This window comes from Colossoma macropomum, unplaced genomic scaffold (assembly GCF_904425465.1).
Source record: "Colossoma macropomum unplaced genomic scaffold, Colossoma_macropomum, whole genome shotgun sequence".
Lineage (NCBI taxonomy): Eukaryota > Metazoa > Chordata > Actinopteri > Characiformes > Serrasalmidae > Colossoma > Colossoma macropomum.
The window spans coordinates 2,119,686-2,263,864 of record NW_023494784.1 but is presented as its reverse complement, the minus strand read 5'-3'; the positions used below and the strand labels follow the sequence as shown (position 1 = coordinate 2,263,864).

Genomic DNA, 144,179 nt, shown 5'->3' with positions numbered 1-144,179 from the left:
TTAGGGCTACAATAAACTATGAACGCTACAAGCAACAAAAGATAAGCCCTACTGGAGCTGGATTAGTATCCGCAGAAGAGGATTCATTTATCATACTGTGAAATAGTGAAGTGTGATTCCTCACACCAGAGAACACGTTTCCACTGCTCCAGAGTCCAGCAGTGGCTGCTTTACACCCCTCCAGCCGACACTTGGCATTGCACATAGTGATCTTAGGCAGGTTGGAACTCTGTAGTGAGGGATGAAACAGAGGGTAGATGATTTTTACATGCGATGTGCTTCAGTACTTGGTGTCCCACCTCCGTGAGTTTACTCTACTGGGTCTACTGTTCCATGGTTAAGCTGTTGTTGCTCCTAGATGCTCTTATTTCACAATAATAGCATTTACAGTTGATCTAGTGGGGCAAAAATGTCACAAACAGACTTGTGGCAAAGGTGGCATCCTAGGACAGTTTGTCAGTGGAGATTGCAAGGCTATGTACTTGATTTTTTACACCTGTTAGCAATAAGTGTGGCTGAAACACCTGCACTCAATAATTAGGAGGGGTGTCTTTGCACTTCTGACCATATATTCCATCAATGTCACTGAATGACAGTGGTGAAAATGGTTAAACCTGCAGTTTAGTTGGCTCTATTTTTACCTCCACGCTTCATCCACAACTGTTTTACAAAGCCTACCACTGTTTCATGTTTGCATGCATTCAAATCCGTTTCTTATTAGCAGAAGGAGGCTATTGTAAACGCACTGCTGTACCCCTGAGAGGAGCGTGCACTCTCCACAGCAACATAGCTGGAGGCTCCACTTATAGTGAGAGAAAAAGTGTTTTCTTGGCAATTTAGTGGATGCTGCATTTCTCGAGAGGTGCTGGAGCTCCTTCAGTGGGGCAAAGCAGCCCCGCGGTGCCCAGGGACAAATACTTCATCTTACTGCACGCTTATATAAGCTCACATGGGCAAAACGAAATGATATTCTAGGACAATTTAATATAGGTCTGGTCTGATCTGATAGGAAGCACATGTGCAGAGGCACTTAGGTTTCTTTATATTAAGCCAATGTTGTAAAGCCAGATAATTCAGCGCAGTTTGTTTTCTCTCTTTCTGCCATGATGAAATGGATATAAGTCATTTGTTGTAGGAGTGTCATCACTCCCGAAATCTGCCGTCTCAAAAAATATGAAGACAAGTGCAAGTTTTCTCAGAACATTGTGCATGTCTGTAGCGCATAAATCGTTAAAAATCATGAATAAAACCTGCGTCCCAAGTGCTCCGTGTTCTTGGAGGTCCCATATATTTCTAATTTAACTACATAATGTCAAGCAGGACTACATCCCTGCACGAGTCACACGAGGGAAGCCTGCTTCCTCTCTAGCGCTAAACTCTGTGTCTTTCTTTTGCCCTCTCCTCTTTTTCTCCTCTCTCTGCGTACGGCTGGAGCGTCGGCAAGTTGGCCACATGGTCCTTATAAATGCGAGCAGGAGGGAGTGATTATTTTTCAAGCTGTGGAGAGCAGGACCTTGCCAGCTTGTTGCTCTCAGGCTCGCTTCACGCCGCTTGCGACAGATGCTGGTCAAACCCGTGGAACCCGGTCAAAAAATAATTGATTCATTTTGAAAAAATGTTAATAAAAACATTGAAGATATTTAGTTAATATTTAAAACAAGCTTCATTGAATATTCACTGACCAGCTGACACCCCAGTGTCCACACACACTCTTAAAAATGATGGTTCTTCAAGGGTTCTCTAGTAAAGAAAATGGTTCTATATTGAACCATGAACACTCAAATAACCCCTTCTTCACATTGATGGAGAATGTGCTGTAGATGGTTCTATATAGAACCTTTTTGAAAAGGGTTCTTCTATTGCTTCAACCTTGACATCGTAACAATAGCAGAACCCTTTTTAAAGGGTTCTTCAGATTGGTGGAGGGTTCTATACAGCATCCAAAAGGGTTCTTTGCATCATGAAAAGGTTCTTCATATTGATGGAGAATGTGCTGTAGATGGTTCTATATAGAACCTTTTTGAAAAGGGTTCTTCTATTGCTTCAACCTTGACATCGTAACAATAGCAGAACCCTTTTAAAAGCGTTTTCTGAATCATGAAAGGTTTCTTCAGATTGGTGGAGGGTTCTATACAGCATCCAAAAGGGTTCTTTGCATCATGAAAGTGTTCTTCACATTGATGGAGAATGTGCTGTAGATGGTTCTATATAGAACCTTTTTGAAAAGGTTCTGTGTAGCACCCAAAAGGTTCTTCTATTGCTTCAAGCTTGACGTTGTAACAATAGCAGAACCTTTTTGGTGCTATATAGAACCCCTTTTTAAAAAGAAGGTTCTACATAGAACAATCTACAGCACATTCGAAAAAAAAAACCCTTTCATGATGCAAAGAACCCTTTAATCATGCAAAGGGTTATTTGAGTGTTCATGGTTCTATATATTATTTACCCTCTTTGAAAGGGTTCTTCAGATTAATGGAGGGTTCTATACCGCACCCAAAAGGGTTCTTCTGTTGTTAGAAGCTTGACACCATAACAATAGAAGAACCCTTTTGGGTGCTAAATAGAACCATTTTCAAAAAGGTTCTATATAGAACCATCTACACCACACTCTCCATCAATCTGATAACCCTTTCTTGATGCAAAGAACCCTTTAATCATGCAAATGGTTCTGTGAGTGTTGATGATTCTATATAGAACCATTTTCTTTACTAAAGAACCCTTGAAGAACAATCTTTTTAAAGAGTGTAGTAAAGGAAATGGTTCTATATAAAATATAATGAATGCTCCTAGAAACCCTTTGCATGATTAAAGGGTTCTTTGCATTGTTAAATGGTTCTTCAGATTGATGAAGAATGTGCTATAGGCCACCCAAATGGGTTCTGCTATTGTAATGATGCCAAGCTTGTAACAATAGAAGAACCCTTTTTTGGTGCTATATAGAATGCATCAATCTGAAGAACCATTTCACCATGCAAAAGACCCTTAAACCATGCTGTGAGTGTTCTATATAGAACTATTTTCTTTACTAAAGAACCCTTGAAGCACCATCTTTTTTAAGAGTGTAGAGCAGGGGTGTCCAAAGTCCAGATCCAGGGCTGAGTGTTGCCAATGGACAGATTTTAATTGGCCTGTGGCTTCTGTTTAAGAGGCCTGCCAGCAAGTATGCTGCAGTTCTTCCTTTCACCCGATGGTGGCAGCAGTGCTATAAAATTACAGTGTAATGTGCCGCACTGTGGTAACACAGTTAGCTAAAGTTTATTGAACGATACTTAGTCAAGACACAAAGCACATTTAGTTAAAGCATATTTAGTAACAGCTTTAAAGCACAAACTTAACACTGAGAACCAGCGATTTTGGCGAGATGGAAACCGAGAGCCAAAGCAATAAATTTAATAATAATAATGATAATAATAATAATAATAATAAACAGGTTTTATTTGTATAGCACACTTTCATGACAGCATCACTTCAAGGCACTTGTCTAAAAAGACAAGTCTTGAGATTCTTCGTAAAAAGAGATGAAGATTCACGTCTTCTTAGAGACTCAGTCCTTAGAAGATCAAAGCCATTCTGCTTTATCTACAGTAGGAGTGTCTAAATGTGGCCGACGGACAAAAGCGTGAGCCTCATATTTCAAAAGACTGTAATAAATTTAAAATCAATAGACATGAAACAAAGCACAGACGTTACAGTGAATATTCAGGAGAGAAACAGAAGCAGCTGCTGAGTCTCACAGCGACTTCAGCAGTTCAGTTAATATCAACCCTTTAAGGCCGAACAAAAACGTTTATGTTCAATCTGCTCCACATGTTCAATAAAGTGATTTATGGATGATGTTGCTGCATTTATTTGACATGTGTCACGCATCCCTCTGGCTCGGACTCATCCTAGGACTCCATTTCCCAGAACCCCCAGTGTTCTAGTGTTTGGAAAGTATTTCAAATATACAAAAATATACACAGGCATAACATTCTGACCACCTCCTTGTTTCTACACTCATTGTCCACTTTATCAGCTCCACTTACTATTTAGGAGCACTTTGTAGTTCTACAGTTACAGACTGTAGTTCATCTGGAGTTTTTAAACACTGTGTCCATTCACTGTCCACTCTATTAGACACTCCTACCTTGTCAGTCCACCTTGTAGATGTAAAGTCAGAGACGATAGCTCATCTGCTGCTGCACAGTTTGTGTTGGTCATCCTCTAGTCCTTCATCAGTGGTCACAGGACGCTGCCCACAGGACGCTGTTGGCTGGATATTTTTGGTTGGTGGACTATTCTCAGTCCAGCAGTGACACTGAGGTGTTTAAAAACCCCAGCAGCACTGCTGTGTCTGATCCACTCAGACCAGCGCAACACACACTAACACACCACCACCACCACGTCAGTGTTACTGCAGTGCTGAGAATGACCCTCCACCCAAATAGTACCTGCTCTGTGAGGGTCCATGGGGGTCCTGACCACTGAAGAACAGGGTAAAAGGGGGCTAACAAAGTATCAGAGAAACAGATGGACTACAGTCTGTAACTGTAGAACTACAAAGTGCACCTATATAGTAAGTGGAGCTGATAAAATGGACAATGAGCGCAGAAACAAGGAGGTGGTCATAATGTTATGCCTGATCGGTGTATATATATATATATATATATATATATTATATATATATATATATATTTTTCCATATGGGTCAACAGGGCTCTTTTTGGCTATGTCCTCTCTCTGTCCTTGTATAAATCTCCTAATGCTATGTTGACTTTCCTCTGTGTTTCTGGATGAGCGAGTCTGTTAAATGCTGTAAGCGACATTAAATGTCATGCATGTTCACGTTACCTGAAATACGTCTGTGCTCTGGCCTGGTAACAGCTATGGAACGGAAGAATGAGTAAAGTTTCATGACTGTATAACAAATGTTGTGTATTTTAACCAGATCCTCCTGAATGGAATCAAAGGGCACCGAGCGGCCTGGACATAACCGGTGGGGCCGCGGTGACTCATAGCTTCCCCCATTGTGCTTGACTGATCTGCACTTCACGTAGCGGCCGGTCTCGTCACTCAGCAGCGTCCGTCTCTGCCAGGTTCATCTCGTGCCGCTCTGCATGTGTGTTCAATTCATCTGAAACGGAAAAGGAATATTACGGGCGTGGCCCGATGTAAATAGAAGGCAAGAATAATAGAAGGCTCATTCTGGGCCGCTCCATTTGTCACATACTGTCACGTCTTATTGAATGAGTTACAAAGTTCCCCTCTGCATTGCTCTGCACTTACGTTACTCTGAGCATCCAGCGATGTTGGATAAATGACACCATCAGCTATCTTTGGGTTTGTGGTGTCGTACAAGGCTGCGTTTGACTCATCCAGAGCATTTTCTCTGAGCAGCACTGGCAGATATTCAGGGCTGGAAAGTCATCAGGCTGTGCTGTGTGTTGACATCTCACTCTCCTTTAGAGTTTTTCCCCAATCTCATCAAAACTGCAGACACAGTGACAAGGCCAAGCTCAAACACATTTACTCAAGATTTCCTCTCATAGACAAGCACAGATAAAGCTGCATGTACTTACATGTTGGAATGGTGGGTAGGAATAATGGGACAATACATAGATTTGACCACAGAGTTTGTGAAGTGTCAAGTTAGCTCATTAACGTAAGCATAGCTTTGGAAGATACATTAGACTTAATGAGCTGCGTTAACATTAGAAGATGCAGCATTAGATGATAAATTAGGGAGCCATTCAAAAATAAATTAGTGTTTGTGAGCTCATCTGGAAAAGAAATACATGAACATGTACATATTTGTACATATTGTGGCGTCAGCATAGAAGAAGATGCTCTTTTATTTACATGCGGTGTGGGAGACCCTTAACAGCAGGGAAGCAGGGTAGGTCACCTCCAACCATACATCTTACATACAGGGTAGACCGCAACTCCACTAACCAGAGAAAATGACGTCCATTATTTCATTATTTCCATCAACAATCCAAAAGATCTCGTCAGACCACAATACACGTTTCCGTTGTGCATCAGTCCATTTCAGATGAGCTCCAGCCCAGAGAAGTCGGCAGTGTTTCTGGACATTGTTGACATATGGTGTCCACTGTGCATAAGCGACAAACAGTATTTATTGACAACAGTTTGTTAAAGTATTCCTGAGCCCATGTGATCTTCATTACAGAAGCAGGCCAGTGCTGTCTCAGGGGTCAGAGGTCATGGCCGTTCAGTTGTGGTTTTCAGCCTTGCCCTTTATGCACAGAGATTTTTCCGGATTCCCAGAATCTTTTTTATATTATTATACGCTGTAGAGGGTGAAATAACTAAAATCCTGCAATCACTCATTGAGGAACGTTGTTCTTAAACAGCTGAGCTATTTGCTGATGCATTTTTGGCCAAGTAGCCTCGACTCATTTTTGCTTGTGAAGGACTAGGCCTTGCCTGGATGCTTCCTTTTTACCCATGCATGATTGTCTCACCTCTTTAAAATGTTTTCTGAACATTTGACAACATTCACAGTCTTAAATTGCCCCTGTCCCAATGTTTTGGAAAGTCTTGCAGGCATCAATGTCAGAATAAGGATAAATTTACAAAAAAGTCAATAAGATAAAACATTAAATATCTTGTCTTTGTACTGCTTTTGTTTACATACAGGTTAAAGTGAATTTACAAATCACTGCTTCCTGTTTTAATTTGCATTTCACTTTTCATGCTGTCTCAACTTACACTATATGGACAAAAATATTGGGACACTTACACATTACACCTACAGGAGCTTTATGAGTCCCTTTCTAAATCCATAGGCATTAATATGGAGTTGGTCCCCCTTTGCAGCTCTAACAGCTTCCACTCTTCTGGGAAGCTCCTACAAGATGTTGGAGAGAGTCTGTAGGAATTTCTGCCCATTCATCCAGAAGAGCATCTGTGAGGTCAGACACTGATGTTGGACGAGAGGGCCTGGCTCACAATCTTCATTCTAGTTCATCCCAAAGGTGTTGGATGGGGTTGAGGTCAGGGCTCTGTGAGGGCCAGTCAAGTTCTTCCACACCAAACTCACCCAGTCAGGCCTTTATGGAGCTGCTTTGTGCTCTGGGGCTCAGTCATGCTGGAACAGGAAAGGTTCTTCCCCAAACTGTTCCCACAAAGTTGGAAGTGTACAGTTGTCCAGAATGTCTTGGTGCTGAAGCATTAAGATTTCCCTTCACTGGAACTAAGGGTTCTAGACCAACCCCTGAAAAACAGCCCCATATCATCATCCCTCCTCCACCAAACTTTACAGCTGGCACAGTGCAGTCAGGCAGGTAACGTTCTCCTGGCATTCGCCAAACCCAGACTCGTCCATCAGACTGACAGATTGTGACAGTGAAGCGTGATTCGTTACTCCACAGAATGCGTTTCCACTGCTCTAGAGTCCAGTGGCGGCGTGTTCTACACCGCTTTATTGCTTTGTTGCTGTCCGGTTCAGAGAGCTTGATCACTGAGGAGGCTTGTAAAATACATACATCCTACTGATAAACTAATCCAGTCTGAATAACACTGTTAAAATATATGTTAGTTTTAAAAAGCTGTTCGCTATTAAGCTGCTTAAAGACATTTTGGTTTTTGACCACTGCTGCCCTCTCCAAGAAGCCCAAAACATCTGAAACACTGCTTTAGATCAAAGGGTTATAACCTGTAAGGCAACAGCACAATTCAGACAGTGTCTGTAAATCTTGTGTTAGAATTAGAGCTTCAACAGGTTCAGAATTATCATCATGAAGATGCTGTGAGTTCCCGTTATGCGCTTATTCCTCCTTCTGGGAGCTGATCAGCCTCAGTGCAGCATTACACAATACATCTACTGAACGTATCGTCCCCATACCATGCATTTTAATTACACTTCAGAAACTCTGCTGGCTGTGTTCCCAGAAAGCGAAGGGGGTGTGTGTGTATGTGAGGGGGGACACAGCGGGAAATGTACAAGAACAGGCTTGTTTACTTTCACCTCCCGACTAGCTAAACAGGACCCCCGTCGACAGGAGGGCCCGAGTCTTTCTGCCTCCGACTTCAAAGCTGCTCAATAGATCAACCCGTTAAAGGAATACTCCACATTCTGCAACCTGATCTCTGTCTGCTGCATCAGTATCATATCGTTGATTAGCACACATAATTTCAGTGTGTTTCCCTGAACTCGCGCATGTACACGTCCAGAAAGTGTGGTGGTGGAACCTTGCATTAATAACAGATTGTAAAGTTTTTCATGGCCACTGAAAACGTGTATAAACTAGAATTTGCACTTGGACCTCTGCATAAACCCCTTATTGTCTTTGAACTCAACGTAATACTTTTAACCTCTTCAACTCCTTGGAACTGCACCCCAGTGCACCTCGTCATATTCTTCATAACTTTCATATTTCATAAGCTACATTCTAAAGGTGGGGGTCGTATGAGAGCTGTAACTGTCTTCTATCCAGTCAAATAGATGGTGATGTAATTTTAAACCCTTTTAATAAAAGAAGCTGAACCATTTTTCCACAAATCTGGGCTATAAACTATAAACAGATGGCGTCTCTTCAGTGATCTGCTCTGTAAAAATTATTTTTATAAAATAATACAAAGAGCGTTTAAGATTTTTGGCTTTCAGTAGTAAATTGTAAGCATATATCAATATGTGTGATCATAAAACACATGTTCTGTTAATTTGAGGGAAAAATAAATAAACAAAAACTGAACCGGCTCCAAAATAACATTTTAGTCATTTTAGTATCTGTGAAAGGGCTTCTAATTTTCAAAGGTGACTTTATGTGAATACCTGCTCAGATTTGAGTCTTTACTCTCTGAACTTCAGTGAGGCTTCTATAAGCTAAACTGAACATGTGCTGTGGTGAGTGATGTTTAGCACGCTAAGCTACTGCACTACCTGCTACTAGAACAGCTCTACACCACTTTTGACAGGGTAGTAGGTAAATGTGGAATATAAACTTGTCAGAATTAAACAGTGGTGGACAGTAATGAAGTAAACGTAATTAATTACTGTACTTAAGTAGTTTTTTGTGTATCTTTACTGAAGTATTTTCATTTTGGGCGACTTTTTCCTTTCACTCCACTACATTTCAAAGTAAATATCTTACTTTTTACTCCACTACATTATGAGAAATCTGTCGTTCCTTTTGGTTTATGTGTGTATAAAAACGCAAGATGTCAAAATGAAAGAAGCGCAAAGCAAGAACACCAATCAGGGCACAGCGGTCACTTTGTTTTGAGCTTGTTTTGACCTGTTGGTCATACCGACCCAGTGCAGCACACGGTTCAACATCAGTGCAGCAGCGTAAAATTTTGGGAGAGTCTATTCAACATAAATGATGAACTAACCTAACTTTGTGTAAATAGACCACAATATAGAAATATGTACTCATATGCAGTTGAGACTGACGTGTCTTTATTCTGAATTCATACAAACACATTTCATTTTATAGTAAATTAGTTTGGGCTAGTTTATGTTTATGAACAGAGACCTACAGATGCAGTTTAGTAAAGGAAACTCATTTGTGAATCTGAGTTTAAAGTTTTTATTAAACTTAAACTTGGAACTAAGTTGCATTAAGTTGATTAATCTTTTAGTACTTTTACTTTCGATACATTTGAAGGCAAATACTTTAGTACTTTTACTCAAGTGGAGGTCTAAAGGGAGGAACTTCTACTTTTACTGGAGTAATATTTTACCTTGGGTATCTCTACTTTAACTCAGGTACAATGTTTGTGTTCTTCGTCCACCACTGTTTTTTAATAATAACATCATTTAGCTGTTTTAGCTGACGGCTAACTGCACAGTCCAAACACTTCAAAGAAGTAAGCTACATTAGCACAGGCATGTTCTGTAGCTGTGAGCGAATTTCCTAACATGACATCATAATCCTCTCATTACCATATTGTAGTGTATTGGACTGTGATAGGTTTAAGCTCATTCATGACGTACACAACTAAGCTGCTATGAGGAAAATGTAAAATTTGGACAATTGACTGTGATTCCTTACATGATCGCAGCTTAGTTTGAGCAGCCATCTGAGTCAGACTATGGAGCCACTGGTGTGCCCTGAGTTTTGAGTTCTGTTCTTAGTTCAGGGAAATGATTTGAAATCACTGACTGTAGTAATAGGCGCTTCAGATGCAGCAGATCCAGAATAGATTAAAAAGCTGTGGAATTTTCTTCTGTGCAATGCGACAGCGACCCTGACCCATCTGATGAGGAGTGAGAATCGGCTGCTATGGAAAAGCTCATATCGTTTTATGACTCATCAGCCGAAGCCAAACTCCAGACAATACAGAACTGATGAACTGAGAGTGTCATGTTACTGGGCTTCGGTCATCTACGGAAATTCAGCATACACACACACACGCTCCCCGGTCACTTCATTCGAAACCGCTTCCTCGAGCTAAATTATACAAATAAATGCAGCAACAGATGGACTATGGTCTGTAACTGTACACCTACACAACTCAGATATAAGTTAAGTATTTCACACAAGGTCTTTGTTTCTAATAAAGTGGCCAGTGAGTGGAAGTACAAGGTAGGTGTTTCTAATAAAGTGGCCAGTTAGTGGAAGCACAAGGTTGGTGTTTCTAATAAAGTGGCCAGTGAGTTGAAGTTCAAGGTAGGTGTTTCTAATAAAGTGGCCAGTGAGTGGAAGCCCAAGGTTGGTGTTTCTAATAAAGTGGCCAGTGAGTGGAAGCCCAAGGTTGGTGTTTCTAATAAAGTGGCCAGTGAGTGGAAACACAAGGTTGGTGTTTCTAATAAAGTGGCCAGTGAGTGGAAGTTCAAGGTAGGTGTTTCTAATAAAGTGGCCAGTGAGTGGAAGCCCAAAGTAGGTGTTTCTAATAAAATGGCCAGTGAGTTGAAGTTCAAGGTAGGTGTTTCTAATAAAGTGGCCAGTTAGTGGAAGCACAAGGTGGGTGTGTCTAATAAAGCGGCCAGTGAGTGGAAGTTCAAGGTGGGTGTTTCTAATAAAGTGGCCAGTGAGTGGAAGCCCAAGGTTGGTGTTTCTAATAAAGTGGCCAGTGAGTGGAAGCACAAGGTTGGTGTTTCTAATAAAGTGGCCAGCGAGTGGAAGCACAAGGTGGGTGTTTCTAATAAAGCGGCCAGTGAGTGGAAGCACAAGGTTGGTGTTTCTAATAAAGTGGCCAGTTAGTGGAAGCACAAGGTCTTTGTTTCTAATAAAGTGGCCAGTGAGTTGAAGTTCAAGGTAGGTGTTTCTAATAAAGTGGCCAGTGAGTGGAAGCCCAAGGTTGGTGTTTCTAATAAAGTGGCCAGTGAGTGGAAACACAAGGTTGGTGTTTCTAATAAAGTGGCCAGTGAGTGGAAGTTCAAGGTAGGTGTTTCTAATAAAGTGGCCAGTGAGTGGAAGCCCAAAGTAGGTGTTTCTAATAAAGTGGCCAGTGAGTTGAAGTTCAAGGTAGGTGTTTCTAATAAAGTTGCCAGTTAGTGGAAGCACAAGGTGGGTGTGTCTAATAAAGCGGCCAGTGAGTGGAAGTTCAAGGTGGGTGTTTCTAATAAAGTGGCCAGTGAGTGGAAGCCCAAGGTTGGTGTTTCTAATAAAGTGGCCAGTGAGTGGAAGCACAAGGTCTTTGTTTCTAATAAAGTGGCCAGTGAGTGGAAGCACAAGGTGGGTGTGTCTAATAAAGCGGCCAGTGAGTGGAAGTTCAAGGTGGGTGTTTCTAATAAAGTGGCCAGTTAGTGGAAGCCCAAGGTTGGTGTTTCTAATAAAGTGGCCAGTGAGTGGAAGCACAAGGTCTTTGTTTCTAATAAAGTGGCCAGTGAGTGGAAGCACAAGGTCTTTGTGTCTAATAAAGTGGCCAGTGAGTGGAAGCCCAAGGTAGGTGTTTCTAATAAAGTGGCCAGTGAGTGGAAGCACAATGTAGGTGTTTCTAATAAAATGGCCAGTGAGTGTACAATTATGCAAGATAGCCAGAACCGAAGCAATATGTTGTGTTTAACGGGCTACTGCTCAGTTTTTTTAAACCTTAGCAGGAAAGCAAATGTTTCACATCTCACTCAGTGTTCAGCTGCATCTTAAGCCAAGTTAATTAAAGCTCCCACTCACTTTACATCTGAAATGAAGTTCAAAAAAGTTTATTTCCCTTTTTCTAAATGAAAAAAGCAGAATGAGAGGACATTCCACAGCTATGAGATGACCATGAGTGAACCGTGCTGTGAAAACATACAAACACAGTTTCCCATCGGGGGGTTTTATGCGAGCATGTTGAGCTTTGCTAAGCTTTTGTTTCACCCGCTGCATGCTAACGGCGTTAAAAGGTGACGGCAAATGAAACGGATTTTAATTTTATTGGCGACTCCGCTGACAGCCTTGAATTACACGACGCAGACGCGACTGTTTCTTACTTTCTCTAGGGCTAATAAAACACATATTGAGTTTCTGTCAGTGCAAAATTATGGATTTGGACCAAAGCGCATGCTAACATCTGTGGAGGTTCAGTGTGCTGGAGTGAGTCAGCACCCAGCGCTAGTGTCTTTGTGAGGGTTATGCGTTCCAGATATCAGATATAATAAATCTTTATTTTCAGCACAATACTGTATGTCAACTCCAGAGGGAAACAGACTCCCAGAGGTTTCTGAAATGCCAAGCGCACATGCAGCTACGAGCCTGCTAACACTGCGGTCGTCAGCCTTCAGTTTAGCGTCTCTGATACCGCTCTAGCTCCTTGGGAGGTATTTTAACTAAAGCCAGTCGATGTTTGACAGGTAAATGGGCCTTGCTTTGCTCAGGCTCTCCAAAACGTTGACGTTTCCAGACTTCCAGCATTCAAACTCCTCGCGAAGTGTGACGACGTTCTGTAAGTAGACCACTCGGTTTCGCCTAACCGCTCAATTTCCGCAACTTCGTCGTAGACGGAGAAAAATGCATGACCTTGCGCGGTTCAGCTGTTTTGGTAGTCGAGTCTGAAGGAGTGCGCACTGTGACTCTCCCCAACACAAACATGAGCTTGCTGCCCACAGTTAGGTTAGCCTAGCCAGGCCAATAGCAAAAAGCAAAGTAAGTAAAACACTCAGCCACCTAAAAAAATACCTCTACACTTTAAATCTAATCCCAAATCTTTTCCATTTACTATGACTCTAAACTCTGCTGGTCACCAGCAAAACCAACATATGTTCTGGACACTGGAATGCTGGTCAGCAGCAATGTTATAAGGCTAATCATCAGCTAAACCAGCATACACTGATCAGGCATAACATTGTGACCACCTCCTTGTTTCTACACTCATTGTCCAGTTTATCAGCTCCACTTACTATATAGGTGCACTTTGTAGTTCTACAGTTACAGACTGTAGTCCATCTGTTTCTCTGATACTTTGTTAGCCCCCTTTTACCCTGTTCTTCAGTGGTCAGGACCCCCATGGACCCTCACAGAGCAGGTACTATTTGTGTGGTGGATCATTCTCAGCACTGCAGTAACACTGACGTGGTGGTGGTGTGTTAGTGTGTGTTGCACTGGTCTGAGTGGATCAGACACAGCAGTACTGCTGGAGTTTTTAAACACCTCAGTGTCGCTGCTGGACTGAGAATAGTCCGCCAACCAAAAATATCCAGCCAACAGCGTCCTGTGGGCAGCGTCCTGTGACCACTAATGAAGGACTAGAGGATGACCAACACAAACTGTGCAGCAGCAGATGAAAAACAAAAACACCAAAAACACCAATACCCTCCAACACAGGATGACACAAATGACACCTACACACACCTTACAAGTAACAGACAACAACATAAACAACAGTAAATATCCCTTTCACAGAGAGAGCGCACCTCCCATGAGCCTCTACGGCAGGCAAGTGTTTACTCTACTCTACGGGTAGGTGTTTCTAATAAAGTGGCCCGTGAGATGAAGTACAAGGTAGGTGTTTCTAATAAAGTGGCCATTGAGTTCAAGTACAAGGTAGGTGTTTCTAATAAAGTGGCCATTGAGTTGAAGTTCAAGGTAGGTGTTTCTAATAAAGTGGCCATTGAGTTGAAGTTATCAAGTTAACTGAACAGAACAAATATTTCAAAGAAGTGAATCATTTAAATTTGCTCACCCAAAAGATTCCTTGAAAAGTAATGAATCATTCACAAATGCCCCCTCGCTTGCATGGCCTCCAGCCTGGACAGGTGCTGCATGCTCTTCTGTACAACCTCATAAAACCCCAAGATCCCCATCCACATCTTCGCTGATTGAAGGTGCAATAGACTTTCCTGAGTACATTTCCTGCCTCGTTTGCTTGAGATGGACCTTAAGAAACTCAGCAAGATGGAAATGGATGGAGGAATAAGGGCTATGAACAAGCGTAATAGGAAACAGACCTGCAGAGACAGAAGCCGATGTTGTTGTTGTACCACGGGCCGCAGCTTTGACTTCCCATGACCCCCCTGCAGGCAGTCAGATGCATGAATATTTAAGATATGGAGGAGAACTTCCTCTAAACATCAATCAGCCTGCTGCCTGTAGACGTACTGCGTTTAGGTAAAAATACGGTCGCTAAGCTGAAGCTGATGATGTTACCGGGGGCGATGTTCTGACCACAAGTGTGATGGGAAACAGGCAGGCCTCTAGAGGGAGCCGTCCACCATCCACGGACTTACCACAATGGAGGAGCATCTGCTTTTTATATTTACATCCAGAAAAAAGGGCTTTTTACAGTGAGTTCTTTCATATTCACTTCTGGTAAACACAACATTCTGTAGTATGTAGGGTTAGAGTTCAGATTCTGGCCCTGACTAATGCTTTAACTGCCCTGGTGAAAAAACAGCCTGGCCAGCTCAAACCGGTTAAGGTGGTAGACCAGTATAGGGCATGTTCTTGATGGTTTGATGGTTCAGCTGCTCTACAAGCATGACCAGCCTGACCAAGCTGGTTGACCAGCATGACCAGCCTAACCAAGCTGGCCCACCAGCATGACTTGCTTGACCAAGCTGGTCCACCAGCATGACCAATGTGACCATGGTGGTCCACCAACATGTGTAGCTTAACCAAGCTGGTCCACCAGCATGACTTGCTTGACCAAGCTGGTCCACCAGCATGACCAATGTGACCACGGTGGTCCACCAACATGTGTAGCTTAACCAAGCTGGTCCATCAGCATGACTAGCTTGACCAGGCTGCATGAGCATCTGGTCCAAGCTAGTCTATTATCTTGGTGGAGGAGGGATGATGGGCTGGGCTGTTTTTCAGGGTTTGGGCTCTCAGTTCCAGTGAAGGGTGATGTTGATGCTGCAGCACAAAGACATTTTACTCAGTTATCTGCTTCCAGCTTTGTGTCAGCAGTTTGGTGAAGAGGCTTTCCTGTTCCAGCATGACTGAGCCTCAGTGCACAAAGCAGCTCCATAAAGACGTGGTTTGATGAGTTTGGTGTGAAGGAACTCCAGTGGCCTGCACAGAGCCCTGACCTCAACCCCACTGAACACCTTTGGAATGAACTGGAACGTTGATTGTGAGCCAGGTCCTCTCATCCAACATCAGTCTCTGACCTCACAAATGCTCTTCAGACTGAATGGGCACAAATTCCCACAGACTCTCTCCAAAATCTTGTGGAAAGTCTTCCCACAAAAGTGGAGCCTGTTACAGCCACATAGGGGGCAACTCCATATAAATGCCCATGGTTTTGGAATGGGATGTCCAACAAGGTCATATAGGTGTGATAGTCAGGTATCCACATGCTTTAGGCCTTATATACACCATTACATCAATCTTATAATGTGAAACAACGTTAAAATTCACCAGACTTAAGATGATTTCAGCTGTTGACCAGATGTTCTTACTACCCTCCACCATTCAAAAATATCCTGACAACTGATAAAGAGCTGGAGGACGGCTAACAAATTGTGCATCAACAGATGAGCTACAGTCTCTAACTGTACGCCAGCAAAGTGGAGCTACAAGTGGGGGGTTTCTGATAAAGTGGCCAGGGAGAACATAAAGAGATTCCACTGGGTGGTTCCTTTTATCAAAAAGACCTGTTATTTATTTCCTTAAAGGTAGAATTCCAGGATGTTTGCTGTGCTTTTTGATCTGCATTATGATGTTGATAGTTGGTGTTAGCTGCCAGACCTACTGGTTCTGATTATTTGTTGTAAAAATAGATTTCCATACATGCGATTTCGCAAAATGACCTTAATAAACCTCTTTTGCACAGCAACAGCTTCAGCTCTCTCTTCAAATGGGCAAATCTCTCGACTTTAGAGTTTGTTTCTGATTCATGCCAGAGAAATACCAACTGAAACAGCTGAAGGATTTTCAAAAGCTGAGACGTTTTGTTGCCAAGCATGAAAGCCCAACCAAAACTCAATCTTTTCACAGAGCGTGAGGTGGACAACTCATGTCAGACGAAATTTATCACAGCCAGATTCAATCACTGACAAAGATTAATCCCCTGAGGGAGGATACGCTTCCAACAGGGTTTCTTTAGGAGAGTTTATTCAGCACAGATTTCATCCATATATCACAGTAAATTCTTTAATTATTAGAGTGATTCATTTCACACATGTGGGTGATGAAAAGGTTTGTTCATCTTTAGCAACAGTGCAGTTTTGGATATTCAGTTTTGACACTGTGGTTTATTTTTACAACACATTTAAAAGCACTACTAAGTTAAATTAGCTTAAAAACTATTCTCTGCCAATAACATCAGCCTAGCATTTTATCCAGTGAATAGTCATGATGAAAATAGTATTTAATTAACTTTCATTTAAGTCATATGAATACAGTCAGTCTTAGGCCTGCCACAGTTTTTACCTTATCACTTTATCATAATTATTTTAGCTGCTTGAAGTTATGTTCCACAATTTTTTTGCTTTCACAATCATGTTTGTATCATAACAATGTGCTTCGGGTGCATTTTCAGCAGTTGAGTAGAGTTAAGGCAAGTACATGTAGTACATGAGTGATGTTTGTTTATTTGATGTTTGTTAATGACGTCTTTAGAGGGCGGCGCTGAGCGACGTTCGTTTATTTGATGTTTGTTAATGACGCCTTTAGAGGGCGGAGCTGAGCGACGTTTGTTTATTTGATGTTTGTTAATAACGCCTTTAGAGGGCGGCGCTGAGCGACGTTTGTTTATTTGATGTTCGTTAATGATGCCTTTAGAGGGCGGCGCTGAGCAATGTTTGTTTATTTGATAACCCTAACCCTAACCCTAACCTTTGGGCTTACTGTATGTCGGACAATGTTGACAAGAGCACCAGCGCCCCCTACTTTGAGTTCTGTCTTCACAAGGTGTTAGATTGGTGTAGCAGCACTCAGTTTGTTCCCACCCTAATAAATCTACGTTCCCACCCACATTTAGCCATACATTTGTCGTGACGTTCTCGGCCTGGTTCTGTGAGAACTGTTCAAAAACATGGTAAATCATTAATAAATATCATAAATCATAATAATATAAACATAATCTGAAAGCGTCTGAACTGAGTTCAGGCTGGTTGGCCAAGTGCAAACCTATAGGTGTTTCAGTTTAACACTAACTTGCAACACCAGTATTGAAGCATTGTCAGTAAGCGTCTAATCCATGCGGTGAATAAACATCAGCACATTTGTTCTGGATATGTCCCTAGTTAGTATAGCACAAGCAATATTTTCTAGCAGAACGTCCGAAGACAACATTGACGTGTATGCAGTGGAAAACAGGTGACCAGTCACAGCCAGAGGGGCTGTATATTAGGACAGAAAGGGCTGTTGGCCATCTGGTTCAGAGCGCAGGCCTCTTCAGCCTTAATGATTGCGTGAAGGGAAGTGGCTCTGAGCTGTGTCATACACCGAGTCTGACAGTCCTGCCGCTGAGAGACTGAACGCAGTAGAGATGTTCTGCTGCCTTCCAGCATTAGCGTGCAGATGAAAAACAGAAGGTAACCCTTCAGAGAGAGAGAGAGAGAGAGAGAGAGAGAGAGACCTATCTGGATTATAATGAGAGCCAGGCACCACAGGGAAAGAGAAGGAGTGCTATTCTTGGCAGTAGAGGCTCTGGCTCTTTGCAAAAAGATTGATCACAAATCACCAGACATCCTCTGCTGGGACTTTGCACAGACCACTTGAGTGGTTAGTTAATAAAATGTTTGGGTTTTGTATTAGCTTCACGTGTTATTACTTCCTGGCTCCGCTTCGCAGCCGGCTAATTATGCTAATCATTCGAGGTTGGATTGTTCACTTATACGGCCCGGTGGAGTTCAGTTAGGCCTGTGGACTTCGGTTAACCCAGTAGGGTTCAGCTAAACCAAATGGGGTCCAATGGAGATCAGTTAGTCAGCCATACATGCTAAAGTTGCTGGCAGTAAGAGGATGCCAGCAGTGGAACTCCGAGAGCTTCTGGAGCTGTGAACACAGGTTCTCTGGAGGGTTTAATCGCTCTCTTTACCATCTGCCAGATCTGGATTTGGTGGATCCCAAATGTAGAGTGCCTGTAAAGTTTGGATGAGGAGGAATAACGGGCTTAGAACGTTTTTCGTGGTTTGGGCGTCCTAGTTCCAGTGAAGGGGAATCTTAATGCTATAGTATATAATCACATTCTATTCCAAATTTGAGAAATAGTTTGGCAAAGACCTTCTCTTGTTTCATCATGATAGTACCCTCATGTACAAAGCGAGGTCCATAAAGAAATGGTTTGGAAAGCTTGGTGTGGACGAATGTGACCGGCCTGAACAGAGCCCCATCCAGCCACTTTTGGGATGAACTAGAATGGACTTATCTCCCAATATCAGTGCCCAACCTCACCAATGGAGGGGAATCCCTGCAGCAGTATCCCAAAATACTGAGAAGAGGCTGTTACTGCAGCAAAAGAGGGATCGACTCCTTATTAACATCCATGGTTTTGGAGCAAGATGTTCGAAACAAGCATAAAAGGATGTAATATTTGGGTGTCTACATACTTTTGGCCTTGCGTCACTTTGTTGAGGCAGTGGAACGTCAGGAGACAAAAGCGCAAGCTGTGTTGTCATCTTGCTTGATGAAATTTTTCCTGGAATTTTCCTGCACTGGAATCGCTTCAGCATTCCATTCATTAACATTATGAGGCTGGTTTTCAACATCATTCGGTTTAAATATGATCTGCTGTGTGACATAAATAACCACACAGTTTATAGTGTAACATAGATGCTGCTTTATGACCACTGGAATGAGCTGATATTTGGTGGCATCTATGCTTGGACCTCAATCTTGGCTCTTCTGGATTGGTTCCCTAAGGCTGGCAGATTTGATTGTGAGGTATGTTTTACTCCTCAACTGCACGACTTTACTCGTGACTTCTCGTGCAGTGATGACATAGTGAGGACTTTCTGGAGCGTATGTGATGTGTTAGGCCTCAGTAATGCTGAATAGTGCTCAATGACATTATTATCTTGTTAAACTGCAATACTCATCTCCGTGATGTGCTGGTAGAGCGTTCCTCCAGGATCTGCCAATCAAATATTCCATCGCCGTCTGCCAAGCAAATATTTCTAAGACCATAATATTTGAAACACGATATTCCATATTTAAGTGAGACCTCATATGGTTCTGATTATATCCCTCCAACCAGGCAATATCACACCTATCTTCATATCCACGCTCTCCCACCTTCTTTGCAAACTTACTATGGATGAGCTTTGGTAGAAAGGGAGTCATGGCAACACGCAACATCATAATACGGAGCGCTCTGTGCTAACAAAAGCAAATGGAGCACAGCGGAAGTTGACATCGTTGAAATCTCTTTAATGGCCGGTAAAGATTTTGGAAGCTGAGAAGTTGAGTTTTCACCATAGAGTTAGTGATCCGGCTCTTTCTCCCAGAGTTGGTGATCCGGTTCTTTACCCCAGGAGGCCCAGAGAACATGCCGAGTTATTGTGGTCAACCTCATCGGTCTGGACCGTGACTGAGTTTCATGGGCCGTGAGCTAGCCCTCCTGCGTTCTTTTCTGCTGTAAAAGCAGGACAATGTCTGTCCTGTCCTCCACACGCTGGACGAATTCTGCTTTTTTCTTTGGTTTCTTCTCTCCAGCAACAGTGGGCAACTCCAATACTGGACCATCAGAATCTTAATGGTTATTGATTTGGATGTACAGCTCTAAATGAATAATTTAATAGGTATAGAAGCTTTACGTTATGTGCGAGAGTCCTCAGACCTCGGAAAAAGGTTCTTCGCACTTTCTCCACTGAAAGGTTCCTTAGGAAACTAAAAGTGGATCTTGCTCAAAAGAACCCTTCTTAGTTCCATTTGCAGTGTTCATTGTGTAGGACTGGTTGTTCTGCAGGTTGGTCTTCATGATGCTCTTTATTTGAGCTTTTTCTTCAGAATTAAAATAGTCAGCGAACATTTAGATTTACATTTAGTAAATTCACAGGCGCTCTTATCTAGAGCAACTTAGGCTGCTTTTCCACTATCGAGCCTAATGGTTCTCATGGCCGTACTGGGCCGTTCTGCGCTGGTCACGACTCGTGAGACCGGTTAAAGTTTCTTTTAACATCTGTTGTATTGCTAAATCAGAACCGGGAGAAACCCAAGAAAACTACACAAATGAGTGGCTAACTGCTAACAGGCTAATAATAGCCATGCACACACCACCCACCACAAAACACGTCTGATTCCACCTGTCACTCCAACTCCACCCAAAGAGTAGTGCAACTACACATGAAAAGAATTTGAAAGGAATTTTTGAACTTAAAAAAAAAAGTTATATTTTTGGGAATATTGGGTGCAAAGGGTTAAAATAAAAAACAGCTCAGCACTAAAAACATCTGCTAGTTTGAATTGAATTAAGACGACAACAGAAACCAAAACGACTGAGCTGGACAGGGTTTACAGAAAAGACAGTAAAATGACGGTGAAGGTACGAAGTGAAGTTGACTTTTTTCGCCAGCAGCTTCTTATTCGAATTTTCCGTTCCACCTTAAATGGTGCAGCAGTTACGTTCCGGCACCATCTGCACCATTTAAGGTGGAATGGCAAATTCCAATACGAAGCTGGCGAAGTCAACTTCAGCCTCGTGGTGAAGGTTGCGCTTGTTTTACCTGCAGAAGCTGTTAAAATCGGCCAGATACACAGAGCTGTGGTTCTTTTGTTTAACTACCGTGAGGAAAATGGTCAGTTTGCCTGGTGAGTTTCTCCAGTAAGAGTCTAAGTGCTGATCGAGGGCGCATGGATGGTGTTGATGCTTCGCTTGTTTCCAGCTTTATGGAGACGAACTTGAGCTCTAAACACTTCAATCGTCTTCTGAAATAAAATAAACTGAGCATAAACTCAGTGAGAGACATCTAACGACGGTGCTGTAGATCAGATTTACGGCAGGAAACCAATCCATTCACAAGAAAAGTAACAACTGTGTAGAGTCCCGTCTGCAGTCTGACTCTCTCCACGTTTCTTCTGCTTTGGGTCTCGAGTCTTTACAAGTCATAAGGCTGAAGTCTGAGTCAGAGTCACTGGTGTTGAAGTCAAAGTCTTTCTCATTTTTCTCAAGTCAAGTCTCAAGTCAACAAAACCATGACTCTAGTCAGACTCGAGTCCAAGTCATATGACTTTAGTCATAAGGCTGAAGTCCAAGTCAAAGTCAGAGTCACTGGTATTGAAGTCAAAGTCAAGTTGCACGTCTTTCTTGATTTTTTTGAGTCTCAAGTCATCAAATTAGTGACTCGAGTCAGACTCAAGTCCAAGTCATATGACTCGAGTTATAAGGCTGAGTCAAAGTCAAAGTCAGAGTTACTGGTGTTGAAGTCAATGTCAAGTCACAAATCTTTCTCGATTTTCTCGAGTCAAGTCTCAAGTCAACAAATTCGTGACTCGAGTCAGACTCAAGTCCAAGTCATATGGCTCGAGTCATAAGGCTGAAGTTCAAATCAAAGTCTGAGTCACTGGTGTTGAAGTCAATGTCAAGTCACAAATCTTTCTCGATTGTCTCGAATCGAGTCTCAAGTCATCAAATTCGTGACTTGAGTCAGACTCGAGTCCAAGCCATATGACTCGAGTGAAGTAGCATGTATTTCTCGATTTTCTCGAGTCGAGTCTGACCCAAGTCCAAGTCATTTAACTCCAGTTCACACCTCTGCTAGATACTACCTGAAAAGGTGAGTCTTAAGACCGTGGTGGGAACTGAGTGACTGTGCAGTGTGGAGTTCAGGGGGAAGTTCGTTCCACCACTGAAGGAGCAGGACTGAGTCTGAAGTTCAGACATAATGTAAGAACATCAGGAGCTCAGAAGCCTCAGTGTACCTGGTGTGCAGGTGTAGTTCTGGATCAAGGCGCGGAGCTGGTGAGGAGCTGAGCTCTTTGAAGCCTGGAATCTGAGAACCAAAGCTTTGAATCTGATCCTTGCTTCCACTGGAGGCCAGTGGAGTGATCTCAGCAGAGGAGACTCACATGGAAAAGCTTTAATATGTTATGGACCAGATGAGCTTTAGAACATTACACTGCTTTTTATTAACAGGTAACGAATGTAGCCTCGTTTGCACGGTGCCACGACAATTAAAGAGATTAAACGTTAACGGTGCTTCATATTTTGGAACTGTGAAATGTGCGAAGACAGTCTGAAAGGCTGGCTTCCTTTGAGATGCAGTAGATCTTTCAAATTGAAGCAGTTAAAATTCTTTTGTCGGTCACTAAAGACTCATCGATGACCCTCAGCTAACAAGAAGATGGCATGTCTCAAATTCTAGAGGAGGAACATTCTTTTCCAGCTCAGACTGTGCCTCATAATTCCACAACACGTCTCCATCTGGAGGACCTCTGGAGACCTTTAAACACGTCCAGGTTTGGTGGTCCAAGGAAATGAAGCAAACATTCAAATGGACAGTGAAAGCTACTCTTCTGTAAAGCACACCTTTGGTTAAAAAAATGAACATAAAAACCACTAAAGACCTCTCGGGCCTCGTACTGCGCCCTCTGCAGCTCTCTCCAGATTCCAGTGTTTGTGAATTTTTAAATGTATGAAGCTCTTGAATTGATTGAGCGTATATCATGGTGTTGGTGTTTTCAGCGGTCAGTGTAGGAACGCTGATTAACAGCTGGATGTGAAAGAAAAGCCAGAGACAGGCTTGTTTACCTACTGCAATAAAATCATTGAAAGCTTATGTCTGTAATATTGTGATATTCATACTGTAGGAGTCTTAAAGGGACCTGTTACAGAGAACTCGCTGGTCATTTTATTAGAAACACCTCCTTTGTGCTTTCACTCACTGGCCACTTTATTAGAAACACCTCCTCTGTGCTTCTACTCACTGGCCACTTTATTAGAAACACCTCCTTTGTGCTTTCACTCACTGGCCACTTTATTAGAAACACCTCCTCTGTGCTTCTACTCACTGGCCGCTTCATTAGAAACACCTCCTCTGTGCTTCCACTCACTGGCCACTTTATTAGAAACACCTTCTTTGTGCTTTCACTCACTGGCCACTTTATTAGAAACACCTCCTCTGTGCTTCTACTCACTGGCCACTTTATTAGAAACACCTCCTTTGTGCTTTCACTCACTGGCCACTTTATTAGAAACACCTCCTTTGTGCTTTCACTCACTGGCCACTTTATTAGAAAACACCTCCTTTGTGCTTTCACTCACTGGCCACTTTATTAGAAACACCTACCTTGTGCTTTCACTCACTGGCCACTTTATTAGAAACACCTACCTTGTGCTTTCACTCACTGGCCACTTTATTAGAAACACCTCCTTTGTGCTTTCACTCACTGGCCACTTTATTAGAAACACCTCCTTTGTGCTTACACTCGCTGGCCACTTTATTAGAAACACCTCCTTTGTGCTTTCACTCGCTGGCCACTTTATTAGAAACACCTCCTTTGTGCTTTCACACACTGGCCACTTTATTAGAAACACCTCCTTTGTGGTCACACTTGCCGGCTACTTTATTAGAAACACCGCCTTTGTGCTTACACTCGCTGGCCACTTTATTAGAAACACCTCCTTCGTGCTTTCACTCACTGGCCACTTTATTAGAAACACCTCCTTTGTGCTTCCACTCATTGGCCATTACTTTAATATTTATTATGTTATAGGTCCACTACACGGCTGCTGTTGACCAGGTTTCATTTGGAGGGTGGTCCGTTCTCAGCACAGCAGTAACACTTGTGTGATGCTTGTTCAAGTGTCTCTATAGATTCACCGTAGTGGAAAGTCGAGGCTGCGGACGTCAGTTTGGAATGATATTAATGAACCCCAGGTGTGTTTAACATTGAGCTTTTACTCCATACAACCCTCATGAGAACATGAAACGTTCTGCTCTAAACACGTCCAGATCCAGCACTGTTGCCACAGGCGATGGGAGGCCTTCTCATGGCCATTACAATCAGCTAGGCTGGACATGATAAGAGTGGGAACAGGCACAAGGCCCTGGCACACACATACATACACCTGTGTTGTACAAAACAGATCCTACATTTACTCTCTTTTCTCTCTCCTGCTTCCACTTCTACACTCCAGCTGGTCATCAACGCTGCAGATAAGCATTCTAATTGTTTTCAAAGATTTGAATCAATCGACTCACTGAGTCATTGAAATGATTTGTTCCTTCTGAATCATTCACTAATTTGTTCAGTGTTTCAATAAATTAGTATAGCCAGAGGACTTGTAGAGGGGAGATTTTCCACTCTGTAATGTCTTCTGGGTTTCTCAAACACTAGAGGGCGCTCCCGAGCCAGTCTAAAATGAATGGGTTAAGATGGAGCATTTGAGCAAAATCATAGTTTATAAATAATTAAACATTTTAATGTAAAAGAATAAAATCATTTCCTGAACACAGAACAGCATAAAGCATTTTAACACTGCTGTTATATTTTTAAGAGCTTTTAAACTTGAGTTGTATGAGTTTAAAATGGCGCCTCATGTACGTTCATGACAGCCAATGAGCTGCTCCGCTCGCCAACCAATCAGCACTCAGTATCAGTGATGTTAGCGTCCTGCTGCCTAAAATCCGTTTGCTGTAGAAAAAGAAAACATACAGCTAAGATTTGTTGGCTTTTTTAGTGAAATCCATCCTTCTGCATTCTAAAATTAAAGGAACGTTCTGGGCAAGTGATTAGAAACTATTTTAACTTTATGTTTTTAGCCATTGAGTTCCATTCACCCCCATTCATTGAGGACTCGCTCGCGGGCGCCCTCTGCTGTTTAGCAGTCCTGTTTTTGATATAATGGTGGAAATAAGAAGTGGCCAGGCTCCCCATAAACCGGCTCTGGTATAGCTGACTAGCTGAACTAGTTAAACTGCTAACTGGGCTACACCCCTGTGCTTCCAATTCACTGGCCACTTTATTAGAAACACCTCCCTTGTGCTTCCACTCACTGGCCACTTTATTAGAAACACCTATCTTGTGCTTCCACTCACTGGCCACTTTATTAGAAACACCTCCATTGTGCTTCCAATCACTGGACACTTTAAAGGAATGTTCTGGGTGAGTGATTAGAAACTATTTTAACTTTTCGTTTTTAGCCGTTTAGCTCCATTCACTCCCATTCATTGAGGACTTGCTCACGGGCGCCCTCTGCTGTTTTGCAGTCCTGTTTTTGATATAATGGGGGAAATAGGAAGTGGCCAGCTCCTCATAAACTGGCTCTGGTATAGCTGAGTAGCTGAATTAGCTAAACTGCTAACTGGGCTCCAGAAAATCATCATAATACAATTGCTTGAATCAGGTTATATGTTAATTTATGTTATGCCTTATAGACTACTCAGTTAAATTAAATGAAAAAATTGTTTTATTTATAATTGTACAACTGTAGTGTGACACTAACGCTAGCTCGGTTAAATCTCTCCAAAAGGAGACTTTATAGGACAAGGAAAAAAGTTATTAACTTTTAATGGACATTGATTGAGAAATATTTTTTTCCTGGTAATTTTGGCCATCATGATATTTTGAGAGAACATAAAGGGCAACTGGCTGAAAAATGACGAAAATGGAATCCCAACAGCAATGATATAAACAACGATCAGCCATTACATTAAAACACCTCCTTGTTTCTGCACTCAATGTCCATTTAGCAGCTCCACTGACCATATAGGAGCACTCTGTGGAGATAATGCAACGTCTGAGTGTCTAGAGAACTTGACTGGCCCTCACAGAGCCCTGACCTCAACCCCATCAAACACCTTTGGGATGAACTAGAACGGAGATTGTGAGCCAGACCCTCTCGTCCAACATCAGCGTCTGACCTCACGAATGCTCTTCTGGATGAATGGACACAAACTCCCACAGACTCTCTCCAACATCTTGTAGAAGCTTCCCAGAAGAGTGGAAAGGGGGCTGCAAAGGGGGACCAACTCCATATTAATGCCTATGGATTTAGAATGGGCACCTGTAGCACCTGTGTGATGTGTAGGTGTCCCAATACTTTTGTCCATATAGTGTATCTATGGATATAACTATATAAAAAGCAGGTTTTCAAACATCAGTAACTAATGCTTGTAGGCCTATAAATAGGGTATTGCGTATTTACCAGCATGTTTTTGAAGTACACATCACCACATTAGCAGTAGCTAAGCTAATTAGCTTAAGAAATTGAATATTTTAAGGAGATGAATCAGTTCACAGTCCTTCAAATTGCCCAAACTAGGCCTCTCAATTTGTAGTACAGCACATTCTCGAAACTGTACAAGCTGTACTTCATGCTTAGCTGTAAGAGTGTATTAGACTTTCCTCTTTGAGGAAACTAGCGAACCCTCACGTTCTAAGAATGAGCCGTATTATAGTTGACTGCTAATTGTTTGTGCGCTGTCGGACCCACGCAAGCGCAGGAGGGCATCCATCACTCGGCTCGTGAACAGATGTGGAGCACACGGCACAGCTCGCCAAGGACACTCGCAATTATCATCATGACAAACGACGATGACAGAGCGCGAGTTGCGACACTTGCTAGCGCCTCATTTGCACAACAGCATCGTTCAATCATTTTTCCCCCCTCCACGTAATTAAAATGATGTTTTACATAATTCCGTCCTTTTCCGTTCTCTTTCATCCACGCTGGTCCTGGCCTACGGCCCGTCACCGGACTTTTTGACGAATGTACTCGCTCATTGCATCCACATGTTGAAGACGTGCGTAAAAGAGAACAAAAGGCAGGCCATCTGTGTCGTCTGCCAGTCATTAAAGCCGGAGTGGTACGCGCGCTCTCCTTGACCTGGAAACGCTGAAGAGCTCACGTCAGCGTCATTTGAAAATTGAGGCTCCTTTGGGCTCCTGCTGGCGTCTTTTTGTTCCCGCCATGCTTTTTCAGTTATATCTCTCCCTCGGACCCACATTAGCTTATAAATTAGATCGGAGTGCGGGTCGCTCTATCCGAAACATGTCAGAACCTGCAGGCCTTTTGGCATTTTGAGCCATTTCAGAATATTAATGTGGCTCCTGAAAGAAAACAGAGGACAAGCTAATCAAAAAAGTGTTAACGTGGCTTTCAAAGAAGCATTCGCAGCCTAACAAACGGGCTGTGTGGGTGATTTCGTTCCCTCTGTTGACCTTGTTTGACGAAAATGCTGCTAAGAGGAGTAAAAAAAAAAGGTCTTATCCTTTATGTGTCAACTGTGTGTGTGTATTCATCCCTCACTGACCTTTTCATGCCACGCCGCTCCTTAGAGACACGCTGACCTTTTGACCTGCCTCCAAGGCCGCGCTACCGTCCAGCAGCAGCGCAACTCAATACCTTCTCTTTGTTCGCGACCTTCTGCAGCCTGATCTTTTCTGAATATACTGAAGAGCGACTGGGAGAAATATGAGTGGACTGTGAGTTCAGGAAAAATGACCAGCGAACGACAAACAAGCAAGTCAAAGGAAAAAAACAGGAGTTTCCAAAACTGGAGCTCAAAAAATGGTTAAAAGCTACAGAGAAAATGTGGCTCCTAACAACCACCTGGAAGAGCTGGTCGACCCCAAAACTGCCCCCATCAGCTAAACAGCACTGAAAGCTTTCATCTCTGAGAGAGAGGAGAAAATCAAGCTGCTTCAGATCTGAAAACATCCACAGGTGTTTCTGTCCATCCTTCCACTGTGAGAAGACGACTCAGCGCTGTGGGTCTGAAAGGATGTGTAGCTGATCAAGAAGAACCTCACTGAGAAAAGGAGACGGACACATCAAACAAAGAAGCTGAACGATGGACTGACCACCCCAGAGTCCAGACCTCAACACCACTGAATGTGTTTGATTACTTCAGAAAATGATCAACCAGCTTCTAAGACTGAACTTTGGAGGTGTGTCTGCAGATTCTTTGAGGAGCTGAAAGTGAGTCTCCTGAAGAGAATGGAAGCTGGAATGAAGGTGAAGAGTGACTCACTGAACACTGAAAAAACTACATTTAATTGTTGAGGCTTCTGTGTAATTTTTCTGTTATAAATGTTTTCTGCTTTTTTCCTGACACTGAAAAATGTAATAGCTTGTACATAATGGCTGTTTTGACTGGAAATTAAACCATAGAAGGGTCTCTGACTTCTGCATGCTGTATGATCAGTAGCTATACTCTTAGCAAAAAGGGTTCTATATAGTACCAAAAAGGGGTTCTTTGGCTCGTAATAAGTATATATTATATAATAAAAATAAATAAATAAAAAAAATTGAAATAGAATAAACAGAACGTCTTAATCAGGAGGTAATGGAGAACCCGTTGGAACAGAAATGAGATTAGAGATGGAAACATGACAAAACCTTGTTATCGATAAACCAAAAAATGCAAGAACAGATTTATTTTTTCACACTGACAATTCCATCTAAAAGTCAGTTTGATGGAAACAAGCTGTAAAAACTGCATTTTTTTTTACACGTTTTCATTTTATCACTTGCAATTTGTGCAGATATTGGATGTAAACATGGCTAATATGGCCATTTGTCCTTGAGTCTTTGATATAACAGGGATAGTTTTACTTTTTTGTCTATTTGTATACTCTTTTAGCAGAAAGTGTTCTATTTAGTACCAAAATGGTTCTATAACCCTTTTTAATACCATATAGGGCCATTTTAAAAGGTTCTTTAGAGAACTATATATCACAGGTTTTCCATTACAGAGAAGAACCATTTCACCCTTTAAGTGTCCAGGGCCCACCGGCAGGTCCAAAGTTTTATTACACACTTCTATAATCTAAGAACAGCGCAGCCAGTTTACACTGAAGTCCCTGTAGTTACTCATTAATAAGCCTTAGTATGTAAAAAGCCTGAGATTTTAACCCCTTAAATGGCCAGGGTCCACCAGTGGGCCCAAAGTTTTACTTCACACTTCCATAAATTATTGGCCTAAGGTAAGTAACCTTGGGCCAATAATTGGTGTTAACGAGTATTGAATTTAGCTTAACCCCTTGGATGGACAGGGTCCACCAGTGGATCCAAAGTTCCGTTACACACTTCCATAAACTAAGAATAGTTTGGCCAGTTTGCACTGAAGTCCCTGAATAATAAGCTTGGGATTTTAAGGGGTTAAACATGCAAAGAACCACTGAAACATTCATGGTTCTATTCGTAACCATTGCCTTTACTGAAAAACCCTTGAAGAACAACTTTCTAAGGGTGTCAGAAAAACCATAAGTAGGTTCATTAGAGATGACCTCACAACTCCACATGCTTTAAGGCAAGTGATGACTTAGGCATGATGCTAATTGGTGGGGAGTAAGATTATATTACGTGTGATCTACATTAGCCTCTTAGCTCTAAAGAAGCAAACTTCAGACAGCATTTGACAACATTTGAGGGTGGAAACTGAAAAGTTAATTTCTAACCGAACTATCGCTTTAAGAATTATTTAATGAGAGTACGATCTAATTAATCCAACACTCTCAGAAATAAAGGTTCTAAACTGTCACTGGGTCAGTGCCCCTCTTGTCACTGGGGTGGTCCCCTCAAGGGTTCATCTCAGTACCTTTAGTCAGGGAACATAACTGAACCATAATCCACTGAAATGATCTGTTCTAAGCTGTACTGACTCCACACACCCCGTCTCGTCTCCAGGCTTTTATTTTACTGTTCTGTTTAAAACATTCGGTTATGAAAAGGTACAAATACGAACTTTTCACCTGGAAAAACTTATTTAAGGTTCACAATCAGACCATAAAACCACTGTTGGAGCTTTGAGGGAACATTTACACTGTTTGTATCTTGATGGACGAAAAATGTACTTGAACAGAACCTTTATTTCTAACAGTGAAATATCAGTGAATTTTTTGTCCTCTTCTCATCGATTCATAAAGAACTTGGCCTAGATATACTAGTGGCCAACGCTATTGGGCCCCACTGATTTGAAAGAGGTCAGAAAGGTCAATGAAGTTTAAGTTTGGGAGAAAAGCGAAAGATAATGGGGGAAATGGACGGTAATTAGCGTTAAGGGTTTAAATCAGTTTGCAGCGTTTCCCAACACGGGAGGATGTTTTGGCCTGCTGAAAGAGACTCAGATAATTCAGCCTCAGGGGACGGTCGGTAAACACAAGCGGCAGTTTCAGGTGGACCCTTTATTTGCCTTTTGACCTTTGACCTGGAGCCTGGTTCAAATAGAGCTCGTTTGAGCTGACACGGTGACCCGAAGGCCCGAAGCAGGGGCAGCTAGGAAAGCTATAAAGCTGGTATCTCCAGCGCTTCAGGCTGAGAGTGCTTTCATGGAGAAATGCCCCTTCACACACCAATCTCACCAATAGCATGCTAAGCTTGAGTTGTTTTGCTAACGCCTTCACGGCTAGCTGAGAACGGGAGCGGCTCAGCGGAGGCCTGGCTGATCTGGGGGGGGTCTGAGCTCCACGCCGACACTCTGCATGGGCCGAGAAGGTATTTTTCCCTTGAATAAATAATTACCGAGTGTTCCTTTCCACTTTATTACCTAATGGGGACGCCTGACTGCAAATAGCATAAACAGAACTTTCTTCTCGGTATGAATTTTTTCTTCCACAGCTGCGCGTATGGCCTGTTGACAGCGTGAGTGACGCTGTTAAAGACATTAGCGGTGTTTCGGATTTGACTTAGCATGCTCTGCTGAGATTAAACGGCATTCGTAGCCCCCTTGGGGAAATGTAGCCTAGCTTGTTAGCCTTGCAAAGATGTGGGAAACCTACAGCATGTGTGGCTAGGCTAAAAATCCCTTCAACTCGCAGCGAAGACAGAGACAAATCAGCATCCAACTGTCCAAATAAACAGGACGGCTTCATCAAAAAGCCTCGTAGCTTAGCGCTCGTCAGGCCGCGGACATATCTGGTTATATCTGTGCCAGACATCCAGAGAGATTTACAGATCGCAATCTAGTTCAGCGCTCTGGATTTGGGTCTGCTCTGCAATTTGAATAGATTGAGCCCAACAGCTGGGGTCCTTATCATTCCAATAGCAGCGATTTACATGTCTTAGCACAAATAGGCAGCGCATCGTGCTCTGTTTGAGTTGGAACCTGACCAGGCTGGAGGAGATAAGGCCCAGAATGCCTATCCGGGTCTGGGTCGAGGTTTGTCTGGCGCTGTTCTGCGGCGTACATGCGCATCCTGTTCCTGATTAGGTAAACGTGGACGGAGGCCGACAGAAGCAGCCTTTCATGTGCGCCTTGTTCAGGCCCGAATACTAACCAGAAACACGCCGGCCCCTGGGCAAGGTCACGGGCTCCCAGCCCCCTCGCACGTCTAATCAACGACAGAGAGAAGGAAAGAAAACACAAAAAGATTTCATCAGTAGCAGAAGCAATAACTTATGACTTCTCATTCTTTCCAGAGCCTCTGCTGGACCACTTCAACAGAGAAGCACAGCAGGAACGGTCTAGCATCAGTTGATTTGATGTTAAAAAGCCCATATTTAAAAGTTTGATGGCTTTTTTTGGAATGGAATGGGTGGTACGGTCATTGTACAACAATCTTAGGCCTAAAGAAAGATCCACCAAACACGAAAAATTAATAACTGTAAGTAAGGTCACACAATACTGCATAATATTGTATCTTAGCAAGTGAAGATATCTTAAATCTAGTTAATATATCTAATATTTCTCATTATATAATTGTTGTAAGAATATTATAGGATCATTCATGTTATTTCTAAATGTTTGTTTTTATTTGTATTCCATAATTGTTCTAGTGTAAAATATCTTTGGCAGATATTTGTGCTTGTTTCAAGAAATGATGCTTAAAACAATCTTATAACAAGAAATCTTTGATACATTGACCAGATTTGTGTTTTCACTTCTTAAAATATCATTTTTTGTAGTTTAAAGAGAAAATGGGGGTTAAACATGCAAAGAACCACTGAAACATCCATGGTTCTATTCGTAACCATTGCCTTTACTGAAAAACCCTTGAAGAACAACTTTCTAAGGGTGTCAGAAAAACCATAAGTAGGTTCATTAGAGATGACCTCACAACTCCACATGCTTTGAGGCAAGTGATGACTTAGGCATGATGCTAATTGGTGGGGAGTAAGATTATATTACGTGTGATCTACATTAGCCTCTTAGCTCTAAAGAAGCAAACTTCAGACACCGTTTGACAACATTTGAGGGTGGAAACTGAAAAGTTAATTTCTAACCGAACTATCGCTTTAAGAATTATTTAATGAGACCCTAACCCTAATTAATCCCACACTCTCAGAAATAAAGGTACTAAACTGTCACTGGGTCAGTTCCCCTCTTGTCACTGGGGTGGTCCCTTCAAGGGTCCATCTCAGTACCTTTAGTCAGGGAACATAACTGAACCATAATCCACTGAATGATATGTTCTAAGCTGTACTGACTCCACACACCCCGTCTCGTCTCCAGGCTTTATTTTACTGTTCTGTTTTAAAACATTCGGTTATGAAAAGGTACAAATACGAACTTTTCACCTGGAAAACACTTATTTAAGGTTCACAATCAGACCTTAAAACCACTGTTGGAGCTTTGAGGGAACATTTACACTGTTTGTACCTTGATGGACGAAAAATGTACCTGAACAGAACCTTTATTTCTAACAGTGAAATATCGGTGAATTTTTTGTCCTCTTCTCATCGATTCATAAAGAACTTGGCCTAGATATACTAGTGGCCAACGCTATTGGGCCCCACTGATTTGAAAGAGGTCAGAAAGGTCAATGAAGTTTAAGATTTGTGTTTTCACTTCTTAAAATATCATTTTTTTGTATTTTAAAGAGAAAATGGGGATTTGAGCAGTTAGCAAAAGGCTAAATAAAAGAAGTCTCTTATTTAGCATACAGCTAGCACAGGGTTTAAGCTGGGGAAACTAGCATAACACTGTTGATGATATGTGGTCACTAGCTGCTAATCAACTAATCATAAGACTACATGGGACGCCGAGACACTCCAAATAAAGAGGCTAGTGTTTCTGTCCCCCTCACTAACGGCCAAAAAGACAATCGCTGACCAGTGAAAGAGCAAACAATGCAGTAATAAGAATTACTCAAGCATGCTTGGGCGTGAATCGGTCAAAAACCAACACGCCGCAGCGGCTATTGTCGCAGAGCCTTTCTCACTGGCTCTCTTCCTTTTACGTTTGCTAACATTAGCATCCGCTGCGAGGCCTTTGTGGCTTCTAAGTAGGTTTGAAGGCTTTGTTCTCAGGGTCTGGGTGTTTGTGGAGAAACTCTGGAGAAGCTGAAAGGAGGAGGGACATTTGGCGGCGAGAGAAAAAAAAGCTCGAGCTCAGCCCCGGCTTCGGGTGCCACGGCAGACAAGAGGATTAGCCTGCGAGGACGGCCAGGAACTAATCTATTGTGGCATAATAGAACTGTACATAAATGCGCTGAAAGGAGAAAGCTGGAGGGCAGCAAAGGCTACAGCGGTGTGAAAACAAGTTCTCAGAAAAAGAGACAGGAGGGACGTCTTTTGGAGACAGTGTTGGAACGAGAGTTCTTGGAAAAACAGGCTAATTTCTTAAACAATGCTGACTGGCCTTCTAGTCAGGTGTGCAGGGAGAAAAACATGAGGGAAACAAATAGTTCAGCATCAAAATAACATTCATTAAAAGAATTTAACAAAGTTAGAGCAGCTATGAAGGTGGATATATACAGGTATATACAGTAAATAAACACTGCTAAAGCTACGTTCACATTACAAACCTCATTGCTCAAATCCAATGTTTTGCTCAAATCCGATCTCACTGACAGGATGGTTCACACTCGTTTAGGTAAGTGATTCAAATCTGTCATTAATGTGATGAACCGGCGTCCTGAAATGACCCACATGAGCTCATCCTACTCAGTAACGTCATGTGAATGAATCACGTTCATCATCAGCACAAACTAACGAGCAGAACGAGCTTCGCTGAGAAGATCATTAACTCTGATCAGCTCTCAGCTTCATTATTAGAGCGAGACGAAGGAGAAAAAGGTGAGATGAGCTGCTTTTCCACCGTTTACAGGCTTTAACTTCTGTTCGGCGCTGCTACCATGGTAACGCTGAATGATGGTCACGCGCAGTGAAAAAAAAGCACATGAATTCCGATCTGAGCGTCATATTAAGGTCACATGGCCATGAATCAGATACGTATCTGATCTATGACCACACATGTAAGTGACTAGTGATTTGAAAAGATTAGATTTGTGTCCACACAGCCCTGAAAACATCAGATCTGAGTCACATTAGGGCAAAAAATCTGATTTCAACCTGGTAATGTGAACGTAGCCTAAAAGTAGTATTTCCCTTATTGTGGATCCTCAGTGAACCTGTATTAAGAGCTGCCTCTATAGACGTCAATGCAGCCAGAACAGTAGTGTTATTGGTGAAGGATGCAAATTTACATGTCTAAAGCCTTTTTTCCACTGCATGGTACCAGCTCAACTCAACTCAGCTTGACAGGATTCGTTTTTGGTACCAGCTGCTTAGTTTTGCACAGGAGATATAGCGCCCCCTCAATGTAGCTGGCCATCATACACTATAAAAAATGGCTCATCAGTTCAACCTAAAAATGTACTTCATGTGGTAACAAGTAAATTACTAAGTAATTAACTTTTGAGTTGAATAAAACCAGTTCAGTTGCTTGTTACTACATGAAGGAATTTTTTTAGGTTGAACTGATGAGCCATTTTTTTATAGTGTAGCAATGGCAACTGAAACTGCCGTAACATGAAGGAGACAAATGTTGCACAGAAGAGGCTGATATCAGCGAGACAAAAGACGGCTGAAAAAAAAAAAGGAGAGTTTGGGAAAAATCAATCTATCAGTTCAGACGATGAGATGATTCTGGTTGCTCAAAAAAAGGCGATGCAAGAGGCTACACTAACCATGTGGGTCATTCTACATTCATAAATATAGATATATAGTTTTTATATATATATATATATGAATGATATAAATCAATCATATAGAATTCCAAGCACCACAGAAGAGCTCGTCCCCACGGTCATGTGTAAAGGGTGAGGCCATATTTTGAAGAAAAAAAACACATTTTTCTGCAATTTTAACTACAATAATCTATACACGACTATGGAATATATAGATTACATGAATAAAAAAACAAATGCCAAATAAATATTATAAAATATATAATGAAAGTTGTCCCCAGGAGTCGTGTCACTGGTGTTACTGCATAACAAAAAATCTCTTATTTTGAAATAAAAGTCACACTGATGACATCACTTGACTTCCTTTTACCTGTTTTCTGAGGATCTATGAAGAAAAGCACATGGTGAGTCCACTGTGTCTTTCAGTTATCAGAGATTTTCTCATTTAGCTCATGATTTCATATGAAGCTTTTAGCTGAAGTCACTGGTGTGACCGACTTTATTCTGAGGTCATTGTGAAAAAATAGAATACAAATGGATTAAATTACATATTTTAGTGGATATTCAATGATTGACAACATGTGGTTTGATGCTCTGTAGCAGTTATTTTGTAAAATGCATTCTATATTAAAATGTCTCTGGTGTTCCTTTATTATGTGTAACACCGATAAGGATCGGTAACACCAGTGACTCCTATGGAGAGATAGAGAAGTGGACGTTTCTGTTGAATGACCCACATGTGTTTAGCAGTTCTCGCTCTATCAGTAATCTGCAGTTTTTTCACATCGCCTTTTGGGTATCAACTCGCGTTTGGAACCTCAACGGAGATGATACCATAAATAGTACCCGGGAAACCAGGTACCAGATTTGCCTAGTGGAAAGCCAAAAAAGGCGAGTCGAGTCGAGTCGAGCCGGTACCATGCAGTGGAAAAGCAGCTAAAACTTCAAAGAACAGTAATTTGGCTTTTTCAAAACATTTTAATTATAGCCTACACTCATAAAAAAGATTCTTCAAAGGTTTTTTAGTAAAGAAAATGGTTCAATATAGAACCATGAACACTCAAAGAACCCTTCACATGATTAAAGGGTTCTTTGCATCATAAAGGGGTTCTTCGGATTGATGGAAAATGTGCTTGAATTTGCTATAGACGGTTCTATATAGAACCTTATTGAAAAGGGTTCTATATAGCACCCAAAAGTGTTCTATTGTTACAAGCTTGACACTTTAACAATAGAAGAACCTTTCTGGGTGCTATATAGAACCATATAGGCACATTCTCATCAGTCTTCACAATGCAAAGAACGAGTTAATCATGCAAAGGGTTCTTTGAGTGTTCATGGTTCTATATAGAACCAATTTCTTTCCCAAAAAAGCACCATCTTTTTTTATGAGTGTCTTCTCAAAACTATCATAAAAACAATGACATCAGGCGGTGAATTCATAAGCATTTCATGTAGTAACTTTCTGTGAGGGAGCTTTTAGAGGTGGACGTCTGGTTCCTATCAGCACCACTGTGAACAGTTCTGACCCTGTTTTGTTTACATCTTAATCATTTAATTATGCAGAAATTCTGAAAAATCATTGGACTTGCCCTTTAACGAACGTGTGCTGATACGATTCCGAGTCTGCTCTCCCGTGTCCCTGAATGAGCTCCTTATCCAAACAGCCTGAGTGCATATTTCATGCTTCATAAAACGGAACGCGATGAGTAAATTTGCTGAGCTGCAGTTCAGTGTTGTGAGCGCCGCTGCCAAAGTAAACGGCGGAGGTGGAGAATGTGTGCAGTGTCGGCCGAACGGCCCTCAGACTAAAACAGGTAAACAGGAAAAGTCCGAAACTGGGTTAAAGGAACCGGGGGGATTATTTTATTACTGAACAGTATGTACAGAGTCTAACCACTGAAAAATAACATAACATAGGACTATATTTACAATTTCATTTTTTACAAAACGTCTTTACAAGAAGCTGTCAGTTCCAAAAAAACAAAACAAAGCTAAGCTAGAACACACACACATACACACACTCAAATACACATAAATCAAAACTTGAAATACACACATAAATAAATATTGGCATTCAATGACTGTTTCACAACAAATATCTCTACAGCCAAGAACATATACAGTTTCATCATCAAAAAAAGTTCCACACAAGAAGCTATAAGGTCATTAATAATAACAATATGGAATATTACTCCTCATATAAGTCTCTGTTAATCTGTTAAGGGAATATTGCTAACATATTCACAAAGAGGTAACACGGATTATTTTCATGCCTACTGAACAATAAAGGTTTGACATGCACTTTTAACGCTAACGTAACTCAATTTACAAAGCAGATCAGCCTCTTCCCACCAGCTGAACCTCGCCAGGCCTCAGTACCGTCTGCCGTCATTCCTGGGCGAGAAAATCACGCAGCTGAATTCCAAACGCAGCGTTCCTTTCGTCAGAATCTGTAGCTCTGAAGATACATTCAACTATTCGAAGTGGGGGATGGGGTGGGGAGGGGAACGCAGACCCTCAACCTTGACCTCCATGTGTTAACGTGGCTTGAGAGGAGGAAAGCGTTTTAAAGAGAATGCTTTCTGCATGAGTAGTCCAGAGTGAGCACATTCCAAACCCAAATAAAATCACGGAGCTCTGAACGAAGAAGCAGCTCTGCCAGAAGTCGTCCAGAAGGTCGCGAGTGCTGAGTGCTTGGACCCCGAGGATTGCCAAGTTGAAGTGGACCATCTCAGTGCTTTCTTGCCGAGGGTTTCTGATGCTGAGGGTGCTGACGGAGTTTGGGCTCTGAAAGAAGCATAAAGAACGTATCAGAATTAGCAGCAGATACTCTTGGAAGAACATAACTTTAATATTCTGCTGTTTAATTTAATAATATTAAAACTGAGCTCCAACTTTTACAGCTGCACAAAAAAGCAAGGAAATTCACAAAGCAAGATTCTCTGACAAGTGCCAATGTGATCAAAAGCCCATGGATGAGCTACACGAGTTTATTTTAGGGCAAAATCAGAATAACAATATGAAAAATCCAGATTAAAAATGTCGCTGCAAGTGGCAATCACTGGGTCCAAGCACTTTTCACATGTTAGCGCAAATGTGTAACATGTCAAATCAAATCCAATCATGTTTATTGTTACATCACATTTACAAGATGTGAAGGTGAGTGAAAATACAAAAATAAATAAAAAAAAGTATATAAAAAAGATACACATTAGACTGTTTTATATATATATATATATATATTCCAGGTTATACAAAATAGGAATATAAGATGTACAAGATGTCAATTTATATGTGCAGGTATAGGATTGCTGGATTGAAGTTACAGTCAGATCAGAGTTAAAATCCGAAGGTTATGTAGTTAAACAGGTTCAAATAAAATGTGTTTTTGGTCTTTTGGTCACCTTTTTGTGTTGTCATAGCAATGCCATCTGTGAATTTTCATAGCAGTTAAGATGATTTTTTCCAGATTTCCTCTGAACACTATTTTTGTACCATAAAAGTATCTTGTTCATCATAAATGTTTTTGATTACTGACTTCACAGAATTTTTGTGGTCACAAATAAATTTGCCATATTCAGCACAGCTTCTTTTTACTAATTATTTATTTTGATGCAGATGTTTTTATGTATTTAACTTGAAAAGCTTGTCTGGTTCAAACAACATAGAAATATGGGGTAAGCTGTAACGCTTGCACTCGTTGTGTCTTTGGCTGAATTGTTTGTGGATGGCAGATGCTGGAAACCAGGCTTTATTTGTAGCAGGGATGTGTAGGTTGCTTGTATTAAAAAGTGTTAATGTTGCTCAAATATTTTTACAATTATTCAGCAAAAACTTAATATGCAAGGATGTGCTTTGCTCTCCCCACCTTCCCAATTCTGTAGTTACTGTTATAGCACCTCCTTTTGATCAAAGTCCACCCATGTTTTCAGGCTGTTGCAGTATGATGTAGCAGGCAAGTGAGCTATGTTTTGTGACAAAGCCTTAGTGTTGCAGAGCTAGACGTGATCTTGTAATGAGAGTGTGTCTGGGGATGTGAAAGTGAGAAAAGCTTGGACCTCAGAGATTCTATTTTTGTTAAATTTATTTAAAAAGGATGGCTTTCTTGGCAACTCTAGTGCATTTTCTGCATTCACATTTTGACACGGTGGAAAGTTTCGCCAAGACATTGCCAAGATAGGCGACGTGGAATCTGTTGATGCTGGATGACTGTGGTTTATGAAGCATCAGACTCTAATTACAAACAAAAATCTACAACAAAACATTTCAAATTTTCTTTCTTAATGCTGGCATTGCATACAATACATGTGTCGCTAGAGACGTAACTGTGCATAATGCATATTTAATTTTTCAGATGAGCCACATGTGAGACAGACAAAAACAAACATTTCCTGTGATTTTTTTTGTCCACTGTAATTTAATGATAATTATTATATAAATTTACTAATTCCTAATTTTAAGTCTTACTTGCTATTTATAATTATTTTGTATCTTAAAGAAAACAACAGATGTATTCTGGTGCAAAATAGAAAATTACTGTTGTGATGTCTAAATTTAATATCCAGAATTAAATTAAAATCCAGAGTGAATTAATCATCTAAACCTACATTTTGGTGTTATAAACAAAATTCCTTTTGTAACTTTTTAACAGAATCTTGTTTAAACTTGCACTTTTCAAACTCTTCATAAATTCAACACTGAAAATAGCTAATGCTAGCTAACTGTGTTAACTGTCCCTGCTGGTTTGTGTGAGTAAACGGCTAGACTTCTTCTATCTCCTCTTTTAGAGGGTAAAGACACACAGCGCCACCTAGTGTACTGATGTTCAGGCCTTTTGCTGCTGACAGCAGATTGAGGAACAGAACAGCATCATCATTTTACCAAAATTACCTCAAACACACATTTTTGATGTTTAAAAATGTTTGATTTCACTAATTACCAGTATTGTTTTATGGCCCAAGCCTGTTGGCGGACCATGAGAACTTACTGTGCAGGGCTGAGAAAATGGTGGGCGTCTGAAACGTCTTCATGGTGGCCGGCCCCTCCCCCACTGTGGTGATGACCTGAACCTCCAGCCTGTAGGAAGTAGCTGGTCTGAGGTTGGACACAACCAGGAAGTTATGGTCCTAAAAAAGACACCAACAGGAAGTTACAGTCCTGAAAAAGTTTTTAACTGCTGAACACAAAGCCAATAAATCAGCATTCTACACAGCCGAGTTAAACTATATAAGATATCTTAATTCCAAATGTCAATATATCTTCATATAAAAGGCCTATGTTCTACACATTTTCATCACATCATGAAGTTCATAAAATTAAAATATAAATTTTAATTTGTAATAGAATAAACATCTGCTTGAATTCGAATGAAATTTACATCTAATTGAATTTCTAATAAAATTAATATCCAGACTAAAGTTCTAATAAAATGAATATCTGGATTGAAGTTCTAGTAAAATTAATATGCAAAATGAAGTTCTAACAAAATTAACATCCATAACAGAGTTCTATTAAATTTAATATCCAGAATAAAGTTCTAACAAAATTAATATCAAGAAAAATCTTAAAGAAAATCTCAAAACTCAGATAGACATTACTGTAAACAGTTAATAACTGCATATCTGCATTTACCATCAAATAACTTAATACCCAAAACACTTAAAATATTTGCTTGTATAAGTTTGTGCTATTTCAAACTATACTTTATAGGTTATTATTGTTTAAAATAACAGTGACAAGTGATTCCAAACCTTTTCCTGTAGGGTATGTAAGTGTTTGGTTTATGTAGCGGTATGTTAGCATTATGCTAGCAGTTTCCTAGTTGGATCAGAGAAGAACATGTTTGTCGTACAGATTGTATTGGTTTATGTTGTAAACACTAACCGGAGGTAATATCTGGGACTGGGAGATGATGCTGTTGGGGAGGCTGTTCTGTCGACTTGCTGTGGTAACTTCCGCCCATGTGACCTGGAAGCCTGTGATTGGCTGCTGCGGCTGTGGGCGGGACACTCTCCAGTGAAAGCTTCCAGTGACGTTTCCCTCGTGGGTGCTGAAGGACGCCGTCAGATTCTCTGGTTTCGCCAGGACTTTTGGGGCTCCTGAGTTAATCAGAGAAACAGGTCTTATATTTACAAAACTGTACAGAAATATGCAATCAGTGTTTTCAATCCAAACAAAAAATTACAATCCAGAAGGAACTAATAAAATTAACATCTAAAAACAAAGTTCTGATTAAATTAATGTCAAGAATGAACTTAAAATTAATATCCAGAATGAGGTCCAAGAAAATTATCCAGAGTGACATTCTTACAAAATTAATATCCAGAAACAAGCGGTGATAAAATTAACATCCAAAATGCAGCTCTAAAAATTAATATACAGGACTAAATTAGCATCCAGAATGAAAACGTTATATTCAGAATTGACTTCAAATGAATTTAGCATCCAGAAAGAAGGTCTAAAAAATATCCAGAATGCTTCGTATTTCAGAAGTGATCAAATCTCAAGGCAGATAACTCACTATAAATTGACAATTACAGTATGTTATTTATCATTTAATAACTTCTTGTTCTCAAAATGTTATATAAAACATCTAAAATACCTTCTGGTATTTAGTTTATACGTTGAATTACATTGTGTTAGTTATTGCTGTACATAAAATAACAACATATGACAAAGTGATTCCAAATGGTTGTACATAAATAGAAGCACATGGAGAATAAAGTTTCCAGAGACTGAATAAGCAGCACATACTTTGGTGCCACAGGGAAAAGAAAACCAGGCAAAAGATCCTGCGGCTATAATCTGTCATGGATATTTGCATTGCATTTACATAAGAACCGAGTCCCAGCAGAAGGTGAGTGGACTCATTCATTTTATTTATTTAAAGGGGTATGTTGGCACACGTCGTTTCAAAAACACATAATCAAGTCTATGCAGTTAGCACGATGCTAATTTGTGGGGTATAAGCTTCCATTACTTACTACATGTATATTAGCCTCGTAAAGAAGCTCCAAACACGTCTTGGCTGATCGACTACATTTGGACTAAAGGTAAAATTGTGCACATTAGACATTTGATTCATATAAATTTACAAAAAAATGGATTGTGATTGGTTGCTGACCTCCCTCGCCCGGACAGGTGATTGGTTTGTGGGTTTTGCTCCGCAGTGTGGTGCAGGACGGGGTGATGAACACGGTGCTGTCGTCCTCAGAGCGTCGCTTGTTCTTTAGAGTGTAAACACTCACTCTGTACTTGCAGGAGAAGAGCAGGCCAGGCAGGTTGATGTAGTTCTCCTGAGGAACACACACACACTCATTAACCCTCAGTTACTACTGTGGTTTTCATATTTTACTTATATATGAAAACGGCTTATAATTATAGTTAAAAAAAGGTAAAATTGTTTTTCTCTAGCTGGTCTATGTGGCTTTAAAAGACAAGTAATACATAAGTAACTGTTATGTAAAGTGATACAGTAATATAGTTATGTAGTATATATAACACTATTGAATATGTAGTAATATAGTAAAATGCTCAATATACACATATACACATATGACTGCACACATAAATTGATCAGTTATTAAAACAATTCAGCTGTTCATTGAATAATCTTTGTTATGTTGCTTAGCAACCAAAGCCTGCTATTAACAAACTACATTGTGGAAGAACTGTTTGTTGTGATTACTATTAATGCTAAATTAAATGTGTGTATTTTGTTAAATTTTGTTGTTTACTGATTTACTTTGCTTTATATTGTGCCTAACAACAGCCCTCAACAGTGGGAAAATTATATAACATATAATATAATATTATAATGTACTATAGACCACTTTGGCACTATGCTATATTATTTTTACATTAAAAAATGTGTTTTTCAATACGTTATAAAGTTATTTTTGATGCATACATATATAAAATATGTGCGTATATATATATATATATATTTTTTTTTATTTTTCCAGGGAGGGGCATGCTTATGTCTCTGAGAGATGCAGGCACCGAGCCACAGTTCAGCTGGGCCGGGAAACGTCTCTGGAATGTTGCATTTTCCCAGCGCTCAATACAAAACGGATGCGCATCCCCTAGCAACAGGAGCAGTGCGCCCTGAAGAATGTGCCGAGTCTTCAGGGCCACTGCCGTCCTCCATCACTCTTATTCTCTCACACCAGAGCTCTCCAGGCTGTTTTCGGTGGGGGGTTGAGGTAGGATCCCATTTAAAAATGTAATATATAGGGAAAGCATACTACATTATACTTTTGACTATACTTACTACATATTACCATATTTCATTTTCACAGAGCATAAAAGTGAAAAGTGTTTTGGGCTTGATTTAGAGGCAGGAACTGCTCTTAGAGCTAACAAACCTCAGTACTTACAGACCTGTGAAGCTGTGCGTCATGTAGTCAGTGTCCTGCCCATATTAGGAGCTCAGAGTTTAAACTAGTTTTCTCTATGGGAAAAATGAATGGCGTTCTCGAAAGTCTGCCCTGTGATAACACTGTTCCAAACCAGAACTGCTTCTGCATACATACGATTTTCCCCAGAATGTCACTGGATCCTCTGAATTATGAGATTTTTAAGGAGTCAAAACACAAATAATGATACAAACATGCTACAAGCAAGCTAACACTGCTATGCTCTGAAATAACATTGCCTAAAATTGAGTCTACTATTAAACTTCAACACTGTTTTATACCAACACCAGCTACTCAGCCTGCAGCCTGAAACAACTTCATAGAACATACCAGTGGCAGCTCAGTGTTTTACAGACAGGTGATGAGATTTAACAATAACAGAAGAAATTACAGTTGAGTTTGATTTTCTTCTATTATAGTTACTGCTTACTTACAGCAATATTAAGAAAAAATAAATGGATAAATAAAAGTTAAGAGTATTAATTCACATCATATAACAAAGATAAATACAAGAAGAGACTGAATTGTAATTAAAAGCTAAATTAAATTAAACTCAAATGTTTCTTAAAAGTGCATACTGAGATAAAAGGTAGTGAGCTGCATATATATATTTTTTTCAGAGGGTATCCACAGAACATTGGTCTCTGCAGATCTAAGATCAAGTGTTGGAACATAGATATTCTGGAGGTGTGCAGGAGCTTTACGGCCATTTAGAACTTTAAAAACTAGTAAAGGAACTTTAAATCCATCTTGAAAGATACAGGCAGCCAGTGTTCGTATTTCGACTCCTTAACAGCCGCATCATTCAGAGGATCCGGTGACCTTCACAGGAAAATCTCATTGATCTTATTTTTCTCATACAGAAACATAGTTTAGAGCTTAGAGCTCCTAATATGGGCACAAGGCCGACTACAGAACTGTCGCATGCCTTCAGACGTCTTTGTGCACATCTTAAAGATATTAAAAAACATTCTGAGTCACGAACCTGTGTGACGGATTTCTCCGGCGGTTTCGTCTCGTTGTGGTTGCAGTGCTCGGGCGCCCACTGGACGTGATGGCGGCTCGCAGCAGGATCTATGAAAAAAAGCACAGAGAGTGAGACAGAGCTGCCAGAGTGAGTGAGGTTTGGCTGAGTAGTGCTCTTAAAGCTGGGCGATATAGGAAAAATATCACGATACTTTATGAAATTTTCATGGTATATGATGTGCATCATGATATTTAGTTTTTCTGAGATTGCAGAAGTTGGAACAGACAAAATAGAACCACATATAAAAATACCATAATAATGATAGTTATGATTATATATCCTGGAGGACACAGTGTATATTATATAGTTACACAGCCCAGAGGACACAGTGTCCATGATTTCCAAAAAGAATTTCAAATGTTGATTCGTTGGACCACAGGACACTTTTCCACTTCCCCTCAGTCCATTTTAAATGAGCTCGGGCCCAGAGAAGGTGGCAGCGTTTCTGGGTCCTGTTTATATATGATTTCTTCTTTGCGTTTTAGAGTTTTAACTTGCATTTGTGGATGCAGTGATGAACTGTGTTCACAGACAGTGGTTTTCAGAAGTGTTTCTGAGCCCATGCAGTGATTTCCACTACAGAATCATGTCTGTTTTTAATGAAGTGCCGCCTGAGGGCCCAAAGATCACAGCCAGCTAATACTGTTTTTGGCCTTGTCCCTCACATACAGAGATTTCTCCAGATTCTCTGAATCTTTTAATGATATTATGTACCGTAGATGACAAATAGCAAAAGTTCTTTGCTATTTTACATTGAGAAAAATGTTATTCTTGAATTATTGCAATTCAGTTTCAACATTTGATTAGGTGTCTTTGCACTATTTTCAATGAAATATAGGGTTTAAATGATTTGCACATCATTGCATTTTGTTTTTATTTACATTTTGCACAGCGTCCCAACTTCTTTTGGAAATGGGGTTGTATTAAAGCTAACTTTCGCAGCACTTACTATATTAAAATGTTCTTCAACCAATTCAATTTGTGACATTCGTGTAAACAGCTTAGGTAAATAGCCAATGGAGACCGATCAGCTTGTCAGGGGGACCACCACGGCCCTCTAGGAGCAGAAGTGGACCAGAGGCCGGCTGCACCAGCAGTACTTATGTTCAACCGGAGGCTAGTTATACTGTAAGTGTAGGACCAAAAACACGACTCGTTTGGCTAACTAAGCTAAAAACACTGAACGCTATATGCTGTGATTTTAAAGCTCTTATCATCGCCCTGGTTTTAACTCTGAACGTGAAGCTACACCCACAGCTCCAGCTCACTGAGACTCAGCTGTGAAACGTTTAAACTGACGCTGTTGTGTCTGTTGTGCCAGAAACTGTTGTGAAAAATGCTGCATATTTGGCTCACAGGGAAATATTAAAGAATAAACAGACACTCGGCGCCAGTGTTCAGGTTCATTCAGTTCAACTTGTGCACATCGCTCCCTTCTTTACTGGATGATTTTCCATGGAAAAGGTCAGCGCAGCTGATGCGTTTCCATGGCAACGGGTTTATAGATTGGTTCTGGATACAATATCATCATGTTAAAGCGACGTACACATTAGCTGTTACCAGTTAAGACGTCACTTAACGGTTTGTGGTGCAGCCAAATTTTGTAAACAGATTAAATAGTTTGAAACTAATGCCAAGACTTTATGGACAAACTTGAGTACAAACTTTCGCAAAACTGCTGAAACCCAGTCCTGGACCAGAAGTAGACATGTAGGGGTGTCTATGACCGCCCCCCAGGTCAAATGTGGCCTCCGGCATCCTCTTAGAACGCATGACAGGTGACCTGCCAGTTTTTCTGTTCACTTAACAGCGGCTGTGAAAACTTACATTTTGTAGTGTTGCACTACACTCTGTTAACAAAGCTACACTCTTAAAAATGGTTCTTCAAGGGTTCTTTAGTAAAGAAAATAGTTCTGTATAGAACCATGAACATGCAAAGAGCCCTTGCATGATTAGAGAACCAAAGCACCGAAAAGTGTTCTTCGATTGTTGCGATATCTACCTTGTTACAATAGCAGAACCCTTTTTGGTGCTATTTAGAACCATTTTCAAAAAGATTTTATATAGAACCATCTACGGCACATTCTCCATCAATCTGAAGAACACTCTCACCATGCACAGAACCCTGTCATCATGCAAAGGGTTCTTTGAGTGTTCATGGTTTTATACAGAACCATTTTTTTTACTAAGAACCCTTAAAGAACCATTTTTTAAGAGTTTATTTAGTTGCAAGATTGTTCTTCAAGGGTTCTTTAGTAAAGAAAATGGTTCTGTATAAAACCATGAACACTCAAAGAACCCTCTGCATGACTTAAGGGTTCTTCAGATTGATAGAGAATGTGCTGTATATGGTTCTATACAGCACCAAAATAGGTTCTTCTATTGTTATAATATCAACCTTGTTACAATAGAAGAACTCTTTTTGGTGCTATATAGAACCATTTTCAAAAAGGTTTTATATAGAACCATCTACAGCACATTTTCCACCAATCAAAACCAATCATGCAAAGGGTTCTTTGAGTGTTTATGGTTCTATATGGAATGATTTTCTTTACTAAAGAACGCTTTCTTTGCATCATGAAAGAGTTTTTCAAATTGTTGAAGATGGTTCTATGTAGAACTCTTTTTGAAAAGGGGTCTATTTAGCACCAAAAGGGTTCCACTATTATGACAAGCCAAAGAACCCTTTTTGGTCCTATATAAAACGATGTCAAGCCTGTAACAATAGCAGAACCCTTTTTGGTGCTATATAGAACTCTATATAGAAAAATATTCTATATAGAACCGTCTACAGCACATTCTACATCAGTGTTAAGAACCCTTTCACGATGCAAAGAACCCTGTAATCATGAAGAGGGTTCTTTGAGTATTCATGGTTCTATATAGATCTATATCTTTACTAAAGGGTTCTATATAGCACAAAAAAGTGTTCTCTCATTGTTACGATATCAACCTTGTTACAATAGAAGAACCCTTTTTGGTGCTAAATAGAATACTTTTCAAAAAGATTGTATACAGAACCGTCTACAGCACATTCTCCATCAATCTGAAGAAGGCTTTCACAAAGCAAAGAACCCTTTTTTAAGCAAAGGCTTCTTTGAGTGTTCATGGTTGTATTTTTCTTTACCGAAGAACCTTTGAAGAACCATCTTTTTTAAGAGGGCAGCCAACACGTACCAGCCCATTTTCTCTAGACATGCAAATTAATTTAGTCTTGAGTAAAACCAAACAGCAGGAAGTTGAAAGTCATTGTAAGAGAGACTGAATCTGAATTCTAGAGCCGTAGGGAACGTGTGCGCCTTATATGTCTAGAGCCTGTAATGAATTTAATACCAAAAGACATTATGGAACAGAGTGGGCATTACAGTCAATATCCAGTGGACGAGAGGGCAGAGAAGCTGAAGCGGCTGGACGCTCCCTGGACCCCACAGCAGCGTTTAATCAGAGCAAGTTCAGTAGTTCAATAAATATTGATTGTTCTCTCTGTTTGTGTTTCTCATGTTTTGAATACTAACCACACTTTAAATTATTTATGAATGGTGTTTTGGTGAGGGGTGACCGGCCCTTGGGAACTTTGAGATGGTCCAGTCTGGCCTCCACTGGAAAACCAGTGGACCCCCCTTCATGTGTGCTGTATTCAATCAACCAGACCAAACAACCCACAGCAGCAGACGCAACACAGAATAAGACTAAACAAAACGACAGGATGAGACAACTTAGGCAGTAGTACACTCTTACAGATGGATCTTTAAGGGTTCTTTAGTGAAGAAAATGGTTCTATATAGAACCATGAACACTCAAAGAACCCTTTGAATGATTAAAGGGTTCTTTGCACCATGAAAGAGTTCTTCATATTGATGGAGAATGTGTTGTAGTTTGTTCTATATAGAATTTTTTGAAAAGGGTTCTAGGTAGCACCAAAGGGGTTCTTCTATTCTTCTACTCTTAAAAAAAAGGATCTACAAGAGGTCTTTAACAAACAAAATGGTTCTATATAGAATAATAAACACTCAAAAAACCCTTTGCATGAATTAAGGGTTCTTTGCACCATGAAAGCGTTCTTCAGATTGACGGAGAATGTGCTGTAGGTGGTTCTATATAGAACTCTTTGTAAAGGGGTTCCATATAGCACCAAAAAGGGTTCTTTTATTATACTCTTAAAAAAAGATGTTCTTCAAGGGTTCTTTAGTTAGGAAAATGGTTCTATACATAACCATGAACATTTAAAGACTCTTTGCATGATTAAAGGGTTCTTTGCACCGTGAAAGGTTCTTCAGAGTGATGGGGAAAGTGTTGAAGAGGGTTTTATATAGAACTCTATAGGGTTTCAAGCCTATAACAAAAGAAGAATGCTGTTTGGTGCTAGATAGAACCCTTTTCAAAAAGACTCAACACAGAACCATATAAAACACATTCTCCATCAATCTGAGAACCCTTTCAGGATGCTAAAAACCCTTTACTCACGCAAAGAGTTCTTTGAGTGTTCATGGTTTTATATAGAACCATTTTCATTACTAAAGAACCTTTGAAGAACCACCTTTTTGAATGTGTAGCTAAAAAACTTTGACTAACTCCCTGCATTTAAGCTGAAAAGGCGCTTGAAAGCAAAATCAGAGGCCACAGTTTTTATTGCATGATTATATAAACCTGAAGATGCTGATTTGCCATATTTATTCATAAGAACTCAACTGGTAAAAGAATTCTTGGCACAAAGAAAAGAACTGTATCCTTCGCTGAACTTGCAGTGTAGCGTAGCTCAAACTCCGAATTAGCCTTAAATGACTGGCGTATGGGCTAAATGAACTTTCCCGACCCTGAAAATTAGCGTAGTGGCTACATCGCTGCCAAAATCTACATTTCTTCTACCTGCGAGCGCAATTAGGCATTAACTTCCACAGCAGCATGTGGACGCGCTCTGCTCCTGCGCCGGAGCTCCATGCTGCTAATCACCGCTGTTTATGCTAACTGGTTGTTTGAGTTCATTATTCATCGAGCCGCCGCCGCTTGGACGTGAAACGCAACTCCTCCAATTAATAATTGAGTTACGCTGCCTCTGGATGGCAGCCGTGGAGATAAAAGGAGCGCTTTGAAGCCCAGAGACACGAAAATCTGGAGCTCAGGAGGCTCGCGGCGCTTTTGGAAGCAGAAAAGAAGGAAATATAAACATGGTATGTAAAGCTGATTTGACAGAGAAGGGAAGTGGTATGTAAAACATGAGGAAGGGAACTGAAAGGGGAAGCAAGAGGAACAAGGAATATTCAGAACATACAGAACAGAACGAGTACAAGTCCTATTAATAGCAGTAGTAGCGATTAATGCCAGATAATGATAATGATAACTGATAATACAGTGATAAATTTTATCATACACTGTTAGAAATAAAGGTACATTTTTCATTCATTGAGGTACAAACAGTGTAAATGTTCCCTCAAAGGTCCAACAGTGGTTTTAAGGTCAGATTGTGAACCTTAAATAAGTGTTTCCAGGTGAAAAGTTCGTATTTGTACCTTTTCATAACCGAATGTTTTAAACAGAACAGTAAAATAAAAGCCTGGAGACGAGACGGGGTGTGTGGAGTCAGTACAGCTTAGAACATATCATTTCAGTGGATTATGGTTCAGTTATGTTCCCTGACTAAAGGTACTGAGATGGAGCCTTGGTTTTTTAAGTTAACAGCTAAAAGTAATTTATTTTTCCATGTGAGATTCCACTTATAACGTTTGTGAGGTTTTATGTACCAAAAACAGTCATAATTCATTTTTATATGACCATTTTAAACCCTTTCTTTATCCTTTAGAATTAAACAGGCTGCTTTTGTTACTGTGCCTTAAATGCTGACATACAGTCGTAAGCAAAAGGTTGAAAACTCCTAGTCAAATACTGAGTTTTGGGGAACATTTTTATTTATGAGTTTAACATATTGGAAAAAAATGAGCCTAAAATATAAAATGTGCCATAACTTTTGCACAGGCAACATTTAATGCTTTATTTGTCCCCAGTGTGTTCATTTCAACATATAAAGTGTAACTGTGTACTCAGATGTGTAAGGTGTGTTCTCTATAGAGGATGTGTTCACTTATTTTCACTTGGAAAATCACTAAAATGTGTAATTTTTCCAGGGGCGCCCAAACTTTTGCATAGGACTGTATGTAAATGAGCTCTGTCCTGATTGGCTGCTCTGTATTGCACCTCATTCCAAAAGCAGCCCGAGCTTAACAGTCCTTCTAATTTGAGAGTGAATGGGCGGAGCTAGACTGCTGTACCCTGAATAAGAGAATATATGTAAATATGTTGGTTTTATACAGCAGTTAGTTCCAGCCTCGCAAGCTATTTGGTTGAGAAATGTTGACCCCGTTGCTAAGCAACGACTTTGACAGCTGTAGGAGACGCTCAAGACATTTGAACGTTTTTACTTCTTACTTTGCCACAAACAGAAAACGGACACTTTTAAGATCGCATTTGACCGACAGCCGATTTGGTCAGACTCTGAAGATGAGACGACACTAAATTCCCAAACTGTCATCACCACTGAGCAGCTTTTCAGTCAGCAGCTGAGACAGAAGAACAGCTGAACAACCTGGAATCAGCCAGAAATGAACCCAACACCATTCGCCAAACTAAATGGACAGATGCTTTACAGACTGGCTGGAACAAAACAACATTAATACTGATCTGGCAAAAACTGACAAAGCTGAGCTGAACTTGATATTGCAGCAGTTTTATGGCTCAGTCTGTACTTCAAAAGGCGAGGCTTACAGCAGACTGTGCAGCGAGTGGGCGGAGCTCGTTACTCTGACGTAGCAACGAGCTGCTCGTTAAGGAACTATAATTTGGTGAAGGAACTGCGAACATTAAAACATATTAAACGCCGCGTTCACGGCCCAGTTTATTAATTTATTACTTTATTTATTTAACTGTTGTATTAAAGCAATAGAACACTCGAGGAGTGTGTTATCGCCAATAACATCACGGCTGTGATGATCTACGATCCTGTTGTGTTCTATTGCTTAATTGTGACATCACAAAACATTGTATGCATTACAAGCTGTTTTTACAGTTTAGTTTACATATGGACTGTATGTACTGGGAGTGTTTAGAAACTGTAAGAATGTTTATGTGCTGCATCAAACTCTTATATCAAAAAAGTGAGGAAAGTTTGGTTTTCTATGATATGGGCCCTTTAAAATACCTTAAACCTTGGAGTTCATTAAAGTTCAAATAAAAGGGAGTTGAAATACCTAATTTGCTTTACAGTAGGTTGGGTTGAACTGCAGTGTAAATCAGAGCTCTGTGCTCTGAGAGCTCTGAGAATGACTGAGTGTCGCAATCAGCAGTAAATGAAGCTGCTGTTCTGATCCAGCGCAGCAGGATAAGAGAACCTGTCAGAGAGGACCCACAGCTGGGCCGCAGCTGGAGCTCGCTGAGGGGTGCACGGTCCAGCGATACATTATTCACCAATAAATGGGAACATTTTATTAGCATTATTGGTTCAATAATGGAATTAAAGCAAATAATTACAACCAGTAACTTAATCAATAACTGTTAAGTGTGTATTTACAAGAATAATCAATAAGTGTGAAGTGTGTAATTACAACCAATAACTTCACTAGTAACTGTTGTGTTATTTAACAGTTACAATCCATAATTTAACCAATAACCAATAACTGTTATGCGTTAACTATAATCAATGATTAACAAATAACTAAAATAATAAAGTGTGTAATTAAAATTGATAACTTAATCAATAGTTTAGGTGTTTAATAATGATCAATAACTTAGCTAACAAATGTTAAGTGTATGATTACAATCAAAAACTTTACAGGTAGGTGTTCAGTGTTTAATAGCGATCAATAACTTAATTATAACCACTAATCTAACTAATCACTGTTAAGTGTGTAAATACAAATGATAACTTATAACAAGTGTGTGATAACAATCGATAACTTTATTAATACTTAACTAATAACTGTAAAGTGTGTAATTACAAATGATAACATTACTATTAAGTGTGTATTTACAATCAATACTTAACTAATAACTGTTAAGTGTGTACTTACAACTGATAACTTAACTAATACTTAATTAATAACTATTAAATGTGTAATTACAATCGATAACTTAACTAATACTAACTAATAACTGTTGTAAAAATTCAGAATGCATAGTTAAACTCTACACACCTGCTACCTTATAACGCCAGTCTCAAATCTCCCTTTTATATCTAAGATCTTGGAAAAAGTTGTAGCAAAACAATTAAGTTCCTATTTTTATAGAAATCATATACATGAAAAATTTCAGTCTGATTTTAGGCCACATCATAGTAGAGACAGCACTAGTAAAAATTGTCTTTTATTATTTTTTGACCAAGGAAATGTGTCTGTGCTAGTCCTCCTGGATCTTAGTGCGGCATTAGACCACTCTATCTTACTAGATAGACTAGAAAACCTTGTAGGGCTAACAGGAACAGCTCTTTCCTGGTTCAGATCTTACCCAACTGATCACTATCAGTTTGTTAATGTAAACAGTGAATCATCTGTCCTCGCAAAAGTAAAGTATGGTGTTCCACAAGGCTCTGTTTTAGGGCCTATATTATTCACAATATATATGCTACCACTGGGCACCATTATCAGTAAACACGGCATAAACTTCCTGGATGACTGGATGTTGAGTAACTTTCTCCTACTTAACTCGGATAAAACAGAGGTTCTACTTCTTGGTCCAAAAGCAGCCAGAAACAAACTGTCTAATTTAACACTTAAACTTAACAATTTCTCAGTTGCATCAGGTTCATCTGTAAAAAATCTTGGTGTCATGATTGGTGTCATGACCCTGATCTGTCCTTCAACACACATATAACATATATTACTAGAACTTAACTAATAACTGTTAAGTGTGTAATTACAGTGGATAACCCTGCCTTACTTCATGTGTAATTACAACTAATATCCAAGAACTGTTAAATGTGTAATTGCAATCAATAACTAACAACTGTTCCATTTATAATTACACACACTGACTTAACTAACAGCTGTTAAATGTGTAGTTACAATCAATAACTTAACAAACAACTGTTAAGTGTGTAATTAGAGTTGAAGTGCTTAATTACAATAGTGAACAAATAACCGTTAGTTGGGTATTACAACGATTCACTTAACCAGTAATTCTTAAGTGTGTAATTACAGTAAATAATCATGCCTTAATTACTGTGTAGTTACAACTGATAACCAAAAACTGTTCCGTGTGTAATTACAACCACTAACTTAACTAACAACCGTTAAGTGTGTAATTACAGTAGAAAACTAATAACTATTAGTTAGGGAATTACAATGAATCACATAAGCAGTAACTGTTAAGTGTGTAATTACAGTAGATAACAAGCCTTAATTACTGTGTAATTACAACTAATAACTGTTAATTAAAGTTAATTATAATTAGTAATTTAACAAATAACAGTTAAGTGTGATCGATAACTGTGAAGTGTTAATAACAATCAATAACTCAACTAATAACTGTTAAGAGTGTAATTACAATTAAAAACATAACCGCTAAATAAAGTTTTAATAACAATCGATAACATAAACAATGACTGTTAAGTGATTAACTTGTATATAATTGTATATAATTGTCATTTTATTGTGAAGCACTTTGTATCTTGGGTTTAGAACTGTTCTAGATAAATAAAGACCCCATTCTCCTGTTTTATGGTAAAGAGCGCTCGTGCTTCAGAAGGTGCCGAGTCGAATCACCATCACTCCTGCTAATGCTAGTGCTAAGCTAACGCTAACAGCTCCGGACGAGAAGGAATTTCCCTCATTAGCATCGAGCGCGCGGCCGCTCGGTCTCGGGCGCCGGGCCTCCCTCAGCTTCAGGAGTTTCCCGGATCCGTCACGCAGAGTTTGGCCAAGGTGATGACGTTTATGTGCGGCCTGATGGGAAGTCCTGAATGAGAGCTGACAGAGCGGCCCCGAGCGCGGCCTTTCAAGCTTTCAGCATCTCCGCTGCGGCGTTAGCGGCGGGAGCTGCGGGAGAAACCTACACTTTAACCCTTCTGGGGTTCATCAGCGACGTTTAGGAGAGACGACGTCAAGTCCTATTAATGAAACTGGGCTGTTTTAGGGCTGCAGACCGGGAACGCTGTGTGAATTGAAAGGAGCTGCAGTAACGAGGATCACTTTGGCTCTTTTCTTTCAGTGTTAATTACTGCTTTAACCCTCTGGGGCCGGCAAATGCGCTGGCGCGTCAAACTAGATGTTTCTTAGTGTTTCTGTTCATATCTTTGTGATGATCCAGCACAGAAATCCAGTTCAAACACTTCCTGAATCTGTAGAGTCGTCCTTTCCATTCCATCTTATCACGAGATCATACGAGACTCACATCCGGAGTTATGAGCCTATGAAGAGGGGCTGAGATACACGTCATCTGCCTCTCACCATGTAGACCTGGTGGATTCGTGTGTCCGTCATCTGCCTCTTGTCTGTAATTGGTTGATTTGCGCTTCTGTCTGTATTTTGACCAAAGGAAATCACTAAGGACTGACTCACACTGACACCTAAACCCAAAACTTAAGATTAAAGATCCACCACAGTGCTCATCCATCCTCATAAAAAATAGCCTTTTTTATTTAATTTTCTATTTTGGCAATTCAATTTTCATTCAAATATCACTGGATCATAAAAGTACCAGAATCAAGTCAAAATACGCTTGAAAATGTGTTTGTGTTTTTTACGTTACTTCATTAGTTTTCTGGGCTAATCATTAATAATTAAGCAATTAAAGGTAGCCGTTGTTGCTGTTCCCTGATATTAGCTTGTCTGGACCTTTGTCAGCAGGAAATCTGATGTAACTGGACCTTTGCAACTTTTAGCTGAATCTTCCTGTACGAGGCCAACAAGATCATCACATTTGAGCAATTTTATACATTCATGATTTTCCTGAACTTTAACCTTTCTTGTGACCGAAGCCGTTTTTTTGTTTTCTGAATAGTGTTTATGTTCTGAATGAGTGAAACCGTGGACGAATGCACCGTGTCAAATTCAGTGTTTCTATATCTGTTTGTGTATCTTTGTGATAATCCAGCGCAGAAATACAGTTCAAACATTTACTGAATCTGTAGAGTCGCCCTTTCCATTCCATCTTATCATGAGATCCTATGTGACTCACATCCAGAGTTATGAGCCTATGAAGAGGGGCTGAGATACAGAAACCGAAAATTATCTTCCATGCAGAATAAGAGAATAAACTATTTTTTACAGTGTCAAACTAGAAATGCTTCTGCTTAATTTGCCAAGCAGCCATCGCACTTCCAAAGAAGGGGAACATCGAGAGGCATTTACGAAATATACACAGAAACTACGGCGACGAATTCCCAGCTAAAAATGAACTCAGGAAGAAAAAATTTGTCCAGACTACACAAACCTGCTGACCTCATTCAGTGCAAATAATCAGAATAAGGTTAGTGTGATTTTCAGCTGTTTGTCCTGTAATGCTGAACATCAGTATAGGCCACTTAAGTGCATTAAAAAGTTTAAAACCTTTTAACCTATTTAACTCCGTGTTAACCTATAAAACACACTTCGTCATATTCTTTACTTTATAACTTTCATATTTCATAAGCTACATTCTAAAGGTGGGGGTCGTATGAGAGCTGAAACTGTCTTCTTTCCAGTCAAATAGATGGGTGATGTAATTTTAAACCCTTATAATAAAAGAAGCTGAACTCACTACTTTTTCCACAAATCTGGGCTGTAAACTGGATCTCAGATGGCGTCTCTTCAGTGATCTGCTCTGTAAAAATTATTTTAAGAGCATCTAAGATTTTTGGCTTTCAGCAATAAACTGTAACTTTATGATCATAAAACACATTTTCTGTAAATTTGATGGAAACTTTTACAAAAAAAAAAGCTTTACATTTATTTCAGGCAATTACAGAATAATTTGTCTCAATTTGGGCCTGTAAATTCAGATGGACAAACCAAAACACACCTACCCTTTTTTTTAAAGGTAGATCATGATGGCCTGTCCACTGGAAAAAGTAGACCTAAAGCTACAAAAGTATGGGCACCCCTGTAGTGAGGAATTGTGGCAGCCCCCTTTGGGTTTTCAAGAACATCATGGGTAGTTTGGAACGCTACAGCAAGTAAGAATGTGTGATTTGACCGGCTCTCTATTGAGTTTATGCATCACTTGTGTGCACAAATGAAAAAACATAGGGTTGGAAGGCCCTATACTAATGCTCTTGTGGCTGAATGCAATGAAATCCTCACAGCAGTGTTTCAACACTTAGTGTAAAGCTTTCTCAGAGGAGTAGAGGATGTTACTGCAGTAAAGCAGTGGCAAACTCGCTATTAATACCCTTCATTTCAGGAGAAACGCTGGTGTCTACAAACTTTTGGACCTAGACTTGTGCTGGTCTGTTGAAGTTTAAGTACCTCCTCTCTTCTTCCAGTAAACGCGGACCTGCAGTTGTCCATCCTGGTAGAACGGTGTGCCCACCTCCAGCGTGCTCGCGGGTCGCTTCCCCGCGGAAAACTCCTCCTTCTTCAGCTTGGTCAGCGATTCTAATCAGACACAATTTACAATCAACAAACTGCTCGGTTCTGAGTTCTAAGGAGCTGCAGTATGAGATGTATGTGAAAGAGTCGTACTTGAGTGGGTGTCCAGCGCGGTGCTGAACTGCAGGGAGGCTTTGGGGCTCTTCAGTCGCACCTGACCCCAATACGCCACGGCCTGCAGCTCCACGGTGTACGAGTTGTTCCCCACCAGACCCTCTAAATCCACTGAACTTTTAGCCTAAAAACAGCAAATACACATGAGGCTGAGGCTGTGCATGAAAAATCATGGAAACTTGAATAGTTGAGAAACAAATTTTCATTTTTTTGAAGACATTGGGCAGTAAAAAGAGAAATTCACCAACATTGATGCAATTAAACCTGCTTTAGTAACGATCTGCTTTTGTGCTGTTATGTATTTGGCAAAATACTAATACAATCCTAATATGTAAGATGAATACAGGGCACAGGTTCATATGTAATGTGATATAATCAAATACTTATGTTTTATACAGTACTGTGGAAAAGTCAGAGACCACTCTTCAGTCTAAACAGCTCGTAAACTGAAGTTTTTCAGGAGATTAGACGTTAGATAATCCACTTGCAGAACGCTGCGGTCGGAAGAAAACCTAGCCTTTACATTGTATGTAAATTTCTTGATGAATGGACTAAAAGAAATTACCTAAAATTACTTGGAAAAATCTCTGGTTCCACTGACTTACATTAAAAGTAAAGTAGGTTTTTTCCTTCTCCTGTAAAGTTACCATTTTGGAGATACAAGGTTTTCTTCTGACAACAGCGATAAGGAAGATGAAAGTCTAGCTGGACTTCAGATTTTACTGTTACATGTTGATTCAAAGCTACAGAGAAAATGTGTCTCCTAACAACCACCTGGAAGACCTGGTCGACACCAAAAACTGCCCCCGATCAGATAAACAGCACTTAAAGCTTTCATCTCTGAGAGAGAGGAGAAAATCAAGCTGCTTCAGATCTGAAAACATCCACAGGTGTTTCTGTCCATCCTTCCACTGTGAGAAGACGACTCAGCGCTGTGGGTCTGAAAGGATGTGTAGCTGATCAAGAAGAACCTCACTGAGAAAAGGAGACGGACACATCAAACAAAGAAGCTGAACGATGGACTGACCACCCCAGAGTCCAGACCTCAACACCACTGAATGGGTTTGATTACTTCAGAAAATGATCAACCAGCTTCTAAGACTGAACTTTGGAGGTGTGTCTGCAGATTCTTTGAGGAACTGAAAGTGAGGCTCCTGAAAGGAATGGAAGCTGGAATAAAGGGAAAGAGTGGGCACAGTTTTTTCCAACATAAATAAGTGTACGGGTCTCTGGCTTTTGCACAGTACTGCATATGTTCACCCCTCAAATGGCCCAAAGTTTTATTATACACTTCAATAACCTGAGAACAGCTCAGCCAGTTTGCACTGAAGTCGCTGTAGTTACTGAATAATAAGCCTTAATATATAATAAGCCTGAGATTTTAAGGGGTTAAAATGAAACTGCAGGCTTTGCTAAACAATGAAAGATCTGTGTATAAAATTGAAACACTTTTTAACAGATAATAACTTTCACAGAAAGAATTATTAAATAAAAAAATTATAATACAAATTAAATTGAAAAAACTGGCCTGTCCTGCTAAAGGCACCAAACAGAATCCTTTCAGAAGAGAGTGATTATTGGAAGCATATGTGCTCTGTGTGCACCAACATGGTGAGAATTTCCACTCCGAAACTTCAGAAAGCCCCCTGGTGCTTGGCTACCTCATGCTTAATTCTGGAGCGTTCCGCCAGCAGCAGGCGTTTGATTGGATTTAGTTATTGGCCGTGTTTGTTTTGGCATTCCTGCTCCAGCGGGTCACCGGGCGGTACACGTGTAAACAGACAGATCCCACAATCCGAACCTTAAAGCCTTCAGTGACACATCTGTCAGGTATTAAACAAACCCGTTCTGCCGAGGGTTACACATTTAAACTGCCCGTGATAATAACAAGTAAGATAATACAGAACAACAGTTGAAAAATAATAAGAAAAACAAAATTAAAAACAAATAGACTACGGTCTATAACAGTACACCTAACTGGAGCTATAAGATAGGTGTTTCTAATAAAGTGGCCAGTGAGTGGAAGCACAAGGTAGCTGTTTCTAATAAAGTGGCCAGTGAGCGGAAGCACAAGGTAGGTGTTTCTAATAAAGTGGCCAGTGAGCGGAAGCACAAGGTAGCTACGGTTCTAATAACAGTGACACCTAGCGGAGCATCAAGATAGGTGTTTCTAATAAAGTGGCCAGTGAGTGGAAGCACAAGGTAGGTGTTTCTAATAAAGTGGCCAGGGTGTGGAAGTACAAGGTAGCTGTTTCTAATAAAGTGGCCAGTGAGCGGAAGCACAAGGTAGGTGTTTCTAATAAAGTGGCCAGGGTGTGGAAGCACAAGGTAGCTGTTTCTAATAAAGTGGCCAGTGAGTGGAAGCACAAGGTAGGTGTTTCTAATAAAGTGGCCAGTGAGTGGAAGCACAAGGTAGCTGTTTCTAATAAAGTGGCCAGGGAGCGGAAGCACAAGGTAGGTGTTTCTAATAAAGTGGCCAGTGAGTGGAAGCACAAGGTAGGTGTTTCTAATAAAGTGGCCAGTGAGGGGAAGCACAAGGTGGGTGTTTCTAATAAAGTGGCCAGTGAGAAGGTAGGTGTTTCTAATAAAGTGGCCAGTGAGCGGAAGCACAAGGTGGGTGTTTCTAATAAAGTGGCCAGTAGGCGGAAGCACAATGCAGATGTTTCCAATAAAGTGGCCAGTGAGTTTTTCTCAGCCATTTAAGTCAATAAAATATGTCATAACATTTTATAAGTGTTGATAACAGGAGTGTAGCTGCAATTGTTCTCCTTCAACAAGTCAAAGCCACTGTCTCTCTGTGTTTGGGCTTTGGAGCTGGTTCTGGCAGTAACAGAATCATGTAATAGTTTTATATGAATTACTTGTAACTCATTGAAACAAGGGGAGAAATGATGTGGAAAGTGCAGATTATAAACTTTCAATCCAAACCACATTTGTGTTTGTAGGTAGAAGAGAACATGTTTTTTCATGGTTTGATTTTGATGAAAAGTTATTGTTGTGTCTTGTTTTACAGAAAGAAAAATACATGTTTTCATGTCAAAACAAACAGAAGAACCTGAGAAGTGCAGACTCAGACCTGTCCATACACAAGGTTGGTGTTTCCAATAAAGTGGCCAGTGAGTGGAAGCACAAAGTAGATGTTTCCAGTAAAGTGGCCAGTGAGTGGAAGCACAAGGTAGGTGTTTCCAATAAAGTGGCCAGTGAGTGTGAGTACAAGGTAGGTGTTTGTAATAGAGCCAGTAAATAAAATGTAAATGTAATTCATTATGTAACTATACAATTAGTCATACAACAACAGTTAAATATTTGACATCTAAAATGTAAATATATAACAAAATGATAATAAAAATATAATTATATATAATTCAGTGCACAGCTGGGTGTGTAATTACTTACATTTTTATTTGATTTCCATTCTGCATCGACAGACAAGTCTGCACTTTTGTCCGTTTATGACAAAAAATGTGACAAAAACATGGCAAAAGCAGTAAGGCTGAGTTATTCTACTTTTTACTTTAATTAAACAATTTAACGTCAAGTTAGAGAACACCGTATTTCTCGTTTTACCTTCTTCTCTCTGGTCACACATTATGAAAAAAGCTGAAATTAAACCCCTATTTCATCAAAGGCTATTATTTGGTGTCTATATAAACTATAATACTAACTAGCGTAATTATTCCCAGGTTATAAAAGTGAGTAATAATAGTTTGGGCCCGTCAGCTGGTCCTGCCCATTTCAGGGGATCAGTAGAGATCCTTACCCCACTGGTGGTCTTTCTCCTTTTCTTCTTGGTGGGCACCATTGCTTTTCCAGGAACCGTCCAGCTCCAGAACACTTTGAAGTGATGGACAGGGACATCAGACTCTTCAGACAGTGTCCAGTCTAGCCGAGCAGTCAGCAGGCCATCAGCCCCCACCGACACATTGGTCACCCTCAGACCAGAGGGACACGGAGGAGGGGACGGGTCTGTGGAGGACAGGACAACATGCATTCATAAAAAACAATATATCAAACCAAATACACACAATTTTTCCCCAAATTAGGCCTCAATCTATACGAAAATGTTGTGGTTGACACTGATGCTGATTTTAAGGGGTTACAAATTCTGATAACTGATAATATCGGCTGTTACAATTTATATTTATATCTTAAAATTTAACCTTACACTCCAACTGTCCACGTTTAAACTGTGTTTACTGACTAAAACAATGGTCAGTTCTCACTGGGCACACTTCATAAACTCAAATAAACTGTTCACAGTGGTGGTGATAGGAACCAGACGTCCACCTCTAAAAGCTCCCTCACAGAAAGTTCCTACATGAAATGGTTATGAATTCACTGCCTGATGACTGAGACACTGTTTTATGATAGTTCTGAGAAGATTTTGACATAAAAATCCATTCGTGGTGGAGGGATACATAATATGCAGGGTGCTGTGAGGCCAAATAGTTCCCAAACAATTTTTTTTTCAGATTTATCACTATTTTCCATCATCAACATTCCACATAAACTCAGAAGACTCGTGTAGGTTCACTGGTGGTTCTGGATAGTAAATAAAGTGTCTATATTTGTGTTGTAGTCATGGCGACCCCTGGTTCCTATCACCACCACTGTAAAGAAGTTCCCCTTTGAATAATACAAATATTGTCGCAAAAGAGTTGGAGATTATTGGTGACTCAGAGTCGTCAACATTGGTCGATATATCGGTCAGGCTCTACTCAAATCATAGTCAATAAGACAAGACATGTTTAGTGTCCAAGAGCAGCTCTGTGGTCAGAAACTGACCAGTGATGAAGGGCTGGAGGAAGGCTAACACAAACTGGACATTAACCGATGAGCTGAGGTCTCTAACTGCACAAGAAAGCACATAGTTTCTGATAAAGTGGCCGGGGAGGGAACACCTACAGCACAGGAAAAGCTGCTTTACCTCCGTCATCCATCAGATCCTTCTGTCATTTTTCTTAGCGATGCCGCCTTTAAACCCCCGACAACAAACAGCACTGAGGACCCTGAAGCGTCTACAGTTCTCATGAACAGAGCCAGACATCTGCTCCCAGAAACTGTTCCCACACTCACTTCAGTCATCAGACACAATGAATGATGGTTTGCATGTTTCCAAATGACATATAAATAGATACAGCGGCCCCAAAAAGTATTTGGACATTTGCGCCATAGTTAAAATGCATTCAGTTCACTGTCAAGCCAAGTGGCATTTATTTTAAACAGACCGTTCCAACACTGGCATTTATATTTGGTGAAGTGTTCTTTCATTAGGTGGCTGGGGAGTTTCAGCTTGTTATTTCTTCTGCAGGTTTGCATCCAAAATTCTGCCTTTGTACTGTTCTGAGTTCATGATCAGCAACATCAGTGTAAGAAAAACAGCTCCAGACTTTGACGTTTCCACCTTTCTTTCTTTTCAAGCATATTTCTTCAAATGAGCAAAATTATCTGCCAATATTTAGTCATTTGCAAACGTTTGAACAAACAACCCTGGTCCAATTACATGTTGTGCTGATTTTCTTTGTAAACATAAGCTATCATATCCTCAACAGGCAAGAACTTGAATATTTCATTTTTCTGCTAATTTCTGTGCCTTATTTTTATTTATTTTCCTGTGCCATAACTTTTGCACATTATTTCGTAAATATCGTCAATTCAGCAAATAATCAGTAATTGTGCATTACAGAAAACAGACTATCAAGCCAAGTGGTGTTTATTTTGAACAGACCGTTCCAACACTGGCATTTACTATTTGGTTAAGTGTTCTTTCACAAAGTAGCTGCTAAGTTTTGTTTTGTTATTTCTTCTGCAGGTTTGCATCCAAAAAATGTCTTTTGTAGTCTTTTGAGTTCACCATCACCATGAGTACACCAGTGTGGAAAAACAGCTCCAGACTTTGTTTCCACCTTTCTTTCTTCTGTTGTGCAAAAAATGTTTTTTCTCTCAAACAAATACTTTTAACAAAAGCTTTGTTAAACCCTTTTTTCTAAAAAATATTTCAATCCACTGGCTAATAATTGTGCTTGTTTCAAGAAAATTTCTTCAACCAAGCAAAATTATCTGCCAATACACAGTCATTAGCAAATGTTTGAACAGATTACATGTTGTGTTGATTTTCTAAATAAGCTGACGTATCCCATACAGGGAGCACATTTCTGTGCCAAATTTCTGGCTGCATTTTGTTTTTTTCCCAAATATATTAAAATCAGCAAATAATCAGTTATTGTGCCTTAAAATGTTCTCTGAAGTGGATGAAGAGAAACTTTCTTTTTTACATAGAAAATCAACAAAACATGGATTTTTTTGGCCACCTAAACTTTTGCTAAACAGTATCATCTTTGATTCCATGTTTATAGATCACAGTGAGTCACTGAGTGTCAGAAACCATAAAATCAGGTCTGTTAGAGATACTGAACAAATCCACACAGTTTGAGGTGATGATTTAGGCCTAACTACATTAGCTTCGTAGCTTCAGTGCCAAAACCAAATTTGGGACACAAAATATCTTGGCTGGACTAAAGAGGGAAACTTGGTAAATTCAATGTTTAGTTGTGCTAAAAGTTTTTTTTTTTCTCTCAAGCAAACTTTTAACCAAACTTTTAACAAAAACTTTCTTAAACAGTGAAATCATAATATTGAAAAAAAATAAAATTTCAATCCATTGTTAGATAATTTTGCAAACAAGCAATATTACCTGCCAATATGCTTCCATATAAACATATTTGAGCAAACAACCCTGGTCCCAATATATGCTGTGTTGACATTCTTTGTGAAAATAAGCTGATGTATCCTACACAGGGAGCAAACTTATAAAATATACCATTTTTCTGCAAATTTCTGTGCCTTATTTTTATTTATCTGCCTGTGCCATAACTTTTGCACAGGCTGCATTTTACATTTTTTTCCAAATATATTAAATTCAGCAAGTAATCAGTAATCGTGCATTAAAGTGTTATTAAACAACTCCACATAGTTTGAGGTGATGATTTAGGCCTACAGTTACCACCACGCTAAGCTTCCATTACTTCTTAGCTACATTAGTGCTAAAACCAAACTTGGGACACAAAACGTCTTGGCTGATCAACTAAATTTGGAGTGAGGAGGGAAATCTTAGTAAATTCGATGTTTAGACTGGTAGTCACTTTAGTTTTTTACAATCTCCTTCAATCTACTGCTCTTTAGAGAAAGCCTCGGCCAGCAGGCCGGTCAGAAAACCTGGTTAGATCAGCGTCTCAGCCATGACGTAAACTCAGAGACTCTAACAAGAAAATGACCCAATTTAGGAGCCAATCAGTTTCCTCTTTATGCCACAATTCGCTCCCACCTGAAAGCCATTTCATCCACTCCGGCTAGAGCCGCGTGTCACCGGCAACCCAACCTTTAGCGGCGCAAGATAAATAAGCCAGAGAAGCTTTTGCAAATTGCTCCGACAAATGATGTTAGCGGGAAATTGAAATCATATGATGGACCTAACGTGCTGCGTGAGGCCTAACGCGCTCTTCAACTTCTGGTCAACGGAAAGGCAGGGAAGGTCAGAAAGCTAACGTGAGCTGACTTTGCACAGCTTTATTAGTGAGGGTGAAGTAGACGTATCAATGTTGGAGTGTCTGTCTGGATTCCATGATTGCTGTCCTTCAGCTGGTAATTTTGTAATTTAACCCTCTATTGCATGATGTTGCCTCAGGGCAACAAACTCATTTTCCTCACTTTACAATAACATTATACATATTTAAAGACAAAAAATGGTTAACAACAAAGGGAGGAGTTTGAGTAAGTCGATAAAAGGCATGTACTTGGTCGTACTCTCTCTTAGTGGGCACATTTAAACCTCTTTTTTTAACATTCAGTATCATTTTTTTTTGTGTTACGAGAATTTGCAGAAATAGGTTTGTTGCCTAGAAGCAACATTGTGAGACAGTGGAACAGATTAAGCCAGTCACAAGCCAAGTCTCACCACTTCAGGGAACACGTCTCTACGTCATTTCTTCCCATAATTTCACAATGTTGCCTCAAGGCAACATACTCCAAAAAGACCCCTGCACAAATTAATATGTTAAAAATGTTTTGAAATTGAATAATCACGTTGATTATTAATAATCATAATATATTTCATAATTATATAATTGATTAATCTGGACCCCTTTATGCAAGAAAGTGAAGTTTTTAAATTGCTCTCATAATGTGTGCAGTAGAGGGTTAAACAATTCCCCATAACTGTAAATGCAGTCAAGCAGCCAACACTTGTTTGGCTGTAGTTTGCTTCTTGAGTTTTAGCACTGAAGCCACTAATGCTCTTGCGGCGTGGCTGAATACAATCAAATCACCACAGCAATGTTCCAACATCCATTGCAAAGCCTTTCCAGAAGATTAGCAACTCCCTATTCATGCCCTGGATTTCAGAACAAACACTGGAGGAGCAGGTGTCCAGTCAGCACGGGGCTAGATCACCGTAATCACTGCTTCAGACTGTATGGGGTTGTTAAGTAATCACTAGACTTGATTATGTGGTTTCTGGCACTGTATAAACCACTGTTATCTGTAATGGACAAAAGCAATGATGGTTTATAGACGACTGCTACTACCGCTCTGACGTACTTCAGCTACAGTGCTTTCAGATCCAGACGTTGACCAGCACCCAAGTTTAAAAAAGCAGAAAAAACAGCTCACTTCAACTTTTATTTCACTTGCAAAACTTGGCGTAATCCACAATTAGGAAACTGCCTGTGAGGCTGTTCGCCCCAGTCAGATCAGGCTGGAAAGAAGTGCCTCAAGCTTTGGTGCATGTAACCAAGTGCTACGCTAAATACCTCTTTCATGTCGCTTTACATTAAACACAGCGCTGCGCCTGCTAATCTGTGGCGGAGATCTTAAGCAGACACCTTACCTCACTTTCTGGCACGCCGACAAAGCCCTGTGTGTATTTCAAACCTGCAATATCCCCTCACTAATTCAGACATATTACACTTTATGTGAGCATAAAGTGGGGAAAAGCCCGTGTAAATGAAACTCCTGCTTGTTGAGAGTGTAGCACGCTACATGCTGCCTGAGCACGCCTCCTATTACTGCTGTCGGGGAGAATTAACCAGTGTGAAGCTTTAGCATGAATTAGGATGTATTAAAATGAATCTAAACATTAGTTTTAGCTAATGAACTGTACTTTTCTCCCAACTTTGGAGGAAATGTTGATGTTGGAGTGTAAAAGGATTAGCTCAACCAAATAGGCTAGTAATAGGCTAGACTTGGAAGCTAGTAAGAACCGATGAGCCAGTTAGCAGCAGCAGCATTTCTGACTGAACTACTGATTTAAAATTGGAAGTGTGATATTTTATGTAATTTATACCTTAATCTGGGGAAAAATCTGATTAGCAAAGGCTTTAAGCTCATTAACAGTATTTTTCTCTGGTCTTTGGAGGAAATGCTAAGGGTGAAGTGTAAAAGGATTAGCTCAACCAAATGTGCTAACATGGCTAACAATATTGGAAGCTAGTTACAATCAATGAGCATGTCACTTGCTTAATGCTGTGTCCAGGTCTCAGTCATAATTGGGACTAGATTACTACAAAGTCTTGGTCTTAACTCAGACTCAAGATGTCCAGGTCTCGGTCTCGACTGGGATTAGATTACTACCAAGTCTTGGTCTTAACTCAGACTCGATGTGTCCAGGTCTCGGTCTTGACTAGGACTAGATTACTACCAAGTCTTGGTCTTAACTCAGACTCCATGTGTCCAGGTCTCTGTATTGATTGGGACAAGATTACTACCAAGTCTTGGTCTTAACTCAGACTCGATGTGTCCAAGTCTTGGTCTTGACTGCGTGGCTGGGACTAGATTACTACCGAGTCTTGGTCTTAACTTGGACGTGATTACTAAGTCTATGTATGAGCCCTTGACTTAGACTCAACAACTACAAAGTGCTGTTCACTTTCATCTGCTGTTAGCAGCAGCAGCATTTCTGACCGGGCTATTTCTTTAAGATTTGTGGTGGAGTAGTTCATGTACTTCATATCTTAATTTCCAAGCTGTTAGCCATCTTGGACAACACCTCACACCCCCTGCACGCTACACTGGATAAACAGAGAAGCTCATTCAGGTCAGACTGTTCCAGCTGTGCTGTGTTAAAGAGCCGTGTGAGATCTTTCTTACCCACTGATATACGGCTCTACAGCGAGTCTCCTCACTGCAGAGACGGTACTGATCTCCTGCTGTCTGAGCTGAGCTGAACCTCATCACTGTATCTCCTCTCTTGTTAATAAACACTGTGCAATATATCATAACCTGCTACTGTAATGACTCTCACTGCGCACTTTACACTGTAATACTGCTGCAACTCCGAGTCAGTTATGCTTATAATCATCATGCTTTTAGTTCACCTCACACCACTCAGTGCCTGCTCTCATGCAAACACAACAAATCTGTCTCATATGCTATGTAAATATGCAAATAGATATACTTTTATTTTATTTCTACTCTCTTATACTTTAACTTATGTGTAGTTTTATTTCTATTTGTTATTTTGTGCATTGTATATGTAAGTTTATGTGGAATTATATGTCTTGGTACTGTAATACTGCAGTTTCCCTTCGGGATCAATGAAGTTCTTTCTATCTATCTATCTGTCTGTCTGTCTGTCTGTCTATGTGTCTGTCTATCTATCTGTCTATCCAACTATCTATCTATCTATCTAATCTAATTAGCGCGGCAGAAGCAGCGAGTACTCTTTTGACATGAATGTTTTTCCTGATTTCTTCTGGCTCTCTGATATTGGAAGCAGTGCCATTTCGAATTTGGAACAGAATCCAGTCTGAACTCGTTTGATTTTTGACCTTTTCAGTCTGGATCTGTTTTATTGATATATACAGACCGAGTAGGTTCACATCAATCATCGGTTAGCTCCATAAATCTTTCTGATTAGGGTTTTTACTGAAGCATATCGCAAAAAATGGTACTGCTTTCACACTCAAGGCCGATAAATGAGGGCCATTGTGTCCTTCTCCAGCCGTGCTGGATGGGCAGGCAGGCGTGAAGCACACTTGGCTAAGCCGGGCGATTATAAGAGCAAGTCCTGTCGTAAAAGTCCGTCAGTCGAAGGCTCCACCTGTTGTAATGTCTTATCCCCGTGCTGTGAGGGAGTATTGGGTTATTGAGGGCAGTGGGAGTGGTCAGGAGGGTGAAGACCACCCAGGAGGACCCACCTCTGGACGAGCGGAAGTGCTTGCTGGGGGCAGTGAAGCCGCGGGTGCCGTGGACGTTTACTGCCGCCACACGGAACTGGTACCACCTGCTGGGCCTGATGTCCACCAACTGGACGCGCTCCTCCGCCACCTGAGGGTCAGAGAGGGGGCAAGGTTACGGATGGAGGTCAGAGGTCAGGTATATGTGGACAGAACAGACGCTTAGTGGTCAAACTATTTTAAAATATCTCCACTATGAATGAGTGCCTGCTGCTGTAACCAGTCAGTGAGACAGTTCATTGCATTTTCAGCCACAGATCTGACCCTTCAAACTAACTGCCAGCACCTGTATAAAGCATGAGACTTATTAGGGTCCAGTCATGCTTGTGTTTCATAGCAAAATTTAATCAACTTTTCAGAATTTTTGCAATTAAATGGCTAAGGTGGTTAAGAATCTCTGTTCCACATAATCTTACTGGACTTGCTGGATGATTTGATGCATAAAAATGATGTATAAAAACCCAAAGTGAACACTTTTACAGAATTGTGCTGGTACCGGTCAACCGATCGAACAGTGATCTAGAAAAGGACAGAATAAACAGCAAAAATTCTACAGTCAGAATTGTTACAGTGATGCTGATAGGAACCAGACGTCCATCTCTAAAAGCTCCCTCACAGAAATATATTGGCCTGAAACATATTTTTTAAATCCATTCATGGTGGAGGGATACATGCAGGGCGTTCTGAGGAAAAATAGTTCTCAAAGAAAACTTATTTTTTCAGATTATCCACTATTTTCCATCATCAACATTCCATATAAACTCAGAAGACTCGTGTAGGTTCACTGGTGGTTTTGGATAGTAAACTAAATGGCTAAATTTGTGATGTAGTCATGGCGACCCCTGGTTCCTATCACCACCACTGTAAAGAAATCAAAGACGGTAAGTTTCTTAACGAAGGACCATTTGACATCAAAACAACCGGTTTTGATGAACCAGTGGTTCCAAAACGCACTTCGTCATATTCTTCATAACTTTCATATTTCATAAGCTACATTCTAAAGGTGGGGGTCGTATGAGAGCTGTAACTGTCTTGTTTCCAGTCAAATAGATGGTGATGTAATTTTAAACCCTTATAATAAAAGAAGCTGAACTCAGTTTTTTTTCTACTGAAAGTCGACCCATTTTTCCACAAATCTGGGCTATAAACTATATATCTGCTCTGTACAAATAATTTTTTAAGCATATAGCAATATGTGTGATCATAAAACACACGTTCTGTTAATTTGAGGGGAGCTTTTACAAAAAAATAAAATAAAATAATGATTTACATTTATTTCATGTAGTTACTGAATAATTTGCCTTATGATTTGTCATGTAAATTCAGATGGAAAAAACAAAATATACCCTGGTGAATTAGAGGTTAAACCCCAATGTCTTTTTTGCATTCAAGCTAATGGGCTTTTTTTCCCAGACAAAGATAAACTAGGAAACCTAGGGTTCACCTGTGCCATGTCCTGCCATGGGGTGGCGTCATCCTCGCTGGGGTGGATGCCGTGGTTCCAGCGCCGCTGCACCACGTAAACCACCGGCTCCACCGAGATGTTGAACTTTGAGGACCAGCGAACCTCTAGCTGACCCGATGGCTGCTCCAGGAACACCAGCTCCTTCCTGGGCTTCAGCGGAGCTCCTGAAAGATCAGAGGAGAGAGAGCTCATTAAAGCACCGGGCAGCGGACTGGTACCGTGGATCGTTTCATACCGGGAGGCAGTGAGTAGAAGAGTTAGCAGCCTGACTGCTGGAATCCAGTATTTTATTATCACTAATGGAAATAATTTTATTTTAATGGTGTTTTTATTGAAGGATAATTTCTCTCCATTAAAATATTCTACATTATGTAGTGTTGTAGTACTGAAATCTGGTCTCAAAGCCTAAATTAAAGGTCTTTTCTTGGTCTCTGTATCATTTTGACTTGTCTCAGTCTCAGGGTAGGGTAATTGGAAACTTTTTTCTATCATTATTGAACATCAACAACAGCCTAAAAACATATGATACAATATCATTTAATGTATATCATATATGATGAATGATAATAAATGTACAGTGAAGATATCTTTTATCTTTAGATTCTGAAAAAGTCTTAATCTGGTCTCGGTCTTAGCTTGGATTTGACTGCTACCAAGTCTTGGTCTTAACTCAAACTCAGTGCATCCAGTTCTCTGTCTTGATTGGGACTAGATTACTACCAAGCCTTGGTCTAAACTCAGACTCGTGTGCCCAGTTCTTGGTCTTGACTGGGACTAGATTACTAACAAGTCTTGGTCTTATCTCAGACTCAGTGCGTCCAGGTCTCAGTCTTGACTGGGACTAGATTACTACCAAGTCTTGGTCTTATCTCAGACTCGATGTGTCCAGGTCTCGGTCTTGACTGGGACTAGATTACTAGATTACTACCAAGTCTTGGTCTTATCTCAGACGGCATGTGTCCAGGTCTTGGTCTTGACTGGGACTAGATTACTACCAAGCCTTGGTCTAAACTCAGACTCGATGTGTTCAGGTCTTGGTCTTGACTGGGACTAGATTACTACCAAGTCTTGGTCTTATCTCAGACTCCATGTGTCCAGGTCTTGGTCTTGACTGGGACTAGATTACTACCAAGCCTTGGTCTAAACTCAGACTCGATGTGTCCAGGTCTTGGTCTTGACTGGGACTAGATTACTACCAAGTCTTGGTCTTAACTCAGACTCCATGTGTCCAGGTCTTGGTCTTGACTGGGACTAGATTACTACCAAGTCTTGGTCTGAACCCAAACTCGTGTGTCCAGGTCTTGGTCTTGACCACACAATACCAGGCAACCAATCAAAACAGAGCTCATTTGCATCAGTCTTAAAGGCACAGAGACTGTTTTGTGACTGTTTTTAGTCCATAATGTCATACAAACTTCATAAGTGGATCTCATCGAAAAAATAGGGGTCTCACTTTGTTTGGATAGTCCACTATAGATTATATACAGATGTTCAAATTGGTAACAAACTATCTGTTGAAGCCAGCTGATTCTAAACAGTGGTGGGGTTAGGGTTAGGAATAGGACCAGGGTGAGGACTGGGTTTAGGTTTTGGGTTGAGGTTAAGGTTAGGGTTAGGATCAGTGCCAGGTTTAGAGTTAAAGAAAATTATGGTCAATTTAGTAGATATTTAGTTAAAAAGTAAATTAAGTGTCTACAAAATATCCAAAGTGGACTCTCCAAATAAAGTGTTACCAAAATAAAAAACTTCCTAATGCGGTGCCTGACCCTGTATGACATACTGACGGCTGAACCTTGTTCCTTCTTCTCTCCATTTTGTCCAAACATGTCTTGGCTGATTGACTACATTTGAAGTAAGAGGAAAATGTTAGATTTTTTAAAACGATCCCTTAAATTTCCTGCTCCAGCGCCGCTCACTATTCCGGGTTACGTCTCTATGAAACGCTATCTTGTTTTCCCACTTGCGCTGCCCCAGCTCATTTTAATTACTGTCACTAAGCTACGGCCTTTTCATCCTGAGACACATAGAGCATCGTTTCACAAAAAAGGACGCCCCATTGGATCTCCAAAGCGTTACCCAAGCATGCATAAAGCTGCGCAAGTGTAGGCAACCACTTTTCCCACATGACGGTTACTCCCACTCAACCCTCAAAGCCGTAATAAACGCTTCCATGTGTAATAAATTAAAGATTTATTAAGTACAGGGCTTATGAAGACCCAGAGAAAAAACTCCAGAGAAATGTTCTGCTGTGGAAGATTAACTCTCTGCACCCAATTCATAACAGCTGTGAAGGAAAGAGCTGTTGATGGAACTGGAGAGTTTAATGATGTGAAGATGGAGAAAGAGGAGCAGCAAATAACTCCCATTCATCTCCATAAATCAGCTCCGAACGCCAAACAGCCTCCGAAATGATTCAGGGGATGTCCGTTTCTGGAGATGGACAACACTGGATGGCACAGAAAGGAATGGACGGGCTTAACTCTTAGATGGCTTGTAACTACTGGGACTGTCAAATTTGTAGTACAATTGGGGTTAATTGTATTATTTTGTGTAGTTAATCCAGTTTAATCACACTTACTTGCTTAAATCTGACCATAGCAATGTCCAGTGCAGTGTGCTGAATGTGCTGCAGGTATCGCTTTAAAATTAATTTTAAGAGAGCAGTGTAAAGTGTGCTGCACCTGGGCTTTAGCCTGCACCACTAAGGATGGGTCGAAGGGTCAAACCAGCATTTCGCTGCTGTCGGAACGAAACCTTGTATCTCCATTTTTTGACGATTTTGAGTTTTTGCCATAATATGAAAATGCCTGTTGCCCTTTACATTGTGTGTAAATGTCATGATGAATAGACCAAAAGAAACGACCCGAAATGACTTGGAAAAAAGTCTGGTTCCATTGACTTACATTAAAAGTAAAGTATGTTTTTTCCTTCTCCTGTAAAGTTACCATGTTGGAGATATGTGGTTTTGTTCCGACAGCAGCGATTTATCATCATGTATGAACATGAAATTGATCTCTAGGCTACGCTACAGAAGATCTTTGTGGCAGTTGCGGTGTTAATGTTTTTTTTAAGTGAAAGACCTTTTGAAAGAGCAGCATGCTGTGTTTTAGGCACACTTTCATTGGCATAAGAATAAAATTGGTAAGATGTTCTGCAATCATACTAATATTTGGCTATAAAAGCGCAGCTTTCCTACAGTAACAGTTCAACAAGTTTCCCAAATGGCTGGTTACTCCATTACCAACAAAGACATGTTTGTTTGTCTGAAATCGGCTACTTTTAGCATTAGAGCTAAGAGGCTACACACTTAAAATGATGGTTCTTTAAGGGTGCTGATGAAAGAAAAAGGTTCTATATAGAACCATGCTTCAGATGGATGGAGAATGTGTTTTACATGGTTTTATATAGAGCCTTTTGGAAAACGGTTCTGTACAGCACAAAAAAGGGTTCTTTTATTGTAAGAAGACTGACATCAGTTTTGGTGCTATATAGAACCCTTTCCAAAAAGATCCTATATAAAACCATACAAAACACGTTCTCCATCAGTCTGAAGAACACTCTCACGATGCACTTTGAGTGTTCATGGTTCATATAGAACCATTTTCTTTACTAAAGAACCCTTGAAGAACCATCAGTTTTTAAATGTGTTCCCTGCTGAAATGCATTTTACCCATATGGAAAAAAAAAAATATATATATATATATACACACACCACATATATATATATATATTACATATATATATATATATATATATATATATACACACACACACACACACACATATATATATATATATATATATATATATACATACATAATACATCATCTAAACCGCTTATCCTTCTGGGTCGCGGTGGGGTGCTGGAGCCTATCCCAGCTGTCATTGGGCGGAAGGCAGGATACACCCTGGACAGGTCGCCAGTCCATCACAGGGCAAACAGACAGACATACACATTCACACACACACTCACACTTAGGGGCAATTTTAGCATGTCTATATATATATATATATATATATATATATATATATATATATATATATATATATATATATATATATATATATGTTTCCAAAACATTAGCCTTGTACCTTCAGTGCTAAGCAAACTTCAGGCATCAAACAAGACTTGGCTAATGGGCTACATAAGGGGGAAACCTGAACTACTGCTTTAATGGATGTTTGGTTCTGAGACAGATAAGCTCAGAGTGGAGCTCGCAGCCAGATGGAGTGATCCCTGATCCCTCAGCAGCACTAAAAGGGGGGTTAGAACCTCTCTGGAGAACAGCTGTGCGGTATTGTGCTGCGGTTTCTCAGCTAGCACATGTGCGTAACACCTCCTCCAAGCAAAATGTGGGTAACTACAACAATCCCGCAGCATTCCTGCTCCAACCGCTGCTGGAACGTCTCCTTCATGACAACGTGTACTCACACACAGCTTCACACAGAGAACCGGCTTCCAGTCGTAATTGGTGTCTCCAGTCGTTGTCCAAAGCGAGCCGCAGAGTTCGCTAACTGTCTTCCAAGAACCACACTAGCGTAGTGTTCCCTCCAAAGGCCACACGCCTCTTACCGCTGGTGTGGCTGACTCTTTTAACTGCCTTCTTCATCCTTCAGTGAGGGAAGCTTCTATTTTCAGCTGTGAGGTTCAGTCCTGTGGATCATGACCTTCGCTAATCCCGCCACAAGTTAGCTCACTAACAATATTAACGCGTTGAGGACAGACGCAACCACGTCTATGTCCGTTGCTGGGTGAATTCCGTATCCTGTGGTATTAACGCCTCTTCTGCTGAGATATACCTTTCAGTTTTTGAAACCCTGGCTAGCAACTTTGACTCCTCCGTCCAAACATTTGGTTCTTTTCTTTTCTCTCGTCTCTCCCAACAGACGTAAGTGAACGGGACGCTGCTGAAAACGGCTGAAACCTGCTCAGAGACCACAGGTTTCACAGCTCATGCTTCTACAGAAATGATCTCACCACTTTCGACACAGCGGTTACCGTGAAACATTAAAGCTGAAGAGTCCCAGCGAACATGTGAGCCCATGTTAACCCCTTAAAATCTCAGGCTTATTACACACTAAGGCTTATTATTCAGTAACTACAGGGACTTCGGTGCAAACTGACTGAGCTATTCTTAGGTTATAGAAGTGTGTAATAAGTTTGGGCCTGACCATTTAAGGGGTTAAAGAATGTGTGTTCTGTAGTTTTCCGTTGTAATGTAACTGCTAAATGGGTCATTCTACAGAAATGTTTGTGTCCCTAGCGTTTACAGATATATTACACTTCAAAAACATCTTAGGGTTACAATTAATTTTTATTTTACAATAAAACAAGAAGTTATCTTGAAGAAGTTATCACTTTCTTGAGCCTCAATTTAGCAAAATTGGTTCTTAAATCAATTATCTAGAATTTCCAAGCACCACAGAAGAGCTCGTCCCCACAGTCATGTGTGAAGGCTGAGGCCAAATTTTGAAGTAAAAAACAAATTTTTCTGCAATTTTAACTGCAATAATCTATACATGACTATGGAATATATGAATTAAGTGACATAACGAAAACAAATGACAAATAAATATTATCAAATATAATAAAAGTCATGGTCCCCAGGAATTGTGTCACTGGTGTTACTGCCTAACAAAAAATCTCTTATTTTGAAATAAAAGTCACACTGATGACGTCACTCAACTTCCTTTTACCTGTTTTCTGAGGATCTATGAGGAAAAGCACATGGTGAGTCCACTGTGTCTTTCAGTTATCAGAGATTTTCTCATTTAGCTCATGATTTCATATGAAGCTTTTAGCTGAAGTCACTGGTGTGACCGACTTTATTCTGAGGCAAATGGGAAAAAAAAAAAGAATACAAATGGATTAAATTCCATATTTTAGTGGATATTCCATGGTTGACAACATGTGGTTTGATGCTCTGTAGCAGTTATTTTATAAAATGCATTGTTCATTAAAAATGTCTCTGGTGTTCCTTTATTATGTGTAACACCGATGAGGATCAGTAACACCAGTGACTCCTATGGACAGATAGAAAAGTGGACGTTTCTGTAGAATGACCCAAATATGACATCTTGGCATCTTAAATCTAATCAATATATCTAATATTCCTAATTTTAAGCAATACTATAAGCTAATTTAACCTGTTTCTAGACACGTTCAAGTAAAATGAGTGAAATCTTTTTCCATTTGCAGATCATTTTGCTTGTTTTGAGAAATAAAGCTTAAGCAAATTAGCCACAAAAGCACTGATACAGAGTCCTAAATACACTTTCTGAGGGCTGAGGAATCACAGTGAGCTTACAAATTGGTTGACATTTGCCAGCCAAAATTGGAGAGATGGAACCCATTTAAAGAGACACCAAACCTGACACAGTTCCTTTGTGCTAAAACGCTTTCTGAAGGCTAGTCTAGACAGCTACTGTGCCTACAGTTCATAAGCTAACGTAATATTTTTTCCAAACACCCTTAGTGCTTAACATTAGCACTAAATAAAGAATTCTACACTTGGTTCAGTGAATAACTCTAAGCTACGTTAATGTTTGTAGTTTTATGATTCAACAGAGCAACAGTTATCCAGCTAGCACGCTAGAAGTGCTATGGATTAGCAATAACTCTTACTGCAGGGCTTGTATACAAAGAGTAGCTATTACAACGAGACAGAGCTAAACTGTTTAGGCACTGCCTTAAAAGTTATCCTGATTTAGCTAATCCTGAAACCTTCTGCTAAAGCAGGACCTTTACTTTAATCACAAAATTGTATTGTTTAAGAAATAATGCGTTTAAACATGCACCACTGTCTGCCAACGGAATAAAATCATTTCACTAGATAAATAAGTAAAAACCTTTGTAACTTAAATGTCTCAAAATGGGAAATACTGACTAGATTTAAATATCATTTTTTGGTGTGGTCCAAATAGTGCTGGATGACCAAAAATCAATATTTGAACAATTTCCCAACCGATTGTTGTATTACTAAATTATATATTATATGTTAATTTAAAGAGTCTTACAAGATCTTCATCAGCATGTAGCTTTCAGCTTATAAAATTAAGTGGAGTGTGTGTGGGGGGGGGGTATTAGCCACTTACAGTGCATATGTACTTTATATTCACACACAATGTCTTTTACCTTTGTGCTTCACGTGTGAGTAAACAAGTGTTTATTGCACACTTTATATGTTAGAAATGTGACACAAAAACGATTACATGTGAAAATGAGTTCATGTGACCGTGACTAGGGATGCCGAGCCCCGGCCTGGACAGTCTCCTGATTTGAATGCCTTTGAAAATTTATGGAGGATGTTAAAACTGCGAGTCCATCAGAGGGACCCCCATAATCTAGAGAAACTGACACAAAATTGAACCACAAACCTGCAAAAACCTATTTAATTCTTACTGATTTAATTGTCAAAGCTGTAAATGCCAACAAGTCCATTCTGTTTTCCTCATATTTATAAGTGCAAAGGCAAAAGACCTCATGTGTGTAAATTTAGCAGATTGGAAATAAATTAAACAAGAAAAATGAACTTGTCTGAAAACACGTCTTTCCCCTCACTGTAACTGCAGCCTTTTCCTTTTTTCAGGCAGAATGCGTCATATTCGTGCCTGAAACCCAGAGCACATATGGCCCTCAGCGTGAAGGCCGAGGGTCTGGCGGATTGGGTCGATACGGAGAGCACAAAGCACTCGGCTGTGTCTCGGCCTGCGGTCAGGGACACACGCACAGGGCTTAACCAAGACTGTGGTTCCCCACCTGCAGGAACATCTGACAGCGATCTGGAACGCCAGCGACGCAACGCTCAATTTGGCCCCCGACTCACAGCGAGGTTAATGGTTTCCAGCAACCTGGACCATCCTCCCCCCCGAAGAGCGAGGCACACGTAGAAACAATTACACTCTCCCCACAATGAGCTAATAACGGGCGCTCTCCAGCGAACGGCGGCCGGGCCTGGAATCCAATCAAGGCCTTTATGACCTACCTGCAAATGAGGGAGAAAGCAGCAAATCTGACAGCAATAACGAGCCATCCCTGAACAGGCATTCCACATAATAAAGAGCGCAAAGGGTGAAGCAAAGTTCTAGCCTGTTCCACATGTAGAAGCAATGCCATCTGTGTTACTACGTGGGAATCATCTGAACCCCATGGCCTTTCAATGTGGATGAAAGGAGCATCAATCTACTAGAGACTAACCTTCATATTCGAGTCACTTGACTTGGCTGTAAGCTTACTTTGATAACACTGGTGGTTAAAATCTGAAAAGTTTTATGATCCAATAATAAAGTAGGGAAATGGGATGGTTTTCTTATTAGATGAGTAACGGAAGCTGCCTCTTCAGATGAGCTACTGAGCTAAAACTAACCGGTCCAGAGCTGGATTGTGATGAGGACCGTCATCATCTACATGAGGTCTTTTCCACTCAGTGGACGATGTACAAAGTTTATTAGAGAAATATATCACTGTTTTCGGAGGAAAACCCCATATCTCCAAAATGCTACTTTACAGGAGAAGGAAAAAACATACTTTACTTTTACTGTAAGTCAATGGAACCAGAAGTCTTTCCAAGTCATTTTGGGCCGTTTCTTTTGGTCCATTCATCATGAAATTGACGTACAAAGTAAAGCGTAACAGGCATTTTCAAATTCTGTCAAAAACTAAGAAACAACATAAATGGAGACACAAGGTTTTCTTCCGACAGCAGCGATATATTTATTGTGTCTGGACCTAGCTGGACAGACAGACAGACAGACAGACAGACAGACAGACAGACAGACAGATAGATAAATAGATAGATGGACAGACAGACGGACAGACAGACAGATAGATAGATAGACAGACAGATAGATATAGATAGATAGATAGATAGACAGACAGACAGATAGATAGACAGACAGACAGATAGATAGATAGACAGACAGATAGATATAGATAGATAGATAGATAGACAGACAGACAGATAGATAGACAGACAGACAGATAGATAGATAGACAGATAGACAGACAGACAACCGACAGATAGATGAATAGATAGATAGACAGACAGACAGATATAGTTAGATAGATAGACAGACAGACAGACAGATAGATAGATAGATAGACAGACAGACAGACAGACAGACAGATAGATAGACAGACAGATAGACAGACAGACAACCGACAGATAGATGAATAGATAGATAGACAGACAGACAGATATAGTTAGATAGATAGACAGACAGACAGACAGATAGATACATAGATAGATAGACAGACAGACAGACAGACAGATATAGTTAGATAGATAGACAGACAGACAGACAGATAGATAGATAGATAGATAGATAGACAGACAGACAGACAGACAGACGACAGACAGACAGATAGATAGATAGACAGGCAGATACATAGATAGATAGATAGACAGACAGACAGACAGATAGATAGATAGATAGCAAAAGTATTGCCATGCGCTGTTATACAGATCCATAAATAGAAGAAGTAAAGATATATAACAAAATATACTAAAACAACCATAAAATATGATGTGCTGTACAAAAATAAGTTAGTAAAATCGCATAAATATTATGCAGATTATAATGCAGTGGTGCATGTCACATCCAGTGAATGAACCGAGTGACACTGTAAACACTGTAAACAATAACATATGTTAATAGTTGTGCAATATGCCTGGGTGTATAAACAAGTGGCAGTGCAATACAGGAATAATACAGCGCAATATGCAATATTTATAAAAAGCTGTGTCAAAGCCGAATCTTTGCCAATGGGCCCTTGGCAAAAACAGCACTACTGTAACCTCCACTTGGCAAACAGTAGCAAAACTACAAAAAAATCACTACTGCAAACTGCAAAATAAAAGTAATGTAAATAGCAACTTACAGCCAATTGCAAGCATTTGTGTTTTGAAAAGCTCTTAGAGAATAAGAGAAATAAATAAAGTCCTGTAATATTAATATGTAGTAATAAAGTAATATTAATATATAGTAATAAAGCCCCGGGAGACAACACTCGGAGTTAGAATTACAATCACATTTAAAGTATTTTCAAGCTAATAGTTAGTGATATAGTTTATTTTGAGCTCGCTAAAGGCAATTCAATCTGCCCTGTTATCACAGACCTTAATGGTGCCAATAAAAATGCACAAGATACCCTGCGCTCATTTAGACTGGTGGTAGTGCAGGTCCTCAGAAATGAACACGACGCTTCCACAAGATGCAATACCCGCATACCTGCTAGGGGGCAGTATACCACGATGTGACCTGACGTCAGCAGCGGACTGAACAAACCATGACAACAATCATGACAATGGCCAGTTTTAAAGAGAGGCTAACACAACATATGTTCATAGCGATAAATATGCTGGTTGGCATGAAATCGCAAACATTTTACAGTTCGACATAAAAACAAGCGAAACAAAAAATGTTTTCCAGGCCTGACCCGGTCACAAGCAGACACAAGCAGTTTTTACTCCTACAAATACGCAAACGTTATGCTGTTGAGTACGCGAACAGAGCTGCTAGCGTAGCATACACAAACCTATAAATAAAATACAATATAAATGTACATGTAAGGATTTAATTTTAATCATTTTAAAATATTCTGCAATAATGTGGAACACTGAAGAAATCAGTACCATCAAAGTACAATCTTTGAGATTCTTGCGCTGATTCTAACCTTAAGGGCATCAACTGAGTTACCCAAAAAGGAAGTTTTAACCCTCTATTTCATGGTGTTGCCATATGGCCACAATTAGTTTATCTCAATTTTACTAAAAAGCAGTCATATAAATTCTGTGTTTACCTATGTAGATGTGGAAAAGGGGTCTTTTACTTTGAAAGGACAACTATTGTATGATATCACATGATCAGGAATTCTTATTATGATGTTGTTATTACCATATATTCCAAACACCAATTGAAATTGTATTAATTTACAATATTTGTAAATTTTGAGTCGTACGTTTCATTAAGTATAAGTTGGATTTGTTTGGTCTTGTTTTCAGGAAAAGGATGATTTTAGAGAAAAATCTGATTTTATGGTGTTTTTTTTTAGATTTTATGGTGCTATGTTACGATTTAAAAAAAAATATATATATATATATATATATATATATTTTAAGTTTTCCATCATTTAAGCAATTTTAAATAACACATTAAAACATTTATCATGTGTAAGTAATAATTCATGCATAATTCATGAGGGTTAAAAACGCTTTCTCAGCGAAGCCGGACGCTCGAATGCGGCCCACACAAACAGTAGTGTGAGAGATAAGAAATTAACAAAGCTAACAAAAACACACGCAGCAGGCGTCGAAAACACAAACGCAGACTATTAGTGTAAAAACAAAGGGCTACACTTTCCTGCTGCACCATCAGCCAAGCTAAATGTTTTCAGTGTAATAACGGTTCACAGTGGCACATGCGGCGATGCCAAAGGCAGTCAGAGAGCTGAAGATCAGTCTGCAGCTCAAACTCGCACAGCAGGAAACTGTCGCTCACTCAACACAACACTGACAGACAATTATATAAAAAATTCGAGGTGTATTCAGTGTGGAGACCAGCTGGCTACAAAACGAGACTTTTTGGCCTCCGCTAACAACGGGGCAACTTTATATCCGCTCAGAGGTCCAGTCTGAGTCATCAGTCTCGTTAGCTCACAAATTTTATCCTGTCTTGCATAAAAAAGGTTTAGATCTGGTCAAATTACACACGATTTGTTGAATTTGTAGGTGAAATGAGCCATCAGTCACATCCTCTACAGAGAACACAGTTTAGTGAGCAATGTCTCTATTTATTTTGCTGAGTTTAATATACTGGAAAAAAACATATAAAATGTGCCATAATTTATTTTTTTCCCCCCAATATGTTAAACTCAGCAAATAAACAGTAAGTGTGTTCATTGTAGGGGATGTGTATTTTCACAAAATCAGCAAAACATGGAATTTGGCCACTTCTGCATATAGTATAACTATATATCTATAGTTATATCATACTATATATCTATGTATTTCATCCCAAAGGTGTTCAGTAGGGTTGAGGTCAGGGCTCTGTGCAGGCCACTGGAGTTCCTCCACACCAAATTCATCAAACCATGTCTTTATGGAGCTGCTTTGTGCTCAGGGTCTCAGTCATGCTGGAACAGGAAAGGCTCTTCCCCAAACTGCTGACACAAAGCTGGAAGCAGATAACTGTGTAAAATGTCTTTGTGCTGCAGCATCAACATCACCCTTCACTGGAACTGAGGGGCCCAAACCCTGATAAACAGCCCCGCCCATCATCCCTCCTCCACCAAACTCTACTGTTGGCTCTGTGGATTCCGGTAGGTAACGTTCTCCTGACATCCACCAAACCCAGATTCATCATCAGACTGACAGATAGAGAAGCTGATCCATCACTCCAGAGAACACGGTTCCACTGCTCCAGAGTCCAGTGGCGGCGCTTTACACCACTCCAGCCGACTCTTGGCATTGCGCATAGTGATCTTAGGCTTGTGTGCAGCTGTTCAGCCATGGAAACACATTTCATGAAGCTCCTGATGCACAATTTCTGTGCTCTGTGAGTTTGCACTGCCTACCGCTTCATGGCTGAGCTATTGTTGCTTCTAGGTCCTTCCATTTCACTATATTAGGCCTTAAGTGGCAGTAAGACTTTATGAAAGCACTGTATTGTGATATATGTATTGTCATACAGGGCATGTACATACCTTTATAGAGGTTCCTGGGCACCTGGCAGGTGTGTCCACAGCCATTAGGGCAGCACTTCCTGTGGGTGGGGCATTCTGCGTCCTCCTCGCAGCTCTCCACACAAGCAGCGGCAAATCCGCTGGCCCGGTCTGGAGCCGGACAGTCGCCCTGCTTCACCGCCTCCACACTGCGCAAAAACTCACAACTCGTCAGGCACTCGTAATGTTTCTTCGGAAACAGAGTCTGGACAGAAAGAGAGAGAGAGAGAGAGGAATAATCAGGGGGTGGGGTCAGTGAGGCTTGTTTGGGGGGGGGGTATTACATTTTGGACAGCACATTAGGTAGAGCTTTATTTGAAGGCTGGTATAAACATTGAATAACATCTTAATAAACCAATATAGTTTAATGTTCATGAGCAGCTTATGCTAGTAATCAAAACATGTATAATTTTTTATAAAGTAATTGACATTGCTAAAGGGGAACTCCACCAATTTTTCTAAAGTTACAGAGTCAGAATCGTTCACAGTGGTGGTGATAGGAACCAGACGTCCACCTCTAAAAGCTCCCTCACAGAAAGTTACTACATGAAATGGTTATGAATTCACTGCCTGATGACTGAGACACTGTGAGGCAGAATAGTCCCCAGAGAAAACATATTATTTCAGATTTTCCACTATTTTCCATCATCAACATTCCATATAAACTCAGAAGACTCGTGTAGGTTCACTGGTGGTTCTGGATAGTAAATAAAATGTCTAAATTTCTGTGTTGTAGTCATGGCGACCCCTGGTTCCTATCACCACCACTGTAAAGACATCTGAGCCATTTCACACCAAAGCACACCCTTTGGAAAGAATAACTGAAGTGGAGCACTTTCTATGGCCATGAACAACTTTCTTGCACCTCTCTGGAATTTTGGACCGCTTTTCTTTTGCAATCTGCCCCAGATCCCTAATAAACGAGGAGTGCTGCTCTGAGATCTCTCCACAGGTGTTCTATGAGATTGAGATCTGGACTCATTGGTGGCCACTTCAGAGCAGTCCCGCGCTACTATGCAGTCCAACTATGCTCTGCTTCATAGTTCTTGGTGGTGCTTCATGATGCCATGCACACATTCCAGAAGTAGCAAAGCAACCCGAAACATCTGTGAACCTCCTCCATGTGCTCTTTTCTTTAAAGGCCTCGTTTTCTTTTCTGTAAACAGAACAATGCTGTGCTTCACCAGTAAGGTCTATTTTGGTCTCATCTGTCCACAGGACATTCTCCCAGAAGGATTTTGGCTTCATACGGTAGCCAGTTTTCGCAAATTCCAGGCTGGCTTTTTTATGCCTCTGTGTCAGCAGTGGGCTCCTCCTGGGCCTCCGACACTCAGCTTGAACTTGTTTGGAAGACGATCGAGGATCTTTCTGCACCATCCATACAATCTTTTATCGACTTTCCCTCTTCTGTCCGCATCCACAGAGGTTAGCTACAGGTTAGCTGGAGACGGACAGGGTCATGCTTTCCTACCATTTTGTTTTTCAGTCCCCAGACAATCCTGTCCTCTTCTTCAGTTTCTCCATGCTCACGTGGTACACAACTCAAAGGTTGACTCAAATTTCTCTGTGAAATTGTTCACTTAGAAATTAAAGGAAGTTTACCTGCCTGAAACTCCAATCTGTTATGACTTCGCAAAGGGTGCCAACAATATCCTCCAGTCCATTTTCAGAGTTCTGTGTGTAATAAGGTCAGCTTTTTCTGCTTTTTGTGTTGTTCTAATTGCAAACCAAGGGAATACAAATGCGAATAACAACACATTTTAATTTCAACAAATTTCTGGAAGAACCGGTGCAGCATCTGGAAAAACTGCAAGGGTGCCAATATTTTTGCTCATGATCCCGTCTCTGCAAGTAACACTGAGATGCACCTCAGTGCGTGAAGTTTTCTGTGCTGGGACATTGGGCAGACGTACCTCACACAGGTCTTGACACTGGTTCTCCTTCAGGTCCCATGATGCCTTGCAGGGTTCCAGACACTGGAGAAAGAGAAGATGGTAGACATTTATTACATTGAGTGTGTTTACATGCACTTAATAATCCGATAACAGCTAAAATCAGATTTAGTCAGTAATCCGATCAACATGTTTACATGCTCTTGAGTAATCAGATAATGGGGAACCTCCAGGTCTACAGGAGTCAGACAGTAATCAGATTTCTGCTTTACAACCAGCCAATAAACTCACAGAAGACGTGACGCAAATACATCAAGCTTCATACAGCAGCTTTTTTAAACATCGCGCCACTTTACCTGAAACTATGAACAAACATCATCTAGAAGATGAAGAATAGTTAAATCCTTTATTTTGTGTTTGGTTTCAGCGCCGCTCCAACAGTGTTTTGCTGCGTCTCGCGACATCCACCGTCTGATTTCTTAGACTGAGAAATCCAATAGAAATCAGAGTAAGAGTTTACATGCACTGAGAAATCTGATTACTGCGCTAAAATCCAGGCTCTTTATCAGATTTCTTAATCGGATTTCTAGATCGGACTATGGTGTTTACGTGACCATTTGAATAATCAGATAACTGCAGAAATCCGATTATGATCGAATTATTGAGTGCATGTAAACGCAAAATGTAAATAAAAACCAAAGCAATGATTGAAAATAAAACAGAAAATAAAATAATCCTCCTTTACAGTAAAATAAAGCTCTGCTGATCGTTCAACACAGTTTAACAATAAATGGTCTTAAACTCTGGAGTTAATGTAGAACTGCTAATTCACCCTTTAACCCTGAAGATCAGCGCAGACTGCTGGTCACCATAGCAACACAGACAACAGTCTCGCCTAGCTAGTAGCTAACGAAACGGCAAAGAGAGAGATTTAAGATGAACATTGATAATTTGGAGACGAATCGACTGATTTGTGTTTATAATCACTCCAGCTGGTTTCCTGATACGTTTAATCTGCAACCAGAAACTGACAAACACTAAAAAGTCACAAAACTGAAGTCAGTTTCTCATTCGCCAGCTTCTCCTTTGAACTGTCCCGTTCCACCTTAAATGGTGCAGCAGTAACATTCTGGCACCATTTATAGTGGAACAGGAAAATTGGAATGAGAAGCGACTTTCAGCCTCGTAAAAAGTCGAACATTGAGAGACATTTTACAAGAAACTGATCCACTTTTGCGGAAAAGTTTCCTGCTGGAGATGCGAGAAAAGCAGCTATAGCTGAGCTAAAGATTAAAGCAGAGCAAAAGTAAGTCTGAGTTTGTTGTTTAGATTGCATTTTTTAGCCTATACTAGTACATCAGCACATACTGAGACATATTTACAGCCAAGATGGTAAAATAGACATGAGGCTCCCAAGGTGGTTTGATTTTTGTTGAAAGGACAAAATAGCTCTTCTTGATATTTGCGTTGCCTGGACTAGTTGTAGGAGAAGTGAGCCAGCAGCCAGAAGGTTGTGGGTTTAAAGCCCCTGCCCCTGTTGTTGCTGTGCTGCTCCCAGACTGGGCATAGTTTGGCAGCAGAATGACCAATTTCCCGTGTCGGATCAATAAAGTATGACGTGCATTCAAGCATTCGTGCTTCACTCAGACTTAAAGACTCCATCAGGAATCACAATTCCATCATGATAGACAAAGTCCATGCTTCTAACATTCGGCCTGGACGTCCCTTGCACAAACCTCACGCAGGCGGTTCCATGGCACGCTGATTACCCATCATAAACCCATTACACTTCAAACACTCAACCCAAACAAACAGTTAGAGAACCAGCAGACACAGCAGCTCATGGAACAGATGAGTCCCTGCTGTCTGGGTCTCATTTGGCTGGGATGCAGTAGGGGAACCATGCGGTAGATGGATCCCAAACGCATTAAGTCACAACAGGACCTCGAAAGAGATGTTCTGTTACTGCCAAACAACATGCTGGTGGAAACTGAACACTGCTGATAACACACACATACAATATACAGTACTGTGCAAAACTCAGAGATCCTTCATTTCTTTAATTTACAGCTAAAACAGTCATTAAAGCTACATTAACATTATAAGCCTCGTTTCTCAAATCAGATTTTTTAATCAAATCCAATCTCTCTGACACGATGGTTCACACTCGTTTAGTTAAGTGACTCAAATCTGTCATTAATGTGACAAACCGGCGTCCTGAAATGACCCTCATGAGGTCATCCTACTCAGTAACGTCACGTGAATGAATCACGTTCATCATCAGCACAAACTAACGAGCAGAACGAGCTTCGCTGAAGATAATTAACTCTGATCGGCTCTCAGCTTCATTATTATTTTATACAGAGATGTTCCCTACTGTGCATCCGTTCTACACTGAAAACGGCAATTTTTCCGCTTTTGTTCTGTTTTTGCTATAATTGGAGACGTTATTTCATTAAGCAAATTATTATTTTATTATTTTGTTTGACAAAGAAAAGTCTAAATCTATTTTTGATTTGGATTCAAACATTTTACACCACTACTCCACATTCGGCGCATCTCCTTCTGACACGTGGAACTGGTTTAGCTCGAGTTCATGCCTGGACATGCAACAAAACAGACATTAATGTCTCTTTTTCTCTCCCGCTCTTCCTCCCTAACTCTCTGAATACAGACTTCGCCCACAGCAAATCGAATTCAGCAAGGCCCCAACGCAATAGAACATGAAAGTCCAAGCATGTCGGACAGAGTCTTGCTAGCGTTACCGCAGCAAAAGAGGCTTTCCATCAGGCTATCGGAGCATCGCTGGCACGGCCTGTCCCGTCAGGGAGAAAGAAATAGAGAGAAATAGAGATAGATACAGAGATGAGAGAGAGACAGAGTTGTACAGTGCACTTGGGTAAAAGCACTAAGCGCTAGCTGGGCCCGTCCCAAACCATGCTAGCCCCGACTATGCTAAAACCGCTCCAAACTGCACTCAGCTCTCGATCCGGTCATGGCTCAGCTATGCCGAGGCACCACAACACAGCCTACATTAGCACGAGGCCGTTATTGGAAAAGACACAGGGGTCTCCGCTGTGCGGTTACGGCAATAACGCGACGGTTCATACAGGAGTCAGCAGTTAGCTTGAGTTAGCATCCTAAGACCAGAGGACTGTATCTTCTGTAAGTCTAAAATGTGTTATAAGAGGATGAAAAAGGGAAATTTACTATTAACACGCACCACATAGAGGAATAAATCAGCTGCAAACAGGTTTTCATCTTCTTAAAGTGATCTTTGAAGATTAGCGTGGCTGAATAAACACACATATTTCACACAGCAGTCCCTCCGGAAACATGGAGCACATAAAAACTCTGATATTAAGAGAAAGAAAACGAGAAGGGCTGAGTCAGGGAGTGGACTTGTTTATGGCTTTTTAATTAGCTCATTAGGCAGCGCCGCCGTTATTCTGCCGTTCGCAGTGAAATGTTTATTTGCTTTTTTAATGGAGTGAGCGCATGTTGGAAACGTAAACGTGACAGAAATCACGCTCCCGCACACGCCGGCCTCCCGGTGCCTAATGACGAACTGCGGCTTGGTAATAAGCCGCTCAGCCTTTATTAGTAAGACTCGGTTCTGACTTGTAGAACAATTCTCAAACTGTAAAACAGGCTAGCTACCATTTCCAGTTTGTGTTAGACATCCACTGAGAAGAAGTACAACGTAGGGGTTTCCAGTAAAGTGGCCAGTGAGTGGAAGCACAAAGTAGGTGTTTCAAATAAAGTGGCCGGTGAGTGGAAGCACAAGGTAGGTGTTTCTAATAAAGTGGCCAGTGAGCGTAAACACAAGGTAGGTGTTTCTGATAAAGTGGCCAGTGAGTGGAAACACAAGGTAGGTGTTTCTATTAAAGTGGCCGGTGAGTGGAAGCACAAGGTAGGTGTTTCTAATAAAGTGGCCAGTGAGTGGAAACACAAGGTAGGTGTTTCTTATAAAGTGGCCAGTGAGTGGAAACACAAGGTAGGTGTTTCTAATAAAGTGGCCAGTCAGAGGAAGCACAAGGTAGGTGTTTCTAATACAGTAGCCAGTGAGTGGACACAAAAGGTAGGTGTTTCAGATAAAATGGCCAGTGAGTGGATTCGCAAGGTAGGCGTTTCTATTAAAGTGGCCACTGAGGAGAAATACAAGGTAGGTATTTCTAATAAAGTGGCCAGTGCAAGGAAGCACAGGGTAGGTGTTTCTAATAAAGTAGCCGGTAAGTGGAAGCACAAGGTAGGTGTTTCTAATAAAGTGGCCGGTAAGTGGAAGCACAAGGTAGGTGTTTCTAATAAAGTGGCCGGTAAGTGGAAGCACAAGGTAGGTGTTTCTAATAAAGTGGCCGGTAAGTGGAAGCACAAGGTAGGTGTTTCTAATAAAGTGGCCGGTAAGTGGAAATACAAGGTAGGTGTTTCTAATAAAGCGGCCAGTGAGAGGAAGCACAAAGTAGGTGTTTCTAATAAAGTGGCCAGTGAGAGGAAGCACATGATTGGTGTTTCTAATAAAGTGGACGGGGAGTGTATAGTGGGTTGGTCTGCTGTTAAAGAGCTGTTGAAGCAGGAACTCCAGCTGCAGGCTGCAATAATTCATGTGAAATACTCGGCTGTCTTTCCTCTCTTTGTTCTGAACAGTAGCAAACACAGGTGGGCGTTCTTTGAAAAGGAGCTGACAGGCCGTCTTGTTTTGGTGGAGTAGCTACAGGAACCGCCGCTAGTCCTCACACACGCACACACACACTAACACACACACACACTAAAGCCTCAAATCCCCCTTTACAAATCACCAAGCGCACGCTCGTAAGCCCCAGGATCAGAGCGGCTCTCTCAGTCAGATAGCTTGCGGCTAAACTAGTAACACATTCCTCTACCTAGCGGAGGAAAGAGCTCTGCAGGTTTTAGCCCTGGGAAGCTTCCTGAAATGTACCATTGTGGTACCCATCCCTTGACTTTTTGGGGGGGGGGGGTACGTTCCTTAGAGCTCTGCTAAAATATATGGACTCCAGGATGGGTTCCTTAGCACTCCATTGAGTTATCTTGGGATAGGTTCCTTAGTGCGCTGCTAATTTCTTTGGACTTCAGCCTGGGTTCCATAGCACTTTCCTTGGCATTGTACTGAATTATCTGGGCTTTAGCAAACTGCTGAACTATCTGCGCTTTGGGGTCGGTTCCTTAGCAAAATGCTGAATTATCTACACTTTAAGGTTGGTTCCTTAGCACAGTACTGAATTATCTACACTTTGGGGTCGGTTCCTTAGCGTTCTGCTGAATTATATACACTTTGAGTTCGGTTCCTTAGCAATCTGCTGAATTATTTATACTTTGATGTGGGTTCCTTAGCATTATGTTGAATTATCTTGACTTTAAGGTGGGTTCCTTAGCACAGTACTGAATTATCTACACTTTAAGGTTGGTTCCTTCGCACAGTACTGAATTATCTACACTTTGGGGTGGGTTCCTTAGCGTTCTGCTGAATTATATACACTTTGAGTTCGGTTCCTTAGCAAAATGCTGAATTATCTACACTTTAAGGTTGGTTCCTTAGCACAGTACTGAATTATCTACACTTTGAGGTTGGTTCCTTCGCACAGTACTGAATTATCTACACTTTGGGGTGGGTTCCTTAGCGTTCTGCTGAATTATATACACTTTGAGTTCGGTTCCTTAGCAAAATGCTGAATTATCTACACTTTAAGGTGGGTTCCTTAGCGTTCTGCTAAATTATCTGGACTTTGAGGGAGGGTTCTAAGTGCTTTGCTGAATTACCTGGAATGTGCGGAAGTTACTTAGTGCTCTGCTGAATCACCGGGACACTGGGGAACGGTTCTAAGTGCTTTGTTGAATTACATGGAATCTGACAATGGTTTCATAGTGCTCTGATTACGTATCTGGAGTTTGGGTTGGGCTCCTTAGTGCTCTGCTGTATTATCTGGACTATGAAGTGGATTCCTTAGCCCTACTGAGTTATCTAGACTTTGGGGGAGGTTTCTTAGTGCTCTGTTGAATTATCAGCTTTCCGGGGGGTTTCGAGTAACATGCCAAAACGCAGGCTGATAAAAGACGAGGAGAAGAATAGGTGAGTGGGCGGGGCTTCTGAAAGGCCTGCATAGGTGTGCTGTGAGTGACGAGCCGAAAAGGGTGACAACGGATGTCTAAGCAAAGCAAACAGGCACAGTCAGGTTTAATTACAAAGGTTCTCTCAGCAACTCTTACAAAAGAGAGACGAACTGCAACAGCTGCTGAGAATTTCTGTGAAATGAAGAGAAAATTGGCTCTGGAGGAAAATATTCCGACTGTGTAAAGGAGCTTTTTCCAGTCTTTGGGAAGGTGCAGGGATTCAGAACTAGTATGCAATTGAATACTATCCAATATGTCAAGTAGTTTTGGATGATGTTCATAAAAATCTATATAAAATAAATCTTGAGCGCATCTCAAACCTTAGACACCTACACTCACTGTCCACTTTATCAGCTCCACTGACCATATAGGTGCACTTTGTAGTTCTACAGTTACAGACTGTAGTCCATCTGTTTCTCTGATACTTTGTTAGCCCCCTTTTACCCTGTTCGTCAGTGGTCAGGACCCCCATGGACCCTCACAGAGCAGGTACTATTTGGGTGGTGGATCATTCTCAGCACTGCAGTAACACTGACGTGGTGGTGGTGTGTTAGTGTGTGTTGCACTGGTCTGAGTGGATCAGACACAGCAGTGCTGCTGGAGTTTTTAAACACTGTGTCCACTCACTGTCCACTCTATTAGACACTCCTACCTTGTCAGTCCACCTTGTAGGTGTAAAGTCAGAGACGATAGCTCATCTGCTGCTGCACAGTTTGTGTTGGTCATCCTCTAGTCCTTCATCATTGATCACAGGACGCTGCCCACAGGACGCTGTTGGCTGGATGTTTTGGGTTGGTGGACGATTCTCAGGCTGATCAATATATATTTTAATTAATTATTAGATCTGCTTGGCTTTGTCTTGATAATTTAGCTTCTTTTGATTCAACTATTTTGTTCTGTTTTCTTCTCTTGAAATGACACCAAATGGAATCTTACATAGTATTGAAAATAAGATAAGAAAGCACCGCTTACGGTTTATTTCGTAAGAAAACTTGCTATTTTTTGAATTTTATGTATTTTTAACTGCTCTTCAAATAAATAGCCAGGGCCCAAAGTTTATTACACACTTCTATAACCTAAGAACAGCTCAGCCAGTTTGCATTGAAGTCCCTGTAGTTACTGAATAATAAGCCTTATTATGTAATAAGCCTGAGATTTTAAGAGATTCACTCTTATAGAAACTTCAACATCAAAACTATTAACACTAACTGCTGAAAAGTTTGGAGTTATTTGTCATAATAATTTCTTTTTAGTAATAACTTTTACTGTGTAGAGTGAAACATTACAAACTACACACCAAAATATAAACCACTAGTTTATTCACTATTTAAAGTATTCTGGAAACAGTGAGAAGTTATAACACGTGATAAAATACATAATATGGTAAAAATGAAGAGTAAATGTATAAATAAATAATAAACTGTACATATTTATGCTAATTTCTTGTCACTGCGAATCACTATTTGATCAGTGAGTGGTCACTGGTTTTCCAATATGAGGAATTCTGGATATTAATTTTATTATAAAGTATAAACTCGAACCTATTCAGCTTTTTCTTTTATTATAGGATCATCTACAGCTCCACATCTTCCTTTTTACAGCTTCCTACAAATTAAATCTACAGCTTACTACAGCATTACTGGCATATTCTCCATATTCTGACTCCAAACTTTTGAATCATACCGTGTTTCCATCTGTCATAAGAGAAACGAAACCTGCTCCAGGAGAGAACCTGGAGTAAAACTGGAGAATAAGACAGACGGTTCTGAAACGTTTCAGTGTTTTTGTTTTGAGGCGTTTCCGTGCGGCTGCTGCAGGCGCTGCGCTGCAGAACGTGCGGTGATGATGATAATTAGAGCCGGAATCCCCTGCACTCGCCCGAATCCAGCAGTGAAACGCTCCTCCTGTGTTCCAGGTGTGCTGAACACCAAAGCGTTTTATAACGGACCCTACGGCCTCACAAAGTCAGCGGCCTGACTGGCTTTTTCAGAAAAGACAATAAAAAAGGCAGGTGAGAGAGTTTAGATCGGATCGTCTCGGGGGGCCGAAGTGCAGTTTGCGGTGGGCAATAAAAAGAATTTAAAAATAAAAATTTCTCACTTAGAAAATCAACAAAACAGGCCATTTGGGCAGGGGTGTTCAAACTTTTGCACACGACCGTATAAACCATATGCATGAATGTATTTAGACCTGTAGGTGGTTCTGTCAGTCTGTCTGCTCTGTCTTGTCAACTGTCTGTCCTGTCCACCTACTGTCTGTATGTTTGTCCTGTCTGTTTTGGCTGTCTGCCGTCTGTCTGTCTGTCTATCTCCAAAATGGTAACTTTACAGGAAAACAAAAAAATATACTTTACTCTTAATGTAAGTCAATGGAACCAGACGTCTTTCCAAGTCATTTTGGGCCGTTTCTTTTGGTCCATTCATCATGAAATTTACACACGATGTAAAGAACAACACACACTTTCAGATCATGTCAAAAACTGAAAAACGACAAAAATGGAGATACGAGGTTTTGTCCCGACAGCAGTGACATGAAAGTTATAGATACAAATCTGAAATATAACGATATGTCCAGGCAGCCACTTTTACGTTTAGGTTCTAAAGAGTTAAGTAGACCTACGGCGACTGGCCGGAATCACTCTGTCGGAAAAAACGCACAACATTCACGACAAAGCCTTTCAATAAGAGTCAGTTCCAGCTTTTACTTCCAGAAGCGAATGCAACACACAAGCAGACAACCTGTTTGCTGCACGGTGCAATGATAGCCTAGCAGGTGGCATCAAACAGACATTCTTGGAGTATCGTTTTAATTATTGATCTCAATGCAGGCAGAGGAACAGACAACAAAGAAGCCTGGGAGGCATCTCTCCGCAAGGAGAAAGAGAGAGGGAGGGAGAGAGGGAGGGAGGCGGGTGTCATGAATTATACATGCGCCCCACAATCGGAGGAGCCTGGTTAATTTATGAGCGAGGCAGCAATGCGCTTTTGTCTGCGCTCCAGCGGAATAAGGGCTTCGCGTTAATACTTCATGACACTTTGAGTCGCGCTCCGACAACAGCCATTCTCCGGCGGGTATCTCTTACGGAAAACGGGCCCTGATGTCGGCTATCACAGTCGCCCCTAAAACCTGAAAGGTAATGCTAATGTGAGCGCTAGTAAACGCTAATAAAGCTCGGAGCCGCCGTAACACGATATCGTCCCGCCGTCCCTCCATGCCTCGGTTTGAGTTTCACGGCGGTTCGCGCTCGACAGGATGTAGCCGTCAGAAAGGCCTCGGATGAGTGATAAGGCCCGGGCTGTGCGTCAGTAAAGACTTTGGGAAACGTGGGCCCCCCTGAGGGGCTCCACAGGGGCGCAGTCTGATTTACTGTATATGTAGAGCGTCTCTAATGGCCCCACAAATATTTCAGAGGTGCTGATGGAAACACTCACCGTGTCTGTGCGGTGATTGACGCCGGTAAAGAGAGCGGCGCTGAGAGAAGCTTTCTGGGCAGATTTCCCAAACCGCAGCTCCACTCCATCTACGGAGCTCCAGCTACACGACTTTCAGCAGCGCTGATACCTTCCAATCAGAGACTGTAGCTCATCTGTTAGTGTACAGCTTGTGTCAGCCATCCTCTAGCCTTCATCAATGGACAGTTTCTTACCACAGAGCTGCACCTGGCTAGATGTTTTTGGGTGGCGGACCACTCTCAACCCAGCAATGACAGGCTACAGACCACCTTTCATTCATTTACTTTCCACTAAGTACAAGTTATACATTTTTCAGGAGATACGTTTGAGGAGGTTGGATAAAAGACAACCCACTTGCATAAGGAAGGAGAAAGTCAAAGGAAAATAACTGAAGTTTCTAAAATGATTAGAAGCTACAGAGAAAATGTGTCACCTAACAACCACCTGGAAGAGCTGGTCGACACCAAAACTGCCCCCATCAGATAAACAGCACTTAAAGCTTTCATCTCTGAGAGAGAGGAGAAAATCAAGCTGATCAGATCTGAAAACATCCACAGGTGTTTCTGTCCATCCTTCCACTGTGAGAAGACGACTCAGCGCTGTGGGTCTGAAAGGATGTGTAGCTGATCAAGAAGAACCTCACTGAGAAAAGGAGACGGACACATCAAACAAAGAAGCTGAACGATGGACTGACCGCCCCAGAGTCCAGACCTCAACACCACTGAATGTGTTTGATTACTTCAGAAAATGATCAACCAGCTTCTAAGACTGAACTTTGGAGGTGTGTCTGCAGATTCTTTGAGGAGCTGAAAGTGAGTCTCCTGAAAAGAATGGAAGCTGGAATAAAGGTGAAGAGAGACTCACTGAACACTGAAAAAACTACATTTAATTGTTGAGGCTTCTGTGTAATTTTCTATTAAATACGTTTTCTGTTTTTTTCTGACACTGAAAAATGAATAACTTGTACTTAATTGCCATTTTGACTGGAAATGAAATGAGAGCGGTGGAGCTCATGCAGAGTGGAAGCACAAGGTAGACGTGTAGTGAGTGTAATCTCACTGTTAGACTGTTAGAGTCTCCATTCCTGCATGTTCAGCACTTTCTGGTTCCCTGGCCTTTTGCTTGCTGAAACTAATTACCTCTACTTCTTATCACATACGCAGCCATGCCACACTGGCAGATTAAAAAAAACAGAAAGGCTTTTCCACCAACTGGGAAAAGCTCAGCCATTTATCATTCAAGTCTCGCAGAAGCGTTTAATCTGAAAAGAACACAGACGTGGATGATCTGAATGGCCCTGACACACCAAGCCGACTGTCGGCCGTCGGACACCGTCAGGAACTTGGCAAACATCGGTGGTTGACCGTAGTTTGTGTGCTGTATCCCTCACTGTTGGCTCTAGCTGGCTCTTGCCAACCTCACTTCAGCTGTTTAAGAGATTTAAGGCAGAGATGGGGACTCAAGTCGCATGTTAAATGACTCGTAAAATAAATGAAACCTTTGATTTCCGACCATAAGTTCACCAGCAGCTCACAGCAGCATCAGGTTCAATACGAGTCTTTCATTATAGAAAAGCCTTCTGAAGTCTGAAGGACAGAACAAAGACGCAGTGGTGTTTAAAGGAAAGAGGAAAACATTTTACCTATAATCAAAGACTGTTTCTCAAAGTCACGTTAAACCTGACAGCTTTTTAGTCAGAGTATGTTTTTGTAGAATGTAGCGCCTGCAGCTGATAAAAACACTGAACTAAAATCCTCTGGTAAAGACTCTAGACTCGGTCTCGCACCCCAGAGACTCAAAACTCGACTCAGACTCGTACCTCAGAGACTTGAGACTCAACTCAGACTTGCAGCCCAGAGACATGAGATTCATACTCGCATCTCAGAGATTTAAGACTCGACTGAGACTCGAAAATCAGAAACTCAAGACTTGACTCTGACTCACACCCCAGAGACTCCAGACTCAACCCGGACTCACACCGCAGAGAATCCAGACTCAACTCGGACTCACATCTCAGAGACTTTAGACCTGACTCAGACTCACACCTCAGAAACTCAAGACCTGACTCTGACTCACACCTCATAGATTTAAGACTGAACTCAGACACACACCTTGAGACTCAACTCAGACTTGCAGACCAGAGACTCAAGATTTGACTCAGACTCACACCCCAGAGACGCCAGACTCAACTTGGACTCACACCTCAGAGACTTTAGACTTGACTCAGACTCGCACCTCAAAAACTCAAGACTAATTCAGACTTGCACCCCAGAGACTTGACTTAGATTCGCACCTCAGAGACCCAAGATTTAATTCAGACGCGCACCCCAGAGACTCTAGACTCGACTCAGACTCGCACCCCAGAGACTCTAGACTTGAGACTTGACTCGGACTCGCACCCCAGAGACTCTAGACTTGAGACTTGATTCAGACTCACACTCCGGAGACTCTAGACTTAAGACTTGATTCAGACTCGCACTCCGGAGACGCTAGACTTGAGACTTGACTCAGACTCGCACCCCAGAGACTCTAGACTTGAGACTTGATTCAGACTCGCACCCCAGAGACTCTAGACTTGAGACTTGATTCAGACTTGCACCCCAGAGACTCTAGACTTGAGACTTGACTCAGACTCGCACCCCAGAGACTCTAGACTTGAATCAGACTTGCATATTTAAGACTCGAGACTCAACATGCGTGAATCGGCGCGTGAACATTTCTGATTTCATGTTAGCGCCGAGCAACTGTTGGTTTACTTCCAGTTTCATGCACTTGGCTTAGTGTAAACACAGACGTTTGAGGCTTTGAAGATATTTAATTAATATATTCTTTATTTTGGAGGTTGCAGCTTCACAGACTGCAGCTCCTGCTATAGAGAGCCGCTCCCTTTCATGCAGGCGCACTAACCACCGGTGTGTCAGCTGGAGTCTTTGTACGTTTGAATGCATATTTCCACAGGAGTCGAGAGGCAATGGTGAGCTGCTGAGGCGATTATCAGTCAGCCTTAGCTGGCGTGAGTTCTTCCTCGTCAGCTTGCTGGGGTCTAATAGCTTCCAAGAGAGTTTAATCAGCAGGGAAGGACGCTGGCCTGGACTGGGATTGAGGATTGGACTGGGACTTATCATCGGATTAGTCTTAGATGAATGGACGACTGCCTGATTGGAGATAGATGAGGTCTTAGTGCTTCTTATGACACTCCTGACATACTGACCAGATAAATCTGAGGCTGCCGATAACCTACAGCGTTCCTTGGAGCATTCTTGGCGTGCCCGAATTAATGAGCGCCGGAGAAAAAATCAGTGGTTGTCTGGAACTAATCCGCAATTAATCATTGAAAGAAAGCCTAACAGTTGAAATAGATGGAAGGATTCGCCCAACTGGGTGCAGAACCTGACCCGGACAGTAGGAACTGGACGCTGTACTGGGAGAATTAAAATCGAATCCATTCAGCAAAGGAAGACAGTGATTTCTTGGCAGAAGAAAACATCTTAAATCTAGTCACTGTATCCAATATTTCTCATAGTGAGACAACCCTGAATCCATGGGTGGGCATTAGGAGGCTGGGATGACCATCATGCTCCTTCAGTCCAAGTAACATTTAGCTTAGTAGCCTAAGTATTGTCATTATACTGTTAATCAATGTACGCTAGTATTTACAGGCTTGATCCATAAATAGTTTATTTATCCACTTTTGAAAACTGATTGAATATGATTGGACAGAATGCTCACATATAAGGTAAAGGGTGAAGATTAATGCTTGATGTGCAATGATGGAAAAATCTTACGCAAAAAAACAAAAACAGACATCCAAAATAATTTCAGGAGGTTCACAGAATGGTTATTAGCTCACAACAATATAAAACATCAAGAAAACTGGCCAAAATAGATTTGTTGTTTAGTTTTTATATTCAGCAAAGCCATGTTTTTGCTGTTTGGTAGCCACAGTATGTGCTAATGTTTCTAACGCTGAGCCTTGAATTTTCCTTGTTTTAAGAAACGATACTTATTTACTACACCAAGACAAGTTCATTAAATAAAATGACTCGAAGTACTTAAAAAAAAGTCTAGAAATAAGTTAAATAATCTTAAAATATTCTTCACAGACCAATACAGTCCCCATCAACCAGCTCGTAAGAGGCAGAGCAGCCTGCAGCCTTCGATCGAGGACAGAGTCTCTTCACCGCAGCGACTTAAAGAGGATTTTACAAGCTTTTCTGATTACAACGCAGCCATCGCTCCAGCCAAGGAATTAAAACAGCAGCCGTTATCTGACACAGAAAGGCATCAGATGGTGATTAAGAAATCAAAACGTGATTGTTTCTTAATCGCTGTTAATTTAGAGCGTGAATAATGGGGAACTGTTCCTATTGGGCGAGCTGCAGTAGAGCCAAATGCAAAAAGAGCTAAAAACAGCGTTCGGCTGTATACGTAAGCGGCGGTCTCAGCACGGCTGCAGATGTGCAGGCGGCGAGATGTTATTTTTGGGCGTGGAAGGATTTAAAGGCTCGTCTCTGAGATCTCTAGCTCGCACTTTCTAACGGAGAGTTTGCAATGTGGTGGTTCAAGCATGCACAATGACCTGTTTGAGTGTGTTTATGTGCGGGTGGGTGGGTGTGCGGGTTGGTGGGTGGTAGGGGCTTCTGTCTGTGGGTTGGTCGGGCCCAGCAGGAGAGGACGTGATGGGGACACGGCTGTTAGCAGTGATAGTGTGGAGGGGGAGGGACGGGGCTCCTGTCTCATTACTCACCACGGTGGGTGGCGGGAACCCACAGCAGAACAGACCAAACGGAGAGGAGCAGGGGCCAGAACACACACATACGTATATGGTACGGTGCAAAAGTCAGAGACCACCCTTCATTTAACTTCCAGACAAAATGGCCATTAAGTACAAGTCACTAATTTTTCAGAATCAGGAAAAAGGCAGAAAACATAAGTTTTAACAGCCTCAGCAGCTAAATATATCAGATTTTTCAGTATTTAGTGCAGTGGTTCTCAAACTGGCCCATAGGAACCTTTTTGCTCTTTCCTTACGTGTTATAAGTTAGGTTGGAGCCAACATCTGGACTGTCTGGGTGTCCCTAAGGACCAGTTTGAGAACCAATAAGTCTTTAGAGTCTCTTATTTTCTAAGAAATCTGCACGGGCTGTTTTTCCACACCTCCAAAGTTCGGTAGTAGAAGTTGGTTGTATTTTCTGCTTCTCATGATCAAAGCAAAATTAGGTCTCTGTGGTGCATCACTACAGGACAACCAGGAAAACTGTGTGGGGTTCCATAGGGATATATATTTGCCATTGGAGTTTATTTATATCGGAAATCAGCACAACTTTGGAAAACTATGTGGGAGTGCCACAGGGGTTTATACTGGGCACTGTAGTATTTTTATACCTAAAATCAGTTCAAATAAAAAAAAACTATGTGGGGTTCCACAGGGGTTTATACTGGGCACTGCAGTTTATTTGAAATGAGGGCAACTTTGGAAAACTATGTGGGGTTCCACCGGGGTATATACTGGGCACTGCAGTTTATTTGAAATGAGGGCAACTTTGGAAAACTGTGTTGTTCCACCGGGGTTTATACTGCACACTGGAGTTTATTTGAAATCAGGACAACTTTGGAAAACTATGTGGGGTTCCACAGGGGTTTATACTGCACACTGGAGTTTATTTGAAATCAGGACAACTTTGGAAAACTATGTGGGGTTCCACAGGGGTATAGACACTGTAGTTAACTTATATTTGAAATAAAGGGGTATATATTGGGCACTGTAGTTGAAATCAGGGCAACATGGGAACTCTGTGGGGTTCCACAAAGGAGTATGTTGAGCAATCTATCACTATATCTAGTAAAACAGCATTGATATGTACTCTGAATAAAAAAGTCAGAGAAATGACCCAAAGAGAAAAGATCTCTGGATGATGCTTATCAGTCTTAACCTCTTCACAGAAGTGACGCTAAACAGTAATGTTCAATTTTGAGCACGGTTTGCTGCTCTTTCAACGTCCGTCTCACTCACACTTGTGTTGGGTGAGGTGCTGCTCAAATGTCCACCAAAAGGGGCTTTGAAGTGCTTCCTGGCAGATGCGACTACCAGAGCCTGGGCTTCCAATAAAACCAACACCCTCCCTTCTCCTCCAGCGTCTGGCCTTTCTCTCAGCTAAGCCGAGGAAAACGATGACCACACAGCAGCCGTGGAGAATCGAGATGACACGCGGCTCAACGTTGGCGGCCAAGAAAGAATTTGCTCTCCCCCCCAGAACATACTTCCTGATGTGGTGTTTGTTCTTTCTCACTTGACAATGAAGACTGTAACAAGTGCTACATTTAGACCATCGGAATTTTCCCTGGACCTTCTAAGACTGAAAAAGCACCGTGGAAGGACCGCAGAGCAATTCTAGCATGGGCCGTTTATTGGCTGCTCTAAGCCGCTTGGGAGCCGGCAGAGTGGCTCCGTTCCCATGTTCTTTTACCCAGACAAGCGCTTTCACCTTCCCTTCGAACTCTGAAAGGGTCAAGACACGTAAGTGTGGCTGAAAGGCACTCTACTGTTTGTTCTGCAACAGGGATTCTTCCCTCAATAGCTCCGGCTCAGTCAAAAGACAGCGCCAGAAAGGGACGCCTGACCATGGCTTTCCTCAATGCAATTAAAACAGCACGTCCACAGACAGCACTGCTGGACTGAAAAAGCCTTTTCTGTTGGCGAGCGCAGGGAGACCTTGGGAAGGGAATGAAAGAGAAAGCGAGGTCGAGCCATTCTGTTCCCGCGAACGGAGAGGCCTAATCGGAGTTGAATGGAACGGGTTGGTTCTGCTGCGTAATGTGCAGTAGTTCTTTCTTTTCACTGATGGAGAACATTAAATTTGGTCCATCAGCATAACACATGAGAGTCGCTCGGTGTCTCACTCTGCAAGAGTTTAAGGCAAAACTTTGACATAGATTATCCCCTTTATTCCCAGTGCAGTCAGCCAAGAGGTGTTTGGTGTCTGAAGTTTGCTCCTTTAGTTTTATCTGGAGCTACAAAGCTAATGTAGCTAACAAGTAATGGAAGCTTATCCCCCACCAATTAGCATAGTGCTAACTGCATGCCTAAATCATCGGACCCTCCTCAAACCGTGTCAAGTTCTTAAATAATCTCGGCCACACCCTATTTGGATGGTCCCCTATAGATGCTCTACAGATACTTACATCATTAACTAACTTTCTGGTGATGTTCAGTTGATTATCAACACCATTGATAAGGATTATTGGTAGGTGTAGGTTTTGTCTTGAGGTTTTGGACAGGGTTAGGTTTAGTGTTTGGGATAGATTTAATAAAATCTTCCACACTGAATTTGTTTTTTAGTTGAATGTTACTTAAAGATATACTGAGCATTTACAAAGCATCTACAGTGGACCATCCAAATGAAGTATTACTGTATTCTCTGATAGACTTGCTTATGCAGTTTCTGACACTGTATGATATACTGTGTTGGGGTAGTTACTTAAAACTTAATCCATTACAAAACTACTAATTACTTCTCTCTGTAAACTGTAAGGGGATTACTTTACTGATTCCGTCCCAGAATCTCAGCACTCATTACTTTACTTCTGAGTTGCTCTCTAGGACCCAAACTCGTCTGTAGCAGCTATGAAGTAAATGGGAAAATCCAGTAGATATTTCAGTACGTTATTTAGAAAGAAAGAGCCAATTACAATACATGATATTTAAAACATTTGTCACCATTTCTGCTCTGATATTTTCATTATGCCACAGTTAGTTCCAACCTTGCAATGTGATTGGCTGAGAGACATCCTATGAGTGCCAATCTGCATCTCTTTAAGCTTCACTCAAGTCATTTAAAACAGCCACAACCTGTTATGAGTATCAAGTTTGTTGAAAAGAGTTAAAAACGACAGCAACCGAGTGACAAAATGACAAAAACTAAAACATCCCCACTGTAATCAACAAAGCTGTTTACACCTGATGCCGCTGGAAGAGCACTGATTTTGACATCCTAAAGGTTTTGCATTGCGATATTTTATTTAGTAGCATTATACGCAGCATTGCTACGTCTGAACTATTTTACTTGGAGGAGTATAAATAAACTTTCTTGTTAATCAGGCTTTGTGTCATAATTATCTTAAAATGTAATAAAAAATAAAAAACAATAATGAATATAAGGCCGAACGATTTGGGGAAAATATCTAATTGCGATTTTTCTGACTAATGCTGTGACTGCAATTTAAATTGCGATTATTACCCATAAGGTTTTTTTGGCCAAGAAGTTCAGAATATCCACTTTTTCTGGATTTAGGATTGAACCCTGAATGTAGTGCACCAGACTGCTAGTAAGTTGTGGTTGTGATGTCACAACACATGGAGGTTTGGTTGCCTCTGATTGGTCTAACTCATCTACAGGCTGGTGACAAGCTCTGTGTTATTAGTTTAAATTTCCCCTCTTAAAACTTGGCTGAAAACACAGACGTTAAGTTTTTAAAAACTGCAGTTCTTGTGATTTAAAAATTGCACTTTCTTAAATGTTGATGGAAAATTGAATAATTTTTCAGCCCTAAATGAATCCAATACTCTCAAGTGCTAAATCCGACAATCGCGAATACCTCACAGAATAGCATTCCTTCTCGTTTATCACTGTATAAATGCATCATGGGTAATTAATATTGGTCTTTTAAAGACATATATCTAAACTCTTACTAAGTCAGTTACTGTAATGTGATTTCAAGAATTTAAACTCGAATAGTTACACCACTTCATAACTGGAAAAAATAACTACATTACGTTAACGTTACTTTGTGCCACATTACCCCAACACTGCATGACATTTTGCCTCATAGCATATTCAGCCTGTAGCCATGAATGCTGTCATGGTATCCTCAATGGTAGCCTCAAACGTCATGACAAAGATGCCTGAGGCCATGAGAGTCCAAGTATGTGACTCTTGTCTTATCCACTTCTTTATTACTGTATGAAAAAATGAAAGTGACAATATGTGGCCAACGGAGCTGTTTCAGTGGTGATACCAAAGAATTGCACACAAATGAATATTCGCACACACACATCTTCTAAGCCGCTTATCCTCCTGGGTCACGGGGGTGCTGGAGCCTATCCCAGCTGTCATCGGGCAGAAGGCAGGATACACCCTGGACAAGTCACCAGTTCATCACAGCACAGACAGACATACACATTCACACACACTCACACCTAGGGGCAATTTAGCATGTAGCATGGCCTGACCGCATGTCTTTGGACTGTGGGAGGAAACCGGAGTACCCGGAGGGAACCCACACAGACACGGGGAGAACATGCAAACTCCACACAGAAAGAACCCTGGTTGCCCGGCCGGGGAATCCAACCCAGGGCCTTCTTGCTGTGAGGCGACGGCGCTACCCACTGCGCCACCGTGCCGCCCTGAAGATTCGCAGCAAAGCGCAATTTAATAAGAGGTTGACCTAACAAGGCTGATTAAATCAGGAGTAATCAGAGTTCAGATCACTGAAAGATATACAGATAAAAGTACCCATAAAACATAAAGTCATTTGAGCTGGAACCTATTAAGTACACACACGCACACATTTTCTAAGCCGCTTATCCTACTGGGTCACGGGGGCAACTGGAGTCTATCCCAGCAGTCACTGGGGGGAAGGCAGGAAACCTATTAAGTAATCTAACTTAATTTTTTCAAGGAAATAATACTGCATGCTTTTTTTAAGCCAACTAATTTAAGTTTACAGTGTTTAAACTTTCATCACTTGTTAGCTACATTAGCCTCATAGCTAAAGAAGCCAACTGTGACCGGAAGGTCGCCGGTTCGACGGTACGTGACTGAAGTGCCCTTGAGCAAGGCACCTAACCTCCAACTGTTCCCCGGGCGCTGCGGATAGGGCTGCCCACCGCTCCGGGCAAGTAAATAACGAGAAGAAATTTCCCCGCTGTGGGACTAATAAGGGTCACTTATCTGGAGACACGTTTTGCCTGACTGACTACATTCTGCTCAGGTTCTTAAAGCATTACATTTACATTTACACCATTTAGCAGACACTAAAAAGTGCATTTAGCAGACTTACAAAAAGTGTTGTGTCTATCTAGAGAAAATACTTTTGCTAGTTACAAAAGCAACAGACTGGCGCAAAATCTAAATCTCACAGTGCCTCCCCACATCCCCCACTCTAAATGCAATCAGCCAAAATATGTGCCTGAAGTTTGCATGATTTTTTAAAAACTCAACTAATTTAAGTTCACAGTGTATAAACTTCCACTGCCTGTTAGCTACATCAGCCTCATGGCTAAAGAAGCCGCACATATTTGGCTGACAGACTACATTTGGCGTAGGGGGGTTGGTGGGGGGGGGGTGTGAACTGTGAGATTTCGATTTATCTTAAAGCGCCAGTCTGTCGCTGTAAGAATCTGAGCAGAATGCCGTTCCCCCTTAAATCAACCCAAATGTACTAGAAGTTGTCAAATGTTTCGGGGCGACTCGAAGGCCGGGGCTTTTCTCTTTCTGGAAAAGGAGGTCGCTGGACAGATAAAGAACCCAAAATGACAAAAACCAGCCAGGACAAAGAGCTCTAGCATTGTGGTGTTCTGGCATGCCGGCCTCCTGGCGTGGCTGGGACTGAATGGAGGCCGATGCTGGGGCTATAGCATGCTAATGAAGGCTAACACATCCTCTCTCTGTGACAGAGAGCAGGGTTAATTACCATAACAACTGGACGCTAATGGCAGTGGAGTCACGTTGAGCCAGAGATGGACGCTTTGGAGGAGATGGTCAATATTAACCCCCGACCCCACACACACACACACACACACACAACCTTCCCCCGAAATAGAAATAACAGCAAAGGCTTTGATTTCCAAAAGTGCTGATGGACTGGAGAGGTCAAGCTGCCTTTGTTTAAATAATTAACCCGGTGTGTGCGTAGCTTTTGTCGGAGCGGAGACCCCATGAAGGGCCGCTGGAGAGGAAATGAACTGCATCAGCAGTGGCTCTCAGTGTGTCGGGGGTTTGCTGAAGCCGTTACTTTGGCGGAGTTGTTTGGTTTGCACTGAATCTGAGAGGTTTCAGTGGAAGTGAAAAGGCTAAGCGGCCTCCGCGGAGCTATTCACAGACACTGTAACCCAAAAACACTGAGTGGACACTGTTTAAACCAAACCCAATGTGGACCTTTTGTTATGCTTGAACGTCTTTCCAAACACTTCAGTTCATTACGAGGCGATCGGTGTCCAAACTCCACACAAAGGCGCTTCGATCCTCATCGTTAATGGCGCAAACCCTCAAAACCGACAGTCACTGTTGCGATTCCTACTTAAAGTTCACGCTAAATTCTGCTGACACTGAACTCTTGGGAAAGACAATAACATGTCAAATGGGTTTAAACCTCAAAGGGAGATCAATGACATTCTTCAGCTGGAGTATAATAACTCTTAGATGCCACTACAAGAACATTCGGTGTCTGCCTGGGTTTGCATGACCTACATTTCAGAGCTACATTTCATTTTAATGATCATAAAGTTTTATGGAAATTTGTTTTATAACACTGCAAAAATGATCTTGGCACATAAAAATCATCTTAAATCTAGTCAATATATGTAATATTTCTATTTATGCGACTGTTGTACAAATTAATGGATGATTCCACCTGTTTTAGGACTTTCTTTTACGTTTACTAGTTTAAGGCGAGACTCTACAGGCTGAAATGACAATTTTGGTCCCATCATTTGTCAGGTTTGTGGATAAATTGCATCCATAACACGTCATTAAAAATCAACACTGGACCAAAATTTGTTTATTTCAGTGTAAAAATAAGATAAGAAACTTAAACTTCCACTTCCCTGCAGATTTAGCGCACAGTTTCTGTTTATTTTCCAAGTTAAGCTAAAATACTGGAAAAAAATCAAACATTAAAATAAACATGTGCCGTAGAAATAAAGGTTCTGTTCAGGTACGTTTTTCATCGATCAAGGTACAAACAGTGTAAATGTTCCCTCAAAGCTCCAACAGTGGTTTTAAGGTCTGATTGTGAACCTTAAATAAGTTTTTCCAGGTGAAAAGTTTGTATTTGTACCTTTTCATAACCAAATGTTTTAAAACAGAACAGTAAAATAAAAGCCTGGAGACGAGACGGGGTGTGTGGAGTCAGTACAGCTTAGAACATATCATTTCAGTGGATTATGGTTCAGTTATGTTCCCTGACTAAAGGCACTGAGATGGAGCCTTGAGGGTTCTACTCCAGTGATAAGAGGGGAACTGACCCAGAGACAGTTTAGTACCTTTTGTAACTTTCCCAAATATGTTAAATTCAGCAAATAAACAGAAATTGTGCATTCAAATTCCTCGTAGGGATGTGTTAATGTATTTTCACTTCAAATATCAACAAAACCAGGGGCGCCCAAACTTTTGCATATAACTGTAGCTCCTCCCACACTCGGCACAATCAGGTCATGTCATATATCTCTGGAAAGCTCATTTCCGCTAGAATCTAACTAGCATATCCACATATGTCTATTTGCTTAGTGGTAATGACAACATTCACACAAATGGTGCATGTTTTCTGAGATCTCTCTGTGTGATGCAGTTCTGAGGTCCATTCTCACCTCAAAATCAGCTTTTCTCACTTTAAAAACATCTGCACTCATAAAGAGTTAGACATTCATTCCTAACCCTGTTCTGGAGGATATTATAGAAAGATTTTGTAAAATATTGCTCATACCTGGATTTATCCGTTCTGTAAAATAATTTCTTCACAATGAAATATCATCTCATTTACATATCTCACTGTCATTTTGGGGAAACTTCAGATAGAAAATTGTTTGTAAGAATATCAGTAATCAACCGATTCATTGTGAAATCTATAATTCAAATGACCCCTTTCACCCGTAGTGTCTCATCTTATGTCATTTTATCTGTATTTTATTCCACTGGCAGATAATCTGTCTCGTTTTAAACATTATTTCTTGACAGCAGCAAAATTATCTACCATTGGAATATGATAATTTCACTAGATACAATAAATATGACTTTAAAAAAATAAATTATTTCCAGAAGTAGATTGAATTATTGTATAATGTTCTTAGAACAATCTCAAAATGAGAAATATTCCATATATTGATTAGATTAACGTTTACAACGTTTATTTGTCAGACACTAGAACTTTAATGATTATGATTCATGCAGGAGGGCTCCAAACAAAAAAAACAGAATATGTTACTGTAGATCAGGGGTCTAAAATTCAATAAGGTCCAGTTAGAGAAAAGATCCTCAAGCAAAGGTTTGGAACATCATAATGTCTAACTTGCATCATGATTCAGTGCCATATACTGTTTACTGAAGTAGCCTAGTAGGAATATCAACATCTTATACAGTCAACAACTGAATATCAAATCAAATAAAGTACAATTCAGTCAAATTTCAACAATATTTACTGTCAGTTTCTCTTTTTAGATCACGCCATGTGAAATAACTTCCCTCTGACTCACTTTCTTCTCTGACTGCTGTGTCTCGCCTCGTCCCTCCCCTGTGTGTGCGTCACTTACTCGAGTCTCAGAGCTCATCATAATGCACAGATCTGATTGGCTGAGTAGCATCATGCGTGATATTTACAACACGTGCGATTGGTCTGAGAGTCTCCCGGGCCGCTAAACCAGTACCACAAAGGCTAGAAAAGTTACGCCGATTAAAACAGGACCACCCCATAAAAATTAAATAATTCTCAATAGTTCATCAGTTACAGGTCCAGGTCTGCGTCTTGGTCCGGACTCGGACCGCAGTCCGCCTATTAGTGACCTCTACTTTAGATCAACACAGAAATCAAAAAATAAATGGCAGCACACTAAACGCATCGGTGACAAATCGCTAGTTCACTAGTGTCGTAAAAACGTGATGGAAAACATCCAGACGCAGCAAGAATGAAATGATTTTTAAATCCTGACACCAGCAGAACTCTGAGCGTGGTGTGATGGTACATGATGGCCTGGCCTTGAGGGAGCTCAGCACACAGATAATGAGCGGTCAGCTGCAGCCCACACTGCCCGAATATAAATCCGAAATGTGTGCAGTAATGTGCTCAGGAGGAAGCGGAACGTCTCAGAGGGTCCCACGGGAACTGATTAGTTCTGATGATACGATATGACTGGATCGGTCGTCTGTATGATCTCAGAGCCACTGCAAACCTGCCCCACGCTCAGAACAGGCTCTACAGGGGTTCTTTAGTAAAGTCAGGGGTTATAGAACCATGACAGCTCAAAGAACCACCTGAATGCTTTAAAGGCTCTTTGCATGGCTAAATGGTTCTTCTCCATAATAGAGAACATGTAAATGGTTAAGAACTTGTTCTGTAAAGCACCGAAAATGGTTCAGCTACTGTTACAGGTCAAAGTACACTCTCAAAAAAAAGGTTCTTTAAGGGTTCTTTAGTAAAGTCAAGGGCTACACACAACCACAACAACTCAAAGAACCATCTGAATGCTTTAAGGCTCTTTGCATGGCTAAATGGTTCTTCTCCATAATGGAGAACATGCTGTATATGGTTAAGAACTTAAAAAAAATTGTTCTGTAAAGCACCAAAATGGTTCAGCTACTGTTACAAGTCAAAGTAAAAAAGGGTTCTTCAAGGGTTCTTTAGTCAAGAGCTACACACAACCACAACAACTCAAAGAACCATCTGAAGGCTCTTTTATGCTTAAAGGCTCTAGTTATTCTCCATAATGTTGTGCGAGGCTTTTCAAATAACCTTTTATAACCTCTAAAGTTCTGTAAAGCACCAAAAAGGGTTCCACTGTTGTTGCAAGTCATAGGACCTTTATTGGTACTATACAGAACTCTATTAACTAAAGATGTATTTGTATCCTGATTGCGTTATCTGGCCTAGAGGACAGGTTCTCCTTTTGAGTCATAGTTCTTCTCAGTGGTTCTTCATGTTCTTAGGGAGTTTCTCCATTTGAGTCATGGTTCCTTTCAGTGGTTCTTCATGTCGTTAGGGAGTTTCTCCTTTTGAGTCTTGGTTCCTCTAAGTGGTTCTTTACATTCTTGAGGAGTTTCTCCTTTTGAGTGTTGGTCCGTTTTAGTGGTTCTTCATGTTCTTAGGGAGGTTCTCCTTTTGAGTCTTGGTCCCTCTCAGTTGTTCCTCATGTTCTTAGGGAGTTTCTCCTTTTAGGTCTTGATTCATCTCAGTGGTTCTTCATGTTCTTAGGGAGGTTCTCCTTTTGTGTCTTGGTTCATCTAAGTGGTTCTTCACATCCTTGAGGAGATTCTCCTTTTGAGTCCGGAGTCATCTCAGTGGTTCTTCATGTTCTTAGGGAGGTTCTCCTTTTGACTCTTGGCTCCTCTCAGTGGTTCTTCACATTCTTAGGGAGTTTCTCCTTTTCAATGTTGAGTCATCTCAGTGGTTCTTCATGTTCTTAAGGAGGTTCTCCTTTTGAGTCTTGGTTCCTCTCAGTGGTTCCTCATATTTGTAGGGACTTTCTCCTTTTGAGTCATGGTTCTGCTCAGTGGTTCTGCCTCCATTCCGTAGGGAAAATGACTGTTAGAGAAAGTCCTATAACGTTGAGGTTAACCTGAATTTTTCCAAAAAACGTATATAATGATGCAAGTCTGCACCAATCAAGTCTATATGTGCTGATTCAAATCCCAGCAGCCGTCTTCACTGAAAACAGGCAATAATGTCCAGTTGTTTCACCCACAGATGCACTGACCGCTGGCACTAAGCACAGAACTCCAGAATACAGATCAATTTCAGTCTCTAAAATATACTAGCATCTTAAATATTTATGAAATGTTCTCAACAAACGTTTCTCTCTATGCACTGTCTATCTAAACAGTTCCACGACTGGAAATAACAAGTTTCCTTCTGGACACCAGTTTGGGAAGACTGATGCCGCTCTGGTTCGGCCAAGGTGTTTTCGAAAAGGTCCAGTCCAAAGACGCAGAACATTATAAATGGAAAATTCTACACTTACACTTGCAAACAGCCTGAGCCTTCACAAACAGGAAGAAAGAGAGGAAGAAAGAAAGAAAGAAAGTGTGATGAATGGCGAGGGACAGCGCTGCAACTGACGCTAACCAGCTCCAGAAAGGAACGGCGCGCACATCCTCTGGTGCATTATAAGGAAAACAAAGGAGGCTGGCTTTAAAAGTGCACTTTATCTCCTCTTTGAAGGCCCTTTGACAACCTCATTAACTCCAGTCTAAAGAAAAAGCAGAACTAGCCGAGGGAAATTAATTATCGGTTTGCTATGCAGGGCCTGTTTACTGAGCTTTGCTCTTGGAGAGGGCTGCAGGGTATTAAACGCTGCTCCCATGTTCAGCGGATTAAACTGAGAAATGATATCATAAACAACACCAGGCAGTAAATGTTAGAGACCACCGCAGTCTGCCCCTGTAGCTCCACCCTGCTGATGTAGAGTTAAAGACCGTTGATGCAGAGTTTGTGATCTTCTAGCCCTTCACCAATGGTCAGTTTCTACCACGCCAGTGTCACTGCTGCACTGAGAAGAGCCCAAAATTGGGGTTTCTATTAAAGTAGACAGTGAGTGGAAGCCCAAAGTTGAGGTTTCTGATAAAGCGGCCAGTGAGTGGAAGCCCAAAGTCGGGGTTTCTAATAAAGTGGCCAGAGAGTGGAAGTACAAGGCAGGTGTTTCTAATAAAGTAGACAGTGAGTGGAAGCCCAAAGTTTGGGTTTAAAATAAAATGGCCAGTGAGTGGAGGCTCAAAGTTGGGGTTTCTAATAAAGCGACCAGTGAGTGGAAGCCCAAAGTTGGGGTTTCCAATAAACTGGCCTGTGAGGGGGGAGTACAAGGTGGGTGTTTCTTTTGAAGTGGCTGGGAGCGTAACATATCATGTTTTGTAAATTCCATCAAGGCCTCAGACTGGCTCACATTTGTCCGCATTGAAAGGCAGTTGAGAGTGAAAAGTAATTTGTCGTCACCTGTAGAATAACAGGATCTCGCGGACAAGCTGTTCCGATGTTTGAAAAAAAAACACACAGCGGAAAAGCAAACTGGCACGATCGGCCTGTGACTCAATGTAAACAGGAGTTAGAGAGAGCGCTCTCTCTTTCTGTCTTTCTCTCTCGCTCTGTTTATTTTCCAGCCTCCAGTCTGCCTTGAGCGACGGACACCGTCAAAATAAACACGCCAGACTCAGCCACAGTATAACCACTGTTGTCAGAACAAAGTACCGGCCGTCAGCACTCAGTGTCATGGTGCCTGTTGGAGATCGTGTGCGTGTGCAGTTGGGGTTTATTCAGCTAAAAGCTGTGCTGATGGAGAGCTGTGAGAGGTTTGCTATGCGCCTGACCTTAAACCACAGGAGAAACCCTGCGGAGCTTCTGCTTCGGCTACTGCACGAAAAACTCGACAACACTCACAAGCTGCACTTTCTCAGGGTCCCTGATGCACAGCGCCTGTCAGAAAACCAGCCCTGAAGAAAGCAATGCACTAAAATGACTTGATTCACGTTCACCCAAATATATTACATCAACACAATGTACTAAAATATGCTACATCTGTGTTGTTGTAGCATATTTTACTCAAGTGGAAAAGATGTAGGAACACATTTAGGTTTTTGCTCAATAACCTGGTGTTTGAGTAAGATTAACAATTTTGTTATACAAAAAAGTTGGGCAGGATAACAGTAATAATGTAACAACCAAACAAACACTTCACAATTATAATTCAGAGTAGCTCGGTCATTAGTGGTCTGGCAGCTCACCAATAGGTGGCGCTGGTAGAAGGAGGGCAAAAATCAGACAAAAAACCTCAGAAAAACTAAGTATGACAGCAGCCAGAGACATTATAAAGGAGGAGGCAGGTCACTTGTTGGAAAACGAATGGGAAAGCTTGTAATGCTCAATACTTGGTCAGTTTATGGAGAAAGTCCTGCCCTTCAGTAAAAACGGCCAATCGGCTTTCTCGTTACGCCGTAAGTGGGAAAACCCCCCTCTACTTGGGCTCAGTTGTGGGGATCTGCATGCACAGTAGCCAGAACAACCAGAATAAACACTTTTTTGTGCAACATTGAGCCAAATAGTCGCCAGATTTCAAGTGATTTATGTGAAACGTTTCTGAAATGGCAATTTGACCCTCAGTTTTGAGTTTTTAGGTGTTTTCCCATTCAAAGACACAGGAGTCTGGTCCTGCATGATGGAAAATAACTACCCAGCGGCATCACCGAGATGCCTGCCGAGTGGACAGGCTTTGCTATGAGGACTTCGTAGCAGCTCAGCGACGGCTCACGGCTCATTTATACTCCCTTTACATACAAAAAAGAACACGTCTGTTTCAAACGATGTAACCGTCACTGCCCACAAACTTCTACACATCCTTTACGCTGGCATGGATGTTAAGCAGCTCATCCACTAGAGGGCAGTCCAGAGTAAAACGTTTCTGACAACAACAAACATGGCTGAGGTAATCCACAGTTTGGCCTCAACTCCACAGTTTATTCCAAAGAGTCTACGATGCCCAATCCTGGATTGGGAGTTTAGTAATAGGTATGAAAATGACATCTTATTCCAACAGATTCCCACAGTTCCCCAAACTCGGTCTGACAGATCCTTACCTTAGAGCACTGCTTGTGATTCTGACACCACACCAAGGATCCATTGCCCTGTGAATAAAGAGGAGAATGATATTAGAAAACACGCTGCAAACCAGGGTCAGAGCTTTACTTTCCGGAACCTTCCTGAGGCTGTGATCACAGGACGTCTTAGTGTCGACCACAAAGGCATCTTTTACCATTTCTAATAAAGTGGCCAGAGAGCGGAAGTACAAGGTAGGTGTTTCTAATAAAGTGGCCTGTGAGTGGAAGCCCAAAGTTGGGGTTTCTAATGAAGTAGCCAGTGAGTGGAAGCCCAAAGTTGGGGTTTCTAATAAGGGTCAGAGCTTTACTTTCCGGAATCTTCCTGAGGCTGTGATCACAGGACGTCTTAGTGTCGGCCATAAAGGCATCTTTTACCATTGCTTTCAATGAAAACTACGCATTGATGGACAACAGACAGCACCACAAGACAATGTGTGAAAATTACTCTCATTTAGTGGTTAATGAGCTGACCTTTTTTGGTGCGCACCATGAGTCAGCCAACAGGAGCTGGTATGGGGCGGGGCTTAAGTCAATCACATCAGTTTGGAATAGAATGGAAGACTAAACTAATCACTGCTGTCTAGAGTAAAACAATCCAGCCCTAAAGATCTAGAACAGTTCTCGCTCATGAGCTTTCGTGTTTGATTGCTTCTTGCTTGCATGCATCACCGCGTTTTTGACGGACCACCGGGGCTGCAACAATTAGTCGACATAACCGACAATGTCAATTATAACAGTGTGTCAACTTAGAATTACTATTTGGGTGGTGGGTCATTCTCAGCACTGCAGTAACACTGACGTGGTGGTGTGTTAGTGTGTGTCGTGTTGGTACGAGTGGATCAGACACAGCAGTGCTGCTGGAGTTTTTAAACACTGTGTCCACTCACTGTCCACTCTATTAGACACTCCTACCTTGTCAGTCCACCTTGTAGATGTAAAGTCAGAGACGATAGCTCATCTGCTGCTGCACAGTTTGTGTTGGTCATTCTCTAGTCCTTCATCAGTGGTCACAGGACGCTGCCCACAGGACGCTGTTGGCTGGATATTTTTGGTTGGTGGGCTATTCTCAGTCCAGCAGCGACACTGAGGTGTTTAAAAACTCCAGCAGCACTGCTGTGTCTGATCCACTCAGACCAGCGCAACACACACTAACACACCACCACCACGTCAGTGTTACTGCAGTGCTGAGAATGATCCACCACCCAAATAGAACCTGCTCTGTGAGGGTCCATGGGGGTCCTGACCACTGAAGAACAGGGTAAAAGGGGGCTAACAAAGTATCAGAGAAACAGATGGACTACAGTCTGTAACTGTAGAACTACAAAGTGCACCTATACAGTAAGTGGAGCTGATAAAATGGACAATGAGCGTAGAAACAAGGAGGTGGTCATAATGTTAAGCCTGATTGGTGTATATTAAGGCAGAGACTGGACAACAGGGTGACATTTGCGGACTTGAGCAGTTCAAGGAAAACAAGAACAGGAGCCACGCCCACAGAAGGCAGAGATGGAGGGCAATCACAGAAATAATCGTTGACTAATCGACTAATCAAAAAAATTATCAACACATTTTGTTCAACTACCAAAATTATCATTAGTTGCAGCCCTAGAAACTGCAACGTCTTGTGAATGTGGCCTGAAAGTTAGCTAAACCTCTATGGTGAAAGGCTCCTAGCTAAGCTAGTGACTTATCTGGGCAACAGCAGTCCTGTGGTCAGAAACTGACCAATGATGAATGGGGTAGAGTGGGGCTGATGAACTGCACAGCAACAGATGAGCTACAGTCTGTATTTGTACACCTTTATCAGGGGCGTCTGATCTTTTCCACTCAGGGTCAGTGTGGCTGCTGGTTTTCATTCCAATCCACCTGTTTAATCAGCTGGTCTCAGTCTTTACACAGCTGATCAGCTGTGCTCCTGTATTGTTGGACTGAAAACCTGCAGGCAAATCAGCTCTTAGCGGATAAGCCTGGACACCTGGGTTACACTGATCAGTGGAATGAGGAGATCAGCTGTTCTTGCTTACAAAGAGCGAACAGATGGAAAATGGACAGAAATTGTTTATGACATATTTATTCAACATAGAGAAATGTTTTACAAATAGCTTTAGAGGGTTTCAGAGACTAGCTGACTAATAAATCCACTAGTGGGCGCTGTGGGCAGCAGTCGGCTAGTGCCTGAAAGCAGCACTTAGCTTAGCACTCAGCACAGCGCCTGTTTATCAGCATTTAGCTTGATGAACAGGTGTTTATTTCCCATCGGATTGATAAAACCAGCGCAGGGAAGCGTGGATTGCCAGAGCCAGTTTCAATTCTCTGTGAGAGGTGAGATTCAGAGCTGTGGTGATTTTAGCCTGCAGTTTACATCAGACAGTCTTTGTACTTCTGTACTACTGAGTCCCTCAGTAAGCTACTAACAAAATACTTTATACAGACCTCCAGAAAATTCCGGCACAGATGAGCCAAATTAGATGTTTCTCTGTGTTTCTATTAATATCTTTGTGATGATCCAGCTCAGAAATCCAGTTCAGACACTTCCTGAATCTGTAGAGTCGCCTTTTCCATTCCATCTTATCACGAGATCATACGAGACTCACATCCGGAGTTATGAGCCTATGAAGAGGGGCTGAGATACACGTCATCTGCCTCTCACCGTGTGGAATTGGTGGATTCGTGTGTCCGTCTACATTCTGTGTGAAACTGACCAATCGACACTCAGGAAATCACTAAGGACTGACCATCACACCAGAAACCCTTCATTCTTCATTCAGTCCACATCGGAGACTCATGTGAAATGGCGTGTAAACAGTTCACAGCTGCTGAAGTTGTTACAGTAGTTGTGGAAAGTAGCGACGAGGAGAACATTTACCTACTATTTTATTCATACATTCCACTACTTTATGAACTTTGGTGAACCCATTTCAAGCACCGAAACAATTCGTTCACATGAGTAAAGCTGTGTTTTCATAAGAGAGATTAAGAATTTCTAAAACTGGACATGATTTTTCCAGCTTTTGGGCTAAATTATCTCCTTGCACGGTGGTCCGGGTCAAAGCGGCCTCATTATTGGCAGAGCTGAGATTGTTCTGAATATTTTGATATATAATATGTGGGTATCATGTCATATGCAACAGCCTTTAAAGGTGAATTTAAGAATACCATTGAATTCCCACCAGTTTAGAGGCTTATTACTGTCTAATCATCTTTCTTCTCAATCGCTTTTTCCTTACTGATCTCCTCATGCATTGAGGCATGAGTGTAGTAATAGCTGTCTCAGTGTTTAACTCTTAAAAGTTCGCTGCCACAGTTTCTTCTGCTGCAGCCGTACATCATGTGGGAAAAGACTTACTAATCCGATCGACCACAGCTGTAACATGGTTACAGTAAGGATGATGTTAATCATTAGATGCTTCACATTACACATTCATTCAAAGGAGGACGCATGACTAGGTTTGAAGTTAGAGTACAGCACACTGACGGCCCAGCGGGTATCTGCTCACTGTCACGGCAATGTATACAGAGGAGTCACAGCCTACAGGAATCCACAGTTCAGCCAAAGATTAACTGCACTCTTATGAGGACAGTAAATACCAAAGAGCTGGTCCAACAGCTGTAAAGGACCACTGTCACATTCAAAGAACTTTGGACCCAGCCAAGTGTTCAAAACAATCTCAGATGTCTGAACTGCCAATTTTTATCAAGTCCCACATCATTCAAGTTCGGTTTCCCAACTTTTTAAACAATGTGGGCCAAATCTGGGGACGAAATGTATGGAAATCAAAAATGTTAACGCATCATTAATGTCGGCCTTGGACCTGCTTTCCTAAGTGGTTATAGCGTTGTGTTATGTCTGTGACTGGCAAATGAAGTACGATACTGGCGTACAACTTGTTACAGAGCCTTGTTTTTGTGACAGTCAAAGCTGAAAACCTAACCACATACAAGCATGTGAAAAGAAAAGACAGCAACTTCTTCCCTTCACGCTAGCCGGCTTTTAGCTGACACAAACCAGCACTTCCTTAAAGCAGCTTATGCTAAACACAAAAGGGTAGGCTTGAGCCGATTGGTGACAGTATCGTCAATTACTGATAGTTTACATCTACTGCATTTGTCAATTAAGTTGGATGACTTAAATGTCCAAAAACAAGCTTTTCTTTAAAAGAGTTTTCTTTTCAGGCGTAACGTTAGTTAGTTATTAAAAGCAAAAAAAAAAAAGATAACCTTTAGGCTAATCATGTGGTTAAGCTTTAGCCGTGTCACATGTAAACACGCGATTATCAAACAAAACCATAGCAAAAACTACCAAACCACACCAACAACTACCAAACTATAGCAAAAACTACCAAACCATACCAAAAAGTACCAAACTATAGCAAAAACTATTATATCATAGCAAAAACAACTATCAAACCCGACCAAAAAAATACCTAACTACACCAAAAAACTACCAAAAACTACCAAACTATAGCAAAAACTACCACACCACATCAAAAGCTACCAAACCATAGCAAAAACTACCAAAGTACAGCAAAAACAATTATCAAACCCAACCAAAAAAAAACACCAAAAACGACAGAACCATAGCAAAAACTACCACACCACACCACACCAACAACAACCATACTATAACAAAAACTACCAAAACACAAAAAACAACCAAACCATAGCAAAAACTACCAAACCACACCAAACGTTACCAAACTAAAGCAAAAACTATCAAACTACACCCAAAACTACCAAACTATAGCAAAAACTACCAAACTACACCCAAAACTAACAAACTATAGCAAAAACTATCAAAACACACCAACTACTAGGACACCATAACAAAAACTACCAAAGTACCAAACTACTTCAGAAACTACCAAAGCAGAACCAAATCTACCAAACTATAGCAAAAACTACCAAAGCAGATCCAAAAACTACCTAAAGACAGCAAAAACTACCAAACCACACCAAAAACAAAGTTGGCTTACAAGTTTCTGAACAGAAATCTTGTTTATTTTACCAGCTTTGTGAGCCGTTACTGCACAACTTACAGAGCTGAAATGTGTTACTGACTGAATCAAAATAAATATCATTCAGAAAATCATGTTCAGCATTTAGTATTTAACTCCTTCAGTTTACTGCTACACTGATGCGGCCCTGTACCAAACAGCCCACGGCCCGGTACCGGACCGCGGCCACGCAGTTGGAAACCTCTGACTTAGGCCTTCTTGTTTCGTGGCCCATATATGCTAGATATATCTAGAGCGATGATTTGAGATTGGATTTATATTGCTGCCTAAAACAGAACATAAAAGTTGATGAAGTTTTGACGTTTTTGCGTCCCTAAGACTCGGAGCTCTCTCAGAGGGCACATTCTGTCTCAAGTCTTTAAGTAAGCTAACGTGATCCGTGTGTAGTGCCTTCCTCTGACTGCCTTTAATATCAACCCTCTCGTCCGCATGTCAGAGAGTCTCAATAGGACTATAATTACACACAGATTTGACAATCATCCAAGAGGAACAGGTGAGGCTACAGAAGTGGTCGGACTGGAATTTTAACAAGCTAAATGCTGAGGAGGTGCAGGGAGATTTTTATTACAACAGACGTAATGATTTATTGCCTTTCTCTGATCCTCAGCTCGAGCTCTGGCGAGGAGAGGCAAGAAAACAGGGCTGGAAACCGTGAAGCATGAAGTAACTACAGAACGAAGGACGTCTGTTAGCAAACAAACGTTAAACAGATAATTGTGGTGAGACGTAAACCCGTCTCGGTCCTCACGTACAACAAAAAGACACGGGCGCGGTGAGGACACGGCCAAACTTTTACGAGCCTCCGAACCTAAAACTCTGTTCAAGTTCAATGTCAAGTTCAAAGGCTTCTGGAACAATGTAATCCACTGGAAATTCCCAGTGAAACCTTGGGAAAGAACTTATCATTAAAGACTTAATTTGCGATCCAGTACCAGCGGGTGTTGTGCGCTCAGTGTCAAGGATAATGGTCAAGCAGCTTCAAAGGCGAGCCAGAGCCGAGAGTGGAACAGCCTATCCTTTTAAGAAGATATCGCTCCGCTCAGAGTGAGGGAGACTGGGCCTGATTCGGCTTCGGGGAAGGAGCTCTCAGGAGACGACGAGGCAGAAACCAAACGAGTCTGGAACGTCTGAAACGAAGACATCACAACTTAGACTCGAACGCAGTCCAGACAACACAAGGTCTCTATGAAACCGCTGACCTTTGAAGCAAGTACACAACAGTTAGCACATGAGAACGGATCCCAGTGTTGTTTTTAAACTTCACTATTTAAGTAGAATCTCAGATCTCAATTCAAGAGTGAAGCAGTTTTTCAGGCAAGAGAAAAGAAGGCTTTAAAGAAGAGGTCATACTTCTGTCTTTCATCCTTGTGTTTTAAACAGTCTCCAAAGTCTAAATCGCTCTGCCATATGGCATCCCCTGTTCATTTAGGCCAGTGATGCCCAACTCCGATCCTGGACATCCCTGCCCTGGACATTATAAAGGTTCCCTGATGGTTCTTGGCTTGGACATACAGTTTCAGGACACCAACATGGTAAACACACTAAATAAACAAATAAATAACATGAAAAAGTGAAATTAAAAAGCTCAAATTTTATGTTTATTTGATCTGAGAACAAACAAACTGAGCCTTATTCATGATTAACACTCAGGCGTCGACGAACGTGCAGGTGCATCAAACTATTTGTAGTGGTCCTTTGTAGATGATTAATAAATTAGATCGTCAGTAACACATCAATAATATATCAGTGAAGTGGCAGTAGTGAAGCAGCTGAATACACTGGAGTAAATATCTTGTATCTCACCCTGGACCTAATCCTAAACCTAACCTTAACCTCAACCCAAAACCTAACCCTCACCCTGGCCCTAATCCTAACCCCAACCTTAACCTCAACCCAAAACCTAACCCTCACCCTGGCCCTAATCCTAACCATCATATGTGTTTGACATGTTACTGAGAGTCCATTGACTGTTTGTTTCATCTAAAAAGGACCCTCAAAATAAAGTGTCACCAGGATTCCTGGCATGGTGGACCCACTTCAGGTGGGATGAAATCTCTGAGAAACAGGTAAAAATTACATTACCTCACTTTCCGATGCGACACTAATCCTGTCTGAATAGTATTCCAGAGTGTTAAAAAGCTCCAGGAGGGTGTTGGGAACTTACAAAGAGGCAAATAGGAAATCTGGCATCAGCCTAGCATTGCTCTCTGACGCCTCTCCAGACCCATCCGTCACCGGGCGACAGCAACCCGGACTGGAGATTAACTCTGAGCCACAACACCACCTCTGTAGCGCTGGACGGCTCAATGGGGGTTACCGGTCCAGCTGCTTTAGGACTGACCTCACTGTGTCACTGACCTGCCCCAGGATAATTATAGGGCAAAAGCACGACCCTTGCTTTGGATGTCATGGGAGAAGCCTTTCTGCACCACTTTTAACCTTTCAGTCCGAAATCAATTGAGGTCTTTCAGCTCTGTCAATCTCCTCTCCCAGATCGGTTCCGCACAGAACAAGAAAGGCTGCATTATGTAGAGGGAAAGGTTTTGTTTGCCTGAAGCAGTGCTAATCCTGAGATTAGCGAAAGAGGCAGTGGGACGCTGCCTGAGATCCACACTGCTCGCTGTACAAAGACCCCCACGGCCAGACGACGCAAAATGTATTACTGTTTATCGTCGCCAGGGTCTGAAACGGTTTACATGTCGTCACTCCCAACAGAGTTTGACAGGGAGTGTTGGTGAGATCCTGCAGATTACCGCTCCACATAGCGCACGGCACTTTGTGAGGATTAACTGTCCCTCCCGTCACATGACATCAGCGCTGGTGTTTCAGACCAGGCGAGCATCTTATACACAACTAGTGGTGGGAAAAATAATCCGTCCTTCTGTCTGAAAATATTGTGAAACACTCTCAGAAATAAAGGTACTAAACTGTCACTGGGTCAGTTCCCCTCTTGCCACTGGGGTGGTTCCCTCAAAGGTCCATCTCAGTACCTTTAGTCAGGGAACATAACTGAACCATAATCCACTGAAATGATATGTTCTAAGGTGTACTGACTCCACACACCCCGTCTCGTCTCCAGGCTTTATTTTACTGTTCTGTTTAAAACATTCGGTTATGAAAAGGTACAAATACGAACTTTTCACCTGGAAACACTTATTTAAGGTTCACAATCAGACCTTAAAACCACTGTTGTACCTTTGAGGGAACATTTACACTGTTTGTACCTTGATGAATGAAAAATGTACCTGCACAGAACCTTTATTTCTAACAGTGTATATGCAGGAACCCCAGGCCTCACCTACATTAGAACATGCCACAATTTTCATAAACCTGCTCTGGACCTGAATATTCAACTATTTAGATATTCGTTCACTGGGTACACACTTAAAAATGATGGTTCTTCAAGGGTTCCTTAGTAAAAATGGTTCTGTATAGAACTATGAACACTCAAAGAACCATTTTCATGATTAAAGGGTTCTTTGCATTGTTGGTCCTTCAGACTGATGAAGAATGTGTTCTATATGGTTCTATATGGAACCTTTTTGATAAGGGTTGTATACAGTACACTCTTAGCAAAAAGTTTCTATACAGCACCAAAAAGGGTTCCACTATTGTTACAAACCAAAGATCCCTTTTTGCTATAGAACCATATAGAACACATTCTTCATCAATCTGAAGGATCATTTAACGATGCAAAAAACCCTTTAATCATGAAAATAGTTCATCAAATGTTCATGGTTCTATATAGAACCATTTTCTTTACTAATGAACCCTTGAAAACCATCATTCGGGGTTCTCAGGAAAAGCAAACAGAAAACAGCCCAACACGGTGAGAGGAAACACAGCCTCTTCAGCGCTAACAGCTAAAAACACCACGTCAGATACGGATATTCTGAATGACTTTCTTAATCCCAGTCGGAATTTTCTCCAGTAGGGAATGCAAATGGCTTTTCTGGCATCATTCAAAGAGAACAAACAGCCACGAATGTCCATGTTATCCATCATAACTTTCAAAACAAGAGGCGAAATAATTTTCAAGAAATGTTTTACTCAGGATTATATTATTTAATATGTAATTTTCATTAAAGGTTTTATAGAAATTATTTAATTTAAAGAAATTAATGTTACATTTGGCACAAAACGTATCTTGTTTCTGCTGGTTCCTTCTTTTAACACCATTTGTATAAGCTAGATAGTGTTTACTGTGTCAAAATGACAGAAATGCCCCAAAATGACGAAAATCTTATTAAATTAACTTACATGGCAGTTAAGCACATTTTTCTCCTTCTCCTGTAAACTTTTTTGGAGCTACGAGGTTTTGTTCCAACAACAACATGCCTCCAGCCTAAATTATGACCCAAAAAGTAACAACGATGATGCACCAAGAATCAAATAATCATATAATCGCATCTTAGCACCCTGAATCGAAACCGGATCGAATCATAAAGTGCCCACAGATCCCCACCTCTAGTAATGATGGTGAGAAAACAACCACTCGAGACAAGAGACTTTGGTGGTACAACATGTTCTGCTATCAACCACCTGCTAATAGCCTCTTATCAGTGTTTCATAATACTGCAAGCATCCGCAGCTGCTGCATTCCTGGGGTAGATACGGCTGGAAGTGGCGTAGTCCGCAGCCGTAAAGCGGGATTCCAAAGCCGCGGTCATGCGGGGCTGCGGCCGGCGTCGAGGCAGGCTGATTAGCCTCGGTGTGTGGAGTCCCAGCTGAGCCGCAGTTAAGATAAGGCCTCCTGCAGCACGCCCATAATCCAAACAGTCCCATCTGGGACACGGGCCAAAGAGCATACAGCCGCGGGACTGCACTCCCACACACGCTTCCAACGAGGCAAACTCAATCCAACACCTTCGCTCAGAACGCCAAAAATCAGACATCGTCCTCAGGGCAGTCAAGCACTTCAACTGACACTTTAAGAAAAGGCCTCCTGCTTCTCTGCTAACCGCTAATTAAATGGCTAAGACAGTAAACAAAGTCATTCAGTTATTTAACATGAAAAGCACCTTTCTAGAGTCAGAATCGTTCACAGTGGTGGTGATAGGAACCAGACGTCCACCTCTAAAAGCTCCCTCACAGAAAGTTCCTACATGAAATAGTTATGAATTCACTGCCTGATGACTGAGACACTGTTTCATGATAGTTGTGAGAAGATTTTGGCTTAAAATATACTTTATTTTGAGTCTATTCATGGCGGAGGGGGTACATGCAGAGCGCTGTGAGGCCAAGTAGTCCCCAAACTTATTGATTTCCACCATTTTACCATCATCATTACACATAAAAACTTACATGTAGGTTCACTGGTGGTTTTGGATAGTAAATAAAATGTCTATATTTGTGTTGTAGTCATGACGACCCCTGGTTCCTATCACCACCACTGTAAAGACATCTGAGTCGCTGTGCTTCTATACAACGAACAATTTCATCAATCAAAATAATCAGATTTTTTTTAACATATTAACACCTTACATAGCCAGCACCCAAAGTTATATTACACACTTCTATAAACTAAGAATAGCTCAGCCAGTTTGCATTGTGGTCCCTGTAGTTACTAAATTATAAGCCTTTGTATGTAATAAGCCTGGGATTTTAAGGAGTTAAACATGGAATTTTGCAGAAATTTTTAATTTAGGGTTCTGTCCGCATGACACTGTGTAGTTCCTGGGCATCATGGTGGTGACATAAATGAGTAACTGCACTTGAAATGTACTGTGTGCATAGTAAAAACAGATGAAGCGCATTCACAGTGATGTCACCGTGATCACAATGTTCCTAATAGCATTTGCAGGAATGCACTATATCCAGCCTACACGAAAAAACAGACAGATTTTTTTCTGGCAGTTCAATAAGTGAATTGTTACACGTCTGTAATTCACTATTCAGTCCCGTGTTTATTGCACTGGGCTGTAGATAAACCGTGACAGAGTAAATCCTGTTTGACGCCATCAGAGCATGACGACACCGCATTATCGACATAGTTTAGCGCTCGGACTGCAGGCTTTTACATACATTTACATACGTTACACTCCGGCTTTTTAGTGCAACACACTACAGCAAGGCCTGCGCAGTGACGGCTAATGCAATAAACATGACTTGAACATGACTTGTAGTTTGCATTAGTGTGCATTAGTGCCGTCAGTCACTTAAAGGGGCATTCAGGCCTAATATTAGCATTTAATAGTTATTAGTAATGTCAGGTTGTATTCAGAAGCAGAGCAGTACATCCCTCAGCCTCACTGCTTTCACAGAACTATATATCCGTTTTGTGTCTTTGATCATAAATACATCATGCAATTACATCATATAACCATCAGGAACACTTTCACAGTGAGAAAGAAATCCTGACCGTTACAGATGGTTCTATAAAGAACCATGAACACTCATAGAAACCCTTTGCATGACTAAAATGAAATGAAAGCGTTCTTTTGATAAGAAAGCTGATTGGTTGAGCAGCGTTCTAACTGTGCTGTGTTTCACCATAACATCACAGGTTTTCCACAAACACTGTATCACTCCGCTGAGACGCCGTTGCTAAGCAACGACTTTGACAGCTGTAGGAGACGCTCAAGCCATTTGAACATTTTTCACTTCTTACTTTGCCACAAACAGAAAATGGACACTTTTAAGATCACATTTGACCGACAGCCGATTTGGTCAGACTCTGAAGATGAGACGACACTAAACTCCCAAACTGTCAGTTGGTCTGTGTGGAGCTGGAGAACAAACTGCCAGCGAGTGGGCGGAGCTCGTTACTCTGACGTAGCAACAAGCTGCTTGTTAAGGAACTATAATTTGGTGAAGGAACTGCGAACATTAAAACATATTAAACGCCGCGTTCACGGCCCAGTTTATTAATTTATTACTGTATTTATTTAACTGCTGTATAAAAGGAACACTCGAGGAGTGTGTTATCGCCAATAACCTAACAATACCATATATATGTTATAACAATGATGTTATTTCGCAATAACACACTCCCTCTCATCTTCTATCGCTTAAATAATTTTAAATAAAAACAAATTGTTTTATATAAAATAACAGACTACGTTAGTTGCAGATCACCGTCAAACCTCTTTAAATGTCCCCGATGTACAGTAGTTTTTTTAACCTGCCCATTCACTTGAACTGGACCTGGCACCTTTTTTTGTTTTGGTTTCCATAGATCATTACTGGGGAGGGGGTGGGTGCACACGTTACATTGCAGTACATGCTGGAAACTGCAGTGCAACTCATGGTTAAATGGGCTAATATTAATATCAAATTAAAATAATTTTGCGGGCTGAATAGGATTGCGCCACGGGCCTGACTCGGCCCGCAGGCCTTGTGTTTGACACATGGGCTCTACTGCAGCGCTACTGTAAGAGGAGGTTAGGCATGTTTACAGCAGATGTGGTAGTGATGTTTACATTTTTCATTCTGGCCGGAGTTTCCATTTAAGTCTAAATGGGAAATGCAGTCTATGGAGGGGCTCAGATGACGCTTCTTAAAAAAAAAGCAGGACGCAAGTGGGCGAGTTAACACATTTGATTGACAAGTAGGTAAAGACGAGAAATCTATCTGATAGAACATGAAAGACTAAAACGTGATAAATATTTGGAAATTGACTTATTAAAAAAAAACATTTTTCACGTTCAGTTTATCTTTGTGCCGAGTGTTGTGCAGCTCTGGGTGTTTGAAAACAGCCAAAACTAGCTTTTCCCCTGTTGGTGACTAAAAGCTAGGTTTCCTCGATATTGACTGGTCAGCTGTAATGACATAGGGCCATTTATTGTGGCCCCCAGCAAAAAAAAAATTCAAGTTTAAAACTGTGAACTTTTCACTGCTCCATACACTGCAAAAATGATACCTTCACATGAGAAATCAGCCTAAATCTAGTCTAAATATATAAAATATTCTGAGATGGTTGTACAAATATTATTTTTTAAATAAATAAATATTATAAATAAATATTTTTTTTACTTGTTTAAAGTCATTTTATTAAGTAAAATGATTTCACTATATTGGCAGATAATTTTGCTGGTGTCAGGCATATTTCTTAAAACAAGCAAAATTATCTGCCAGAATAGTGAGATGATTTTTCTTAATAAAATTACTCAAAACAGGTAAAAAATGTCAGGAAATAAGTTAAATACTCTTATTTTAAGCTTACAATAATCTTACAATGAGAAATATTAGATATATCAACTAGAGTTAAGACAATTCTACTTGCCAATAAACCATTTTTGCAGTGCATGGATGATGACTCCATGAAAAGAAGCAGGCTTGTGAGTTTGAGGCCTCCTTTATTCAGTTAACATATAGCATACAAGGATTTAACTTGGCTGCAACTGTTCATATACTATGTGGGAAATAATTAGGTTGCAAAAAAGAATGAGAAGAGAATTTTAATTGTTTTAAAATAATATTTTTAAAACTAAATCAGCTGAATTTCCAGCAAAATTTAGGAGAATTATATCAGTGAAGTGTATAACTGGGAAAAAATTCATCTTTGAGACCAGACGTGACCTCGAACACCCGTTAAAGGCTAACCATTAAAAATTTTGGGCTCAATGTTGGTGGGAACGTAGATTTATTAGGAAGGAAACAAAGTAAATGTGAAATTTCTAAACCATTTCAACAGCCTGTGAAGTAGGGGGCGATGATGCTCTCAGCAAAATTGCTTGACAGACAACAAGCTTTTGAATAAGTTAGGAAAAATCCCTCAAAAAAGTAAGCATGTAGATGTGCGACACGTGTGCAGAGAACACATTACAATACAAATAAACACTAACAAGAGAAAAACAGGTTTGTTAGCAATAGCAAGCAGCTAGCTAGCTTGTTTAGTTTGTGTTATTAATTGTACTCTGGATGTAAATGGAGCACGGACTGGAGGAACTTGTGGGTGGGGTTTAGAGATGGCCTTGTTAGCGGTTGCACCAGAAGTTTAACAAGTTATCCCCAGATGTGTATTTTCATAAATACACGTATTGCCCCACGAGAATAGGAAGAACTAAGGCTGAAGATGAAGAAAAATAACACTAATTTCAAAGACTGGACACTGAGTGCTCATACCAATGGCCAACAGGAGATGCATTGGACAGTCCTGGCAAAGCTCACCAAATGTAAGAAGTAATTAATGAAGTTATGTACAATTTCCAAACTTCAGCATTTTCCAAGAGGGATGAAAACAAAATCAAGCTGCCTGCCCGAGACTTTCCTCAGAGAAAGTTCCTCTTTGTGTTGGTTTGTGTTTGAGTATGTAAAGGTTGAAACCAGGCAACAAGTCCTCATTCATTCCGCTGTCTTCACTAATGAAAAACGCTACACATATGAGCCGCTAACGACCGCAGGGTTTGATTCCATTCCCACGTTGCTTCATATCAAAGGCCAAAGACAAGGGGACACGGCAAGACTACTTTCCAATGTTTGTCTTTCCTCGGGATTAAAACATGCATCTCTTGGGCCGGCACGTTAACCGCAAGAGAGCCAGATGGGAGGAATGAAAGGCTTAATTTAAAATCTCATATATTTTATGACTCCAAATGGACCAGCAGGACCTCTCTGACACACCTTTGGCTTAATAGGTCCGCACATAAATAATCCGACATAAGGCCGATGCTTTCCAAATGCGCTGCAGAACAGAGTCCTTCTTTCACTTCGCGTTAGCAGCCGCAGTGCTTTATGGCTGGGTGTTCCCCTCTTGTCTATTGTGGGAAGGTGAGAGATAGCCCATATGTGAGCGCGAATGTCCAGAAATACATTGGTATGTGGACGTTTAATGTGAAATAACACCGTAGTATTTTGCTCCATGTACAACAGCGTGCATTGATGATTGGTTTTGGTGCACGACAGCCATGCAAAATCAAATGGAGAGAATGATCAATGAGTGTTTACATGCACTCAATAATCTGATCATAATCAGATTTCTGCAGTTATCTGATTTTTCAAATGGTCATGTAAACAGCGCACTCTGATTTCTTAGATCAGAGTGAGGTCTAGAAATCTGATTAAGAAATCTGATAAAGTATAGTCAGGTATAATCAGATTTCTCAGTGCATGTAAACTCTTACTCTGATTTCTTTCGGATTTCTCAGTCTGAGCATGTGCCGAAAACAGGTGGCGGTCCCGGAAATAAACGAGCAGCAGTCGAATATCACATCTGAATTTATTGGCCTCTACCTTATTGGATCTCTTTATCGATGTGGGTGGGATTCCCAACTGTCATATGACGAATTTGCAAAATGGATGATGGGTATTGTAGTGAGACAACATGAAGGAAGTGTGAATTCTGTCAAAGTGATGAGGCTAAAGGCTGCAATTCTGTACTACAGCATAACACAACAAATAAGTGTCAGTTTTAGGCCAGAATTCCACTTTAACTACCCAAGTTTTTCAGACCAACCAACCCAATGGTTAAAAAATGTCAAATTCTATCACCTAAGTAACTGTTACTGTGTTTCCTTTTTAGCTAAAATTACAAGCTGTAAACAACTACCAAATCTTAAATGAATGACCACAATGGAAACATGTCTGAGACTTACAGACAAATGTACATCTGTGGTTGGTATGGTGTAGCGGGGAACACCTCTGCCTTTTATGCTGTAGACTGGGGTTCAATCCCTGCCTGGGTAAACACCCTACACTATACCAATAAGAGCCCTTGGGCAAGACTCCTAACATTACCTTCGCCAAACTGTGTAAACAATGATAAAATTGTAAGTCGCGCTGGATAAGAGCGTCTGCTAAATGCCAAAAATGTAACTTGAGATATGCTGCAAAAAAGTATATCTTGGTAAGTGTTTAGTCACTTTATCTAATATTTCTCATCATGAGCTTGTTTTAAGAATGTCAAGAGATTATTCAGCTTATTTCTAGAGATTTTTAACTGGTTAAATTATCTGCCAAAGGAAGACAAAGCAACTTAAATCAAGTAAATATCTAAAAATAGGCAGCATAAACTTATAATACCCTTAAAACAAGCTCATAGCGAGAAATATTGAATACACTGACCAGATTTAGGACATTTTCAACTCTAAGGCTGCACTGCTGCTTTGCTCCACGTCTTCTCCTGCCGTAAGATCCATTTCCAGCCTACATTAGGCACGGATCTCTCAGTTTAACCGCCAAAACCAGCCGCTGTAGGCCTGATGATGCGGTAATAAGATCCTTTACAGGAGGCAGATCCGCCCAGCGTTACGCCAGCGACCCATTAAAGCCTCTCAGTGGGGGTGAAGGCCCTCTTTAGCAGGAAGGTGACCCCACCACCGCGGCTTCACACAGACAGCAAGGTTCCTCAGAGGAGGGTGACATTGGCATTTGGTGGCCGAGCTGGTGGGGGTATGTTTTTGCAGCTGACGCGACCTCCAATTTCCACATGAAAGAGCTGGAAGCTCAGAGATCCTCCAGACCGGCCTATGCAGAGCATCAAAAACAATAGCTTTCTATTCCTGGAGCTTCTCAGCTCGCTCAACCAGCTCCTTATCAAGCTCCCTGATACATCTCAGCTCAAATCTGCACTTCCTCCACAAGCAAAGGAGAAGAAAATGAACCGCCAGGAGTTGCAAAGGCGTGTCGCATCTCACAGTGAGTGTCCTCATTTGTTAGGGAGAAACGCCTGCCAAGATCTGAGCTTTAAACCAGAACATTAAAATTAATTCAGAGCTTTAATATTCAGTTTGAGTCCCTTTTTTGTCCAACTTAGTTTCTTTTTTCCTGATGCTCTTGCATGCGTAACATTTCACACACATACAAACAGATTTTTCTCCATAATTCAGTGATTAAAATGAACATAAAAGTAATTCAGAGTGGTCTTATGTGAAATGCTCCGTTTTACACCAACCTGGACGCACCTCTCCGCCCTAGCTGGATTTTAAACATGTCTTCTAGGCCAAAACCTTCTCAGAACTATCGTAAAACAGATGTCAAGCAGTGAATTCATAACCATTTCATGTAGTAACTTTCTGTGAGGGAGCTTTTAGAGGTGGATGTCTGGTTCCTATCACCACCACTGTGAACAGTTCTGACTCTGTAAGTTTCTCTAGAACGGAAACCGCTCTGAATTGCTTTGTTTACATCTCAATTACTTTAATTATGAACAGGAAACATAATGAAGAGATTCTGTTCAACACATTTTTTCGTCAAAGAAAGCTCGCGCCCCCAGTAACCCCATCTACCCCACATGAATGGTGCAACCAGGGCAGAAAGATGCCAAAAGGAGACCAAAAGACGAAGAGATCTATTGCGCTGGCTTTCATTGAAGTCCTGCGAGAACATTGTGTGTAGTGAGGTGTGAAAAACAGCTTTGGACATGATGGACCCTGCCGGACAAGAGGGCTAATTCCTTTACTGCTCTTAGCCTGGTGTGAACACCGCAGTGGACAAAACAACATCTGTACAGCACTTAAAATGTAATTAGGGGCTTTTCGACACCATCGTGGTCATCACCAATGTTTGAACATTGGTCAAACTACTTGTTCACTAAGTATGTCTACCTTCTTTTGTGTAGTTTACAGAGATGAACATACAGTGCCAGTCAAAAATTTGGACACACTCATGAATATTCTTACTATTTTAGAACAATAGTGAAGACATCAAAACTATTAAGTGACATTTTGCTGTGAACAAAAAGTAGATCTTAATAAAAAATGTTACAGGTTCTACAGGTTATCAGCATATCAACTTCCATTGCTGCTGACCAGCACACCAGTATCCAAAACACAACATATGCTGGTTTTGCTGCTGTCCAGCATACCAGTACCCAAAAAACAATATGTACTGGTTTTGCTGGTGACCAGCATATCAGCTTCCATTGCTGCTGACCAGCACACCAGTACCCAAAACACAACATATGCTGGTTTTGCTGCTGTCCAGCATACCAGTACCTAAAAAACAACATGTACTGGTTTTGGTGGTGACCAGCATATCAGCTTCCATTGCTGCTGACCAGCACACCAGTACCCAAAACACAACATATGCTGGTTTTGCTGGTGACCAGCCTATCAACCTCCTACTGCTGCTGACCAGCACACCATTACCCAAAAAACAACATATGCTGGTTTTGCTGGTGACCAGCATATCAACTTCCATTGCACCTGACCAGCACACCAGTACCCAAAACACAACATATGCTGGTTTTGGTGGTGACCAGAATATCAGCTTCCATTGCTGCTGACCAGCACACCAGTACCCAAAACACAACATATGCTGGTTTTGCTGGTGACCAGCATATCAACCTCCTACTGCTGCTGACCAGCACACCAGTACCCAAAAAACAACATATGCTGGTTTTGCTGGTGACCAGCATATCAACCTCCTACTGCTGCTGACCAGCACACCAGTACCCAAAACACAACATATGCTGGTTTTGCTGGTGACCAGCATATCAACTTCCATTGCACCTGACCAGCACACCAGTACCCAAAACACAACATATGCTGGTTTTGCAGGTGACCAGCCATGCTGGTCTATGCTGGTCTTTCTAAGACATTTGAAATTATGGAAAACATACATTCGGCCAGGTGGCATCCAAACTTTTGACTGGTAACTTTGAGCTTTTCCCACAGCATCTAACACTGACCTTTAGCACTATATAGTCACCCAGTAAACATTACATAAACAAACCATTCCTCCACTCACGAAGTGGACGAGCCACGTCCAACCCGGTTTAACTGCTTATTTGGTCGGTTAACTAAAGTTGTGCGGACAGATCTGCCGCCGAAAACACCTGACCGGTCAGCCAAGATCACCGCAGTCCGGTGTTTCTGTCACTTTCCGCTCTACTGATGACCAAACGAACGGTCTAAATGAGCAGCTCGATGTGGAATTTCAGTCAGATAAATCGTCGAAAACGTTCAAATCTACCTGGAAATGTTTAAAAAACGCCGAAATGCGGGTGATGTGCAGGCTGAGGCAGCGCGAGGCGCAGCGCGCGCGGTTCACGCTGCCCGCCATCGCCGCGTCCTCGCGCCTCCCCGCGCTCGCGCCCCACAGCGCCGCCGTAATAATCCACACGCACGCGGCCAGGCTGCTCGCGCTCCTCGCGCTCCAAGACGGCATCGTCACGCTCCGCTGTGCTCCGCTCGCGCCACTCCGCGCAAACTGAAGGGGAAAAGTTTTGACGGTCCCGGCACGCGAGAGCAGAGAGGGGAGGGGGGCGGGGCCAGAGCAGCGCGAGGGAGGAGGAGGGGCTCGCGTGGCAGGTAGTTGAGCTCGCGCGGGGGGTGATTTAAGCCTTTCTGCTTCACTTTTTGAGGCATTTTTTTTTATGTAATAACGAGCTTTAAAGTGAACAGTGACCAAAGAGGCTTGAATACTTTAAAATCTTTGGGGACTATTTTGCCTCACAACACCCTGCATGTATCCCTCCACCGTGAAAGAAGTTTAAGGCCAAAAATATCTCAAAACTATCATAAAACAGTGTCTCAGTCATCAGGCAGTGAATTCATAACCATTTCATGTAGTAACTTTCTGTGAGGGAGCTTTTAGAGGTGGACGTCTGGTTTCTATCACTGCCACTGTGAACAGTTCTGACTCTGTAAGTTTATCTAGAACAGAGCGTTTCACACCAAACCACTCTGCATGACTCTGTTTACATCTTAAACATTTAATTATGTAGAATTTTTGAAAAATCAGTGGAGTTTCCCCTTTAAAGGAGCTTCATAAGGAGATGCTTTTCCAGCAGGACTGAAGAAAATACATGAGGGTTAATTCAAATAATGTTTTTGGGAACAAATTCATACAAACAAATCAACGTCACAATTTAAAGTTGGCTCATTAAAGGCTAATTCCAGCAGCAGTTGTCATAAAAGTCAATCTTGATGTGATTCCACCTCAGCAAGTGTTATGACGACTGACGCTTACTGGAATGAGCCTTTATAAATGTCTATAGAGGTTTATGATTGCGATTATGTTGATTGTCATGAGAGGCCACTCGTTTTTGAGGTTGGCCTAATATTGAGGCTCTTAATGAACTTTAAAGGGAAAATTTGATGCAAAACAGAATTACTTACTCTTTAAAATGGAAAAGTTGTATGTAAACATTATTAAAATTTTAAAACATAAATTTAATTCCCATATAGTCCATATATGGACACTAAGCTGCAAAAAACGACCCATTTTGAATTCATTGTTTTTGTGATGTCACAAACACCAATACGTTTACAAATATGTGCCGGTTCGGCCTACAGCAGTTCAGCTCCACCCACTCACACTGAGGTTATAAGGAGTGTTTTTGAATGAGGACTGCTTTTGGAATGAGGCACAGTGCGGCAGCCAATCAGAACAAAGAATCTCTCTCTCTCGGGCTGGAGGTTAGGGATCCAGCCTTGTGACCGGAAGGTCACTGCTTCGATCCCCTGAGCCGACAGTACATGACTGAAGTGCCCTTGAGCAAGACACCCAACCCCCAACTGCTCCCTGGGCACTGTGGATAGGGATGGGTTAGATTGCGGAGGTGAAATTTCCCCGTTGTGGGACTAATAAGGGTCACTTAATTTAAATTATCTAATTTAAAAAAATTGTTTGTTCTGATATGTATCACTGTTGTCGGAAGAAAACCTCGTATCTCCATTTTTTCCGTTTTTCAGTTTTTGACATAATGTGAAAACGCCTGTTGCTCTTCACATTGTGTGTAAATTTCATGGTGAATGGACCAAAAGAAACAGCCCAAAATTACTTGCAAAGCTTTCTGGTTCCACTGACTTACATTAGAAGTAAAGAAGGTTTTTTCCTTTTCCTATAAAGTTACCATTGTGGAGATACAAGGTTTTGGTCTGACAACAGCGATATATATATATATATGTATATATATATATGTATATACATATAATTTATTACCTTTCTGAGGTCATTTTAATGCATTTTTACCTAATTAAGTTTAAATGGATGGTTACACTGAGTAAAATTTACCTTTAACAAGTGGACATTATTTGTCTAATTAGACAGAAAAAAGAAAGAAAGAAGGTCTTTTATGGTCAGTATGAAAGTGTACTGATAATACAACATCAGCTGATTGAGGCCACTCATGTCCAATATGCTCACATTTCAATTTCCAAGCTTTTCGAGCAGAAGAACATCTGCATCTCCTCACTCCATCACCCACCGTTTGGAGAAACACATGTTTTTGTGACTCGAACAGAAACCTAACTTTACAAAATCTCAGACACTTTTGCATCAAGCAGAATGAAGCAAATGCTGCGAGATGTAGGAGAGAACGTTAACGAAGCTCACCGGCCTTAAAAAATGCGAGCTGGTATTTAATTAGAAAGTTCCCTGGAGGGTTTTATTATAACGCCGCTCTGACTTCACTTTCTCTCAGCTCGTGAAGCGCCTGTCTGGCCACTGAAGCAGCAGCAGAAGCCGTGCGGCGTTCCTGCCTAATGAGGCTTTATGGGTATACCTCTTAAACAGAGCAGGACAGAAACTGGGACTCGCACAACCGGGGGTTCTGGCCCAGGAAGCCGCCGCCTAGCCGTGGGCCAGACTGCGCCCGGGCCAAAAATTTCAGCTCGTACCTCCGTAATGAAACAGGGAGTCGGGCTGATGCGGCTCCTCTGGCTGAGTGCGGAAGCCGCTGCCAAGCAAAACTCATATTTTTCTGAAGAGGTTGCCCCGGCTGACCACACACAGCGAGCCGGTTTGTGGCTTTCTCTGAAGCGTGTGTGGTCGGGAGGACGGGTCGATTGGCGAACGTGACCTTTTCTGCCGACCGAGGCCTTGTAGGTGCGCGTCGAAGGCCGCGTCCCAGGTGGGCTTCTTCAGCACAATGGAGGCCTGCAGTGAGAGCTCCCCGGCCACTCTTAAAAGCCATTTAAACGCGGATGTCTGTGTTCCTTAAACCCTCGTGTAATGGCTTAATTTGTCGGCTTATTACAGCCATGTGTTGGGGAGTGCAGGGTTTATGAGGTGTGGAGTGTGAGGAGAGCTAACGGCTAACGCTGTGCGGTCCCAACATCTTCCCAAACCCTGAAGGACACACAAAGGGACAGGCAGGGCTGAGGAAAGATATTTATCTGGGCAAAAGGTGGAACCGCATGTTCAGCTTATGTATTAACAGCCCCTCGTCTCCAAGGGCAACGCCTATTTACACGTGTGAGTAGCATAACAACGTAATTAGCGATGTAGCACGCCAACATGGAGCACGGCTCGCTGAAGACAGCATGGAAACTTACATTAAAATTAAAATGCCTAACATGTGTGGGAAACAGTCACCCCCACGTCAACATGAACTTACAGGGCAAATAGATAAACACTGTTTTAGCTATGCTAACGCGCTGCAGTCCATGTTTATAGATAAAAGCATAGATATACATTCCTAGATGCCACGTTGTCTGTTGTTCTCTATCTGAGGCGATACGTCTGAGTGTCCGCCATGTTGGAGAGGTCAAGATCCGCTTGTGATCAAATTCACTTGTATTGAGAGACGAAGAGCCTCAGAATCAAATCAGCCACAACTTCCTTACTACTCAACCGATTTTCACCAAATCTGTTTTGTTATAATCTTTAGGAACAGATTAATCCAGGCTGCACGGATCTGCTCTCGGTAGCTTTAACTTCTACTGATCGTGATATTTAGCCGTCCGGACCAGCAGGAAAGTATTCAGTCTGAACCTGACGTTAAAATTCGAGTTTGGCGCTCTGGTGGGAACACAGTCTCACACACATCAGGAAAGACAATCACATCAACAGGTTCTCTGTTCTTCACCAACCACACGACCGTATCTACACATAAACATCACACAAACAATACACATCACATAAACATGAGCGTGGATCGCTGCATTTCCTTTAAACCCTGTGTCCACTCACTGTCCACTCTATTAGACACTCCTACCTTGCCAGTCCACCTTGTAGATGTAAAGTCAGAGACGATAGCTCATCTGCTGCTGCACAGTTTGTGTTGGTCATCCTCTAGTCCTTCATCAGTGGTCACAGGACGCTGCCTACAGGACACTGTTGGCTGGATATTTTTGGTTGGTGGACTATTCTCAGTCCAGCAGCGACACTGAGGTCTTTAAAAACTCCAGCAGCACTGCTGTGTCTGATCCACTCGCCCCAGCGCAACACACACTAACACACCACCACGTCAGTGTTACTGCAGTGCTGAGAATGATCCACCACCCAAATAGTACCTGCTCTGTGAGGGTCCATGGGGGTCCTGACCACTGAAGAACAGGGTAAAAGGGGGCTAACAAAGTATCAGAGAAACAGATGGACTACAGTCTGTAACTGTAGAACTACAAAGTGCACCTATATAGTAAGTGGAGCTGATAAAATGGACAATGAGCGTAGAAACAAGGAGGTGGTCAGAATGTTATGCCTGATCGGTGTATGTTGGAGTTTGATATTTATCCAAAGCCATATACAATATTTCCAACATGACTTGAAGGCAGCATTTTTCACAGACTGGATTAATTTTGGAACACTTACATGTCACCCCCAAGGTCAGGGAGAAAAGATGACTATAGAACACGCCATGCTGTATAGAGGGTAATAAGCACCTCATGCACCTCATAAGGGCTGCATTTATGTGTAGCATTTCGTCCGACACTTCCCAAGGACATCGTACACATCACTCTGTGACTCACTCGGCCGCCGTCAGAAGTTCGGAAGCATCTGGAATTCATCGGATTGGGCCATTTGGGTTTTCTTGGAATAATATGGCATGTTTGAATGTAAAATATGTATCTTCGGGGACGCATTCCTGGGCCTGTGAGCCTGTGGACTCCTTAATAAACCTACAGGGAGACCTTTTATCTCTCACTGAGTTAAACAGTCTGGACACATATTAAAAGCCAAGGCCTGGACTGTGGAGGGGTTTCAGTGGAGAATAGTCACTGAGACTGCAATTCACAAGACTGCCCCCTTAAAAGGGGTTCTTCAAGGGTTTTTTAGTAAAGGTATTGACTCTATAGAACCATTACAAATTAAAGAACTGTTTGAAGGTTTAAATGGTTCTTTGTTTGGTTAAATGGTTCTTTAAAGAACCTTATATTGCAACAGGGATCAACATAGAACCATTATTGCTAAGAATTGAGGTTTAACTCTTAGGACTCACAGTAATTGCATGATATAAACAATCATGTTGCAATTTTATATGAATTATTTCTGACTCATAGCTATTCTAAACTTTTAATACACACCGCATGAGGTGCAGACTTGAATCTGTCCATTCACAATTGCTTTTGAATTGTAGGGTAAAGCGTCAAAAACCAGAACTGGATAGTTTTTGACTGAACTTCACGTCGGCTTCACAAAACCAGCTAAAATGCTTGAAATGTTAAAGCAGTTTCTGATGTTTAGATTATTTAAAAAAAAAAATTCACTGCATTTATATAGTAATTCCAGGTGGTTGCTATGGTGTTGCTATGCTGTTGCCACGGTTTCGCAGCTAGTTGTGACAGCATTGGTAATTAGATGGCTGCTAGGTCACTACTATGGCATTAATAGTTGGTTGCAAAGCAGTTGCTTAGGTAAGGTTGCAAGGGTGTTACTGGATGGCTGATATAGTGGTTCCAGTGGTTACTGAGATGTCGCTAGGTGGTTTCAATGCTATTCCAGGTGGTTGCCAAGGTGTTGCTTGGTTGTTGCTATAGTACCTTAGATGGCTGCTAAGGTGTTCCCAAGGGGTTCATATTTTATCCCAGGTTATTGTTAGGGTGTTGCTATGTGGTTGCAATGGCTTTGAGGGTGGTTGCTAGGGAATTGCTGTGGTGTTCCAGGAGGATATTGTTAAGTAGCTACTACGACATTCCAGCTGGTTGCTAGACAGTTGCTATGGTATCTCTGGTGGTTTCTAGGGTGCCGCCTAGTGGTTGCTATGGTATTGGAGGTGATCACTAAGATTATGGTTACTCTCATGGTTGCTAGGGGGTTGCTTAGTGTTTGGTATGGTGTTCCAGGTGGTTGCTAGGGTATCTGACTCAATAACTGCAGAGTTCCAAACCTCTTCTGGCATTAACATTAGCACAAAACTCTGCACCAGGAGCTTCATGGCACGAGTTTAGATTGGCTGAGCAGCTGCATGCAAGCCTTACATCAACAAGCACAATGCCAAGCTTCGGATGGAGTGGTGTAAAGTGCCACCACTGGACTCTGGAGTAGTTAAACCGTATTCTGTCCAGTGACCAGTCATGCTTCTCTATCGGTCAGTCTGATGGACGAGTCTGGGTTTGGCGAATGCCAGGAGAACGTTACCTGCCTGACTGCACTGTGCCAGCTGTAGAGTTTGGTGGAGGAGGGATGATGATATGGGGCTGTTTTTCAGGGGTTTGTCTAGAACCCTTAGTTCCAGTGAAGGGGAATCTTAATGCTTCAGCAGAACAAGACATTTTGGACAACTGTACACTTACAACTTTGTGGGAACAGTTTGGGGAAGAACCTTTCCTGTTCCAGCATGACTGACCCCCAGTGCACAAAGCAGCTCCATAAAGGCCTGACTGGGTGAGTTTGGTGTGGAAGAGCTTGACTGGCCCTCACAGAGCCCTGACCTCAACCCCATCAAACACCTTTGGGATGAACTAGAATAGAGATTGTGAGCCAGACCTCCTCGTCCAACATCAGTGTCTGACCTCATAAATGCTCTTCTGGATGAATGGGCAGAAATTTCCACAGACTCTCCAAAATCTTGTAGAAAGCTTCCCAGGCTTATTAGAAACTAAGGCTTATTATTTGGTTTAATAATTTGTCATGTTAACTAATTATCTTTTACCTCCAGGCTCAGTTCAGCTGAGATGAAGCCAGTGATAAGTGGAATACCTCCGTGCTAAGCGTAAATCAGCTTGTCACCCAGCCTGTTCGCTCATAAAGTTACCTTACACTTTGTTATCTGGCTACTTTATCATTGGATTCATGACTAGCCTATAGTGAGAGCAGCCTCAATAAGCAACTTCTGTGACCTAAAATATTAACATTAATGCAAATTGCAAATGTTTACATGATTTCCTCATGATCAAGCACTCATTTTTGCCTTTTAATTTATTGTTAGCAATAACTGTGTTGAGAAAATTCAACACATTTTATGTTATTTTAACAACACAGCCCCAATATACTCACAGAAGAACATAATTAACTCTTGTTTTTATGTATTTTTCTTTGCCTCCCAATAATAAATTCATTGGGTCTAATCTGGCCACCTCATGGTGAAAGTTCTGGCTACACTCCTGCCAATGAGGAACAAAAGCAGTGGCTGAAAAACCGGAAACCATCGTCTTCAAACTCGCAGCTCAGAAGACACGCGAAGGCCGACAGCTCAGGAGATGAAGCCCGGAGCCAGTTCTGTCATGTCCTCAGGGACGAACACAATGAGGGAGTCTAAACACGGCTTTGTTCACTTTCTACCTGCCTCGCTTTCTTCTCTCCTCACTTCAAACGGAATGTAAGTGAGTCTCCAACACAATAGCCGGTCAAAAGAAGGCGCTAGCGGTCTGCTTTGATCATCCTTTTTCAGATTATAGACTGAACGATGAGACAGAAACGCAGCGCCTGCTGTTTTACTCCCGTTTATGCTCACTGTAAGAGCTCGGAACATCCAAACAGCTGCGTTTAAAGGGCCCATATGGTGGAAACCGAATTGTCCCCACTTTTTTCACAGAAAATAGTTTGAAATAGTATATAAACACTGCTTAATTGTCAAAACATACCGTTCACAGAGTCCATGTATGGAAACTGACCTGCAGAAACAGCTCATTGTGATATATTTACATATTCAGCCTACAGCAGTTTAGCTCCGTCAATTCAGTTTGAAGCTGTACGGAGTGTTTCAGTTCAGACTTCCTTTTGAATTAGGAAAGCCCATCAGAACAGAGCTAATTTACATACATCAGAGCAAACAAACAGCCTGTTTAATTCTAAGGGTTAGATGAAAGTCATGTCAAAAAGAATTGTGATATGTTTTTGGTGCATAAAACCAGTCAATGCTATAAGTGAACCTCAGGGGAAAAAAACTGATGAAAGGAAAAAGTAGAATATGGGCCCTTTAAAACCTAAACACTGCGATTCTTTTTGAAATTAAACATTCTTTTCTTTAACATTTGTTTTTCTTTTGTGTTAAAGTTGTGCTTTGCCTCAATTTGTCTCAAACAGCTTAAACTAAATACTGAGACGTGTTAAATGTTACAGAAGTTTTTGAAACCTAAACATTGAGATTTACAGTGTACAGCAGTTTAGCCCCGCCCATTCACCCTACAGCAGTTTGCCCCCACCCATTCAGCCTACAGCACTTTAGCCCCACCCATTCAGTCTACTGCAGTTTAGCCCCACCCATTCAGCCTACAGCAGTTTGGCCCCGCCTACCCAACCTACAGCAATTTAGCCCCACCCATTCAGCCTACAGCAGTTTGGCCCCACTCATTCAGCCTACAGCAGTTTAGCCCCGCCTACCCAACCTACAGCAATTTAGCCTACAGCAGTTTAGCCCCTCCCATTCATCTGACAGCAGTTTAGCCCCACCATTCAGCTACAGCAGTTTAGCCCCACCAATTCAGCCTACAGCAGTTTAGCTCCACCCATTCATCTGACAGCAGTTTAGCCCCGCCCATTAATTCTACAGCAGTTTAGCCCCACCCATTCAGCTACAGCAGTTTAGCCCCACCCATTCAGCCTACAGCAGTTTAGCCCCACCATTCAGCTGACAAGTTTAGCCCCACCCATTAATTCTACAGCAGTTTAGCCCCACCCATTCAGTCTACAGCGGTTTAGCCCCACCCATTCATCTGACAGCAGTTTAGCCCCGCCCATTAATTCTACAGCAGTTTAGCCCCACCCAATCAGTCTACAGCGGTTTAGCCCCACCCATTCAGTCTACAGCGGTTTAGCCCCACCCATTCAGTCTACAGCGGTTTAGCCCCACCCTCTCACAATACATTTATAACAATAAAGTGCGACACAGGGCAGCCAACATGGACATGCACGCTTAATAACTATTTTAAAGGAGACAAATAGATGATACAGTAGCCCATAATACAGTGGGGAAGAGATGGAATACGTCTAAGGCACCAGTAGAGTCCTGTAACCGCAGTTGTTTTATTCCTCAGACAATAGCGCGGCCGTATCAGGTTCCAGCCCGTATGGGTTCTGCTTGTGTGGGTGTTTAAACCTACAAATCTTTGATCCTAAAATCTGCAGGTGAACCCTTTGTTTGACACACCTGTGTAGAAGTGTGTTTGAGTGTGTACCTGCATGCAAGCCTGAAGGGCAGCACAGCTTTGGATGAAGTAAAATAAACAACACACAGTTCTACACATTTACAAGGACTTAAAGGGGAATTCCACCAATTTTTCTAAATTTCTGCATAATTCGATGGTGAGACTGTAGAGAAACTTGCCAACCCTTTATGATCTCTTTACAGTGGTGGTGATAGGAACCAGGGGTCGCCATGACTACAGCACAAATATAGACATTTTATTTACTATCCAAAACCAGCAGTGAACCTACACGAGTCTTCTTAGTTTTTGGTAAGATACGGTAAAATAATGTTAAATGATAATCTGAAAAAAATCTGGTAAATGTGAAAATGTATCTCTCCATCATAAATGGATTTTTAAAAAGATGTTTTAGGCCCAACCCACCTCAAAACGATGGCAAAACAGTGTCTCAGACATCAGGCAGTGAATTCATAACCATTTCATGTAGTAACTTTCTGTGAGGGAGCTTTTAGAGGTGGACGTCTGGTTCCTATCACCACCACTGTGAACAGTTCTGACTCGGTAAGTTTCTCTAGAACTGAGCGTTTCACACCAAACCACTCTGAACGGCTCTGTTTACATTCCCAGCTTCTGAATTAAACAGAATTTTGGAAAATTGTCGGAATTCCTCTTAAAATCTGATGGTTCATGTGAGTCAGTCAATAATCACATTTACCTCTAGACACACGACGCATGCACTCTTAAAAAGATGGTTCTTCAAGGGTCCTTAAGTAAGACAATAGTTCTCAAAGAACCCTTTGCACGATTAAAGGGTTCTTTGGATTGCAAAAGTGTTCTTCAGACACACGTTGGAGAATGTGTTGTATATGGTTCTATATAGAACCTTACAGGGTACTTTTATTGGTATGATGTCAAGCTTGTTATTATAGAAGAACCCTTCTTGGTGCTATCTAGAACCATCTACAGCACATTTTCCATCAATCTGAAGAACCTTTCATGACGCAAAGAACAGTTTAATCATGCAAAGGGTTCTTTGAGTGTCCATGGTTCTATATAGAACCATTTTCTTTCCTAAAGAACCCCTAAAGAATCTTTTTAAGTTTGTACTTTTTGCACCAAAAAGGTTCTCCTATTGCTACAATGTCAAGCTTGTAATAATATAAGAACCCTTTTGGGCGCTATATAGAACCATCTACAGCACATTCTCCATCAATCTGAAGAACGCTTTCACGATGCAAAGAACCCTTTAATCGTGCAAAGTGTTCATGGTTCTATATAGTAAGGTTCCAGAGTAAAGAACCATTTCAATAACGTTAAGGTTATAAAACTCAGGTACTGTGTGTTCCAGCCAATAACTGTTTAGGACCCTTTATATTTTAAGAGTGTAACTGTGTAGCCCACCAATGAACACATGAAAGTCCTGTTGAAATAAAAGACATGAATTCCATGCTGGTCATAGCCGGTTTATGCTGGTCTCGTGCTGGTTTAGCTGGTCACCCAGCATTGTCTTGCTAGTTGACCAGCATACCAGTATCCAAAACACAACATATTTTGGTTTTACTGGTTTTTCCAGCAGGGATCAACATAAAATTCAACTTTTTGCTTAATGACATGGATTTGTTTTCTGGTAAATATGTTTGGAAATATTCAATGGTCCCAAATTCCACATAACGCTGTTATTTGTTGCCATTTCACCGTTTTAGTGTTGAATTGAATCTGTAGCCTCTACTCTGTTGTCTATCCGGTACTGTTTTGCACACATTTGCAATGAAAGATACCACATTAACAGTATACATGCATTGAATAGCCTTCTTAAAATACGATAACGACTTTAGTCCGACTTAATAAGTTGTAATATGCTATAACATCAGCAGTTAATCTTGGGTGGAATCAGAGCCGGTTTATGAGGAGTCTGGCCGCTTCTTATTTCCCCCGTTATATCAAAAACAGCTCTGCAAAACAGCAGAGGGCGCCCGCGAGTGAGTCCTCAATGAATGGGAGTGAATGGAGCTCAACGGCTAAAAACGAAAAGTTAAAATAGTTTCTAATCACTGAACCAGAACTTTCCTCTTATTTTAGACAGTAGAAGGATGGATTTCACTAAAAAAGCGAAGAAATCTCACCTGTATGTTTCCTTCATTTTACAGTAAACGGGTTTTGGGCAGCAAGACGCCAACATTACTGATACTGAGTGCTGATTGGTTGGCGAGCGGAGCAGCTCATTGGCTGTTTGCGCTTGCTGACGTCATGAATGTACATGAGGCGCCGTTTTAAACTCCTATACCTCGAGTTTAAAAGCTCTTAGAAATATAACAGCGGTGTTAAAATGTTTTATGCTGTTCAGGAAATGATTGAATTATTTTACATTAAAAATGTTTCAGCATTTATAAACTATGATTTTACTCAAATGCTCCATATTAACCCATTCATTTTGGACTCGCTCGGGAGCGCCCTCTAGTGTTTGAGAAACCCTGAAGACATTACAGAGTGGCAATTCTCCTCTGTACAAGTTCTCTGGTGAAATCTTGGGGCTTGGGTGCAAGTTAGCCAACTGGCTAGCAGGCTTTCTAAGTAACTTTCCACAACCCCAACCTTAGCTGTTGTATTTACCCAACGTTAGTGTCACATCACCAATGCTTTAGCTAGATAGCCAGCTGGCTATCATGCCCAAACTGGGGCTGAGAAGGTCTGCTAATCAATCTTGGGGCTGGTCAGAAGCAGAACGACAGGATTATCAGCATGCATGTAAATGCACTCATCATTCCAGAGTGTTTCATGCAACGTACACTCAAAAAAATATTTAAGCCCAAAAGTTGAAACTTATGTATTTTAATTACGTCAATTTTCCATTCAATTTAAATACATAAATCCAGTGTAAAAAATGGTATTATAATTTATGTTTCTCCATCATGTTCAATAAACCTGAGTGAATTAAATGATGTTTAAATTAGAAGTGCTTGTAGGATTTATGCAAGTCTTTTACATAACATTCATGTATTTCTAGAGCTAATAGTACTTTCTGTATGCACAGCTCAGTTACTCAGACTGTGTAAATGTATTAAATGACAACACATGTTAAAATCACAAACATTTACTGTAGTCCAAACTGTATTAAACACTATTTGAGGCTCATTACAAGAAACATGTAAACTTTACAGTATAATGTGAAAGAAATAGACATCACTTCATATATTTCATCTGTGATCAAATTCCCTGGTGTAGAGTTTCTATTCACTCACAACTGAACTACTAATTAAAGCAAATGTTTATGGGAACAACATTCCTATTGGGGTGCAGCTCTCATTCTAACCATCGGGCAAGTTAGCCAGCTAACGCTGTCAGTCACTTCA

The 144,179-nt window shown here is 41.2% G+C and overlaps 1 protein-coding gene across 1 annotated transcript; it reads right to left on the bottom strand.

Annotated features, from left to right (window-relative positions):
• Positions 1–36,954: 36,954 nt before the first annotated feature.
• On the bottom strand, positions 36,955–131,765 carry LOC118811463 (anosmin-1). Its single transcript, XM_036575695.1, has 14 exons — positions 131,549–131,765; positions 112,659–112,706; positions 84,554–84,616; positions 82,623–82,845; positions 69,899–70,083; positions 68,416–68,545; positions 60,984–61,189; positions 57,203–57,347; positions 56,987–57,115; positions 44,517–44,605; positions 42,238–42,409; positions 40,998–41,212; positions 40,102–40,240; positions 36,955–37,901 (listed from the first exon to the last, which is right to left on the bottom strand). Exons 1-14 carry the CDS (start codon positions 131,741–131,743, stop codon positions 37,846–37,848), a joined length of 1,995 nt encoding a protein of 664 aa, XP_036431588.1. The 5' UTR covers positions 131,744–131,765; the 3' UTR covers positions 36,955–37,845.
• Positions 131,766–144,179: the final 12,414 nt, after the last annotated feature.

Excerpts from the sequence above, each read along its gene's own strand:
- LOC118811463 (XM_036575695.1), bottom strand. The coding sequence starts at position 131,743 with ATGCCGTCTTGGAGCGCGAGGAGCGCGAGCAGCCTGGCCGCGTGCGTG. Across the intron at positions 82,846-84,553 it reads AGTGTCAAGACCTGTGTGAG|ACTCTGTTTCCGAAGAAACA; the intron begins GTACGTCTGCCC and ends CTTTCTGTCCAG. Across the intron at positions 68,546-69,898 it reads CATGGCAGGACATGGCACAG|GTGGCGGAGGAGCGCGTCCA; the intron begins GTGAACCCTAGG and ends TCTGACCCTCAG.